Genomic DNA, 144,179 nt, shown 5'->3' with positions numbered 1-144,179 from the left:
TCACCAGCTTTGTATCGCACCGTCAAAACTGTTGCTCATGGCAGACGATAAGTAGCTGACGGCACGTGAGGAGCGCTACATCAGCGCTTCGCTGCATGTGAGAACCGGCCTTTAAACAACTTCCATGGGAGTGATCCTATAACCACAGGCGCGTGCCTACATGCAGGCAGAAAAGGGTGCCGACATACCAAGAGGCCGCGTGCAAGACAGGCACGCACAGAGCATCAGGGCTCGCGCTGTGGTTTTTGGCTTTGCTCAGACCTGAGGTGGAATGATGTATAGTTATATCTTTTCCTACTATTTACATCCTTCTTTTTTTAATTTTTTTTTGTAATGGTACATGTTGTATAGTTTCTGTAAAAAATTCCTCAGATGGCATATGACAGAGAGGATGTCCTACATGCTGGATTCTCCTTTTATTTTTCCTTTCTTGTTTTCTTATCTTGATATGTTTTAAAAAGATGAGAAAGAAAGTAAGTCGTGAGTCAGCGCTGTGTCTGTGTCCCTTCTTCTACTTGTCCTTGTGTTCGTTTGCGCTGTTTTATTTCTATGTTTACAATGCATCACCGACTAGCACACCTCCAAACATTACGATAGTTTTGCACCACTACTGCATCGTCCATTCGAGGCATGGGATACGGCGGGTTGACTGTTACTGCGTTCAGATTTCGGCGGTTATGAACCATCCGTCTGGGAGTCGAGGGATGGTTCGGCTGGTTGACCACAAGCGTCGGTGCAGCATATTCGCTTTGGCTTTCGCGAACAATTCCACGCTCCCGATAGTCTTCAACTTGTCGTTTGATGAATTCCCGGTCGGCTGGGGAGCATCGATAGGGCCGCGACGCCACGGGGATCTCGTCGCGTAGCTCGATGCAATGCTCGGCGTTTGGGCAGGTGCCCAGTTCTTCCTCCACCGTCGTAAACGCAGCGTGGTGTTTTGTGAGTATCCCAAAGAGCCTTTCGCGTTCTTCCAGCGAAGCGTCTTCGGTAATGCTGTCCACTGCCGTGTGGATTCGTTGCATCAGGGCTGCTTCGATGTCATTCCGTGCCGGCTCCAATTTCACGAACATGGCCAAGCGTTCGGCTTGGGGCAGTTTCTCGTGAAAATTCGACACTATAGTGCTTTTCATTTTCATTTCATTTCATTTTATTACCCTAAAGACCCCCTTTCAGGGTGTATTACATAAGGGGTGGGGTTACAAAAATAATCAAACATAGGTGCTAGTCTTCAGGATGCGAGAGATGATTGTAACATTTTCGAAGAAGATTGATGGGCAGGTGATGGCAGCAATGTGGTGAAGAAAGTCTGGAGCTGCTCGGGGGAAGGATGACGCGGAAAATGTGACAGCGCGAGCGCGTGGGCGAGCAACCTGGAGAGGATGACTGGTGCGGTGAGATATGCGTGTCGGAGGTACGATGTAAGGTGAGATACAGACGGGGGAATTAGATAACTTGTGAAACAAACAGAGGGTGGCGATGCTGCGACGACAAGCGAGACTAAGTAAACCCGATTTAGCTTTCAGGGGTGATATGCTGGTATTGTACGAGTATGAAGAATGAATGAATCTACTAGGCGTGATTTTGGACTCCTTCGAGTGCGTTGATGAGGTATACTTGGTGAGGGTCCCAGACGGCGGATGCATATTCAAGCTTTGATCTTATTAGTGATTTGTAGGCGAGTAGTCTTATTTCCTGAGGTGCGTGGTGTAGTTGACCTTTCAGGAATCCCAGGGTTTTGTTAGCAGATGAGGTAATGCTAGTAATATGCGTACGCCAAGATAAATCGCTGCAAAGGGTGAAACCAAGGTATTTATGTGATTCGGTTAATTCTACGGGGGTGGTAGTGATGGTATAGGGAAAGAAAAGGGGATTGCGGCGGCGTTGAAAGGACATAACTTTACATTTACTAGAGTTAAGTGACATTAACCAACGGTCGCACCATTGCAGCACGTGGTTAAGGTCGTTTTGGAGGGCAGATTGGTTCGATACGTTAGTGATGGAATGGTAGATTACGCAGTCATCTGCAAACATGCGAATATTACAGGTTAAATGTTGCGGTAAATCATTAATATATATTAAAAATAAAAGCGGACCAAGAACAGACCCTTGGGGGACGCCCGATGTGACTGGGATGAGATTAGAAGACTGGTTATTAACTTGGACAGATTGGGAGCGGTTGTTAAAAAATTCTTTAATTCATCGTAAGATATTATGGTCTAAGTTCAACTGAGCAAGTTTTAGTAGCAAGCGTTTATGAGGTACTTTGTCAAACCCTTTTTGAAAAATCTAAAATAAATGGTGTCAGTTTGTATGTTAGAGTCTAGGTTAATGTGCAGATCATGAAGAAAGAGGGTTAACTGAATTTCGCAGGAGAATCCTTCACGAAAGCCGTGCTGCGAAGAATGGAAGAAGTTGATCGAGTCCAGAAAATGCATGACTTGGGAGAAAATGACGTGTTCCATGATTTTACAAGGCATGCTCGTTAGAGAGATAGGGCGGTAGTCTAATGGGGATTTTTTATTGCCTGATTTGTAGACATAAACGACCTTTCCCACCTTCCAGTCTTCCAAAATGTTACCTGTAGAAAGTGACTTAGAGAATTACAAGAACAAATATGCTGCAGAGATGTGTTCAGTATTTTTTTAAAATTTGGAATTAATTTTGTCTACGCCGGCTTATGCTGACAGTTTCATGTTATCGATTACTGACGCAATACCATTAGCAAAAAAAAGTGACAGGAGACATTGGACACTTGGTGTTTGCAGGGAGCATTGTAAATGACAGATGAGATTGCAGTGAAAACCGATGAAAACGCTGTGTTGAAAACGTTTGCACATTCAGCATCATTCAAAAGTTAGCCCAATTCATTGATAATGGCAACAGTATGCTTTTGCTGAGGGTTTACCACTTGCCAGAATTTTCGGGCGTTTTTAATAGAACATAGAACGTAGAACATAGTTTTATTTGAAGAGAATACATTTTTGAAAGTACAATAGCGAGCCGGTGAAAGCCTCAAGGGCTTGTGGACCTGGCTCGGCAGGTGGCGATACAAAAGCAAGACACATTGTACATCAACATGTTTGGTAGTTCCGCGTGGAAAAAAGAGCACTTGGCGTTTCGGATTGCGGTTAAATATGCATGCTCAGCCGCGTAGTATTTTTCCCGTGCACTAGGGCCAGCCGACAGCTTGTCTGAGTGGAAAAGACGTTTTAGGGGCGAAGCTCCTTAGGGTCTATCCTTGTCCGTCCGTCTGTCCGTCCAACGTCCGTGCTTTTCAAAAAAACAAAAAAGAAAAAAAATGTTTGCGCAGTCAACAGAATTCGAACCTGTGCGGGGAGACCCAATGGATTTCTAGTCCATCGCCTTAACCACTCGGCCACGACTGCGGGACGAGTAGGGGGCTCTGAGATGTGGTCGTAACTCAAGAGCTGGGGATGTCATGGATGAAACGTTGCATGTAGTCGCTCAACGTACGTCTATACACCAACTCATGTTTACAAACAAACCGGAGCGCCCCTAGTGGACGTCACCGGCGCCGCGCATGCGCCGTGGATGGTGGGCAAGAAGCCCGCCGTCGCCCATAAACAAACCATTGAATTGCGTTGTTGTCGGCGACGGTGGGAAGTCCCCGTGCTCTTTTTCGCGTTGGAATTGTTGATTCTACGTCCTCCTAACAATGTCTGAAAAATTGAGCGGCTTCAGCAAAACTATCGAGGCAAAAATTTGCGTGAATAATGTGTCTTGCGGCGATTCATTTCACGTGGACGCCGCAGAATGGGCGCTAAAGCCTGACTCCCACGTCGAGATTCTGCTCGCTATTTTCAGTCGCGACGTCGCTCGGACTGCAAAAGCGTGGACCGTAGCTGAGATGGTGGACATCGATACTGAAAACCTCAAGTAGAATCGGGCATTACAAGTCGGTGATGGCCACTGGTAACAATGATCAACAACTTCTTGTATCTGTTTACACTTAGCCGACTTACCCCAACCAACCTTCAAAAGTGTTTTGAGGCCTGCACTTAGTTCTTATCGCAATTACCGGGTCAATGTTTGGTTTACGAGCCGCTGTCATTTGAACGAACTGACGACAAAAAGCAGCCAAGTTTGAAAGAGCAGACGACAGTTGGAACGCACGCGCAATGGAGTACGGGCAAGAAGCACCGCGTCCCGCGTCAACAAACCATTCGAATGTCACGTTGTCGGCGTCTGTGTGAGTCTGCATACTCTTTTTCGCGTTGGAGTTGTCGATTCTACGTCCTCATCGCAATGTCTTACCACTTTAATCGCCTGAGCGAAATCATCAAGGCTCGTTACGCTGCTAAACTTTGCATAAATAATTTGACGTGCGGCGATGTATTTGCATGACCGCCGCAGAATGGACGTACAAAACCATGATGAGACTCTTCTAGCTATTTTCGGTCGCGACGACCCTCGTGCTGCAAAAGTGTAGAAGGTAGCGGCGATGATCGACGTCGATACTGAAAATCGGAAGCGGGAACAGACAAAGTGTAACAAGTCGGTGATGGCCACCGGTACCAATGATCAACATCTTGTATCTACTGCTTACACCGAGCCTACTTAAGTCTTTTGAGGCCTGCAACTACTTCTTATTGCAATCACCGGGTCAAAGTTTGGTCTACGGGCCGCTTTTGTTTGAACGAGCAGACGACAAAAAGCAGACAAGTTTGAAAGAGCAGACGAGAGTTCGAACGATCAGGCGGCCGTGTGAATTTGAAGACGCACTGAATCCGTGGGTGGTCCGGACAACTTGGGGGTTTTCTCTCGGTCATGTTGGAACAAAGCAAATACATCTGGCGACTACAAATTGTGGCCCGCACACGCAATCGTAGTTCGACAGCGTCAGGTTTGCCCTTTTCACGGCTGCTATCGACGTTCTCGGACGAACGGAGGGTGCAAAAACACATGAAAACTGATCTTCAAACCTTCCCAGACTCTCTTTGTAAAGCCCCCATCGCAGCATTTTGACGAGAAGGCAGGTTTTTTGTCTTGTTTCTTCCAAAGGAACACAGGAATGCATGTCTGGCACGGCGACTTCTGCCCACCGCCCCAGACCGGAAGTGCGTCCGGCGCGCCACCACCGCGGCGTGACGTAGGAGAGTTGAGTTGGTGTATACAGGAGAGGGCGCTGCGGCCAAATGCGTATATAATCGCGTTAAACTTTGCATGCATGGCTCTGCAATTCACCGACCATAAAGCAGTAATAATGAAGTCGAAATGCAACCCGGAACTCAGCACTACATATGAGCAATAAAAAAAAATCGGCACCATCAGCACTATACCTATGTACAATAAACTCAGTATCATCAGCACCCACCAGGGCTTCGCCCCAATCAACATCGTTCACCACGTGGAGACGCGGTCATTTTTTTTCTCTATTTTTAATATTTTGAGGGTTTTAGTGAACCACGATCTTTGATATCTGCGTGGAAACTGAACAAGGATGAAATTATTTGCTAGTTTGTTTAACTTATTTTTAAAAATCAACCAATTTTCATGAACTGACTGGTTGTGAAATGTTGCTTCAAAAACTGGAAAAAAGGTGTTCCGCTCGTTATTTAGAGTTTTATAACTTTCTTTATCGTACAGGCGAATTGTGTTCTTTTCGGTATGACGTTTTGCAGGGGTAAGCTCAAAGACGGCATGAATAACTTTGTGGTCACTAATCTCTCGAAGGTAGTTTATGGATGATAGACGGTCAGAGTGTCACAAACTCTGGCGCCGGCCGTCTCTCCCGCGAACTTTTTTCTTTGTGTTTTTGTGCTGCTCGCCGTGCCCCTTCGCCAATTTGCCTTTTCGGTGAGCCGCCTCGCGTGGCGGCGACACAAACGGGAAGACGAAAGCCAGTTTTGTTTGTTTCTTCTTTTTTTTTTTTTTCCGGGGGGTTCCCTCGACGCCGACAAAGGCGGGAATGGCGCCTTTGACGCCGCCGTGGAGAGGGACGGTTCGGGACGGTCTTCGTGGGGAGCCGGGGTAGTTTTTCGGGGGAGAGCTTTTTGGATCGTCAACGGGACGTTCGTGGTTGCGGGGTTAAAGCGCGAAACACATGTACGACGAAACCGTCCGATCCGACGTCCGACCGCGCAATACGACGGTCGGAGGCGAGGGTTTTCGTAGCATCGGAGAGCGTTGAAAACCCTCGCCTCCGACCGTCGTATTGCGCGGTCGGACGTCGGATCGGACGGTTTCGTCGTACATGTGTTTCGCGCTTAAGTCGGCGGGAATGGCGGTCCGGCAACGCGATTTCTTCTGAGGCTTCTTCATCGTCACCGCGGCCGTCCTCCTGCCAGCTCACCACCGCCGAGAGCCCGACGATGCCCCTCCGACACCAAATCTGAGTGAGACCCGTCCGTACACTTCGGACTTTACTCTTCCGGACGTTTTACTTCCACTTGCTCTCCGTCCCTGGCTCCTTTGTTTCATTGTCTTTATTTTGTATTGCTGTAGCGCGCCAACCGTTTCTCTATTGTTTCATTTGGTTTTAATACTGTTGAAGTTCCGTGTGGAGCTATGAGGTTTTCTTTTTGTTGTGTATCGTTTGCCTTTGTGCCAACCTTGAATTTATATTTCTTTTTCTTTCGAGTAAATGTATTGTTCATTGTTCAGTCTATGTGTCCGCCTGAACTCATTCCGTTCTTCCCCAACTTGAGCACACGCGCCAACCGCGCGGGCTGACCGGCCTCAACAAAAATAAATATTGTTCTCAGTCGTTGTGGAGGGCCGGCGGGCGAACCGGCAAGGGGGAATCGCGCCTCTGACCTCCAGGCGGGGGCGACTGTGACACAGGTTGATTGGTTAATATGAGATCTAAAATATTTCCAGACTCGCGAGCGTCGCACGGTGGTTCTGTTACCAGCTGGGTGAGATTAAAATTGAGACAAACCTCAATGAATGCTTTTTCTTCCGAGTTGCTTACAGTTAAGAGTGATGGGTCAATCCAATTAATATTCGGGAAATTAAGGTCACCAAAAAGAAGAATTCGTGCATTTGGGTACTCTGCAGAAAGTTGACATAGTAGGTCGTTTAGTTAACGGGAAAATTCGGTACTATAATTTGGCGGTCTGTAGCAGATGCCCAGTACAACTGTTTGCGGAGAAGCCCGACAGATGAGCCACAAGGCTTCAATATCAGAGGGAATGGTAATGAGAGAACAAGACAACTGTTGGCTAACGGCGATGAGTACACCTACTCCTCGTGCGCCTTTCCGATCATTTCGAAAGATGTGAAACTTTGGCAAGTCAGCAAGGACTTCAGCGTCAGTGACGTTGGCCGGTAACCATGTTTCAGTTACTGGTAATATATTGCTGCTGGATGACGACACGAGATTAGATACAAGATCCTGCTTTGAAAGGAAGCTCCGTATGTTGGTAAAGATAACAGATAAGGAAGTATTTACACGAGGGGTGGATTGAGGACGGTTTATTGGTCGTTGATAGATTGGTGATTGCTATGCAATTTTTTTTACAGTTTGTGACAACTCGTCAAACATATAACGTTGCTTGCCAATGAATAGTGTTTTGTAGCGTAGCGAGAATGCGACTGCCTTGTTATTAGCAGATGTAACTAAGTGCTTCACGGGCGTTTTAAACGGGGCGCGAGAAATCTTCGCCAACGCTAAAGACGGTGCCCTTTAACTTACGGCCGTTCGAAAGAATGGCCTCCTTGGTTTTCAAAAAAAGTTAGGTTTCCAGTTAATGGGCGACAGCGTCCGTTTGTGTGACGGCCGAGGCGGTGATCTCGCTCTATATCTGTAGGTTCAAACGTCACGTGGAGGGGATCAGAGCATAATGTAATTATTCTTTCTTCGGACTGGACAGAAGTCTCATGTGGGACGGGATCAGGAATGCCGTAAAATATTAGATTGTTTCTCCGTGAGCGGTTTTCAGCATCGTCCATTCGGGCGTTCATCTCTAAAACCATATAGGATGTTTGAGCAGTATCAGCGCGAGCCGTCTCAAGGTCAGATTGCAAGGTGTCAATTTTTTTTTTTTTTGTAATGAACCTTTAGTTTGGCCATTCGCTCATCAGGTTGGCTATATTTCTGTTCCTAGTTAGCAGTTGGGCTTTGAGGTCTTGTACCGGGGAAGTTATCTGAGCCTCCCCGACAGACAGTTTTTTTTAATTCAGCAAGTATATCTTCCGTAGGTACCGGGTTGGTCTCTACGTTGCCGGAAAATAACACCACTAACAAGGAATGCATGACTTCAACACACTCAACGGCAACAGACACACAACACTGCGGGCTGGGCAGCTGTACGAGAAAGCAATCATTTTATTTTTTAGAGTAAATAACATACGGTTTACTAACCTGCATAGCGAAAGCGAGCGGATTAGTTGACTGTGTCGCAGCACAGCCACCGAGCCAACAGAGCCGCGTGGGAAGCTGTCGTAGCTTTATAGTTGACATGGCTGGGTCCGTTGATGATGATGATGGTGTTCTTTGTCCTGGGTCGGGGCTGTAGTTTCCGATCGAAGGCGTTGACACGCGTGCCGTCACGCAGTGGGAGGACAGATGGCAATCACCGGTATCGCGTCCACAGTACGTAGGCACACATTCCGAGGTGACACTGGGGAAGGCAATCGCTAGAGCAGGAAGCAGCACACGGATGATGACGGAGGGAAATACCTGCATAGCGAAAGCGAGTGGATTAGTTGACTGTGTCGCAGCAGAGCCACCGAGCCCAGTGCTTCTCCGGAGATAGTCGTTTTTGGAATCTCGGAGAGCGAATCGTGCCATTTAGGTAGTTCAACGATGGTTATGTCGTTCGAAACGTGAAACGTGTCTTCCACGTTAGCGATTTGGTGCCAATCTGATCCGAGAAGTAGGTCAATTGACTTGGGAAGTAGAAAAATGAGTGTTTCTTGTACCTTCGGCGTGGTTGATGCAACGCTGATGGTCAGAGACGTGCACTTGTCAGGCGTCAGCTTGTTGTCCAAGACGCTGACAAATTCTTCCCCTCGGGACCACAGCAATACGAAAGTGTCCCTGTGTAGTGCCTTGGGACCGATCATCGATAAGTTGGCCCCGGTGTTGATGCAAGCCTTCATGGGACGGTTCCTAGCTCTCCGTGAAGGCGGTAACGATGGGGAGAGAATCTCCTGTCGTGGGCGCAAGAAGCAGAGGACATTCTTCACGTTTGGACCCGTGCCCTTTTGCGCGCGTTTCCCCTCTACGCGGATGGTCGCTGCAGTTTTCGGCTCTACACGCCTGCTCAAGCAGAGGTTTGGGCCTAAAACATAGCGAAGTTAGACATCGTTCACTGATGAAGAAAAATGACCGACTAAAGCAATTACACTTTTACAATGTTAATAAATGAACATACTATTCGGTGCAAACCAAGTAATAAATACCAAATTCACGCGCGTTCTCTTATAAGAATGCACAGGAGCACCGCAAAAAGAGACTGGCATGCTGTTTGCTTCAATTTGCCTCCCGGAAGTCGCATAGGCACTAGCTCCAGTCGAACCTCTAACGTACATTGTAATAACTCTATGGGCGAAACGATAAGCGAGTTCTAGGGGATTTGCTATCTGCACAGTATCAACCGGGGGGTCACGTGACACTCCAGTGAGGTCACCCCTCTACGTCACGCGACTCTGCCGGTGAGGGCGATGCGACCTTCCCTTTCTTCGCGTTTTGTCGGTTGGCGTTATTTGGGTTCGTCGATCGTCAAGCTGATCGCTCCGCGAGCGGGTAGCCACGGCCGCCGCGAAGCAGCGTTTACGGATGGGCCAAGTGGGTTATCAATTTTGTAATGAGCCGCCGCGAAGCGGCGTGAACGTAGGCCGGGGGGGGGGGGGGGGGGGGGGTCAACACGCGCCCCCGTCAAAACGCGAAGAAAAAGAAAGACGCGACCTCCACCAACAGAAAGGCGTGACGCAGAGAAAAGATGTCACAGGGGCATCATGTGAGCCCCGTTGATGCTGTGCAATTAGCAATTCCCAGTGCTAGTTTGATGTTTGGAACGCGACTCCGTCTGGTTTGTTTACTGCGTCCAAAAAAGTGGTCAATCGATTTGCGCCTGATGACGTTACACAAGTATCATGCTGTCGCCAGTCGCAATCCTGGCAGCGTCCCAACACCTGCGGTGCATGTGGTAGACGCCTGTTGTGCTGCGAATCGCTCTCCAGTGTGGGTACACGGAAGCTTCGGCAGTCCGAAGTTGGGACGCCGTGACGACGGCGACACCTGCGTTCGCTTGTGACACACTCAGTTTCTCGTTAGTATTTCTGCGGCCAACCGCCAGGATCGCGACATGCAAAAGCATGACACTTCGAGCTAATGCGGTTTTGGAAGCGAGCGTATCAGGCGTTGCACGCGCGAAGGCAGAAGAATAGCACTGGAATGAGAAAGCCGCACAAGCCCCCGCTCCCAGGAACACCTGCTGGGTCCCAGCAGGTGTTCATTTCTCTCGTTCGCGATGAGATTGCGCGGGCGCATCGAAACTTCTTTTGGCACGCCGATCGTATCGAAAGCCAGCCGCGACAGGGAGCGTACGAGGCAGATCGCAGGCACGGAGCCGACATAGACTAAGCCTAACGTGGCCGACGGAGCGGCAAGCATGCAGACGATGGGAATTCCGATGAGAGCGTGTCGGTGCGCGAGGCAGTCTGGGAGTGAGTAATTTTTCCATCGTAGTTGGGCACGAAGTCACGCTGTGTCCTGGAGTATTTGAACGTCCTTGTCACGTCTGCCACACAAAACCTTTTTTTTTCACATCCTTTTCTACATTCTCTCGTTCTTTCTTCCCTCTCACTTTCTTTGTCTCTCCCTCACTCTTTCTTCCTTTTTATCTCGTTTCCTCCTCTCCTGAAAGAGGCGGGTTTCTAAAGTACTCTCCTCCTTTCTCGACATTAGGTAAGAAATTAACGGGTGCCCTCTTGCTATTAGGTTGTTTCTTTGGGCTTTAAAAGAAACCCGATGATTGAAATGCATGTTCTTAACGAGCTTGACGTGAGAGCTTGCTCACTTGACGAGGCGGGTGGATCCCTCCATCGCGTCACTGATAACCGCGAGGGAAATTCGTCGCTGCCGAGCTTGAAGCTCCGTGTGACGTCTCGCAGATTGGGAGACCTTGCGACTACAATAGGGTTGGCAGGTGATATTCGATGACACAAGAGGATGATAGTGAGGCGATAAGCAGCCAGCAAGAGTGCCGCCGCCCGTGTCTTAAGCAGTGCGTCTTTCGCACAAAATTTGTCGTTTTGAAAAGAAACAACCAACGACTGCGAAGAAAGTGAGTAAAGCTTGAATTCTGTCTTCGCTCGCGTGCATTTATTGCCCAGGTCCGGTTTTTCCCAATTTATGAAGGAAAGAAATTATAACCTAGATAACAGAAAGTATAAAACAGAGAGAGGACGAAACACAGACGAGTACTCGTCTGTGTTTCGTCCTCTCTTTGTTATCTAGTACATCTTACCAAAACGCTCGTTAGTAATATAAAATTATAACCTCCTTTCGCAAAATACAAACTCCCTCCCCCGCGGAAAAAAAGAAAAACGCGAACGACGGAATGACGGTTTATCGCCCCCGTCACATCAGTCATGGTCGCCGGGGGCAGATGCCTCGTGGCCCGTGGTTCTCTTTGGCCTGCTTGTATGTAATCCGTAACAAGTATCAGAATTATTGGTAATTATTTATATTTATCGCTAATTCTGTAAAGAAATGATTACATATTCAGGGAGCAATTGTAATTTAATTTCTTTATATTCGTAACGGCTTCATTGTAAGTCGTTAAAGGTTTTTTCGTTCTAAATCCATCCGGTCTTTTTACTGGCGACAACATTGCACCAGGCGGAATGTGAATATAAATTAATGGGTACACAATTATGTGCCCGAAATACATAAGCTGACAATCCATCCTTAGATATGTCCTGTACGGCACTTACCACTAATAATAGCGTAAGTTTTATACCCTACACTCACAACACAGTTATTATCTCTGAAGGTGCCTAAGTATATCGTACTTCAAGTCAACTAAAAAGGCCCGTACTGCGCACATGCGCGTTTGAATGCGTTTGATTGCGGAGAGCCGTTCTTGCCGCCGGGAGCTGTTCTTTGCGGTACCATCGCAGCGTGCCACAAGGGAATGCACTCTAAGAAATGGGGGTGTATAGGGGAACACCCCTTGTCCCATATGTAACACCCCAAAACAACAATTTGACATTCAGTCCACTGACGTCCAACTGACGATACTAACTTTCAAGAGCGCCTTGATAGGCGACCGATACAACTTCTTCAAATAGCTAATGCACGCATTTGCGGCTACAGTTAGGCAATCGAGGTTTTTTTGGCCCTGCTACAAAACTTCAGGGTTTTCTTTTTCTGGTCTTTGATACGCACATTATCTATTTAGTACGTTATATCTAACAACTATCAAGCCGCTCGTAAAAATTGGTATCGCCAGCTTAACGTCACTGGACGGAACGTTAGTGGTGTTACATACGGGACGAGAGATGTACCCCCATACACCCCCTATTTCTTAGAGTGTATAGTAGTAGTAGTAAGCGTTGTAGGTGAAGTGAGGGGGAGAGTGGGAACCTATCGTGTACACGGGCTGGGCGCATTTGTCACTGGCTCAAGGGACGAGGTAGTAGCGGGAGCGCGTCTCGGTAGACCAATCAGAAGCTGAGAAAAGAAAAGGAGGGTCACGTGCTCGCTCGCGTCACTCGACGAGGGGTATCCGGTTCTCCGTTCGCGGAACCTGCTTTATCGTTGTGGAGGTGGAGAAGGAAAACGCGCGAGCGAGCTTTTCAAAGGCTGCGATGGTTCAAGCCGGCCAGAAGGTCAGGGAAGCCAGCGGGATTGTCGCTGTCGCCGGGCGTCGCCATGTTGCCGTGAATTTCGCTTATTATTTATTGGTGAGCCGCTAGCGACGATGCCGTGTTTTTATTGGTTATTTGACTACGGTTGACTACGTGCCAACGCAACTGTGTGTAATAGAAGCTTGGCGCAAGCGCTCTTCGCAATGCCACGCGTCCGCTTGCCGCTACGGAACGCACCGCGCTCAAACGCGAATGTGTAGAGTCCTGCCTATCCGCGGATTACCCGCGCATATCCGCAGTAAACTAACGGATGCGGATAAAAATGAATCAGATTTTGCGGGTTGCGGATCGGATGCGGATATCCGCGGGTCGGGATCTACATTTTTGCCGAGGCGGCCTAAGAACGTGTGCGGCCGCACTGCACAGTGTAGAGTGAATAAGTGGGTGATACTATGAAGGCGCATCATCGGAATGTATCGTGGGGACAAACTACTCCTTTAGATAAAAGCTGTCAATTGGGGAGAAAATTATTCTTTACTTCAAGAAAGATTTGATTATCGCCGAAGATCGCTTTAGAACGTTATATCTCGCCCAAAACGCCGTCCCTACAAAAATGTAAAGAATGGAGGAGCATTAGTCGCCCCGGGAAAGCGTATTCTTGTCTGGCAGGGAAAGAGCGGAAAACGTTCTTTGGGCAAAGAAACCCCAAAACATACAAGCCACAAGAACCTGCAAGTGGCTTCTTCGCCTACAGGTAGATCGGGGAGGTTGAATTCGATCCTCTGGAGTGGTGCAACTTGCGCCAGCACGAGTTTCCGCAACTCGTTCTTGTAGCGCAGTTCGTGCATGCCATCCCAGCATCAAGTGCACTACCGGAGGGAGACTTCCCATTTAGCGGGTATTAATTTAAGAGAGGTGAACTAGTCTGACTCCGTCCATGTTGACGATATTCACTTTGCTCTACAAAGCAACCTGGAGAAGTGAAACGTTGCGTGTGCGTGCGTTTTCTTTTCATTGACAGTTGACACTGAGTTGTTTTTTAGTATATGATTCCAAGGATGCAGTTGAGGGTTCGTGTTTAAAACTGGAACCGAGAAGAGGTGTTTCCATTATTGTGTATTTTGATATTTTCCCAGTGGTGTACTCGCGGCTTACCGAATATACACGAGCACTTTGCAGCGGTGGGTGAGTCCCTTTTCTCTCACGCTTCTTTATTGTTTGGTCGAAATAAAATGACGCCATGTCGTAGTCTCTCCTCTGTTATTTTTCATGTGAATAAAATATACATCAGCTTGAAGTGGGTTTCACAAAGCAAAACGAAAAATACATATTGAAATTCCCTTCCTTTTGAGCGCATCTTCTGGACAGAGCGTCAGTGTCACGGACTCCTAAAACAATAATAAGATGCTTTGAACATCGCCACACTTTGTATTGCTCAATTGCTGTCTATAGGGTCCCCAACTTTGGAATGGTGATGGCAACGTGATGATAATGTCTAAGTAGTGTCTATGCTTATAGTTTTCACTTGAGGGCTGAATTCAGATCGCTCTTTTTCCGAAACCAGATACAGACGAAAAACAATAAATTTGACAGCGAAGTTGTGGGTCATTAATGTATTAAAGAATGGGAAGCCTGATGTGTATACGGATAATTTTCTAACCGAGTCTTACTTTTAAAATTGATCTTTTTTTATCCCCGGAATTTTGAATCTAGCCGGAATATTTCAGTTTAGTTCCTTTCATCGTAAAATGGCACTACTAGAAAATGTAAAGATGCGAGGAAATTTTAGATTTGAGAATGAAAGCACCGCTATTCCTATCGTTAGTAACACACTTCTCGTGGAGAAGGACATTCATCAGTGGCTCAGGGCATCGCCTATTACGTTCACGGTTCTTGCTTCGTAATCCGTTATTTCTGATACTTAACGGCTAAAGTCACAATCTTATTCCTGGCGACTTTCCACGTCCCGAGTTTATTAACCTAGTACCGACGATAGTAATGTATAATGTACCATGGGCTTAGAAGTAATGCTGCAACGTCCATAAGGATAAGGAAGGGATATTAGGTTGGAATTTCACTAACTGAAATTTTACTCTGGTCCCTGAGAGGATGAAAACGGCAGACCGTCTCTTTCCGACGTCCAGCGAGCCCTCGCTGCCTTCCGCCGTGCTTTGGCTTCCTTCGAGTGCACCCTCGTGGCGACGCCGAGGCATCGTCGAAGGTAGAAAGTTCGCGCTGGGGTGGCGGAACAACTGAAGAACGTTCCTGCCGTCTTCAACCTGTCAGTGAAAACGATCGCTAAGATTGACAAAATACGTTTCAAGCTGACTGTTCATGAAATTTTTGACGTCATCTTTTTTGGTCCGTTCCTTTCAAGTTTGCAATTTCGGTTTACTTAGCCCAGTAAAGCAATTTTTACATCACGGAAACTCTTACCAGCTTGCCTACGATTTCATGGCGTTTTTCTAGTTTACATCGCAAATAATGCACCAAAGTCACATGCTTGTTTTCTGCTTTTTTATTTCTTTCAAAAAAAATCCCAGGGTTTGTGAAAAAAAAAATTGTAAGATCAGCCGTGCTGGATAGTTTTCCAAATAATACATTCACATCACAAAGAGATACAGTTGAACACTTTCATGTAGAACAAACCTTTGGTTGTCCAACCATTTTTCCGGAAAGCGACGATCAATAATAACTGCTACAAAAAAAAAAAACAAAAAAAAAACACGAAAACAACATTATTTTGAGAACTATTCTACCTGAGCGTAAAAAATATTCTATCTTCGTTTTTGGAAATTTCTTTAATTAAAACCTTGAACATTAAAACAGTCATGTTAATCAACTGAAAACACCCTTTATGATGGTGGCAGGAAAGATGGCATTTAAAAGCTGCTTTTGCCGTTTTATGCCTTGCAGTAAATTTCTAGTGAAAAGGGAACATTTCATGTATTATTTGTACAATACACAGGTGAGAAAATATCTACATTATATCATGCGTACATAGGCCCTTTCGTGATGTTATATATTCGCATATATTTATTGGTGAATTTAATATATATATATATATATATATACATTTTTTTTTATTCTTACACATTTGTTTTTAAAAAACCGTGAAAGCTACACTAATGCGGTTTTTGCAGGTGGGTTATACGGCCAGGCGGACATAATGTGGGTGGCTAATCTTTACGATAAGTCGACTAATTAATTAAAATTAGTCAATTAACTTTTTTATTACTGAAAATAGGCATATGGTTTCAATTAGAAACTTGTAGAGCATCATCGAAAACCACTAAATCTACTATTTTTGGAAGAATATAACACCGGAGCAGCATTTTACGGCGTTCTGTAAAAACTCTCCATTTGGACGCGTTTCCAGATTTTCGTTTCTTATCGGAGCGCATCACCGCGCCCGTGGTCCTGCTCGAGTCCCCAGTGGCTGAGACCCGCAACACACGTGCGCCGTACTTCCCTCCATTCTACGAGGAAGGCGAGGGGTGGCTTCGCGCCGCGACCACCAGGGAGCAGGAACGCGGGCGCAAAGATGCGCTCCGTTAAGAAACCGAAAACTAGAAACGCGTCCTAATGAAGCGTTTTTACGAACGCCGTAAAATGCTGCCCCTGCGTTATATCCTTCTAAAAATAGTTGATTTAGGAATTTTCGATAATGCTCAACAAGTTTCTAATTGAAACTATATGTATATTTTCAGTAATTTAAAAGTTAATTAACAAACCTTATTTAATTCGCCGACTTATCGCAAAGATTAATCACCCATATTTGTCCGCCTGGCCGTATAACCCTCCTGCAAAAACCGCATTAGTGTAGCTTTCACGTTTTTTTGAAACAAGTGTGTAAGAATAAAAAAAAAAACCTGTATATATATATATATATATATATATATATATATATATATATATATATATATATATGGGTGGTTTCATCTCAAATCGTGCAGGCAAAAAGGGTAGAATTTTTAATTTCGATGAAAAAAATATATGTTATGGCGCCGTTTCTAAAAACGCAGTCGCCACAAACCGCAATTTCGTCGGATTTTTTGTTCTCGACTTTCGAATCTTTAAAGAGGCCGCGGCGAAAAGCAGTTTTTTTCACACCCGTCGTGGGTCGGATGTTTCGCTTGATCTCCCGCCATGGATTTTTAGTCCACATTATATTATTTTTTTTCAAGCACTCTGTGGACACATTTAAAAGGCTCCAATACCATAAAATAATTTCAGGCGTTTTGCTTTTTTTCTGTAAAAATGTCAAAAACGCCCCCTCGGTCAATTGTTGACGAACTTTGGCAATTAATTACTGGCGATCTACTTGGGTTACATCGATAATTTTTATTTCCACAGAGAACCCAAAACACTTTCCTTATATGTATTATAAAACAAATTGTCTGTATAAAATATTCTTTGCGGTACGTTTACGTTAATGTTATGTGAAAACCAAAAAGTACCATTTTTGAAATTGATTTTCTCAAAAAACCCATTTTTTTTATTTTTTGTTAAAATTGAGATGTGATAGTTTTCTACGCGAAAATCAAGTCGAGAAAGTGTATATTTTGTTTGTATGTTCTGTATTTAAGCATCAATATCGTACAAAAACGTGTTTTTACGGCTCGAAATGGACTGGCGAATTGCGCGTCTTCACAAGCTTGGAAATAGTTTTTTTCTTTTTTTCAACCTTCCCACATAAAAATGCAATATAGTATTTCCACCCTGTTATATTTATTGATTATTTAAATTTTATTATAGCCGGCAAGCTACATCGGAGGAGTTCCAAAAAGAGAAAGCAACACTTCTTAACAGACCAGCAGGTGTCGTAAATTTTTAACGTGTAGGAGTCGGCAGACGTCGTATTGATTCGGGGCCCTCATTGGCCTGCATGAACGTCCCGCCCTTTCGGAGCCAGCAGATGACCACGACCTTTCGCGCTCGTCGTGCTAGATTGGACGGCCCGTGACGGTAAAGCGAGCAGCGCACCCTGTGTCACGAGGAGTGAAATGGTACGAATGTGTCGTTGACGCGGCGAACAGTGACAGCCACCCCGGGGGAGCCATTCAGAGTATTGCACTAGGGAAAGCAAAGGAATCGTTGCCTGAAAGGATGAGGACACCACGGCCTTACAATATCGACGGTCAACAACTGTTCTGCCAGCCAAAACAACGCCGCGTGCGCGCTAAAACCGGCGGCGCGGGACAGAAATCCCGCAGACGCACATACGAAGATGGGCCGGTTTCGTTAGGGATATGGGGAAATTTTAAACCAGCCATCCGTGCATGCGTGAAACGATACCGCCTGTTTTCCCTAGCTTCGAGCGCCCTATCCTTACCTTGAAACGGCCGTGCTCTCTCTCTCTTTCTCCGGGGAGATCCGATAGCACCGAAGGGTTATCTATTAAACTTGAGGAAGGAAACGAGAAGGGACTGTTTAAGTTGAATTATCCCCAACAACCCGCTAGTTCTGTCTTTATAAAGGGTTATCTCTTTTGGAAACAGCAAAGCCCAGAGACTGACATTAAAACGAGCGTGTTGGTAAATATACTTGTGTTTGTATTCTGCCCGGAGACTAGTCGGGTCGAAGTCAGCCTCCTTGTCAACTATAACCGTTTGTGAAGAGTGGGCTTCTCCCGAGATGAAAAGTTAGCGCCGGCTGACGTGTTCTTTTGAAAAAGGGAAGGGGAAAGAGAAAGTTTGAGTAACTGCAGAAACTGCCTCGAAAGCACCTCTATCGCCTGCTCGAATCTATTCTTCACTTTCTTTCGCACAGCCACTGTTCCGCACAGCCGTCGTGGATGTGCGTAATAGAGGGAGGAACGGATTCGAGCATCATCTGGACGCCGTCATCCTGCCAGACTTCAGTGTCGTGGGACCGACTCGTGTGTGTTTCTTCGCCCCGCTGAAATTTGTTCCTCGGGTGCGGTTTTTCATGAACGTTTTTTTTTTTCAATGTTTTCTTACTAACTGTTTGTTAGCACTGTTCAGTTGTTGGGTTTATTTCGTCATGGCGTAGCGGCCTGGCGGTGATGTAGAGAGCGTGTTCGCACGCATTTGGTTGCGTCCCGTTTAGGGAATGCCCGGAGGAGTTGGTTTTTGTTCTTGCCATGTGCGGCTGAGTTTTCCCGTCTTTATTAAATTATTGATTTTTTTGTTTTACCTTTACGTGCCGTCGACTTCTTTGCCTGACTCTCCACCAGGCGTGGACCTATCGCCTTGCCACCGCTCAAACCTAAATACTTTATTTTTTTAACGCAATTTTCGTTAAGATGGGAGTTGGGCACTTTAATTCCTATTTATTTATTTTTATTCTCTACCCCTCTTCATGACACACTCTCTGTGTGTTTCGGAAAGTTTCTGTGTCACCGCTCTTGTGCATTACGGAAGTGAGAGGACATTCCGTGGTGACCTGTGCGATGTGCGGTGAACAAACCCCCAGTGTTTGGTTTCGGAAAGAATTGTATATAATATATCGACGATGTGGTGACTTTCTTTCTCTTAGTAATATGACAGCTAATAGCTAGTCGTGCTAGTTTACTGTGAAAGGTTTATAAATCTAAACAATACAACGCCTGTGGCTTTTGGTTATTGAAAGTCTACTAGGCCTGCTGATTTGGTTAGATATGTATCTCGTGGTTCCCGCTCTGATCAAAACGTACATAAATATTCAGTACCACAAAATCCGTTTATAATTCATTACAAAATGCAGAAGAAAATTCAAGAAAACTTTTTCACAATTCATAGAGACGCATGGGTCGCAATGTCTGACTTAGGTCTTGCAAAACAAAGACGTCTTTTTCCGATATTGAGGCCTAAATATAAAACATACAAACAAAATATACACTTTCTAGGCTTGATTTTTGTGTAGACAACTATCATATCTACATTTGAACGAAAAATAAAAAAAATTAAAAATGGGTGTTTTGAGAAAATCAATTTCAAAAATGGTACTTTTTGGTTTTTGCATAATATTAACGTAAACGTACCGCAAAGGATATTTTATACAGCCGAGTCATTTTATAATAAATATAAAGGGCGTATTTTGGGCTCTCCGTGGACATAAAAAATATCAGTGTAACCGAAGTAGATCGCCAGTAATTAATTGTCAAAGTTCGTCAACAATCGACCGAGGAGGCGTTTTTGACATTTTTACAGAAAAAAAAGCAAAACGTCTAAAATTATTTCATGGTATTGGAGCCTTTTAAATGTGTGCACAGAGTGCTTGAAAAAGATAATATAATCTCGACTGAAAATCCATGGCGGGAGATCGAGTGAAACATCCGACCCACGACGGGTGTGAAAAACATTGCTTTTCGCCGCGGCCTCTTTAAATATGCATAAGTCGGGAACAAAAAATCCGACGAACTTGCGGTTTGTGGCGACTGCGGTTTTAGAAACGGCGCCATAACATATATTTTTTTCGTCGAAATTAAAAATTCGACCTTTTTTGCCTGCACGATTTGAGATGAAACCACCCATATATATATATATATATATATATATATATATATATATATATATATATATATATATATATATATATATATATATATATATATTGTAGCGGCGTGCTGAGGCGCGTGCCGGGAACCACGGATGACGAAGACGAAGTGTGGGCAGGCGGCACGTGACACACTTCTAATCTGGCCTGAGTTGGTTATGGACGTCCTCTTGTAAATGAAAAAAAAAATGTAACAACTGGTGTCAGAAGTGGGATTCCCGGCATTTTTCCTGACGGCCCAAGAAATCATTCTACAAGGAGCAAGGACATTCTCTGCGCGAGTGTCAGCACCTTGTTGAGTGGCGCGGCCCTGCCTGGATTACCACCGACCAGACCAGCTTCCTTCTCCATGTTCCATCACTGAAGCAACGCTAGCCGACTGTCACGGTCTCCCGGGAGCCCACGCCACAAAAGCGCGTAAGTGCGCGCTAGGCTTCAATGGTTTTCGGACAGGTTGTGGCAGTTTTGCGGTTGAAAGCATTCACGAAAAGTGATGGTGCCTCCTGAGCTAGGCAATGCCGGTGCATATTGTTGTCGGTGCTAACTTTTCAAAAGGCGCAAATGTGCTGTGGACTTAGGCACCGACATGTTCTGTGCGGCATAAGATTTGTTCTCCGACATGTCGCCAGGGATGATAATAAGTGAACCACTTGACCCCCTGGTATCAGGACTCTGTGCTTCAACCTTCCAAAAGCGCTAACGTGCTGGACTTTGGTGCTGCAGGCAGACTGTGATGTCGGCCTGAACTTTAGCGTGTGTGCAAATGAGCACGAAGTTTCATGTCAAAAATCTGCATGCTGAAAAGACTTCGCTCAAGCTGAACTTTTCGAAACAAACAAGTACAAGCAAACTGCCTGACACCACAGCAATGCGGCGAGGTTGTGTAGCAGGAAAACGATTTAAAGATCATCCCTCTAAGAAAAGAGTCCTTAGGGGGAATAGTGTAGCGGCGTGCTGAGGCGCGTGCCGGGACCCATGAAAGACGAAGCGCGGGCAGGCGGCTCTGGACAGACTTCTAATCTTGCCTGATTTGGTTATGGACGTCCTCTTGTAAGTTAAGGAAATGTAACAATATATACATATATTTCACTTGGGGTGTATTTCTGTATTCTGCAATTGCACCTTTTAGTTATGGGCTTTTCGCCAAAAAAGCTAGTTCACGATTTATTGTATTTAAAACTGTTTTATACCTCTACCCGTCCCCTGCAAATGTATATAAATTAGCCACGTAATAATATGAGTAAAAATAAAATCTAGACAGCAGGGACAGGCAGTAAACTGGGACATTATTAGCGCGAACAGGACACCGGCATAGGCTCACATTTTATTCGAATAACATGTCGGTCGTAAACATATTTTGCCACATGATTAATGTCTCGAACGAGTCCTTCCCACAACACTTGTAGTATTGAAAGCAGCCTCTCAAAAAAAAAAAAAAAAAAACAGAACAAAAAAAAAAAAAGAAAACGAAAAAACAACGATCGACAACCGCTTGGTCGAATTAACAGCGCTCGCAGTGTACCAGTAGTCTGCAGAATTATTCCGCGCAGCTGTTTTTACATCAATGGCTTGAAACTGACGTCACCGGTGAACCTGAAACCACATCTGGAATCCACGCGCCACCACGCCGTAGAAGTAATGCCCTATACATCAAATTATATACTCTAATAAATCTCCCGATGCATCGATAGCAACGAGACTTTTTAATATCGCACCAAATGATCCTGTTTCAAGAGGGTAATTATTGAATTTCGTTTCTTTTCTGGAGCGAATTTTTCTTGAGCTCAATTTTTTACAACATCGATAGCCTTCTTTCAATCAACTTCTGGTAAGCTAACGTGACCCAGTTTCCTAAAATACATATGGAAAGGAAAAATATTTTAAACAGCCTGGATAAAAAGGATGTCATAAAATGGATTTACAACGAAAAAAACAAAATTTGGGGGAGTAATACTGGGTGATTCAAGGGCGGCCAGGCTCTTTATTTCGACCGCAAAAGTCGGTTTCTTAACCTATCGCGTTCTGATTTTGTACAGCGTTGGCCACAGGCGGTGCATTTTTTCTATAAAATTTGCAAACGATAGCGAACCCACGTGCGTCTTCAAACCATAGGGCACCATGTATGGTTTAAAGACCGATGGCTTCGCTGCGTTTCCATGGGAGTTAAGCCTTTTTCTTTCTTTACTTTTCCCTCAGGTAAGCTCGCTCTTCGCAAATTTTATAGAAAAAATGCACCACCTGATTCTCTCTCCATGGTCTAGACCAGTGGTCGGCAACCTTTCGGCGCAGCGGGCCGAGTCGCCGTGAAGCTAAGGTGGAACGGGCCGGACGGCAAGCAGCGGGAAAGGGGGATGGGGAGGGGGGGTTAAAATTAAAGAAAAGAACGCTTGCACGAACTCACACTGACGTATATAAATCGAAAATGAACAGTTTCTTCATTTCGCGACACACGACATGAGATACATTTCCACAAAAACCTAGAGAATCCTCTCAGTGATACTTGTGGTGTTGAACAGCGCTCGCCAAACTACGTACATCCACATTCAAGCTACTAACTGCGAGTCCCAAAACATTTTGGATGTTCTCGTCAGCCATTCGCGAAGGCAGGCAACGGGCAGCGAAGTGGACAACTTTTTTTTTTCTTTTTTAGCTGACCGCGTTGCGCGGGGGGGGGGGGGGGGGGGGGGGGTGCTAGGGTCTGCATGATACTGCCACTGGTTGCCGACCACTGGTCTAGACTATATATACAGTCTAGACAATGGAGAGAGAATCACAAGTGAGACAGCCCAAGTACAGGGATAAAGTAAAGAAAGAACGAATGCAGGCATATACAGTTATTTGTTTATAGTATATGTTTATATCGCTCGCATTTGGCCTTTGCTGGATTTGGATAGTATTTCAATGGACTCGACTGATGCTATCTGTGGAAAACGCTGAGGCAGAAAAGCTGCATGCTGCTCGCGCAACATGTTATATGCTGCTCAACATGCTGCTCAACATGCGCGAACATGTTGAGCAGCATGCAGCTTTTCTGCCTCAGCGTTTTTGTTTAAAACAGAGATACAAAAAAAAACACGAAATAGTATACATAATTCGCCAATTCATTCAGACCACCAGTAGCATTCATTGTGTGAGATGAAAATTTATAGTGATACTCCTGCACTTGTGGCCATATTTCTTCATTTTCATATACCAGCTGCGATTCATGCGTTGCCTGCCCTGCCAACCATGACTGAAATGTTGGTTGATGTTTCGCCTGCAGCCACAGGCCATTCGTCAATAAAGCTAACGTCGTCACAGCCTCCACAGGGCGAGCGGAGCCAGTCAGGCAAAAATTCTGCCCTCGCCGTGACCTCACTCCGGTTCGCCGTAAGGGGGCGCCACGTAAACTTCTCGGGGCTAATACTGGCCGGCGCCAACTACAAATTCGTTTCGCTCCGGAAATACAGCTCCGAAAATATTTTTTTCTTGTAAATTTTTTCTGAGATCCTTTTTCTATTCAGGCTGTTAAGAATATTTTTTCTTCCTTTGCCTATGTCTTTTAATGGCTTTTGCACAGTGACATGTTGTAGTCCCTTCAAATGTAATGCTCCTCTTCGTGGAGAGTAGTATTTTAAGCTTTCTGCGAGTTGAGATGACGTGTTTACCTATCCCGGGAAACACGGAATTTTAGCCCGAAAACATGTAGAGCAAATGGAGCATTAAAAAAAGAAAGAAGGAAAAGAAAAACAGTAAAAGCCATGTAACATTTAACTCGTTTATTTTCGCATTCACCATTCCTGGGCACAAAATAACCGCGAGTCTTGTACACGAAGTTTTACGCTGAGCAACCTCCATTTGCCCGAGCACACACAGCATTATGAAGCCGTAAAATGCAAATAAAAGTTTCAAAGCAAAGTAGCTTAATTTTTTTTTGTTTTGCTTTTTTTTTTTTTTCGTTTCAGAACTGCTTAATTAGAAACTGTTCCGTCCCAGAACGTCGCTGTCATGGAATCGCTGAAGAGGCATCCAGTCTTTGGGCTAGATTCCCGATGGAGTTGGATCACTGCGCTTTCCTGCAGCTTGTGTCTGTTCATGGGGAACGTGGGTTCCAGGGTCTTCGGCATCGTGTACGTCGGTATCATCGAAACATTCCAAGTGTCCCGCGAAGAGGCGACGTGGCCGCTGACCATCTTCGATGTCGTCACAAGCTTTGCCAGTAAGCCTCCTCGGTATTCAACTATAGGCAGCTTAAAAAGCTTCAAATCGATCGGTAGAAAATGAGCTTGCTGTACTTGCCAAATGAAAACGCCAAATTCTCTACCGAAAAACCGAGTATAACTTTTCCCTACCTGGACTATGGAACTGAAAATCTAACTGGAATTGTTTCTGGAACTTGATATGAGATTGCTTGCAAACGAATGATTTCTGAAAACCCGATGATACGGATGGAAGCCAGATAGATCTTCAGTTCCATAATCCAGATAGCGAAACGTCATACTGGGTTTTTCGGTATGAAATTGCGGAACATTTTCAGCTGTTAGAAGTCGCAGATACATGGATGCGACCGCAGCGCATCGAATCGAGATTGGCGATTGAGATTGGGTAGAAAAAGAAGAAAGGGAGGGCGCCTGTGATTGGCTCCGTCTCAACTCCATGCGCTACTGCAGCATCCATGTAAAAACGGCCAGTGAATGCTGTCGCGATAGACTTTATTTCACCTAAGGTACAGTCGAAGCCGACGCTACGAGCTGATGGGACAAATCAGACAGTGTCAAAAGCGTCCCATCATGGCGTTCGTCACGTTTCTGTACGTGTTCTATCGCCACTGAGTCAATCTTAAACAAAAAAAAAAAAAAAAGGCCCAGTGATTCGCTTCTTAGACACCGCTTGATTGGTCCAATTAACTCGTAGCGTCGGCTGTGTCTGTACCTAAGCTGATAAGAAGTATAGAAGCATTCAGTTCTCCAATGTAAGTCAAGTTATTTGATATACCTGAAATGCTTGACAAAGACAAGAGACGCAAGAAAGAGACGAAATGAATGTAAATGCATGCCACAATTACATTCAGAGACATTTGGACGAAAATCATGAACAGCCTATATAATTGGCAACTTTTTCGTTAAAGGCAACTAATATTTTAGTTGCCTTTTGTTAAAGGCAACTAATATTTTATAAATGTTAAAGGCAACTAATATTTTCGAATTTGGGTCTACAACTGTTTTCAGCTCCGTCAGTATCTATGACTTACAAGGCATATATTTTATATATTGTGTGTAGTTTTACAAACATCACGAATCAAAGTTTGGTTTCGGTTGTCGTCAAAACCAAAACTACCTGCTTGAGAGGGATGGCAACACTAATATCAGAGGTACGGCCGCGACGTGACGCCATGATGGTGCTGCGGTACGTATCGCCCAGTGTTGCTGGAGTAAAAGCGAATCCGCTAGCCACCTGTTAAATAGAAGCTAGGCTTCACTTTGACGTATTATTTCAACTGTGACCATACTTCGTGCCACTAAAGCGAAATCAGTAATTTATTTTGATTTAACTAATCGGCGAACCTTTCCGCAAATTACTTCTTTAAAGACGGAATTCTCGAGCCCTTGAAGAACGAGGCAATTAGAAAATGGAATTATATGCGGTGCATTTGTTTCCCTTGTGTTCAGATTCAGGTGAGGAAATGTTCTTGTTCAACATTCACGCGGCTTTACTAAGACATGTTTTGCTTAACGAGTGTGTCTCTTAACAACGAAAAAATTATTTCCTTTTCTCGGTTTGAAAATTCTTATAACTTTGACAAACTAAAGAGAACTTACCACGCACAAATTGAATAAATTCTAGGATTACTATTGTAGGAATTAGCGTTCCGCCGCCGATTCACCATTTCCCACGTGGTCCGTCAACAACCCGAGTCCAGCTTGGTTCTTTCACAGGAGCGGGGTTCCGCTTCCCGTTTATTGGTACATAAAACACAACGCTGCAAAACACTCAATCTAAACTACAAATACACGCGACATTACAGAAATATTTACAAGCGCACGTTAAGTCAAAGCTAAACACAAAGATGAACACAAAGAGGGCTGTCACGGGTGTGGAGCTGGGAAGAAAAGAAGAAAAAGAAGAGAGGAAGAGGATCGCGAGAAACGACGGGCAGGTGCGGGAGTTCTGACCCGTCGCTTGTTGAAGCCGGCAACGCTCCGGCTACTGAAGCTTCACAGAAACCGGCCCGGCTCCGGTTCCTGAGACCCCGGCCACGCTCCGGCTTCTGAAGCCTCACCGAAACCGGCCCCGTTTCGGTTCCCGAGAACCCGGCCACGCTCCGGCTCCTGAAGCCTCACCGTAACCGGCCCCGCTCCGGTTCCTGAGAGCCCAGAAACGCTACAGTTCCTCAAGCCACGAAGAACCCGGCAACGCTTCGATTCCTGAGGCCACGACGAGCCCCGCCACGCTCCTGAAGCCCCGCCACGTCAGGCGTGAGTCGAGCTTTTGTGGGGACTTGACCACGGGGACTCCGGTCTGCTTTGAACTTTTCCTTTTCTTTCTTTATTGTTGATAACTGCCTCCTGATTTCCTTTCATTATATTATTACGTATGTACATGCCTTTGTCTCACCTGGTCTTGTCTCAATCATTTCGCGTGTCGGACCGGGCGAACTTGACAATTGTGGCGACCCTGCCAGGATCCCATTTACCATCAGTTTAATTGGATCACTTCTTCCGGGACACACACGGATTGCTAGAGTCAAAAAGACTAGCATGGAGAACGAGAAATTAATGGCGGTGGGAAAGGAGTTGGGTTATCTGGGAGATGAGTTGAAGAAATGGATGGAGGACGAAAAAGCTAGACTACGAGAAGAAAGAGCGTGGGCGCGACAGGAACGTGAGGAGGAATGTGTCCGGTTGGACAAAGAACGCGAAGTTCTGCAACTTCGGTTGGCGGTACAAAGCGCAGGGGCGCCACGTCAGGACGCAATCCAAGGTATAGGTGAAGGAGAGGCTACTAACTTGGCTGCGACTACCGGCGAGGCGCGACACTTTAGCCCTCATAAGTTAATTCCTCAGTTCGACGAAGGAAGGGATGACTTAGATGCATATTTGCTACGCTTTGAACGTACTGCAACGGGAATGGGTTGGCCTCAGCAGAAATGGGCGACGACTCTGAGTTTGTGCCTCACTGGTGAAGCATTGACGGTAGTGGGTCGGTTGTCGCCAGAAGACGCACTGGACTATGCGAGAGTGAAGCTGGCACTGCTTCAAAGGTTTCGCTACACTAAAGAAGGGTATAGAGAACGGTTTAGGGATGCAAAGCCCGAAGAGGGAGAGACGAGGAGACAGTTTGCCGCACGTCTCGCTGGGTATTTTGACAGGTGGGTTGAGATGGCCAATATTCAACACACGTTTGAAGCCCTCCGTGACAAGGTCTTGGTCGAGCAGTTTCTGCTCACTTGCTCCACCAAGTTGACTATTTTTCTCCGAGAGAGAGAATGCCAAAGCTTGCAAGAAGTTGCGTCAAAGGCGGACCTTTTCCTAGAGGCTCAGGCCCAGCCTACTACGAGTAAGTCTAGAATCGACGAGACGAATAAGCAGTCTAGTGTGGCGTTAGCAGATAAGTCTAAAACAGGAGGGGACAGGAAAGCTTTGCGTTGCTTTTTATGCAACAAAATTGGGCACAAGGCGGAAAACTGTCATGGACGTCCGCCGGCCTCCAAAGGAATTACTTGCTGGCAATGCGGGAAAACTGGACACAGTGCAGATAGCTGCAGATCAAAGCCTAACGACAATCATCAGGCGTCATGTCTTTGGACGAAGTCAAGAAACGGAGAGGTGACCGAGCCCGAAGATGGCTTTGTTACCCTCAAGAATGGTGACAAGATTCCGGTTGTCAACTCGGCAGTAGGACATCCTCCCAAGTTTCTAGTGGAGAATCTGCCAGTTGTAGAGGGAGATATGGGTGGCCACAAAATAACTGTCCTCAGGGACACGGGCTGCAACACCGTCGTTGTTCGCCAGAGCTTGGTTCCGAAGGAAGCGTACACGGGAATATTGAGCCCGGTGTTTCTACTGGACAAAACAGTAAGGCACCTTCCCGAGGCCGAGATTATGGTTAGGACACCATACTACACGGGAAAGTTAACAGCGAAGTGTATAAACGACCCTCTGTACGATCTGGTGTTGGGAAATGTGCCGCTTGTACGAGATGCCAATGACCCCGATCCAAGCTGGAGTTTGAATGTGAAAACGAGGGAAGCTCATATGTTGGCGACAGAGCCAGCCGATGAACAGAAGACCGGGACGGAAGGCGTCCTGGCGAAAGAGACACATGTGGAGTCTCTACAACGCTCTGCTGACGAATCGTTACTCGAACGGGGCGATAAAGAGTTCGTGGGCACCGCGGGGGCTGTGCAGACCAAGAAACCTACATGTCAACCCCCGCCATCGCCTCCCGAACTGCGAGTACCTGAGGTACCACTGCTTCAAACAACTAAAGAGGAGCTCATCCAGGAGCAAAAGAAGGACGAAACCGTGAAGAAGTGCTTCCACGACGTTGGGAAAGTAACCAAGAAGCACAGGGGCAGAACGAAGTACGAGTTTTTCATTAGGAATGAGCTGTTGTACAGGAGCTGTACATACAGTTCCGGAAGAAAAACCGACCAGTTGGTACTCCCGAAAAAGTTTCGGCGAACTGTCACCGGGATGGCACATGACGGAATAATGTCAGGCCACCAGGGCGTGAGCAACACAATAGCACTAGTGTCTGAAGAGTTCTTTTGGCCGGGTGTCCAAAGCGACATTAAGAGGTACGTGTGGTCGTGTGACATTTGCCAACGGACGGTCCCCAAAGGGAGAGTAGGCAAGGCCCCCTTAGGTACCATGCCGACGATTGTAACTCCCTTTCAGAGGGTGGCCATTGACATCATTGGTCCGATTGCTCCCAAATCAGACTCGGGGAACCGATACATCTTAAGCATGGTGGATGTGGCTACTCGATACCCCGACGCGGTAGCCTTGAAAACCATCGGAACTCCGGTAGTAGCGGAAGCTTTAGTTGACATGTTTACGCGATACGGCGTACCAAGAGAGGTCCTTAGTGACCGTGGTAGCGCGTTTACTTCCGACCTGATGAAGGAGGTGGGTCGCCTGCTGTCAGTGAGACGCCTTTTGACTACTCCCTATCATCCCATGAGCAACGGGTTGGTAGAGAAATTCAATGGAACTTTAAAGTTGATGCTACGTAGAATGTGTCGGGAGAGGCCCAATGATTGGGACCGGTACCTGCCAGCGCTGTTGTTCGCTTACCGGGAGGTACCCCAGTCCAGTTTGAGATTCTCTCCATTTGAGTTGTTATATGGGAGAACGGTACGGGGGCCATTAACTATACTGAGAGAAGTGTGGTCCAACGAGGCGTTGAACGAGGAAACAAAAACGTCGTACAGCTACGTCATGGAACTAAGAGACAAACTGGAGGAGACCTGCAAACTTTGCGCACTAATGCTTGGATGAAGCCAAGGTAAAATATAAGGCGTATTATGATCGGAAGAAAGTCAACCGAGAAATGAAGGTAGGGGATAAAGCACTAATCCTCCTTCCAAGCGACAATAACAAGTTGCTCATGCAATGGAAGGGTCCCTTCATCGTCACGGCACGAGGAAATGAAGTTGACTATGAGCTGGAGATTGCCGGAACGAGAAAAGCCTTCCATGTAAATATGCTCAAAAAATATGAAGAGAGGACCGAAATGGACCCCGCGGCACCGAGGTGCAGCGCGGCAACTGCAACTGACGATGACAACAAAAACGACGAGGAAGACGCCATGGACGATGTCCCGACTCTGTCCCTGACACGACAACAAAACGGGCAAGACGTACTGGTGAATACGGCCCTGAGTACAGAGGAGAAGAAACAGGTTGCGACTTTGATTGGAGAATTCGAAGAAATCTTCTCTGATCTACCCGGAAAAACAAACTTGATTGAGTGCGATCTGAAGCTGACAACTGAGGCACCAGTGCATGTTAAACGGTACCCTCTGCCGATAAAGGTACACGAAACAGTGGAAAAGGAAATAACAGAGATGTTGCGGCTGGGAGTGATCGTGAGATCAACATCACCATTCAACGCGCCTATAGTATTAGTGAAGAAGTCGGATGGGTCCAGCAGATTCTGCATTGACTTTAGGCGGCTAAATGACGTGTTGGTAGCCGATGCCGAGCCCATTCCCAGGGTAGATGTCACGTTTGCTAAAGTGGGATGTAAACGTTTCTTCACAAAGTTAGACTTAGCCAAAGGATATTGGCAGATCCCCATGACAGAATCATCGAAGCATAAAACAGCGTTCTCAGCTTCGAGCGGTCTGTATCATTTCAGATTCATGCCGTTCGGCTTAAAGACAGCTTCCGCGACTTTCACGAAGCTGATGCGGATCCTACTAAGAGGCATACCGAATGCACAACACTATATCGATGATGTTCTGGTGGCAACGGACTCGTGAGAGGAGCACATAGATGCACTAAAGGCTATATTCGGAAGGCTGCGCGATGCGGGGATCACAGTCAAGCCAAAAAAGTGTGAAATTGGATTTCACGAAATCAGCTTTCTCGGCCACAGATTAGGATCAGGCCAAATAGCCCTAAGACAGGAGATCCTGACGAAGACCCAAGAGGCGCAAAGGCCGACAACAAAACGACAGGTCAGGTCCTTCCTGGGTTTGACTGGATTCTACAGGGAATTCATTCCTAACTACGCAGAGGTGGCGGCTCCTCTGACAGTGTTGACCGAAAAGGGAACTCGCAACGAGGTGCAGTGGGACGACGAGCGGGAAAGGGCATTCAAGCGCCTGAAGGAGGAATTGTGTAAACCTCCCATCCTCATGGCTCTCGACCTAGACAAGGAATTTGTGCTACGTACAGACGCCTCAAGCGTCAGTTTGGGAGCAGTCCTTCTACAGGAAAAAGATAGCGTACTGCACCCTGTCGCGTACGCAAGCAGACGGTTAAGCAAGGCGGAAAAGAACTATGCCACGATTGAAAGGGAATGCCTGGCACTAGTTTGGGCCGTTGAAAAGTTTGCACTATATTTATATGGCAAGCATTTCCGAGTGCAAACTGACCACCAGCCGTTGGAATTCTTAAATAAGGCTAAACACACCAACAGTCGAGTCATGCGATGGAGTATGAAGATGCAAGACTATAGTTTTCACGTCGAATACATTAAGGGGAAGGATAATGTAGGTGCAGACTACTTAAGTCGGATGTAAATAAGGAATTTAGACTTAGAATGCCCTCGTGCCTATTTTTTTCTTTTGCTCGATAGCGCATGGGGTAATACGGTGATCGAGTTACTGGTTTCGAAGTGCAAACATGGTTCCTTTTTTTGAGGGGGGAAAAAGGGACGCAATTTAATGTGAATTGAGTTTTATTTCGAAGTTCTTCACGCATGATTTTTTTTGGTACTTTGCGCGCGAGCGTGAAATGAAGGAGCTGTGTTACATCGGGGGCGGTCAAGAGTGTAGACTGGTGCTGCGCTTGCGAGTGCTACGAGAACGGATGCGGTCTTTGCCAAGGCTCGAGATCGCCCAGGCCAAGAGTAAGTGCTGCGCAAGTGCCGGCAGGAATTACCGTCAGTCCGAGACTTTAGCAATGAACTTCAAGATTGACGGTGTAGAAGAAGTTCAACGATGAACTTCTCAAAGTTGGGGGGCATTGTCACGGGTGTGGAGCTGGGAAGAAAAGAAGAAAAAGAAGAGAGGAAGAGGATCGCGAGAAACGACGGGCAGGTGCGGGAGTTCTGACCCGTCGCTTGTTGAAGCCGGCAACGCTCCGGCTACTGAAGCTTCACAGAAACCGGCCCGGCTCCGGTTCCTGAGACCCCGGCCACGCTCCGGCTTCTGAAGCCTCACCGAAACCGGCCCCGCTCCGGTTCCCGAGAACCCGGCCACGCTCCGGCTCCTGAAGTCTAACCGTAACCGGCCCCGCTCCGGTTCCTGAGAGCCCAGAAACGCTACAGTTCCTCAAGCCACGAAGAACCCGGCAACGCTTCGATTCCTGAGGCCACGACGAGCCCCGCCACGCTCCTGAAGCCCCGCCACGTCAGGCGTGAGTCGAGCTTTTGTGGGGACTTGACCACGGGGACTCCAGTCTGCTTTGAACTTTTCCTTTTCTTTCTTTATTGTTGATAACTGCCTCCTGATTTCCTTTCATTATATTATTACGTATGTACATGCCTTTGTCTCACCTGGTCTTGTCTCAATCATTTCGCGTGTCGGACCGGGCGAACGTGACAAGGGCCCCCAGGCCTCATGTCCCGCTATTGCCCGAAAGCAGTTGCTCGCACTTGCCTATCTGAGCCCTCCCGGAGTCCTAAGAGGCTCTTCGCCCCCTGGTCCACCGAGTATATCTCGATCGATGGGCGAGGAGGTTTCTCCTCGCCCGCCATGGGGCGCCTGCAGCGCCATCCAGTAGCTAGGAGAGAAAGCGGCACGTCGGGAGCCGAATTCGAGATCCCGATCGACCCCGCGGCGACACGACCGTGTGATCGTGTCTGAGGCGAGGCAGCTACATAGCCGCCTCGCGGCCCCTAAGCCAGAGTGGTTTGATGGGCGCCCTCGTGAATGCACGGTGCGCCCATACTATGCCAGTCGTGTCTATTACATCTATCCATAGATATGCTCTAAAGTTATTTTGAACGAAGCTTTAGTTTAACGCATGTATTCGTTTTAATTGCGAACCTCCCGCCTACACCAACGCTGCCTAGAACAAACAAAGCACGTGAACTTAGTATTTTGTCGTCATCAGTGACATCTAGAGCAGACACGAGTGCAGCGTGAGAGTTCAGCTGGCCTTCGTGTCCATGGTCAGTACGTTGAAGGACGGTGGGCGATGGGTTGCTGTACAGTTACTGATTTGGCGTCATCCTAGCGTGATTGATAGTGTGTGGAGGTAGAAACGACCATTCACAGGCTTTGTTTATTTTAGGTACGGTTGGGTGTTACCCTCACAGTAAAACGACCATGTTGGATATACTTGTGAGGTCAGTTGCCACTTTTACACTTGTTCTCGTCTTCTCAATAGAGTACACGAAGGTAAGAAATGCTCGGTGATAGAACGGCGACGAGCGAACTTAGTGAGAGAGGTTTGCGTGTGGCAATACTGACCACCGGTCACGTCTATTCTGTCTGCCGTGGTTGGCATGTCAATCCAACCATGGCAAGACAGGTTTTAACGTGAGATGTTCTTTGGCTATGTGTTCGGCATTTCGTGTAAGCCAGGTAAAAGCGTAGCCGCAAGGATCGACACTGATTGGTTGATGGGTGGGAGAGGAGTGAGGGGCCAGACGCTGATTTGTTCACGGGGAGGTCATGTGACCAGAGGGGTAGGCGAGGAGGAGCCCGACCACCTGTGCGCACTAAGGGAGAGGAGCTCGAGAGTAAAAAGGCTCTAGAAGATCGCCAGGTTTATCAGCCCGATTGGCGGTATTATCGCTTTATTCTAGAAACAGCTATCACGTGAACACATGGTGCGCGTTGAAATATCTGATGAAGAGCGCCGTGAACGTAGTCGTCTAGTGTCTGGACGCTCAGGGTATTGCTAAACGTTTGTTATGCTAGAACGTTGCGGGAAAACCGGGAACCAGCCGGTCCAGGTCGCTCCGCGCCCCTCCGCGTCTCTGGTGGCTTTCGCGGACACGTGTTGTCGGCGCGGTGGCGAACAGTGTAATTTCACGAAGGTCCGAAAATTTCTTAAGGTTGCCTGAGTGTTCATTAGTGTGGCGAAGCCTCGGTAGATTGTTTCCTTCCATTACGTGTTTTCAATTTCTTTGATGCGGAGGAATCGCAGAAACACGTTTTGATTTCTTGTCTGTCTCGAATCACATTCAAAGTGACGACTACTTGGTAACTGATAAGGGGTTTCTTTACGAGGACGTAGAACAGTGGACTGAGGACGACAGACGAGGCATTTCGCTGGAGGGAACACCAATGCTGCAGTCAAGTGAATGGGAAAGTTCGATAGCTGCTTTTCTTGAGTTTGGTTGTGTTCGACTAGCTTCAAGTTTGAGCCACACACGCCGGTCGGTGCGTTGGCTAGTCATCTTGGCTGCTTTTCGCCGAAAAAGCATCTGGACCACTCTAAAGGAGTTGGGCTGATTTCGCAAGTACTTGATTCAGGAAAACCTGCTCTCTGCAAATGATGAATGAGGGAAATTATCTGTTTTCCAAAGGTGGACGCCCGTCTCGCAACGTCAGAAGCTGTCACAGCATTATGATATATCGCGCCTCCAATATTCATATTATACCCCCGTCGAATTAAGCCAGCAGCAGTATACGTCTACATGGCTCAGGTTGACCGGCCAAAAAATACTAATTTTTTCCGTTCAGGACTCAAAGTCAAGTTCAGTGCAGAGGGGTTCTGCGTGAATCTCCAATGAAGACTCTCTTCAGTTTGTCCGCATTCGTCTCCGTGCTACCGGCTAGAACCATTGGGCTAGGTTTAACTTAGTATCTCTTTGTCTGTCAAATATACTTTTATTCATCAGTTCACCTAATAGCTAGTTACCTAAGCTCATATTTCAAACCGAAGAATATACTAATACCGCTTTAGTGGGACATAGTACGTGATATAACACATAACCCGCTCGTCAAAATGACTTCTCGATTGCTACTGAAACCTGAATTGAAATACAACTATCAGCTGCTTAGTGGGGCGCCAGCGGGTTAACATGCTCCTTGGCTCAAGAAGCGCTTGCTTAATTTTCGTAATTTTTCTACAGCCTGTGTTGTTGACCGAGCAGACGACTGAAGCTGTTTCTTAAACGCGGATACGCACAAAAGCTCGAGTTCGCGGACAGATAAGTCGCATGGTCGAGGCGTGCGAGTTGGCTGAAAATTACTGTTGGTGGGAGAATTCTGCAGTCATTGCCGCTTTCCTTACATGGTCAAAACTGATTAGTATATTACCGTCTCTCCAGAGCCCATAGTTTTGGCTTCGAATGAAATCTCCGAAACGAAAGTTTGACATGAAAAGAACAAAAAACACACTTGGAAAACAAAACTATGCTCTGCAAGTTTAAGTGCACCGGCTACACTTAACCGTATCAGTTAAAATACCTATAAAATTGGGCATTAAACAAAAGAAAATCTGTTAAATTGAACGCGCCGCCTACTCAGGCGGCCCGGCCGAGCCGACGCGACCTGGACTCAGCCGCCATGTTTGTTTAGTGGTGGCGCCCCCTGTAGGTCGCTGGAGTCGCGAATTGCCGAGCAATTCGCCATAATTTTTTTTTGTGATATGTCAGTATTTATTGCCCTTGTGTATCCAGCCGTCTTTCTTTTTGACGGGCGTGGTTTGGATTGGACTGAACTGAACTGGACTTGTTTCGTGAGGCCGCGGCGACGTTTGCGCCATGTGCTTTCGCTTCGTTCGTTCGTTCGCTCGTTTCGTCCCCTTCCTCTCTTACAAAGGGGGAAAAAGTCTTCTGGGGGTTGGCACGTTTCCTATGACGCGCCGCGGGTGCGGGAGAGGAGGCGATCGAGCGGCCGTGGCGATGGCACAGCGTACGCGAAAACGTAAAGCCTAGTCGCAGCGTCGACGCCGTTTGCGCGAAACCCCCAACACCCTTGAGGAAAGACTGACTCTTCGAAGATAACAGCGTAGGCGGCGATCGAGGGAATTTGTGGTGGCTGCATCCGAAACCGCCGACATCCGGGAGGACAGATCAGGTCCCCGAAGACAAGAATATGCGCACTATTGCGAGGTTGGAATTCCCATCCTTGGCTGACTCAGAACTTTCGCGCTAATTGCTGACGCATTTCGTCGAGATTCAGCGTAGCAACAACAACAATTTCGGCACCTTTTTTTTTTTTTTTTTTTTTTTTAATGCACGGCGATAACCAGCTGAGCACCTTCTCGGGAAGTTCTAGAATAATAATCTAATTCGGTACAAAGCCCCTTCATAGTTCTTTGTTACAAGAAAAGAAAATCAACACGCGCGACGGAGCACGTTCTGCGGAACCAAAATGTCCTTCTAGGTTGATCCTGCTGCTCTGCGTCGCCATTAGCTTCCTAAAAATTGCAATTGTGATAATTGCAAAGAGCACGTAGTGCGCCATATTTTATAGAAACTTTGGTACTAACTGCTGTGGTTGTTTAACGAGAACTTAAGAAATGAGATCTTCTTACTACCCTAGATTTTTACTTTCCGGTTTACAGAAGTGTATGCTTTTATTTCAGATCTACTGTTTGGCTTCATTTGCCGACGTTCCTCCTCTCGTGCTGTGCTCCTCGGATGCTCATTTCTTGGCCCCGTGGCGATCGCTTTGTGCTATTTTGCACCCAACGTGGCCTTCATCACTGGCTTCTACGGCGCTGTTAATGGTAAGTCTCAGGCATTGCGCCCATATTCGCGATGCGTAATCCGCTGCCCCTACGATTGTTACAATAAGCATAGTTGTATCTGTGTAATTGAACTTACATTGCCTGAAGATTTTACCTTGGAAACACCGACTTTAATATGAAGCGCACTGCGCTCCATGAAATTGGATTCAGCCTATTTCTTTTGGGCTCTTTTCCGTAGAGCCAACACTTCTGGGAGTATATAGATTAGACCGGGCAGCTAACAGTTGTGAGGTGTTAACAATGGACTCAGGTACTCTTGGCGAAATTTGAACTATCTATAGTTTTGTGTAAAATAAATAGCACACAAAAGATACAAGTGAAGGCCACACAAGACACTCGCGTGTAATATTCGTGTTTTCCGTATTCGTGTCTTTGGATTCTATTTATTTTCCCAAGTCAGCAAGTGGCATCTGTTCAATTAACTAGAGCTACTTAAAAATGCTAAGTTTCAGAGTAACGACAGTTCAGCCATCCTTTGCTAAAATATTACTTTTGATTATTGTTTGACTATTAATATAAAATCGCAGAAAACCCTTTTCCGTCCTCCAGAAATGTAGTCAATTGCGCCCGCTCTGAGCTGGAGAACAAAATGGCGGCGCCAACGATACAATAGGCGAATGGAGTGTGGATACTCTATTGACAAAGTTCATTTAATGGCTCTAACATGAACCGCACACACCCATACCTCGGCAAACCTCACTCATGAGGGCCCTCACTCACCCTCACTCACCCTCATCTTCAAAGGTGAGGTGAGGGTGAGTGAGTTTCTGAACCAGGAAAATTCATGAGTGTGAGGGTGAGTGAGGGCCGTGAGGGCCGTGAGGGCGGTGAGGGCCGTGAGGGCTGTGAGGGCGGTGAGGGCCGTGAGGGCGGTGAGGGCCGTGAGGGCCGTGAGGGAGGTGAGGGCCGTGAGGGCCGTGAGGGCGGTGAGGGCCGTGAGGGCCGTGAGGGCGGTGAGGGCCGTGAGGGTCGTGAGGGCCATGAGGGCCATGAGGGCGGTGAGGGCGGTAAGGGGTATGAGGGTCATAAGTGCGTGAGGGGCGTGAGGGGCGTGAGAGCGGTGAGTGGCGTGAGGGCCATGAGTGCGTGAGTGGTGTGAGGGCGGTGAGTGCGTGAGGGGTGTGAGGGCCATGAGTGCATGAGGGCAGTGAGTGGCATGAGAGGCGTGAGGGCCGTGAGGGCGGTGACATGCATGAGGTGTTGTGAGGGCCGTGAGGGCGATGAGTGCGTGAGGCCCCCTTCAGATCGAGCATCTTTCTCAGCAATTTTGGTGTTAATGGCGGGTTGTTCTTTAGCTTTCCCTAGATCGACATGAATTGCTGAGATCGGGTCCGGCTCGAAATAAGCAAGCAACTCGGAGCAATTCGAATGCGTTTGAAGCGGCTGCATCTAATCAGGGACGCAAAATTTTCACGTGATACCTCGTGCCGGTGAGGATGACACCGAAAGACTTGGATCTCGTTTGAAATCGATCGTTTTTTTTAAATAAACTGTTTCAGAAGCGTGCATTAGTATTCTTAACGATATTTAAATGCATAAAAACACGTTTATAACGCGTAATTGTGTCTAAATAGTGCAAGAAGAATAAAATTTTATGATGACGATGGCAAATTGCAGCAATTGGTTGCTGCGTGTGATCACGGGCGGCGCGTGTTGCTGGTGTTGCGACGTAAAGTTTCTGGGCGATATTGCCGCATTTGAAGCTGGCCTGAGTGGCGTGAGGGCCATGAGTGGCGTGAGGGCCATGAGTGGCGTGAGGGCGGTGAGTGGCGTGAGGGCCGTGAGGGCGGTGAGGGCCGTGAGGGCCGTGAGGGCGGTGAGTGGCGTGAGGGCTATGAGTGCGTGAGGGCCGTGAGGGCCGTGAGGGTGGTGAGGGCGGTGAGGACGGTGAGGGCTGTGAGTGCGTGACGGCCGTGAGGGCGGTGAGGGCGGTGAGTGGCGTGAGGGCCATGAGTGAGTGAGGGGCGTGAGGGCCGTGAGGGTGGTGAGGGGCATGAGGGGCGTGAGGGCCGTGAGGGGCATGAGGGCCGTGAGGGTGGTGAGTGCGTGAGGGCCGTGAGGTTCAGTGAGGGTGAGTGAAGTGCTGAAGGTGAGTGTGACTGTGAGGGTGAGGGTGAGTGAGGGGTTGAAGGTGAGTGTAGCTGTGAGGGTGAGGGTGAGTGAGGGGCTGAGGTGAGTGTGGCTGTGAGGGTGAGGGTGAGTGAGGGGCTTAGGTGAGTGTGGCTGTGAGGGTGAGGATGAGTGAGGGCGACCAAAAATGCCGACCTCTGCACACACCTAGAGGTACATGTCTCATTCTCGGATGCTACAGTGGTGTACTTGGAAGAGAAGCGCGCGCACGCTAGATGACTCAGAAATCCGGAGCTCAGCGCTCGACCTCCACAGTCCTGAACGCGCGGGTTCGTCGCCTTGGAAAGGAAACAAAAATTAAGCGCATGAATGGCACCTGCCAGAACCTTGTTATTGGAACATTCGATTCAACAGAAAAGAAATGGTTGACTTTCTTGCAAAAAAATAGGCTTCGCTTTCTTCTCCACTGTTTAATCAAAGCACGAAAAATGTACCTCCAAGGCCCGTTCACACTCTTGCGACCGACTTCGACCGAGAGAGACCAGACCGGTTTTTAAGCCTTTTGCGACTTCTTAGGACCGGATGCGATGCAGCGGAGCTGGTCCTAAGAAGTCGCAAGAGGCTTAAAAATCGCTCTGGTCTCTCTCGGTCGTACTCGGTCGCAAGAGTGTGAACGGGCCTTTATAGTAGGGGTAAAGAAGCCATGCACAACAAAACGGCTAATTGGGCCAGTTTGTTCACATTCGTTCAGATGAGAGCGCACGGCAGCGTCAGAGCGCTGAGTTCTCGTTGCAATGATTAGTATACGAAGGCAAAGCTAACCGTTTGTGTCTCGACTCACTGTACGAACGCGGACGCCGGACGCTGGCGTTTGGCATTCGCGTTCGAGCAGTCAGTAGACAGGTTGTTTCATTCTCTCAAGTCTGTCATTTGGAGCAGTTGTAAATTGTCGCACTAATAATCACGGGATTCTGAGTTTGATTCCAGTCTCGTCGCGTTTAGAGCTTTGTTCCTTCTTTTCAATTAAGAACTATTCCTCAGGAATGATCCGCTATTTTGTACAGGTTACCATCTAGGTACATTTTACGCCTTTCGTAATGGTTTCCGTGGCGTTTTCCTCGACCCCAGCCCTTGAACACATTATTTGTTGATAATTCTAGGAGTATTGTATGGGCGTTGTAGGTACGCTTGCCAACAATCTTAAGAGCTATGCAATGTAGCATGGCAGTTTGGTAGCGTCCTACCGCAGTCGACGCTAACTATGTCTAACAGCCATTTTTAATGCGAAAGCATTAACTGTCCCACGGAGCGAGCCGACGTCATCAGCTTTGAAGCAGCGTCAAACGACACCTTAAATCCTTTCTCCAAGTGAAGCCAGCCCCCAGCTATGAAACCACGCGAAAAGCCTAGACAACGGCACCTATTATCCCCGATCTCAAAGCTTCGGTCCCATTGGCTGATGCGCGTCGACGAGGCTCCCATTGGCCGCTGCGCGTCAGTTTCAACGACCGCCACCCCATGGCGCTGCTTTTCCGTGCGGCGAGCGCCCCGGTAACACGGAGCGTCCAAGGTCAGAGCGGGAAGGGAGGTGGGAGACCGCGCTATCGGCCGTCGCAAAAACGGCCGACGCGGAAGAACGACAAGCATGCTACCGTGTTCACAACTCATAAGAATTGCTTAGGTGTGCCTTCAGCCTTTTTTAAGGGCGCCAGCATCGTGAGAATGACGCCTGCGCCGGCGGGGTCTAGCGGCATAAAACTTGAAATACCGGCTGGTTGTGACAGCACAGCTGTCTGCGTAGGCAACGATGTGGGTAGGGGGAGAACTTGGCTAAGCTGGGTATGCTGGGTATGACTGGAACTTGGCCGGTAGAATCGAACTGACTAATGACAGGCCATCACCATACCTCCTGAAAAGAACGCGGACGGGGAGGGTGGATTTCAATTGAGTTTCCACAACGAAGGAATATATGAGCAGTTTGGTGTAGTATATGCAGATACGCTCTCGACATTTCATAGCTGCATCTTGAATCCTTGAGTGGTTGCACGTAAACGTAATCATACCCTTCGGATGTCATGGAGTAATTGTATTATACCTTGCAGTGATACCCTAACAGAGCACCGGCACCGGGTTGGAATCGGTCCACTTGCCTTAGACGAGTTAGTCGTGGGAAAAAACGTGACGATTTGTATGACCTCACTCACGCTCGCAATCGACTGACTTCATTAATAAAAATCCTCGGGGAACATGTGAAGCTCAATAACATTGCAGCCATACGCGCGCTGCAGCTTCTTGTGCTCATCACACACTTTCCGCCACTGCTCTTATGCGTAATAAAACAAAAAAGAGTTCACCCGACGACTATGCAGTGATAGCCACACAACCGCAGATTTTTTAAAAATTTTAACACGATAAAAATGAACACTGGGAGCAAGCTCCCCTCGACGTCCGTACCTAAGCCTTTCCGCCCATATCTTTGGCGGTTGCACACCCTGTGTCATCGGGCAATCAAAAAATGCACCGGGTCGAGGGTTCGTCACTTGCGCGCTGGTATAGCATTCTATGCGAAAGAGGTCTATATTTCAATAAAGATATGCATTACCTTTAGCACATACAAAAGAGGAGTGATTAAATCTCATTTATACAGAAAAGTGGAAAAATTATTTTATGCGCATATTTCAACAAGCCTTCAAGGGAAGCATATCTTGTTTCATTGTAACGCAAAACCAGCGATATAGCAGCTCAAGGTGCGAAATTTCGCTACGTTCATGCGAAAAATGTCGCAAACATTTATTCTATATTTTCAGGTATTGCGTTTTCCGGCCTCATGGTGGGACTGCACGTGGTCATCGCCCAGTACTTCGAGAAGCGACGTGCCACGGCGTTCAGCGTATTCTACACTGTAGCGGGACTGAACACCTTTTTTGTTCCACCAATAATTGAATATTCGCTCGCCGAATTCGGGCTTCGAGGAGCCCTGCTCCTTCTTGGTGCCATCTCCCTGAACGCCTTCCCCGCTGCGATCATTCTTCGCAGCCCTCCGTGGGCAGACCCAACGCGCCAACGTCACCGATTCACGCCAAGACCTGCAAGCAAAGAGGCCGTGCAGCATGCCGACGAAAATGTCTCTCTCACAAATGATAACAAAGCTAACAACGTTACATCTGGCGACAACGGCACGACAAAGCCCTCGAAGAAATCTCCCTCTACAGATGCTAAGACGGACAGAAGCTCATTTCACGCCGCGAAAAACTTCCTCACGCTCAGGTTCTGGGTTGACTCCACGTCCTTCGGAGTGGTTTACCTGTCGCTTGCCTTGTTCGTCATGCTCGTGGTGGACCTTGCCAAAGATCGCGGGGTTTCGACCGCAGACTCCGTCTACCTCTTTCATGCGTTCAGCGTGGGCGACGTCGTCATGCGAGCGCTCAACGGCTGGATTGTGGATGCTGGCTTGCTAAGCGTGAATAGCATAATGGGGCTCGGATTTTTTGTGCAAGGAATCGGCTTTGTGTTGATGGTTTACGGCGTCGCTTTGCCCGCGCTTGTGGTCGCTTCGTTCCTGCTGGGCGCCAGCATCGGCTTCAGAATGTCTTTGGGGACCATCGTGCTCATCTTGGACTTCGGCGTGGAGGCTCTTCCAATTATGATCGGTGGTTTGGGCGTCGTAACCGCTCTCAACAGCTGGGTGAGGGCACCGCTGGTTGGTAAGTACTTAAGTAGTCTAACAAATAATGAACGATCACGTTTCAGACAAATAGGCTGGCTATTCTCTCATTTCTTAATGCCAGTACGTTGCATCTAATCATCTTTAGACGTATTGTACCCCTAACTGCTGAACAACTGAATAAGGAAAAAAATGAAATGCCACATTCATACTACAGTGTAACCAGGTAACTGTTTGTAATCTTCCCTAACGGCAGAAGCACTACTAAAGAGTAATGCAATCTTGGAGAAAATATTGATCGACAAACTTTTGAAACCAGTAGATCGATAACCTAAGACAGTGCGGAGATGTCTTTGTTTCATATACTTTCCTCGGGTAACTGCGATCTATTTTGGTGGGTCGTATTTTGTGGGAGCCGATGAAAGCAGGGCAGTGTGTGAGCAGGTTCCTTACGGCTATCTTAAATATTAATTTATGAAGTTAGCTGTATCATGTTTTGGATGATATCAAGCGTCATAGGCTGTAATTCACAGATATGATGGCATTCATTTTAGGGAAACCATTGGAGTCTGCGATGACATTTGGCGACGGCCTCTAGGGTTTCAAATGGCGTTTTCAGAAGTTATGCATGACAACTGTAAACTTTAATAGGTGTCTGCCGCACATCGTTGCTGCCTTTATGTCCTTAATCGGTAGTTACAGCCATTATAACATTCAAGAGAGCGGCCGTCTCTTGAACTTTCGTTTGAGAGAAAAGTGGGCATCATGAAAATTTATTCATCATTATGCGCCTCGCGCAAACATGGACAGGTATGAATTCTACAAAATTATGTCTTACTGCGTTGACCATTTCCTTTCTCCGGAAGTGTCACAGCGCAAAACCAAGTAAAAGACCACTCCGTTTCATTTAAACTAAATTTCATGTAGTTATCCAGTTTGTGAATATGCAGCTCTGTGCAGAAACACGTGTCACATTGGTGCGTGCGTGGCGGAGCTGGCAACGCTCGCTGCTGCCTCACAAATGTACGGGTTTCGGATCCCACCGAAAATTTTTTTTTCCTTTACAAAAACGTGTTCATCTGGAAAGTTGGAATTTCTTCGAGGCTGTGAACTTGCGTTCCAGTACACGAGCAGCAGTACTATTGTTGGTTGCTGTGTTCCCAAAGGTTTCCTTCGGGAACACAACGCTCGCACAAGCAGCAGTAGTGCTCCGCTTCGAGTCATTCGCCCTTCCGTCGCAAAATGTACGGTGCTTCGTTTGTTTAGTTGCGGGTATTGCCTTAGTACACGTTTACTTTCAGTTTTGCTTCTTACTACCAGTTTCAATCCGTTATAACATAAAGAGTAGAGTTCAAAAGCCGCAATTTGAGTGGACTAAAATTTCAGACAAATCAAAATTGCGCTAAACGACGTGCGTTGAAAAAAAAAAGTATTATACATTGCACTAGAAACAAAAACAAATACAAAACAAACAAGCCTTGTAGTCAAGATTTCTGCGGATTATCGATAGACTGAAAGCTCTAGCGGTCTCACTGAATTCACTCCTGGTCAGTGTTAGTCGCAGATTAGACTAAAAGTGAGGTATACATGCAAGTACATGCATGGAAACCTCAAAGCTTTCTTTCCCTAAGGCCAATCATCGTTGATGTTATTCAACAAACCCACCGTGTGGTGTTGCCTTCAACAGGTTATAGCCATGAGAACGGCGGTGGGTATCATGACCCAATTGTGACAAACATTTAGTGAACAAAGTGGGCCACGGGCGCCCCATTGCAGCTAAGTCTGAATGACTATTTGGTCGTAACGCCGTTTTTTTCATGCGCAAAACTTACTAATGGAACACGGGTGACTGAGGTATCGTGTTTATTGTATATAAGTATGTATGCATGGAAAAATGTCTAGGAGCGTAGGATAGTATCAAAAAAGGTTCTACACTCTGAAAAAAAAAATGGTGTCGTTTTACACCCGCTTGTTCCATATCGTGTACCTGAAAACTTCTGTTTGACGTACAGCGCACTGACGTCGAGCAGACGGCCCCAACGTTTACAAGGGGGTTGATAACGGTGCGATATAACTTATGAAATAGCTAAAATACGTATCAAAGACAACAAAATAAAAACAAAAACACTGAAGTTTTGCAGTAAAGACAAGAAAACCTTTTTTTTGTATTGAGTAACAGATACATTAGCTATTTTAATAAGTTGTACCCCTCAGCTATCAAGCCGCTCGTGAATGTTGGTATCGTCGGTTAGACTTCAGTGCGCTGTATACGTCGAACTAAAGTTTTGGGGTGCACAATATGAGACAAAGGGTGCAAGAATATACCTTTGTTTTCTTAGAGTGTTTGTTTGAATCCAATCGGATGTGCTTTTATGTCTCTAAGTTATTCTAGAAAAACTAAAAAGACGCCTCCCATGTCTACAGTGAAACAGCAACGAATGATGCAGAATTTTTTCAGAATTTTTGCGTAGTCTTTCAGGTTAAATAGGGGCATATTAAATGTGCCTTCTGCATATCACAAGTGAGTTTGATTTGTACACTAATTATTCTGGGAGAAAATACAGCTTCGTGTATTTCCCTATAAGGGGGGCAATACTGATGTGTGTTCAACCGCGCACTTCGTAAAAAAAAAAAAAAAAAAAAAAAAAAAAAAAATCCGGCGCCGCGCCTGGTTTTGAGGACGTCCAGTGCTATCCTACGGAAGGAAGCTGAGCTGTCGTCGAGGTTATGGTATGAACGAGCGGCATATCAGCGGCTGTCTGATTTCTCTCCCTATTTTCCACTTGTACGGCAAACGATTTCCAAGTTCCCGCCGGTAGTAGCAATTCTCAGTGAAATAAAATAAATAGCTCTGCCCGGTCATTTATTTGGCAAACTTATTATCAAACGCAAAAAAAGAAAGAAAAGAAAACAAGACTGTTTACTAAATTTTTTTCTTACTGTGGTATCAGTCACGCTTGATTCTTCCTTTTGTCCCTGAACGAACACATTTGACGCTGAAATGAGTCTTAGTGACAGCTGCTCAGGTGGGTAGTGACGATAAAAATTGAACAGCCACTGGAGCCTCGATAATGTTTGAGCATTCTTAAAAGAGTTCGCGCGGCAGGCCTTCCAAGACACGAGTTCACCTGGACTATTAAGTGAAAATATTACAAATGATCCTATTCCCGTTTTTGCAGGATACTTTCGAGACAAGCATGGATCCTACGATGGGGTTATGCTCATCATGGCAATTGTATCTCTCGTCTACCTGCTCATTTGGGAGGCAAGATTTTTTATAAAGAAAATAGCGCAACGTAGAAGAAAGGTCCAAGTGCCAGTTGAATCGGGAAAAGAAGCGGTCACTACAACGACCTGATTTCAAAATAAGCATTGGTGCTATAACTTATGGTTAGTTCGGTCGTGACAATTATACAGCTCATATCATGGCGCCAGTATCTGCCTGACCTAGGTAGCATCGTCCAGCTGTGAGCATTTCTATGCATATATGTGTCAGAATCTCTGTCACTTTAGTGATCCAGTATACCAGTGCAAGTCGCGGCAGCCGCATTCATATTTCTGTAATAAACTTGTCCATTTTGACAGTTCCTCCTAGTTCCTTTTAGACCTGTTCCCATAGAAGGGCCGCAAGGAGACACGGTTGCATGTTGTGTCCCCTCAAACATTAATTCAGATTAAAAAAAAAAAATCCTCATCAAACACCGCCCCTCGCAATGTCTGTAAAATATTCCATCAACAATTTTCCAGGTGCTTAGCTAAAGAACGAGTTAGCGAGAGGTTTGTCTGTTTTTATCCAATACGCCTGCAAGATGACCGATCACCTATTTTATGAGTAGCGCAAGAAAAGAACCTTGCTAAATCTCAAACTTATTCGTTTACGTATCACTTCAGCATCACAGTATTTTTGACATAACAAAAAACTCGGAATGCCCGCCTAAATGGAGAGGCTGGAAGTATTTTTGGAGGTAAAAGAATGTACGTGTTTATAAACACGAAAAAGTATCTACAGCAATATCTGATTTGGTCAACTCTCAATGCCACAATCGGTGGTGCACTTTCCTTGGAGTATACACATTTGCGCTTCCACCACGATGGGCATTGCGCTTGTTTCCCTGTGGGTTAAAAATGTCGGCAGGAGTTCACTACAAGCCAGAAAAATCTTGAATTTCTCCAGGTGGTCACTAGTTCATTCAGATATTCAGTGCCAAACTTTTGTTTGAACGTGAATGAGGTATTCATTTTAAAAGTACAGTGTGCCCCAAAACTTTACGCCGCCACTCGAACTGGACTTTCGCTACAGTGTTGCCAGATGGTCCCACCAAAAAATTGCCAAACGGCTGGGAGGTATAGCCCACAAATAGCCAAGGCCATAAAATAAATATAGCCCAAAATAGCCAAGACTAAAAACAACGATTTTTAAGCCTTTTATTGACAATTTTTCATACGCGTAAAAAAACAACACGTTACATTCTCTTTTTCAACCCTCAGATGCGCCACTTTTTGTGTACATCAAGTCCCCTGATAAAAAAAAAAAAAAAAAGCTTTAGAAGGATAAAAATTTGTGAAACAATGATCCATCCTTTGTAGGTTTTCATAAGTAGAAAACATACATGAACAGCTGTATTGTGAGGCCCGGGAGATATGACCATACAGTAAAAGAGCAGAATGCAGAAGCAGTACAGTCAGAACTGGGAGTTTCAAACCAGTACCCCCTATCTAAGGTTCTTACCAATAACCCACCCGTCTATTTTTTCTTTGCGTAGAATATGAGCGTCCCCCGTTCCGGTTCACTCTATTTTTGATTGTGTTTCTTTCCTTAAAGTGGGCGATGCCTAAGAATTTTCACAATGAGCACCAAAGCTGCGCTTGGGGAGTTCAGTCTACGTCCGGGTAGAAGACGCGCTACCGGGCTTGTGGTAGTAGTGCAATCTGTTTGTTTGATTTCTCCCACTGCGCTGTGGGGAGACCGCTTGAACTCTGCTAGCACTGCTTCTCTGCGCATTGTGAAAACCCCGAAGTTTGTAGAAGTTTGAGACCACTCTCCTTCCTCTCTCTCCTCTCGACTAGCCAAAAGAGAAACAATTTTTTTTTCAAAACTGATTAGGATTTCGAAAATTAACTAGTCGAACCTGAGGTTCGACAAGAGTTCGCCGAACCCTTAGGAATAGCCCAAAAATAGCCACATAGCCAACCACAAAATTTTGAAGCCAACTAAAAAAAGATATAGCCCAATTTGGCTATATATAGCCCAATCTGGCAACACTGCTTTCGCGAAGCGGCGGTATCCGGGCGGAAGTCGTTTCATCTAGTCGGTCACGTGAAGCCTGAAGGCCATTCCTAATCTTCGGACCGGGGAATTCCCCTCCCCACGGTTCGGAAACTAGGAATGGCCTTCACGTAGGGCCGCCGTCAAGGGCGCCTGACTCTGCGAATCACGAACTCATATTGTCGGAATCCCGGTTTTTTGTTTTTTGTTTTGTGCGCTTTGTTTGCACGTCTAAGATTGCGTATCGTGAAGAGCGTATAAATGTAACCTATATAACTGATGCCAGAAAATATCCCAGTGCATTTATGCGTTTAGATTAGCGGAAGTAAAGCGGCGGAGAGATTACGAATGTATTCTTCACTACAGTTTATTGTTTAATTGCTTGATTTGTTTATGGTCTGTTATAAACATAGATCGCATACAGTGTCGCTATTTCAAGCGATCAATACAATCTCCCGTTGACGCAACAACTTGCCCAAGGTGATTTCTCGGATTTACAAAGGCGTAGCCTGAGTACGGGCAAAATGTTTCGTTATTAGCCAGTTTCAGTAGACCGTGTTTCCCCCTCCGCTGAGAAGAAACCGCCACTGCGCCTGCGCGCCGATGGCCTTTGCTGTAGAGTTCTGGATAGCGGAGGTTCTTAGCGGAGGGGGAAACACGGTCTACTAAAACTCGCTATTATATCGCCATTTCAGCGGTTTTCTACATACTGGTGTAGGCTCTTTTAGTGAATGTCCCGCCTTTGTTTTTGTCGAACACGAGTTTGTTCGAAAATACTTGATGACAATCTAATTAGGACCTGTGTCCGAAGATTGTGTCCCCATACGTTTGCAGGTGCGCCGGCGCACTCGTCGTTTCTATTTCTCGCGGCCAAGCATTCACGTTCGTTCAATCGTATTTGAGATGCTGATCTTTTCTGTAAAATAAAATAAACCTATCTCATTTCAGGGGGAATATTAACGTGGTTAGAAACCTCCCATCTGCCGCATTTGTAAAATTGTGGTACAGTTTTGCAAATATTTGAGGACACGCGTGTCAAAATAACTTCGTGATGACCCAATTTAGTTGAATCATGTGGAAATTTGCAATCGCGGAACCTTGTTTATTTGAACACCTCACGAACTTGTGGTCGTGTAAAATATTCAGGGAAGAACCATTTTGTCGCATAAACAAATAACTAAGCCCACGTACGGATTGTCTAACCACTTGCGACCAGCAATGAGCATGCAACTGTTTTTTTAATCAGCCTCCTTACTTGCTGAGACGCGACGACATTTTACTGCTAAATTGCTTAGTGTCGCGTGTAGGTACCATTTGTTTCAATCACAGTTTGCAGACTTCTTGGAAGTGACTCGTACAAATTGCACACGAGTGTGTTCTGGGTCTGCCGCAGCCGATCTTATTGCGTGTCTGATGGCTGACTCCAAGGTTCTCATAGAGGAGTCGGCTAGAATCCTTCGAGACAAACGCTTCTTGAGGATTTTCCAGACATTTTTGGATTATGTTCAAGCCAGCGCTTCCGGGTGGCTTTGGGAGCAAGGTGATCGCACGCTGCTCCAGGAGTCTTTTCACAGACTCAGCCTGGTGCACAGGACTACGGTCATGTTGCAGCAAAAAACAAGTCGTCTGAGTAAGGTCCGTCCAGCAGGAAAGGCAGCCACACTTGATCAATGATGTCCGTGTACTGTAGTGCGTTGAAACTGCATGCATACCAGCCTGTAGAGGGGACCCAGTCCTGCGCTTGGCACAGCACCCCACAGGCTTACGGTGCATCTACCGCTTGCCGCTGCTTGCTGCACATACTTGGCATCCTATCTGCAAATATTTATAACTATGGTCATCACACACACGAAAACGTCATAATAAAATGACTCTTTAATGAATTGAGGTAGTAAATATACGATTTTGTTTGAAATTGTTACCAGCAATAGGCCGGCCGCCAGACACGCAGCTGTTGATCCTATCGCCCTGCAAAAGCTAACGTCATCTGTGAACATCACTTGGCTCCAATCTTCATTTCCCCAGGACAAGTGAGTGTGAGCGAATGCAAAATGGGCTTGGCGGTGTCGCTCGTGTAAACGTGGCTTTTAGGCAGCGATTCTGCAGTAGAGTCCTTGCTCGTGTAGGCGCCGTTCGATGGTGGTTCTCGAAGCCCTCAAGTTCAGTGTGGTTTTGAGCTCCAGAACTGTGAGGAACGCCCCCCCCCCCCCACCGCCCTTTTCTCGCAAAATGACCTGGTATAGGTTACTGTGATGTTAGAGGTTCAGGTCAAACCGCCGAAGGAGGAATTCAGTCACACCGTGAGGTTTGATCAAGATATATATATATATATATATATATATATATATATATATATATATATATATATATATAAACGAAATTGTGCAGATGAATGAACCGTACTTAATCCAATGAATTAAAGAATCCAAGTTTTCAGGAACCCGCCGAAAGCCAAAAAACGGCTCCGCCGTTTTTTGGCTTTCGGCGGGTTTTTTTTTCAAATCCTCTCTCAAAGTGGGAATCGTGTGCAAAGTTTATCTCGTGGAGTGTACACAGATAATTGGTGTAGGAAAATTAATTATACCCTTGGTCGACAACCAACACCCAATCAATTGTCATTGCATTGCCTCTCACCTGCTTGGTCGTGCTTAGTGTATAAGCATCTGTAATAGTTTCCTCCCGTCGAGGCGATGGACACTTCGGGGATCGGAAGCTTCGGGATAGTATCGGTACCGGGGACCGAAACCGCTGAATATACTCCTCAATGTCCCGTGATCGCTCCCCGAGACGTGGTCGATGGTCCTCCGCGTCGCGAACCATTGCAGGTCCATACGTTCGTAGGTATAGGCACCTCCGGTAGACGTGGTCGGCCTCACCGCAGTGGTGGCAAAGTGGTCCTCGGTGGGCCGTTCGCTACACGCCCCTCTGACTTAGTAAACATGGTTCAGCGCGGACCTACACTTGTTCTTACTGACGTCACGAATACTACGGTGTTGGGGCGTCTCGCTGAGTTGGCGTAGGGTGCAAACGGCAGCCGGTGGCCGTCACGGTGCCCTCGCGGCGCAGGTCACCCTCTGTTCATCAGATGAAAAAAAAAAAAAAAAAAAGCCGAGCGACTGGCGGCTGCAGCTTCTTGAACTCCTGTCGGACAATGTCATTTATGACGTCACTGATGTTTGGGAGGCTGGCGTTGAGGTTGCAGCTGGACGACTGCAGTGTGGAGACGCAAGAGAGTCGTTGATAGTGACCGGCTCGGACCTGCAATGCACACTTGATGTTAAAAACCTCGGTGATAAACCCTTGGACTATTGTCGGATGGTTGTGGACAGGGCCGCCGAAGATGTTGTCCCTCACGCACCGCATGAGGATTCTCAGCTTCTTCTCTTCTGTAGCCTGAGGGTCGGCACGGGTCCTCAGGTGCTAAACATTCTCCACAAAGGCAGAGACGCTCTCGTTGGGGCCCTGTGTTGCGAACTGAAGCTGGCCTTTGGTTCTCTTTTTTTTTTTCATGTCGGCTAACGAGGGTGCGCATTTGATCAGTCTTGCAAACTTACCACGACGTCAAGGAGGATTAGCGGTTCTCAAACCAGTGCCTGGCTGTTCCTTCCAGCAAGAAGTACAGGTGCTGCAGGCACTAATCGTCTGTTCACCTGTTGTGACGGGCGACACGGTTGTATTGGTCAATAAAGTCCTCGATGTCTTCGTACACCTCGCCATGGAAGGGCGTCGGAGTACGAGGTGCTACGTCCATGTAAACAAAGACCGGCCAAGGTCTGCTGCGGCAGGTTGGTCATCGTTGGTTAGTCCGCTTCGGGTTTTCAAGTAGGATCACGGATTCTGGCGGTTCTTCCTGGTGGCGGCGTCTTGCTCGGGATTTAGGTCCTATGCGGTCTACTTGAGGGGATCGCCCTTGTAGTGGGACACGCTCGTTCAGCGGTTTTTCTGCCGGGCTCAGTATCGAACTTGGTTCACGGCTACTTGAGGTGTACCACTAAAGGGCATGGGATACAGTACCCAACACCTTCACCAGAACACACATTGACATCCAAGCATGGCCTAGAACTTTGGAGAATCGCAATTGATAAAATAATGGACTGGGAGCAAGCATCCATGAGAATATAACAAAACTTTCTTAAGGGCGTTCACCCTGACCAGTAAACAAAGCTGCATTATCTGAATGGCATGTTGTCCAAATAAGTCCTCTCCCTCGGTGTTTCGACGTTTGCCGTGGACGAGCTGAACAGAAACGATCGTGGGGCCGCTTTTCTGGCAATGAATTGCCACACTTGCGCTTTGTTGAAGTGCACGTCTACGCCAGAAAAATTTCGAAAGCAGCACAGGACCATCTAGTATGGCACGAAAACTACCAGCTTCAAAGCAGTTCCTCGGTGCGCCGCATGACCGAAGTGAGCCTTCGGTATTTTTTACGAGGCGGCAACTCGACAGCGGACTGCCAAGCACGACATGCGCAATTTTCGTAGCTAAACTTTGTATGCAAATCTATATCGCACACGCTTCACCGCAGACCTTGGAGATTCTGATGGTCAACGAGAGCACCAAAACGTCGCGTTAAAAGTAATCCTTGTGGTACCCAAATCGATTCGGGGTCGGAGCAACGCAGGGCCGATTCTGTCTTCATCGTATCAATATCCCGCCGATCGCCAGCGGAATGCGCACCATTCCTCCATATACTTAAGTTATACCTACGTGGGAGACCACGCAGAAGTTTGAAGTCGCTTTCGACAGGCTTTTTCAGATCACGGCTCTCGCATGTAAAATTAACTTGGTAGTACCAACAACAACAAACAACGTATACATCTGACAAGCACCGTCCAAGCTGGCGCAAGCACTGCCTGAGCGCTGCCATCTTGACCGTGACGTAATGTGTTTGGTTGTGTCACGTAAGCCACATTTGCGTTCTATGGCGGCAACCGGGGGGGGGGGGGGGGGGGTGAAAGGGGCGCTACTTTTATGTGCGCAGTAGAACCCCGGTTTATCGCTCTTAGTGCCTCTACGTCGTTGAGCGTGGTGCAGAAAAGTGCAGGACAATGTACTTCCGGTAAATCGAATTCGGTGATGTGTACAGAGATGCACGAGGTGCATATAAATATAACTCAGCAAATAATATGCCCCGTCCCCTCCCCGCGCCGGCGATTTAATACCTGCGGAACAAATTTATGGTAAGACAGGACAAAAATGTACCAAACATTGTATTTTCAATGGTATTTTTTTATTTTCCTTTTAATATTAAAGAAGCACAATATGGGGAGATCCTTAAGTGTCTTGACTTTATACTCAGTAAATACTTTTTAACAGGACCAAGCGAAACATTAAAAAAAAACGACAATGTCTGAAAGTCACACAATGTCTCGGTTTGCCCCGCCCAGAGGTGCAAAATGAGACAACGTAGTGGGGTACAATGATACACACTTCAAAAACCTCACATGCCTTCAGTTTCTGAAACAAAAACACTTGAAGCGCACTGTGCGACTGCCGACGCCCTGTTCATGAGCCCACTCCTTGCATTCCACGTACTCGATCCATACTGAATGATCCATACTTGGCTGCAAAGTTCTTTGCGCACCAGGTACTTAGAGCCTCTTGTGGTGTGCATCGCATGGTCTGCAGAACGCTCCGCCACTGAGCAACTTCTTCCGGGTTTCACTAACAATCTTTATATGCGGCAAAATGTTTTCTTTTTTTTAAGGGGGGGGGGGGGGGGGTTCAGTGGAACGCCGGTGCTTCGTTGCTTTCGCGAACAGCTTTGCCTTGTGGGGTGAAGACGTTAGAAGAGTGCTGCTCTCTGACCAGCTTCTTCTATTTTTCTATACAACGTTAGCTACAGAAGAAATGTTCTTGAAACTTGAAACGTCAGAAAGAACGCGTCCTCTGTAGCCCAGCTGTTTTTTTTGTAGAGACGCTTCTCTTCACGTTCACATTCCCTTAGTCGTTTCGCTCGTCTTTGAAGCGCATCCTTTGGTACGCCAAAAGGTATGGCAACAGTGCGACGGGAGTGACGCTGTCTTTTGACATATTTAAGAGCTTTCTTCGCACCACTTTTGTGCTATGAATTCCTCGTTGTTTTCTTTTATGTGTTCCTCAGGAGCAACCAGAAGAGTCGCGCGTTATTGACATGCAAATCATGAAATACCTGATTGTCGCGCTTTGCCCCGCATGTATCCCGTTGGGTAAATAATTATTCATTTAAGAAAAAGCAAGCCCAGCTAGCTCAAATCTGGACCGCATAGAGCTAATAAAGCCTACCAATAAATTTAAAGCTTTCCTTGGCAGATCATTCGTTCTCAACCGTGGTGCACGTCTCGAAGCGAGATTTCGCGCTGAATTTACGCCTTTTTTTTTTTCTTTTTTTTTTTTTTTTTTTGGAGTGGGGGGGGGGGGGGGGGGCGTAAACACGTCAACCTCTACTCCGCACTTGTTTTCTTCGAATTACTCTTGCCCACAGCTTTCAATTTTTATACACACAATGTGTACAGGTCACGGCACCTCAGTGAAGTCTGAACGTTCTCCGATTGCTTGTCTAGGAGTTGAATGGAGCTAAACACTAACTGTCGCATTTTGGTTCGCGTCGCATATTTCCCCATATTACACTACTCAACTATTGCTCATCAAAATACCGAATTTACACATTAGAGGGCTAGGAAGACGAAGGTCTTTGGTGCTTTATTACCTATATAGTCTGTGCAATAACAGATCACTTGTTTTGTTTTGCCATTGAAAGCATTTGAAGTGGAGATACTGGTTATCTACAGTATTTCTTACAACTTTACGGGGACTGAGATCATCATAGTACGGTAATGCATTAGCGGAGTCGTTAAAAATCTTGGCGCAAGGCCTGCTTCTCGCGTCTCTCGTTACGTGACTCATTTTGTTGTTTTTCTCTCGTAAATGCTCGCTAGAAAAATATAAGCTTAGTGGCCATCGTTCCAATAGGACCCGAAATATTTTTCGTCATCCTAATTATAATGTTAATTTCTTTTCTGTTTTTATGAAAATACCAAGTACACACTTCGACTTTACTTTTAAAATCTTTCCTTTGCCATTCCTTCCGGCGACTCGCTCGAGAACCATTAACCTCGAAAGCTATTTTAGTTGTTCTGTCGCTTGCTTCGGAGCGACTCAAATAACTTCCGCCGTCTCAGATCTTGGCGGCCGAGCGCACAGACTACACAACACATCCACACGCATCTTTCGCTCTCTCCAAGGCGTCATACAGACGAAGGGAGCGACTAGGCGCTCTTCATAATCAAGACGTGAGTCTGCTTGTATGGCAGCACTTTATCACCTGCAACGATAAGGGGAGCTCAGAGGCGCTCCCAGTCGTCTTTGTGTTGGATCCACATAACGGCGGGACGCGACTCGTGTTGAATGACTTTCCCTTTATCCACACCTAGACGGAGCAACAGAAGTCTCCGATTTTGTGAGTTCCGGCATTTTTGCTTAACGTTGTTGCTCGCAACGCTTGCGAAGGTATAGACAACGTGTCGAACACTATGCGGAGAGCAAGTCGTCTGCTTCTTTTGCTGGAGTTTCGGTGGCGTCAGACAGACGCCGAGCTCTGATTGGTTATGATTGAGAAATAGTGTGTAGACCTCAAAGCAAGCTGCCATGAGGTCTACCCCCTACTCTTCCTTCAGAGCCAATCAGAGCTACTGTCTAACGGCAACACAACCCCCGCAAAACAAGCGGACGAACTTGCGCTCCGCATTCCCTGCCAACTTTTCTGTGCAGCCCTCGCACGAGTCTATAGGCAACCTGCAATGCTGTTTGGTTTGGCGCCATCTAGCGACTGAAGCAAGAAATATTGGGTACCCCTGGGAGTGGCAGCTGCATTGTTCGAACGTGAGCTATTACTCTGGTGGCGCCGCTGAGCCTAGTGTCCGAAGCAAGAAATACTGGGTATCCCAGGAAGCCGTGATCGCATAACGTGCCAGTAGAGCGGAAGCTACGGCCCTGGCGGGCCAATCGGAACGTGACTGCCTATCACCGGAGCGCGCCTCAACTCTGGAGAAGTATCAGGCTTTTCGCTGCGTCATGCTGCAATATGTGTGCGTTGCGCTCGTATACGTCGCGCATTTCGAAGCCTTCGGCACGCAATGTGGGGCTTATCGTTCGCCGTTTGCCAAGTTACAACGAGACAGGGTATAACCGTGCGCTCTCACTCTGCTGGCGCCGCCTGGCCGTTGCCGGTTGGCTATACGGCATGCAAGTCCGCCTGCTCCTCGGTCACCTCGTACATTGGTTTACCCCCTAAAGGCGCCCACGAGCCCCTGTTTCACCCCTACCTCAGCCAATGACGGTGAGCGCCTGGCCGCCTCGTCATTCCGGGTCCCCCGCAACTTCTCCGCGTTGCCGTCTGATTGGCGTGCTTCTGCTCGCGTTCCGGTGCACCAAAGGCGCATTTTGAAACACTTGCTGGCCGCGTACACTTCGTGCCATTTTAAGTCCGGCCGGAGCCAACGCTGTGATCCGGTGGAGTCAATCACCTACTACCAAAAGTATATTGTCACTGCGCTTTTGTGGTAGGAAATGCACAAAAACGACGACTGCCGGGACGATGGATGATGCAGTTTTTTTATTATAGTTATTGCATATTTCGTACCTATATACCTCGTTTCAGCTTAAAGGAGCTGTGCAACAATTTCAGTGCTTTGCTTAAATAATTTGGGACTAAATGTCTGGATTTCTCTGAAGTAGAGAGCAAAAAAACGTTTTTGCTTGCATGTGCTGTTTTTTACTTTAAAAATGGACAAAGATTGAGGTTTTCGGCACCTCTCAACTCCTACACCATCTTCCGAGTCACGTGCGCTGTGAGGTCAATGGGGGTCGCGCGGAGTTCCGGTGAAGCTCTCTGTAGAGCCATCAGTGAGCGGCGAGAACTCATCCGCTCGCATCTGCGTGACCACGTGCTGGCTCAGCACGAACAATATGGTGAAAGGAGGAAAGTCTCAACCGGGTCCGGCAATCCCCATCCGGCGCTGCCCCCGTCCCCCTCCGGCTTCTGGCGGCTGTTCGCAGTAGCAGATAGAGCTGACGGTTTTGAGGACCTAGGATAGATGGCGCCGCTAAAACTCCGTATAATAAAATTTTTGTCGAGGATACCAGGTTTTTAACGCATTTATATTTATGTTGGAACGACAAGATTTATATAAAAGTTACCTTTTATTGAGCAGGTATCGCACAACTTGCCATCCTTCTACAAGACCCCCCCCCCCCCCTCCCCCTCCCCCATTCACGTCATGCCGCGTGGTTCTCTTGGCCGCAGCTCGCGACTGCAGGTCGGGGAATATTCTAATTCTTGCCTCGCGATTAAACGGCGGAATCGTAATATTTCGAAGGAAGGAAGCGTGTTTTCTATCCTTTGTGACACGATGAACAATGTCAAAAGTAGAAGATACAAATAATTTCATCGTTAAAATCGTTGCACAGATCCTTTAAAGACCGACGACCAGTTCGCGCTTTCCACTTTTCTTCCCGATTCCTCGTCTCCCCCTTCTACCTGTCCACCGTTGCCTGTTTCCTCCTCCCCTATGGTATGGAGGATCTTCCGCCTGGCAGAATCTCGAGTCTGGCCGTCAGCCTTCAAGTCCGGAGACAGCCGACTCTGTACGAGGGAATGGGACCAATCAAGCAGAGTTAAAAGCGCGAGTTGCTAGGCCATTTCTGTGAGTGATTGGTTCCGCTATGATAGAACACGTAAAGAAACACGAGGAACACCATGATGCTGAGCGGTTGACGCGGCCTGATTCGTCCCATGATCTCGTCTAGCGTCGGCTGGGTCTGAACTCCAGGCGCAGCTGACGCTAGACGAGATGATGGGATCAATGAGACAGCATCAGAAAGTGCTCCATCATGGTGTTCGTCATGTTCCTGTACGTGTTCTATCATCGCTGAGCCAATCATAAACAAAACAGACTCAGTGACTTGCGCTTTTCACGCTGTTTGATTGGTCCCCTTTCCGGGTAGCGTTGGCTTCGTCTGGACTTAAGCTGAAAGGAAGTATACATAAAGCGCACAGAGGAAAAACATCGTCCATAAACAGAATTCCCCCAAAGAAACACGACAACGACGTTAATTCATCAAAAAACAACGAGCGGGGTAAATCGGTACTAATCAATAGGGCGGCACAATCCAATGGTGAATGGCCAGTGAAACAAACGAGTATTTTGCAGGTCAGTTCTCGGATCGTTTTATTATTATTGACTCTATGTGAAAGTTAATATAGGCTGCGAGGATATACTTAGAATTATTAATGCCGGTCGTACCACACTGAACATTATACAGGGATTTCAGATGAAATAATTTTCGCTTTAGTTGTGAAGTTTTCTAGCCAAATAAGAGCTAAATTTCGCAGATTTTATCTTAAAAATAACAAAAAATGTAAAATATATAATAGAAAAAATTAAAGTTGATATATATATATGTATATATATATATATATATATATATATATATATATATATATATATATATATATATATATATATATATATTTGTTTTGTTTGTTTTACCGAAAAGTTAAATTACGCTTCGTCAAGAACTCATTCTTTGCCAGAATGTAGCGCAGGTGGTTTCAACCAGACACCAAAGTTTCAGAACTAATCGTTATTTTATTCAAAAGTTATTAGAGTCTCTTAAATTTTCAGTAGGAAAATGGTTTCAGAGAGAGCTTTTGAATACGTAAAGCTGTAGGCGCCAGTTATCGAAAACGGCCGAAAGTGGACTCCAGTTTCCCATTGAAATGTTCAGCAAATCTCTCGTACCTTCTGATCAAGACAAGGGTTAGGACTTAAACCTTGGCATCTGGCTCAGACTGCTAGCGCTACATCGGGGTAGAAAGTGAGCTTTGGGCGACTCGCATTTTATTTTTGCGGTGAAACACACCTTGTAAATTGTTTGGGGAGGACACGCTGTAGTTATTTTGAAGCATATCGTGGGCCCTGCAGGTTCTCAATCATTCCTGTCTGATTTAAGAAGATTTTCGGGGGCCCCATACAGTACAAGATGAGTCTAAAATTGGCAGGACGTAGAAAAAGTAAGGGGTCTCTTTCAAATCGGGTGAAATCTTTCTCATATAACACGCAAAAGCTGCACCATGTCGCTAGCCTTGAAACGCAGAAGAGCTGCTTGCTTGCTCCATCTGAAATCGGCGGTGAATCGAACTCCAAGATACACAGTCGCAGTACTAAATTTCGAAACATGGCTATTCAGTAAAACAAGCAAACAAAAAAAAAAAAAAAAAGAAAAAAAAAGAACGATTTTACATTTCTGGTACATCTGGCGTGAATACATTATGATGCATTTGAATGTAAACATAATCGACAGAGATCTGTCTGCTAAGAAAATAAATAGACTGACTGAAAAAAATTGAAACTCTAACCAAGTTTGAATAAAAACAAGATACCCCACGTTTCGGGACCAGCTGGGTTTCTTGGTCATGGGTGAATATGAGTTGGGCGAACCTTCTTCGTCGTCTTCATCTATATCATCCTAATAATCTTCATCAAGAATATCCAGCGCTGGAACCCGGTTCGAAAGCTTGCGCACGTGTTTTTCCGTGAAGCGACGAAGCCCTGCGACGTATACGCTTCGGAGAGTGCCCGAGTCTGGGTCACGGCGTGCCCTCCAACAAGAGCGAGATTCTGGCCACGGAAAAACACCGGCATAGACGTCTGCTCCTGGAATCTTGGCAAGGATTCCAGGTGCAGAGAAACAACAAACAGAGAAACAACAAGAGAAAACGTCAACAGATCACCTGGCACTCTCCCAAGCGTACACGTCTCAGGGGGGTACCGGACATTTCATGGAACACCATCTCATCAAAAGCCGTTTCATCGAAAAAGTGGACATTTCATCGAACGCCGATTCATCGAACGCCGTTTCATGGAATTTCCCTTTACTGAATTTTTGAGTCATTCAATACTTTTTACATAATTTACCATCGCATTTCAATTAGTTTTGACGCCGTTCTAAATTCACCATGAATAGAATTACTACCCGGACAATATTTTGTCCACGTAAACGTTGGCTACTGAATCATAGAGAGTAGCTATCACACCAAAAACTTTGGTGGATACGCGACTTTTTCTTTTCTGGCGAGGTAGGCGGCTGTTCTCGGCCACACTTTTTCCCACTTCATCCCTCTACTTATTCACACGTGAAAGGCACTTTCTTAAGAGGGAAAGAGCTATTCTCTGCAGAGCCTTTTTTATTTTTTATTTGTCGATTTACCCGTGTTTTTATTGTATCCTAGGCGAATAGCTTTCTTTTCAAGAATATATATGTTCTTAAGAAAGACGCGTCTCCCCTTTTCGTTAATTTATTGTAACCGACAGAACTGTGCAATATCCGACAGGGCCATGGTCCATGGTCAAGGACGGCTCCGTCTTAAAGCAGAATAGGTCTCTTCATGAACGAAGAGATATACGCAGTCATGGGCACGTTACCAGTAAAAAGTGACAGTGTTACAGTTACAGTTACCCAGGGGAGAAAAGTAATTTTGCTAAAGTTACAGTTACCGGTTTCAAAAAGTAACGTGTTACAGTTACAGCTACTGCAAAAACAGTAACGCCGTTACTTTCTTGTTACAGTACAGAAATTGGTCACAAACAATATTTTATTTGTTACACTGACTATAGTGAAAAGAAAGGTAAACTGAGAAATTGAAAAAAAAAATGTAAACCCGAAGGGTGTTTTTTTTTGCTACATTTGCCGTTTCAGCATTTTGATGTGCATAATTATTTGCAATAATTATTTTGGTTTATTTTTCAGTCCGAAACGAATGAGGACAGAGATGGTCACATAATTACCATATGGGATATACACGGAAGCAAGCATAAACATAGCAGCTCAAACAGCTTCCAAAGCATAAAGGGGAAAATGAGACAATTAGCTTCTGGTGCTTTACGAGTGTACGACGACCACCGCGGAGTCTATGACCGAAACGCCAACTGTGGAAGTCGTGTTCGCTCGAGGTTAAAGGGATATTCCGGCCAAAACTCAAAATAAAATAAATTACTGGTATCGCCGTAGTGACACAAAATACGACCCCAGCTAAAATATTACGTCCGTGGGACGCCGCATTCTCAACTAATGCCGATAATAAAAATGCGACCCGCCGCGAGCCGCTTCTCCTTAGCGGGCGCACAGCGGGTTGCCGAATGCTAAAGCAACATTGGGCCGTGACGTCAGTATCGTTCTCTTTTTTTCCTCCGGTCCGGGCGTTGCGCGTAGTGCGCTTCTTTGAGCCGGTACCACCAATACTTCGGCTTGTGATTGGCGTGTTTAGCCGTTGCTTTTATTTGTAGCCCGTGTAGCTTCAGTACAGCCTTTTGTTTATTTGCTTGTGAAAACTCCACGACTCTTTTTAGCGAGCAACTTCGTGCGCCCAAGACTGCCCAGCTGGTCCTCGAAAGATGCCGAGTGCAACTTGTAGCGCTGCAGGCTGCTACAACAACCTGCTGCGCAACACCGAGCTGCTTTTTCACAAGTTTCCAACGGACCGGAAATTGGAGAAGGTGTGGATGAACGCTGTTCGACGAGTGAACTTTGGACTTCGGCTTTTACGCGCCCGAGGAAAAAACAACGAAAAAACAGACGTGTACAGCCCAGCACACGTGTGTTCGGGCGCCGCGGTCCGCGCCGGAGAGCCTCAAAGCTTCGTGTCTGGGACTGACCCGCAGCGCGAAAACGAGAGGTATCGGAAATACATTTTAAAAAGAGGAAAAAAGTATTTGGAAATACGAATACAGGAATACATTTTAGGGAGGCAGAAATACAAATACAGAAATACTGATACTGCAATACATTTTTAAAATTTGTTTGCGACGCCAAATGAGATGAAGCTTGAAGTTGGAGGGGGAAGTTTTTGATCCGGAAATTACTCTCCCGGCTTCAAGGTAGTAATTTCGGACGACGCGGAGTCTTCAATAAGCCCCCCCCCCCAAAAAAAAAAAAAAAAAAAAAAAAAAAAACGTTCTATTAAGGACTATCCGCGGTCCCTTTCCTGACATCCTGTCTGTCTGACGAGGGATGCGAAAAGACTTTGATCTCTAAATTAATTCTATGCCATCCTAAGTCACAACGCCCCTGTCCAACAAGGACGCCCCTGTCAACACTTATCACATGACGTCACGGTGGAATGAACTGGTATTCTTTATCTGTAGGTGTGGCCTTGAACAGGAAATGTTAGCACGCTGCTGTATGAAAGAACATTACGTACTTTCGTTGTAGGTTACCTCGTTGAAGATCGAGGAGGCAGTGTCATTTGGCTTTTTCGAGAATAGTGAATCGCCTGAAGCATCCTGGAACACATGTATTATCTTCTGTTACGGTTGAAAAAAACGATACGGTGGCATCCCTGTTGTGAATGCTCTTCCTGTCGACCCTCCGGTACCGACGCATGGATTGCAGTCCTCACGTTTCGTGTTGCATACTCCAAATAGAGACCTCATGGATTGCGACCTGATATTGCCGGCACAAGTGCGAGCTCTCCGAGAAACAGCTAGCTCGAGACTAGTCGGAGGTTTACGAAGTCTGGGTCGGCACAGCGAGGCCATGTCTAACTTCCTTTCTGGGTTTCGGATCACCAGAGCAGCGGGTTACTTTCACGTCGGCTGATGACGTACCCTTAAGCCGTTCAATATTACGGGCGCAGCCGCAGACGAATTCGAATATGTGTTGACCTTCACTGCGTGAGTCATGGTACTATTTCAAGTCAACCACCGCCAGGCTCTTGCTGTAACGGACTGTGACTCAGCTTTGCCGGCTGGGTGTACTGCGTACGCTAAGGCAAGAGAGACGGTTAGCAGCGGGCATTGGATGCCAGCAAATATTAACTCAAGAAATTCCTACCTAAGGACCTGCGACAAAAGATGCTCTGACTCCACTCCTGGCACGCCACCATGGTTTGAGTCCCCGACTACGCAACACTTCGCAGGAGAGAGAAGAGGACGCATAGGAAAATAGCTTGGAGAATCGGAAGGAACCTTGGTCAGCATGGTAACAATGCCCCAGCACCTCCTTGACGCTGATGCCCTCAGAAGTAAAAAGAAAAAAAAAATTCGCTCGAGTTTTTTTTTGTTTTTTTTCGGGGGGGGGGGGGGGGGGGAGGTATTTCTCGAGAAATGTAACGAAATACATTTCCCCCTGATTGTATCGCAATACAAAGGAACATTCAAAATTTATTCCGATAGAGGAATACAGATACTGTTGGAAAAAATGTATCGCGATACAGAAATACAGATACGAAATGTATTTCTGAAATACTATCGCGATACTGTCCAACCCTGCAACGCCACTCCATCCACGCAGCCTCGATGACAACTTAGGCCTAGCGACGAGTACGGAAGACCACGCACACGGCGACAGCCGCCGAGTACTGCACCGAACGAGATCACTCCTTTTCCAGTCGCTAGCTTTTGGGTATACAAGCGACGAGTACGGCATAGCGCACGCACGGCGGTGGCCGCCGAGTACGGCACCGTACGAGTTCACGGGTTTCCCAGTCGCTAGCTTTGGCTCTTGTTACATATGCTGGATAACTATGCTTGATAACTACCACGTATACAGACTTAAAACAAAATCAGCTTATCTCCCATCTTTAGAGGGCTAGTACAACAGAGGTAGGTGCCGCTCGGCCTGCGTACTCGGTGAACGAGAACGATCTTGACGTCATGTTCACATACCGGTTGATTTTCAGTGTTGCCGGGGCCTCGAGCGGCTAGCTCCGGTTTTGTTGGCCGCGCCCCAAACAAAACTTTGAGGCGTCGATATCTTTAAAACTACGCACAATAACGAGAAAAAGTTACCCCTTGCAATTCAGGGACGCCTGACTGCACTAATAACAGTCATAAACCCAAAATCGAAAGTATGGACCGGAGTTGCCCTTTAAACAAGCGCCGGCTTTCTGCACATAATAGGGACGGCTTCCTTGAAAACTAATAACGATGAGGAAACTGCGAACGGCTGGGTGTAAAAACGACAGCACATATCCGACAAAGGGGAAGGGAGAGAGAGAGAGAAAGAGTTAGTGGCGGGTGCAGACACAGCCCAGACGGAATACTCGGTCTCGGAGACATCGCACGACCACCGACACCCGCAGATGGTCCCCACGAGAGAAGAGTGAGCCAACGTCGGTGAAACACACATCGTTTGCAGCCCCTACCACCGCGGGCGACGCTTCCTTTATCTCCCGGTTTCGTGCTGAGTCGTCCGTCGTCCATTCTCGGTCGCGAGCTAAGCCAGGCAATTTTTCGCTTATTTAATGCGTGGCCACGCTTCTTCTTCTTCTGCTTCTTCTTTTGATAGCCAGGAGTTTGGAGAAAAATACTGTAAGATGGCAATTTCTCCATGTCCGCGGCAGTGGGTTCTGATTTATATAGTAAAAAAAAGGTAACTGTAACGCCCTAAACAGTTACAGTTACCCAATAAAAAAGTAACAGTGTTACAGTTACAAGTTACCAGTAATAAAGAGTAACGCGTTGCAGGTGAATGTTACCGGAAAAAGTAACTAATTACCGGTAACGCGTTACTAGTAACCAGTTACTGCGCAAGACTGGATATACGCCCTTGAACGGACGTGCGTTCGTTACTGCCCCTGATGATCACAGCTTTAAAAGGTGTCGTCAGTGTTCCCGTTTCTCATTGACCACATTAACAGAGGTCATCATTTACTAAAAAAAGAACATAAGGTGACAGAAAAGGCTTCTTACTTTATATATGTATAAGTTTATAAAGTATAATAAATATTAAAACACTGCTATCCTCCCGGCGCTAAAAAGAAAAAAAAAATATTTCCTAGATCTAGAATCCCTACTGCTCAAGTAGGCGGCGTTTTATGAAACGGCTTCGATGAAATGGCGTTCGATGAAACGGTGTTAGATAAACCTGCGTTTGATGAAACGCCATTTCATCGAACGCCTATTCATCGATATTCATCGAACGCCGTTTCATCGAATCACTTGACGCGGTTTCATCGAATTTCCCTTTACTGTATTTTGGAGTAATTCAATATCTTTCTACATAATTTACTATCGCTTTTTAAATAGTTTTGACACAGCTCTAAATTCACCAAAACTAGAATTACTATCCGCTCTATTTTTTGTCCAACTAAACGTTGGCTACTGAATCATACAAGGTAGCTACCATATCAAAACTTGAATGGATACATGACTCATTCTTTTCTGGCGTGGTAGGCGGGTGTAGGCCCGTTTGTCATGTTCCAATTCGTCATAGGCCAACTGGTAATAGGCCCGTTCGTCGCAGCGGAACATTCGTCATAGGGGAATTTGTCACAAGGAAAGTTTTCTCACTGTGCGAACCGCATATTCGAATTTGCCCAACTTATAAACACTTGGCTCTGCGTGCAATAAAGGTTAGTACGTTATATTCCATTTTTACTGAAGAGAGGGAACATCCAAACAAGTCGAAGGAAGACGACGACGTGTGCTGAATCGGAACGATTTCTGTTTGGCTCCTCTTGAAATACTCTTAGGCAAGACTTGGCGGCTATATCCAGACCACATCTGTGTTCATCGTGATACTCGCCGTCGACTACTTGACCTGCACCCAACGGTGAGCTACCGGGGGCGGTGCCCATCCCTAGGATATGTACCATCGACTCTGCATGGAACAACTTGGTTCATAGTTGGTGGTCAGGAGACCCGAAACATGGCTCAACCTTCTCCAAGACACTCCGAGGACGGATCTCAAGGTCTGTCAAAGTCCACAGCTCCCATTAAAAGTACTACTGCAGGGGAACCCAAGCGATTACTCCCGGCACACAGACTTCATGCCCCGCTAAATGACCGCGGACTGATTATGAAGATGAGTTATCTGACGAATTTAAAACTACATGCTACTCGGTAGACGACGCCATTGAAGTGGATGAACACAAAACTACATTCACTCTGGTATCGTACAAGAAAGATCGCCTTGCTGGAATACCGATGCTGTTCAAACCAATCACAAGTGAGCAGTCATTCTGGAGAGTGAATCTTAACACAATAGCCAACGAGATCCTTAACATCACAAAGGAAAAACTTCTCACCCATCGAATCAATTAGGATGGCAGCCCGTCGCTTCACTTCAATCAGCAAACAGGCTCCTTGCCATGACATCTCTTTCCGCCATTGAAGTGACAGCGAGTGTGCCTCATTTGTACTCCAGGAACCTTGGCAAGATCAAGGGAGTACCTCTGGAGTATTCTGACTATGAATTACTGAAATATCTAAAAGATTTCGGAGTCATCTCCGTTCAACGCCAAGTGTCTTACCGAAGACAAGACGACGGAAAACAGTAAGCGTCCAGATCGTGCAATGCCCCAAAGAATTTTGTTGAAGTTCAAAAACCACCCGGTAGACGAGTACTTTGGACCTCCAGTGCAATGCTTTAAGTGTCAAAGGTACGGTCACACAGCAAATATTTGTCGTGGCCCAACCCGTTGTAAGGTGTGTGCAGGTGCTCACAACCACAAGGAATGCACCTCCAAACAAGAGCCGAAATGTGCAAATTGTGGCGGAGGACACTGTGCCGCATTTGCTGGTTGTCCAATCAAGAAGGCTGCCTCAACCACACGTAAAAGAGAGCTTCTGAACGGTAGAGAAGTCCGCACTAAAGCGCCGATCTTGAACCCAGAAGTTGTGCGTCCCCCGCCGTGCTTGAAAAGCTTGAACGACACGGCAGCCAAAAAGGTCACATACCGCGATGCTGTAAGGACACATCAAAAACAAACAAGGAAAAAATTAGTGATAGCAAATCCCAACTTCACGGCTCGTGCAGCTGCGCCCACCGAACTGCTTTATCCAGCACAGCTGAAATGCCTACCAAAGAAAATGTCCCAGGAACATCGATCACAAGAACAAACTGCAGTCAACCAGTATCCGCTTCATCTGCTCCGCGGAGAAATAGACAAGAACAACGTGTAGACATTGGCCAACTTGTGCTTCCAATGCTTTTCGCTGCACTCAAGGCGATCATTAACGCGCTGCCTAACGCCAATGATCTTCCAGAAGTTCGAGCCTTGCTAGCGATGGAACCGCTTATTAAGTCCACATGCCTAACGGTGAGTGGGCATTTTGATGACTGACGTATATAAACGCACATCAATATTTCAATGGAACGCGAACGGACTACGAACCAAAAGCGGGGACTTCAGACAATTCGTTGCTCAGTTTTGTTTCTCAATACTTGCAATATCTGAGGCCCGTGTGGATAGTTCGTTTCGACTGGCAAACTATGTATTATACAAATCTACGCGACCAGGAGGTCCTAGTTGTTGTTTACTTGGAATACGAAAAGATTGAGTCTCAACACTTCTTTTTTCCTCGACTTCGGATGGGCCAAAGTATGTTGCCTGTCAAGTACATGTAGGACGGATGACACTTACTGTTGTGAGCATCTACATAGAGCCACAAATGTCGATGACAAGCGACATTTGTGGCTCTATGTAACTATTTAACTCGCTTTTAACTCTATTTGCTCTATTTAACTCGTTTTTCAAACGACTTACTGCTCCCCATGTTATGTGTGGAGATTTTAATGCCCACCACACACGCTTCCAGTACGATGTTGCTCCATGGTGATCTTGGCGCGACTGGTTTAGAACGACCCCCTGGAAGCTTCGAAGATTTAAATGAACCGAGATGGCGATTTCCATGGCAACGTAGGCCGATTAGCCAATCGCCTTGCGAGGTTTGGGTCGTCTGTACGTTAGTATCCGTTTGTGTCCGGCTAGCAGGTAGGGAAGGCAATGGCGCTACTTTCCCAGGATCCAGTGACTTCAGGGTAATTCAGCCATGACAACGTTGAATAAAGTAGGGCTAAGTACGCTACCTTGTGGAACCCCATGTTTTAACTCATGTTCCGTGCTGTTGCCTTCGTTTGTGGCTACAAATATCTTGCGATGGAGCAGGAAGTTTTTTATCCAACGTACAACCCGTCCTCGCACTTTCAGTCGAATGAGTCTGTGCAGAAAATGTGTGTGACTCACGGTATCAAAGGCGCGATGAATATCCAAGAAGACTGCTATGGTTATGTTCCCAGATACGCGCTCGTGTTCCACTGTGGTAACAAGGTCAAACACAGAGTCAATAGTGCACCTCCTAGGCCGAAATCCAGTCATTTGTTCAGGTAATACCTGATTGGATTCTAACCACAATTGAAGGCGCAAATGTATCATCTTTTCCAGAAGTTTTGCAACACAGCTAGTGAGACTTACTGGACGAAACGATTCTAGGGCTGCTGGGCTTTTCCCACACTTTAGTAAAGGAACAACCTTTGCCAGTTTCCATGAGTCTGGGAGAGTTTCTTTTCTCCAGACATCATTAAAGATCTCAAGAAGATTTGTTTTAGTTCCCCGGACCATGGTTTGCAAGTGCTTGATATGTTATTTGATCATGACCCGGGGTTGTGCGTTTACTAATCGTCGCCAGTGCACCTTCCAGTTCACGAATACTGAAATCACGATCCAGGTGGGAATTACTTGAGTTAATTTCTTCACCTATACTTTTAATTGCGGCTTCACACGATGCGTAGTATTCAGGGGAGGTCATCGCGTCTCCCTGCTTTGTAAGTAGAGCGCAAAATTGATTCGCCACTGTCAATTCCGAAGTACCTTGTGACAGGGCCAAAGCTCTGAACTGTCTTTTCTGAGTTACTGGTAATTTCAAGGAGCGTACTATATTCCGCACCATTTTGATCTGGGTGAAAGGTGAAAATTTTGCACAAAGCTTTCTCCATCGGCGTTTAGAAAGTTTTTGCAAAAGCCGTTTCATTTTAGTCTGGATACGTTGGGCTTCATAAAAATCCTCTGTTCGTCCCGATCTCCTATATTGTCTTTCTGATCTCCGGCGAATAGCTCGAAGCTTCTCATAGTCACCGTTTACTCCGGTAGTCTCTCTTGGAACTGCTACCTTTTTTGTGGATTTTGTTAAGTTAGCACTGATCACCCGCTCAAAGTCCTCAACTGTCTGAATTTCTTCGAGTTGTCTGGTGTTCAGAAAACGAAACATCTTCCAGTTCTTAAAAGCTACGCAATGATTTGGTTGTTTTGAAGTTAGCCGCGGGTGGTGAATGAGTATCGGGTAGTGGTCGCTGCCACGGGTGTCTATATCTGTGCGCCAATCCATGTGGTACGAGATGTCTAGAGTACACAGCGTAAGAACAAGGCAGCTGGAGTATTAGGCTCCTTTTATGTATGCTGGTGGACCATCATTCAATATACTTATTTCATATTGATCGATAATATTTTCAATGAGGTTTCCTCTTTGATCACAATGAGAGCTACCCCTCTTCAATATAAGAGTCTTTGGCACTTCGTATGCGATCAACTTATTCCATGGATCTCCATGGATCTCTTACAATTATATTGTTCTTCTTGCGCATTTCAAGACAGTAAACTTATTTTTCAGTGCCCCCCAGCACCGACACAGCATCTGGTGGTGGTACGAACGTGTGCGCCTGTTTCGCCGGTGTGTGATTAGCAAAATCTCGGTATACAAAAAACGACTCAATAAAGCTACCCGTCACCAGCGAATTTAGATAGGCTCACCGAGAACGGAGGGGTCAAGGAGAAATTGCTCATTTCATGGACCAAGATGGCGACCACACGCGGAGCTTGGCGCTAATTTCCCAGTATCCAGTGACTTTAAATTACCCCAGCGACTCCCTCCAACGCTCCAAATCTCGATGTATGCAGATGATATTTGCATATGGGCATCTGGTTCTTCTTCAGAAACTTTACAATTGCAGTTGTAGTCTGGCCTCGATGAGACATACAAATACCTTCGTGAGAGAGGCATGGACATCTCAGCTAAAAAATCGACAGTTCTACCCTTCACTAGAAAACACCTCAAAGGGTTTAAGCTCCATCTACGAGGACAAAACATCGAGCGAGTCAAGTGGCACAGATTCCTTGGTGTCGTGCTAGACTGTTCTCTTACATGGTCGAGGCATATTGATATGCTTGAAAAAAAAAGTGAATGCTATCGTTAACGTACTTCGGTGCATCGCGGGTGCGAGATGGGGAGGGTCAAAGGACGGTCTCCTTCTTCTCCATACAGCTCTTGTACGACAAACAATCGCATATTCAATACCAGTTCTACAAGGAATTTCACCAACATCAGAAAAGCGATTAAATTATATGATTGCACGAAGTCTGCGCATATGCTTAGGTGTTCCACGGGCTACTCCTACTGAACTCGTATTGGCGGAGGCCCGAGAACCTCCAGTGGTTGTCCTCCGTACTCAAGAAGTATGTGGACACTACTTTCGTCTAGCCACACACGACGGTGGCCGTCCCTTGTGTCAAGACATTCTTCGACAACGAATTCAATGCCAGTTTCGCAAACTTCTTATTACATTGCCAATTTCCGTACCAAATCATGTGCATTGGCTTCCTAACTTACAACCAGTGTTGTGCCCGTTACCGAAAAAAAGCAACGAGATAGCGTTACTCGTTAGCTTGGTAAAAAGTAACGCGTTATCGAGCTACGTTACTCTTTTACAAACGTAACGATATACCGTTACCGTTACTTTTCAAAAATAACGAACGTTACTTTTACGTTACTTTTACGTTACTTTTCTGTTTGAGTACATATGTTTGGCAGAGATGTATGATAAGCCTCCCTAACAAGCTTGGATAAAGATAAAAATTTACAGAGTGGTTTCATAGTGTTTTGATGCGCGAAGCAGCTTAATTTTCGGCATGCAGATTAGGCATTGAAACTGTAAATTACCTGATTCTGTCTCCTTTCGTTGATACATTTCATCCAGACCTGCTGGCCATGGCGACGGACTTTCGTTATTCATGCCCATCTCACGCGCAGAATGAGTCGGAGATTTTAGTCAATCGGCTTTTATGAACTACAGCATGCGAACGAGGACTGCTGGAACACAACCAGCCAACCAACACCCCTCATCTGTATGCCGGTTTTAGTAACAATCCGGTTCATACTATTATCAGAGACTGATTTACTTCACTATCTGGGCACGACATCGCCAACGACGCAATGCACTCACCTCTACTTCTACTACAGGTGCTGTCGCTCGCCGGCAGCCCCACTGAGCCCACTGACTACGGTCGCGCATGCCAACGATGGACAGCGCAAGATCTGCACGGGAACCAACAAGCCCGGCCGCCTGCTCCATCGCAAACTTGGCCAAAAGTGGAGCCACCCTTCCAACACGGATGGCAACCTGGATCGTCGACGCTTTTCGGCGGGAACACACTGTGCCCGCTATATAAACGACCAGTATACGCCCACTCGTCGGGGCACGACATCGCCAACGACGCAATGCACTCACCTCTACTTCTATTACAGGTTAGTTACCTCGACTGTACTAAAGAATATAGTAGTAGTGATTATTGTTTACTTGCGATGTCGTGCCCCTACGACTTGAGATGGCGTAGTTTTTTGTGTTTGTGCCTAAATTCGTATGCCAACGTCCTTTTATCGCACATGGTGTTGTTACTGTCCGGTGACATAGAAACGAACCCAGGTCCCACAGAAATAGAACAAACTGTTCTAGCCATTGTACAAAGGATCGAGCAGGGACAAGCAGCCCTACTTGCAGAAATTAAGACAGTGAAAGAGCGACAAGAGACTACAGATAAAACTGTACAGGAACTTAAGCAAAGAGTTGCGGTGCTGGAAAACAACTCTGCAGATAAAACTACGGAGGAACTTAAGCAAAGACTTACGGTGCTGGAAAACACCTCAGCAGATTCAGGGGGCACAGAACCAATAGTTAACACTCACGCAATCTCGGAGGATATTGCCGTCCTCCAAGCGGCTAACGAGGACTTAAATAACAGATTGCGTAGGAATAATCTTCTGTTCCTAGGAATTGCTGACTCGCAGTCTGAATCTTGGCAGCAATCGGAAGAAACACTGATTGCTTTTTGTGCGCAATATTTAGATTTCAATCTTGACTCAAACAACATTGAACGAGCACACCGCATAGGGAAGTTCACTGCAAATAAAAATCGCCCAATCATAATTAAACTAAATCAATTTAAGGACAAGGAATCCATCTTAGCATGCGGACGAAAACTGGAAGGAACAGACTTTGCAATCCGCGAAGACTTTGCACCAGCGACGCGATTAGCCCGCAACAAACTGCTCGAATTTGTCAAACCTCAGAAATGTTCGTTTAAACTACGGCTCGATAAACTTTTTGTAGGTAATCTCTGCTATGTTTACGATGCTAAATCAGGAAAAGTCATTGAAACTCGCAGCTAACTAGGCCATTGCTTGACTGTCACAAGCCCCATAGTTCCTGTAAATAAACCGGAAAAGTTTCTACAACTTTCTGTAATCTTTACTAACATACGCAGTGTCATGTCCAAACGAGATGACCTACATAGTATTATTGATGATAGCACAGCCGACATTATCATTCTAACAGAAACTTGGTTAACGAATGACGTGCATGATACTGAAATATTCCCTCCTCACATGAACTATAATGTATATCGTCATGATCGTTGCTCAAGAAGGGGAGGCGGCGTCCTCATTGCCATAAAAAACAACATCTCATCGCTTTGTATCAGTCGGAACAACAATCTGGAACTAATCTGGGTTCGCATTAGCTCCCCTCACTCAAACATTATAATCGGAGTATGTTACAGGGCGCCTGGGAGCGATAATACTTTTGTTGATAAGATGCGGGATGCTCTTCACGAGCTTCAAACCAGTCACCCCAGAGCAGTCTTTTTTCTCTTTGGTGATTTTAACTTTCCAAGCATTAACTGGTCCTCACTCACAGTGACGAACAAAAGTGCCATAAATGAATCAAAAAAATTTCTTGATCTCACGCTCGACTTCACCCTCACTCAAGTAGTTAGTCGTCCAACAAGACTCGAAAATACGCTTGACCTCGTCTTTTCTACTACTCCCGAGTATATTCGAAACATTATTCATTCACCAGGATTAAGCGACCATCAACTCTTAAGCATGACTATGTCATTACCTATTATTCGGAAAATGCCAACTCAAAAATTCATTAAAGATTACAATAAAGGAGATTTTGAATCCATCAATAATGAACTACAAACTTTTTACACAAACTTCAGCAGGAACTTTTATTCCAGATCTGTTGAAGAAAACTGGAACCTTTTTCGAAATAAAATAAACAGTCTCATCAACATTTTTATACCAACAGTCCTTATTAAATCCGACGGGAACCACCCCTGGTTTGATAAGACACTAAAAATACTACGAAACAAAAAGAAACGTATGTATCGCAAAGCTAAGCGCACTGGTCACGTTCAAGACTGGGACACACACAGTCAACTTTCAAAGGAATATGCAAAAAATATTAAACGGGCCAAGGAAAAGTTTTTATCTTCCGACATGCCTTCCATTCTTCGTTCTAACCCAACCCGATTCTGGCAACTCCTGTCACCTAAATATCACTCCCAATCTTTGTCGTTGACAGACAGCAATAAAGATCCCATCGTTGAGAACGAAAGCGCGACAGCCTTAAACGACTTTTTCATTTCTGTTTTCACGGACGGAGGCCTTGGCGAAGTAGCATCTCCCTGTTCATTGTCTAGTGCCATCATGCCACCTATTGTCATTTCATCTACTGGAATAAGTGCCTTAATTGACAAACTAAAACTATCATCATCTGCTGGCATGGATAACATCAGCACCAAAATCCTTAAAAGCACCAATATTGTTTCAAGTGAGCATCTATCACTAATTTTCTCCCAATCACTCTCAGATCGCCAAAGCCCAAAAGACTGGAAAATTGGAAAAATCATCCCCGTCCATAAAAGTGGTGATCGATCACTTGTATCTAATTATCGCCCCATTTCTTTAACAAGCGTTCCTTCTAAACTATTAGAGCATATAATCAGCTCGAACATAATAAGTCACCTTAACTCGATTAATTTTTTCTACCCACTCCAGCACGGTTTCCGTAAAGGTCTCTCGTGTGAAACCCAACTTGCAGAGTTTACTCATGACCTACTTGTTAACATGAATAATAGTTACCAAACAGATGTAATATTTCTCGACTTCGCGAAGGCCTTCGACCGTGTTCCGCATCGTCATCTACTCACCAAGCTTTCAGTTCTTGGTATTGATTCGACCATCATCGCTTGGATTCAGGATTTTCTCACCTCAAGAGTTCAGTTCACATTGGCTAATAATCACAAATCACCCCTTGGTAAAGTAGCATCAGGAGTTCCCCAGGGTGCAGGACTCTCCCCACTACTATTCTTAATATACATAAACGACCTTCCTCATGACATCCTTTCGAAAATTAGGCTATTCGCCGATGATTGCGTGATATATCGCCCACTCACAAATGATTCAGATCATCTCATATTGCAGGACGACCTAACACAAATTAATACCTGGTGTGAAGAATGGCTTATGCCTCTGAACCTGGACAAGTGTAAAGTAGTTTCGTTTACCCGGAGAAAATCTACAGATACGTATTTATATTCACTCGGCGGCACCCCAATTAATACTTCAACTTCATATAAGTACTTAGGAGTGAATTTAATCTCAACGCTTTCTTGGGTTCTACATGTCGATAATATTATAGCTGAGGCATCACGCACACTTGGATACCTGAAACGTAATTTAAAGTCCGCGCCCAGTCACCTTAAGAAACTTGCATACATAACATTCGTTCGACCAAAGCTTGAATATGCGTCATCCATCTGGCACCCTTCTCAAGCTTACCTCTCTGATAACCTGGAACGCATACAAACCCGCGCAGCCCGATTCATCGCATCAGCTTATACTCATGACATCAGTGTAACCCAACTTAAAGAAACTCTAGAACTACCCTTACTGTCCAGTCGAAGATTGAACTCTCGGTTATGTTTATTGCATAAGTTCTACCCATACAACTATCCATACTCCCATACCACCCCTCTTGCTCCTCCAGACCGAGTATCATCACGCCTTAATCACAGTCAATGCATCAAGCGTATTGCAGGCAAAACGCTTGCCTTCAACACTTCCTTTTTCCCTCATGCAATAGCCATCTGGAACTCCCTTCCCGACGACATTGTAGTCATCACTGACCCAATAAGGTTTCGCCAGGAAGTCTCTTTACACAACCACTAACCATTCCCGACTAAACCATATCAGTACTTTGTGTTTTTTACTATTGTTATTTTGACTCTCTCCTTTTCCTATTTTTGTCGTTTTCAAGTGTCAAAGTGTATTTTAGTTCTCGTCTACTCCCCCCCTTATGTAATGCCCCACCCGGGCCCTTAAGGATAAATAAATGAAATGAAATGAAAACATGACACCGGTTACCAGCACACTGGCTATAATCACTTGCTGCCTCTTATCAGCAATAGCTCCTGGTTTTTCTGTGAAAAAAAAAAAAGAAAAAAAAAAAAAGCTCTCGTGTTTGTAAGTTTTCTTTCCAGGTTTAAAACTTTTTTTAAAAATTTTTTTTTTATCATGACCTTAGGGAATTAAAGACTAATCAGGCGCAAGATTCTTCTGTGTACAAAAGTGGGTCAGGAACTTTCAGGCAGCAAGAAGGAGAGCAAGGGTAAAAATATGCCTCAAAGGATGTTTCTTTTTTTTTTTTTTTGAAACTAGAGAAATGAGCAAATCGCTTCGCCACTAGTTGTCCACTGTTGTAAACGGATGTCTCTCCACGGCTCCCCCCCTCCCCCCCCCCCCCCCCGTCCACTTCTGCTGCACAAAGCAGGGGGGGGGGGAGAGGAGGGAGGGGCCTTGTGGGTGGTGACACTATGAAAAAAAAGGATGATGGACGGAATTAGCTGGTAGCCGAAGGTATTTTTTGCCTTTGAGAAGTTAGTTTTTTTGTTTTTTTTTTAGTTTTACTGTGACGGATGCTGGTTCCGTACAGCGATAAGCTGGTGCAGGGTTTTGAGATAAGCTCCTGCAGGATTTCACCAGTTTTGGTCAAAAGTAACGAGTAACGAGTAACGAAATTCGACAGCCGATACCGTAAAAAAGTAACGGAAATACTTTACTCGTTAGTCATTAGGGAGTTTTCGTAGATCGTTTTCGGCGTCCCGCAAGGCCCTCCGCAACCCGCTACAATAGCGGGAACTCCACAGTCGAGGCTATCGGCGCGCAGGCGCAGTAGCAACTTCTTCGTTGCGGAACGCTTAGCGGAGGGGGCAGCGCGGTCTACGAAAACTCCCTATTCAGAATACTAACGAGTACGTTACTGCGTTAGCGAAAAATGTAACGCGTTACCAGTAACGTCGTTACTAGTAACGCGTTACCTCCAACACTGCTTACAACGCCCCCCATGGACAATACCGCCACTGAATATACAAACAGACATATCTGAAATTGATTCTAAATCATCTGTAGACTCTACTGTGGCAAAAATGCTCTCCCTGGATCATATACAACTTCACTGCGACACTGCTATTCATGTTTATACAGACGGATCGACATTAAATCGAGGCTCAACCTCTGCTTTTACTATTCCCAAGTTTAATGTAAACAAATGCTTTCGGCTTTCGCACCATGTCTGTTCAACAACTACCGAGCTGCATGCGATATTTTCAGCGTCGACATTTATTGACACTTTTAATAAGCCAGACAATTGGATCATACTGACAGATTCTAGGAACGCACTATAACTATTGATGGGTTTATAAATATGCGGTCCTCTTTGGGACCTTTACTGTATCAAATTCCAATGACACTAGTCCATGCAGAGAGCCTTGGACACTCGATAAGTCTTCTAATGGATCCCAGGGCATTGTGGAATTGATGGAAACGTTGAAGCTGATCGATTGGCTACAGAAGCCTACATATATGACGCAATGAAACTAAACATCTTCACACCCACAGATGCCAAACTACTACTTCGGCATTACCGAGAGGAATATTCACGACGACACTGGTTCACTGAGAAATCTGTCGACTCTCTCCTTCCGCATATTGACCCGGACCTTAAATTTCCACCCTACTCCGGAACAAAAAGGAAACACGACACTCTCTTGCACCGATTAAGACTCGAAGTGGCTTTTACTGGAAGTTTCTTGCATCGAATTAGACATCGTGTGACCCCAGTATGCAAATGTGGTGATCCTTTTGAGGATGTTAATCACATCCTCTTAGAATGTCAGTGCTACGCCAGTGAAAGGAATCGAATGAAAACTCGACTTCAACTATTGGACAGTCGTCCCTTATCTTTGGCAAAGATCTTGGGCCCTTGGGCGAACCGACAAACACTCAAAAGAGCACTAAACATTATTTGTGACTTTTTAAAAGACAGTGGACTTTTATACGAATATTAAGTACAGATATATGCCGTACGCCTATGGTTGTATATATTTGTAGCTATGTGCACAAGTGAGTGACCGTGACAGTATGCAGCGAGAGTGTAAGTGATGTGCTCTATTCCAGCTGAAGATGAGACAAGTAACAGACTGACAAGAAATGCATCAACTGCATCAACTGTTTTGTGCTGTGTTTTGAAGCAAGGGTTCTGTAACGCTCCTTTTTTTTTTCTTTTTTTTTTGTGCGCGTGTTTGTGTTTGTGTCTACTGGTGTGGTCGTGTTAGGCATGTGCTCTTACTTCGTACTCATTTCTTTTCTTCTTTATCCATTACGTTTTTAGGTCTTAGTTCATATCACCTTAGAGTTTTGGAGTAGCCGGCGCCATTTCAAGGCTGCCAAATTCTCCATAGCACCATTTATTTTCATCTTCTTCCAAACAAGTCATCGTTGTACTTAGAAAACAACAAGTTTATTGAGCGAAATAAAAACATATTGAAAAGCTATATTTCAAGCTGCCACCCTCAAGGCTTCAAGACGATTGCGACCATCGTAGCGGCTCACAACGACCTGCAGACGCCGGTTGCAGTGGACCTGCTTCTTCGACACCCTCGAAGATGTCGTGTCGCCCTCTGCTTGAGCCTGCTTCATCTCTGTCAATGACTGCTCTCTCTTGATGCAGCCCAGGAAGGGCCAGTTATTGGGAGAACTGCAGCCCACGCTGCTCGACATGTGACGAATGGGCCGTATCCCGAGGTGGGCAGTTCTCGGACGCACGCTTTTTCCCACTTCATCCCTTCAAAAAGGAAACAGCAGCGCCTTTTTTTTTAATTTGCTACTGGTTGATCTACCCGTGTTTTCATTTTATCCTAGGAGAATAGCTCTCTTTTTAGGAACATATATCTTCTTAAAAAAACGCGTCTGCCCTCTTGGCTAATTTATTGTAACCGAAAGAACCGTGGTCCTGTCGGTTACAATAAAGTAACAAAAAGGGGAGGCACGTCTTTTTTTTTTCTTTCCGTATCATGGGGCACGGAGACAGATCACTGCTTCAAGGACGGCTTCGTCTTGAAGCAGAACAGATCCCTTCAAGGACGAAGATATGTACATCCTTGAACGGACGTGCGTTCATCACTGCACCTGATGATCAAAGGCTGAAAAAATATTGTCCGTGTCCCCGTTTCTTATTGGCCACCTTAACAGAGGTCATCATTTAGTAAAAAAGAATATAAGGTGACAAAAAAGGTTTCTTCCCTTTATATATGTTGAAGTTTATACATTATAATAAGTATTAAAACACTGCTATCCTCCCGGCGCTAAAAGGAAAAAAAATATTTCCTAGATATAGAATTGCTACTGCTCAAGTATATAGGCGGCGTTCGATGAAACGGCTTCGATGAAATGGCGTTCGATAAAACGGCATTCGATAGAACAGCGTTCGATGAAACGGTGTTCGATGAAAAGACGTTCGATGAAATGTCGGGACCCATATTTTATGCATGTAAACGCGGGGATATTTTTTTTTTCCCAGTTGAATCGGGTATTGTTGTCCTTCATTCGTTGGACACTTCCCGAAGATCGGCGTAATTGGCACGCCAATACGTCTGCAAATGACTAGGCTCGGAGGCCATATTGTGTTTCCTTATAAACGGAGACGGAAAACGGAAATGAGCGAAAAACTATGCCGCCGTGTGCTTACAAATACGTCTTTCATACATCCAGAACCAAAGTCAGTCTTGATTTTCTGTATAGTTTACGTTCCATAAGAAAGTAATGGAAAATAAATAGGAAACGTTTGAACAAATTCAGAATAACATTGTTTTCGATTAACTCTCAATATGTGGTGTCCATTAGGTTGTGATTTAATTTAACGCTGAAGGTGTTATAGCCCTGGCTGTGTGAAAAAAAAGGACCTCACAAAAGCAATCATCATAAAAAAAAGCGACATGGAAGTAACGTCATTTGAGTCACGTAATCACGTGATTTGGTCACGTAACTACAGTCCGCTAAATTTGGCCACCAACAACTTGCCTGCCAAATTTAGCAGAATCGTTATGGCCATTGTAATGTAGTCTCACCGCCGAAGCAGGTCTCCCTCGTGGGTGGCACCTCACTCACAATTTTTGGCCTAAGCTTACAACCGCTTTTTGCTGGGCAGTCATGCATTATGTATTATTATTAATAACAAAGGTCAGATGAACCATAATACTACTCTTAAAATAAAGGTGTTCGTCCTGGCAGCGTAATGGCTGCGAATTTTGTCCAATAAGTCAATATTTTTAATCAGACGTCTCTTATAATTCACTTGAATGTCAGAGCCTATCACTCCACGCAGGCTGCCTTAATTATCTCGCAGCACCAGAACCCCGATACGGCATCAGGTATCGTTGGCGTGGAAATATCGATTACTGTGATATCACGTACTCGGTGCAGGGGAGCGTCTAATCTACGTCCTGGCTCGGTGCAGGTTTGAAGACGCAATGTCGGCCCCTCTGCAACAAGCGGTTGACTAGTGACCCGACCGGAACCGAGTGATACAACTGCCCTGACAAACATCTCTTGAAAAGAAGCTGGCGAAAGACAAGATGGCATATTCTTCCGAGTTCCTCAAGAAGCACCCAACCCACGGGATTGACTCTCCGCGGAGCTGGGTGGTACTGGCCTTCTGCTGCCTGGTGCTATTTATGTCCCAACTGAGCGTCCGGGTAGCAGGAATCCTCTACTACGGCATCATCGAGACCTTCTCTTCGAGTCGACAGGAGGCTTCTTGGCCAATCACGCTCCTTGTCTCCCTCTTCAATTTGGCCGGTACAGTAAACGTCTAATGTCGCTTAACGCTACACCAGCGAATAGACATTTTGTTACATTAAGGGAAGCACCAAGGAGCGTGCTGTCAGTGTAGGTACACGCGCAGCACGGGCTGGAGCCTGCAGTAGTAACTCTTCTAAAGCGAAAATCTAAAACAAACTGAACTTTAAACATGATTTCGTCACCTATTTATTTTGGTTATTTAGCTCCAATTTTTATTACAAATAAGCGAGCAAATGCAGGCCGCGTGTACCTATTTATGTTCACAGCATTCTCAGTGGTTGTTCGGTAATTAGATAAAAGATCTATTGAAAACTCAGTTTCTCCCTATGGCGCTTTGAGTGCCATTTGCAGACAGGAGTCGCTCAGTCACGATTTTTGATAAGAGTCCAGCCAGTGAAAATCACAGTGACGGTATCTGAGAGTAAGGCTTACGCTCTTTTGATAAGACGTCTTGCACACGCGAAAACGTAAAAAAAAAAAAAATCCTGATCCACTTGAAGGGGACAGACCTTTCACTAACCGCAATGCTAGTACAATATTATTACGGTAATTGATGGCAACCCCAATATCTGCACAATTCTTATGGCTTCATGCGTCGTTCTAGTCGCACCAACGTCCGCGAAATATCCAAAACTTGCGCAAGCGCCCGTGTGTTGAAAGGCCGGCAGTCATACTCGAGATTCTGCAAGGCAAAAGATCCTTCTCACCATGGGGGAGGAGGAAACATGCAACGGTGGACAATGCAAAAAGGGGGGAGAGAGGAGGAAGCGAGGGAAAAGTGGAAAGCGCGAACTGGTCGTCGGTCTTCAACGGCTGAGTATATAAGGAGCTCCTTCGCGACAGATGAGATAAGCTTTGAAGGACATACCGAATAGCTATATAGAACTTTCCAGTTCTCTGGCAGCCTTCATTTTAGCGTATGCAGGATTGGTACGTGCACTTTGTAGATGCCAGGGGCTGAGCGCTCTCTCGCCAAACTGCGATTTCTCGCTTGCTTTCTGGTTACAAAGAAGTCGCACGAGTGTGATTACTGGATACACGCTATTAGGGGGGGGGGGGGGGGTAGTAACTAAATGACAATGCTACTGCTCGTTCTCAGCACTTATGTTCGCGCACATTCTTTTCAGTTCGCTTATCAATATGTGGGCGCGTGAGACATATATATCTGTTGCTAGACTAATAAAGTGACGATCTCTCTCATTTTATTGGAACTTTCGTAAAAAAAGGACAATGAAAATACTTCAACGGCACTATATTTCTATTTTCACGGGAGTCGCTGTAACGCCTAAAATTAGATACCCATTATCCTCCTTATAAATTCCCGGTCCTTTTCAGAACCGGTCATTTATAAGTCTTACGATGAAAGTTTGACACTTTTTTCAATTCTTTTTGGTTTTCTTGACACCCGTCATTTTTTTTTAACTTGTACTTGTTTTCTCAGCGTCTGTCATCAAAAGTGTTTAATGAACGTCACTAGGAGCACTTAGTCGAACGGTTATAAAGCATCCTTTCTCGCCATTGCAGCAAAAAGGGGCCCCAAAACATGCCGCCTGAGAGTGGTGTGCATCCCCAGTTTGGTGTTAGCGCCTCGGGCGGGTGACGTGACATTCAGAACGCTGCTGGCTCCCCCAACTTCACGTCCCACTCTGCTAAACTATGTTCTGGGTCTATACCATAGAGTAATATACACAAGGCAAAGAGCGGACACTGCCATAGGCCCCAGCGGCCCAGATACGCCAGTGACAGGTAGAGCTCCTAGCGGGCGGCATTTAGCATATTCTGATTCCGGTTCTGGTCAAGTTAGTTTCGGTTTCGGTTTCGGTTTGGGCGTTTCTGGCTCTGGTTCTCCACTACTCTTTTCTCTTTTTTTCCTCCCCGCCTCGCTCCTCGGTCGGCTCTCGGGAACTCCTCGACTCCCGAAGCCGCTGTATTTTTTGTGTGTTCTTTTTTCTAATACTGACGCACATTTATTTTAATTTTTACGATAGAATCCGTGCCAAATGTGTCAAACAATATTTCAACTTACTTCACGAAACCGAGTGTATTTCTTGTTCTTTTCCTATTGTAAAACATTGAAGTTACACAATCGCCACATTGACTCCTGGCTGGTGGAGCATTTTGGGGTCAACAATAGTAAATGGATCGAAAGCATTTTATTGGACCACATTCATGTATACATGATTTAATTCAGAAGCTCTGTATGTATTATACGAAACCGATACTCACAAAAATAAGTTAATATGAGGGAGTTCGGCATATCGTACACTTCGTATGGATTCTTAGCGGAACCAAGTTAACAAAAACTTTCCACAGAGAATATGCTGAATGATCCATTCACTTTCACGCCGACTCGGGCACGGGAAGTAAGTGCAGAAATAAATAAGACATCACTATCATTACCAGTCATAAGAGTTTAATAAGAGTGCGAAGCACAGACCGGATATTACAAATTCCCAATTTCCGGCTAATTCAATAAACACCAATTTCCGTAGCCTGGACTTAATGCGGGCAAGCTATTACGAAACAATGAGAGCTCTATTCGAAATTTGACAAGATTCATCGTCCCTAAACATTCCCCTAAATTTTTCAGGAAAGAAGTATGACTTTAGAAAAAAAGTGGCTATAAAACTATAGACAGTGGGTACAAAAGTGGATACATTTTATTTTGAATATTTTTAGCCTCTATTCACTATTTGCTGTAGAAAGTCTGTAGAAAGTGAATAAATATTTTCGTTAGGGAGCCGTGATACACATTTGCTGGAAAAGGGGGAAACAAATGTTAGGAGTGGAAGCACCACCGCCCAATTAATAAACACTTTCTGTTTTTAGTTTGGCAGCTGCCTCCGTTAATGCGCTATTAACAGTTAAACCTGTGTAGTTGCTTACCAGCCACTGAATAGTGCAACCGAACTTTGTCCAAATTCCGGTTAAGTAATCGAACATGCCAACAAAAGCGTATTCTGTAAAAAATGTTTAAAAAAACATTTGTGGCACTCCTCTGAGCAAAGGCTAAAACCACCCAGACCTCAAAGTGTGCGATACAAGGCGGCGTACACTCCTCGAACATCTTTTATAGGAAGAAAGTGATTTTCTAGTTGCTGTATGAAATTAAAGGTAGCCTGTGATGGTACTGCTAAGTTCCCGAAGAATTTTCCTGGCACGAGGTACGCTTTGAGCACACGAAAGTACAGGTGAGGCCTGGTCAAGTTATAGATTCATCCCATAGCAGCTGAGAACAGTCACAGCTGTGGGTTGTCTGTTCAAGCACAAACTTTATCAAATAGCCCCAAACGTAATGAGTGGACGAGTCATCGATTAAGTTAGACTTAATGTTTGATGCCAGCTCAGAAATATCCTCTAGTGGCGGGAAGTTATCAATTGGAAGACATTCCACATTGTCTGAAATTGAACTTTCATGATGCGAAGATATTGGCAAATACTTGAGGAGGTAAACCTTGTCATCCTCTACGCTTCCATTGTTCGACAGTTTGAAGTTTCTTTATCCCTATGTGTTTTAGTTCTAAGGTGAACTGATGCACATTTGGGTTTGTGTTGCCGCCCAGCTTTTGCCGTGTATAGTTCCAAAAAGTTTCTCAAGTGGGTCTGGCTGCAAGCGCCGTGTAAGTAAGAACTTAAAGTCATGACTTTTTGAAAGCTCATCCCAGATCATGAAGACACTTTTTTATAGTAACTTGCCGCGCTATGATGGCTTGTGGCTGCCTCCTACTTTGAAACTGCCACTCTGAAATCCATCCGAGTTGCTGGTGAAGGAAATCGAGTATTTCAAATTCTCCCTTCAGAATTGCATGACGCAACTTCTGCACTGTCTTCTTGAATTGTGAGCTATTTAGACAATTAAAATGTATGTACCTCCTACCACAGAAATAGGCTGTAGCCATGCCTGCCTCAGGAAGCTCCTTGGCATGAACAAGGGAAATGATTGAAAGAAAGAGTGAGGCACTCAGTACCTGTGCGGCACGATTTACTTCCATGTTACTGAAATGTTTTTAAAAAATGTGTCTCTCAGTAAGTTTCGGAGCCAATTGCAAGCCCATCTCATGGGCGATAAAGTTCGGCAATGTGGGACCACTCGATGACCTTATTTCAAATGCAAAGTTTGTGTGATTGGAGATTGCTCTTGGTTTTTTGGGGAGGTGCGAGACATCAGAGATAAAGTAAACATATTCGTAATCAACTTTAAAATAATGGTTTATTAACACACACAGCAAGTTGGCTGGCCAAGCTTACGTTTGAAGCCCCCTAATGACAGACCACAGCCAGCTTAAGTTTAAGACTGTGAAGCCAACAGTCTTAAGCTTCCGAATGAGAAAGCTGAGGAGTCTGCGTTTAGCAGAAGTTGTTGGAGTGTGCCCAACCAGTGGCGTAGGCAGAGGGGGGGGGGGGGGGGGGGTTAGGGGGTTTGAAACCCCTCCCAAAATGCCAAAACTACCCCTCCCCCCCCCCCCAAAAAAAAAAAAAAAAAGAAACGGAATTTGCTCGCTTCCCTGCTCACGCAGTCGGTTTTTCACGAAGCACGGAGCATCGGGGGAGCACGAACCATTTCCAAATTATGTGCTTTGGCGAAAATTATTTTTGGGGTAGAAAATGCTCAAATTAATAAAATATGCAATATTGCTTAATTCATGTCTTCGATGGGATGCGGAGCTTGATCTCAGATATACAGAGAACGGATATTTCGAAACGTTTGTGGGGTGAAGGATGGCAATTTCAAGGAAAAATATAACAAACTATCCTCACTGAAATACACAGTTTAATCAGACCAAAGTGAGCATAATAAAACGAACGCACGGTGATAATTTAAAACAATGTCAGTGAAGGAATAATAAATGAATTGTAAAAAGCAATTGCACTGTAAGCAACGGGGTGCTGCGCTCACGCACATATTTTGTGATCAGAATTAAGTGCTTTCGACTAGGAATTACCGCGAATAAAAAGGTAACTGACTAGCTATATTGGAAAGCAATTCACAGGTTATATTTATCATCTCATTTATGTTAAGCGCCTACACATTAAAAAATGCAGCCGCCTGCGTTCGCGGAAAAAAGTATCCCGGACGTCCTCCGCTTGAACTTTAATGTCGCGGTGAACATTCAAAAGCGCTATACTTCGTTTCAGCTTAGGTCCAGACGCAGCCGATGCTGCAAGCGCGAGCTCCGGGCTTTCAGCGTCCCTGCCAAGCACGCGCGCTCTCGTGCCGTGCAAGCACTGCTCAGGGCCACATGGTTGCGCCTGTAGCATCGGCTGCGTCTCGACTTAAGCTAGTCGCTCATTTGAAGTGGACGCTCTCAGGTGTGTTTTCAACCGGCGTAGTGAAGAGAACGAGCGCTGAACTTCCGCCGTTGTTAAGGGCAGAGCCGCTAGGATCTTGAAGAGACGATGGACGTCCTGAAATAGGGCCTCCGGACAGAGGGCGACCGCCTGTATACCGCAGACGTGACCGGCGCTTCACGTTTCTTCCTCTTGCATTGGACGTCTAAAATTTCCCTATTTTTGGCGAAGTTTCCCTCACATTGTGAAAATCGTCGCTCACGAATGCGATGAAGTCCGTCTTGATTTCTACTTTGTATGTCGAGGTGGCATCCGATGCAATTCCTTATTAGATTAATCTCTTCGTTGCACGGAACATCAGAAACTCCGAAGAGACAAGCCTTCATATTCTCACTACGCATAGGCACAAGGGTAGTCAAGTTCCTCTTCACATTCGTCATGTAGTTTCTGTGTGGTGCGTCATGTAATTTCTCTAAGTGACGGAACGACGAGTTCGGACTGATGACTTCTCATCGCCCCGAGGATGCCCGAGGATATGCTGCTGCTGCTGCCGTTAGACCACGCTGCAAGGTAAAACGGCCTAGCAAAGATAACACTCTCTCCTTCGGCATCTGGTTCTGTAGCACAAATTCGTTAAACCTTTAATAGATAATAGATTTTGGTTTTGTGATTCTTCCTCTCCCAAAGAATGGCAATGCAGCGTTACCCGTTTTATCTTAACGGCGCCTCCCTAATCTTTGCCTGAGCGTCCGTGTCGGCGAGCTCATCCTGCGTCACTGAAGGGGGTGGGGGGGATGCCGTTGAACCCCTCCCGAAATAAAATCCTGGCTACGCCACTGTGCCCAACAGTGTATGCAATTGGCCAAGCCCACCCCACCTCCTGGAAATTCCAGAGAGCACAACAACCAAGGCTCTATCTGCAATGTTAGAGATTCGTTCAACACCGTCATCTGTAAATCCATGGACAATGTCGTGTGCAGGGTCTTGAGTTAAGTTCTTTTTTTAAAACAATCTCATCGAAAATCAAGATGCACAAATGATCAAGGGCAGCCCGACAGCCCGGCACAAACAACAGCGCGAGAAGCTCGAACCGATCGGCTCCACAAATTCACGCCGAGCATGCGAGCACGCGGGCTGTCATGCGTCACCTTGTTTGATGCTAAGTCGACCGAACACGATGCAGCAGAGAGCACAGACGGGCGGCACTCACGGCACAAACGAACGACGCAGGGACGAGCAGAGGCCATGCAGAATGATGCATGCAGAGGCGACGGCGTGCAGGCAGGCAGGCCATGGCGGGCACCATTCATCACGTAGTTTTTGTGACGTATTTGATTAACACTATTGAGTCGTTTTAAACACTTTAAATAATTCTAAAGCATAACAATTAAAAAGAAATTAATACTTCTCGTAGAAAGAGTTCTAATTAATATTGCCGCGCGCGCAGCTGGCCAAGTAGGCAGCGCGCGCGTGGCCTAACGGTTATCGCGCGTGCTTTCCACGCTGAAAGCCAGGGTTCGATTCCTGGCCGCGGAGGCGCATTTTTGTTGACTCTGTAAAGTAATGTTCTGGTAAATTCGAGAACCATGTTGCTTGTTCGAGGTCAGAATGTTCTACGCGCCGAACCTTCTACGCATAACGATCCAGAAACCCACGAGGGTACATGGGATTCCGCAAGGCGAACGGAGTCAGTTTCGCACCAGCGTTCGACTCTGCTGCTACGCCGACTTCGACGCCCGCGACGCTCTATTATTATCTTTTGTACTCGTTTATTTTTGGCACAAGTTCGCCACATTAAACGTTTATTTCTTTCTGTTTATTTCCTGTTTTTTTTTGGTCACCACCCGTGACAATATTAAACAAAATGCAGAAAAGCGCCACGTAGTAGAGGGCATTAAACGCACTATCTAAGCCGCGAATCAGCTTCTGTGTCCTCTCTTTACGTTTACTATATTACTCTATGTCTTTACTAGCTTCGACGTTCGGTCGCTCCGTCAGCTACGTTTCTAGCAGGGGCTCAAGCCGTAGCAGTAACCCGAACCAAAAACCGTATAGGAGCGAATGTTTTCCGGTAACCATAACAGAAACTAAGCCGATATTTTAGTTCTATATGAACGCACACAATAGCCATAAGCATTAAAAATTAACCGGTATCCGATATAATACACCGTGTCGGTAAAACTTTTGTAAATAACAAATTAAAATCTCTAAGCGGATTCTTTAACTGACATCGGCCTTTGTAGACGCAGACAGACGCAGACAGACCTGGGGGTGTCACGTGACCCCAGAAAAAATTTTCCGCTAGACTTAGCGGGGAAATTTTTTCCGCTAAATTTAGCGGGGAAATTTTTTCCGCTAGATTTAGCGGGGAAATTTCTTCCGCTAAATTTAGCGGAGAAATTTTTTCCGCTAGATTTAGCGGGAGAATTTTTCAGCTAAATTTAGCGGAGACATTTTTCCGCTAGATTTAGCGGGGAAGTTTTTCCGCTAGATTTAGCGGGGAAATTTTTTCCGCTAAATTTCGCGGGGACATTTTTTCCGCCAGATTTAGCGGGGAATTTTTTTCCGCTAAATTTAGCGGGGAAATTTTTTCCGCTAAATTTAGCGGGGAAATTTTTTCCGCTAGATTTAGCGGGGAAATTTTTCCGCTAAATTTAGCGGAGAAATTTTTCCGCTAGATTTAGCGGGGGAATTTTTCAGCTAAATTTAGCGGAGAAATTTTTCCGCTAGATTTAGCGGGGAAGTTTTTCCGCTAGATCTAACGGGGAAATTTTTCCGCTAGATTTAGCGGGGTTTTTCCGCTAGATCTAGCGGGGAAATTTTTCCGCTAAATTTAGCGGCGAAAATTTTCCGCTAGATTTAGCGGGGAAATTTACCCATAATGCACCGCGCGGTTACGCCGACGCCGACGGCGACGCCAACGGCGACGCCGACGCCGCTCGAGCCGGGAACGGGCGCCTAAGAGCTGCGCTCTAAAAACGAAAGACGTTTAGAACTCCCTGTAATGCCGAATTAGAGTGCAGATCTTGAGGAGGAGGAGGGGAGGGTACGGAGCGGACGGTATGCCCCTCCTCCTCATCGTGCCCTCTCCACCTCCCTCCCCATCTACTCCTCCCGTGCTCCTCGCCTGCTCCCGCTCTTCTCCTCCTCCTCCCCTCCCCTCCTCCTCACCCCTCCTCTCCTCCTCCCCCTCCTCCTCCCCGCGCGGTGCATCATGGGAAATGTCCCATAATGCACCCCGCGGGACCCTTGTGATGTCACATGTGACGTCATGAGTAACGTTGTGACGGAGTGCATTCCCGACTCATTCGGTGCTGTGCGTGCGGGCACGTGTGTGTGTGCGTGTGTGTCCCATTGTGGCGGTCGCGCCAGATTACAAAGAATCCTCGCCTCGCGGCCAGAAAAAAAAAAAGGAGAAAGAAGAGGGACAGCAAAAAGGGCGGTTAGCCATCGCAAGCGTTCGGAAGGAGAAAGTCTTAGTAGTTGTCCGTGTCGCGCACTCAAGCTGAATTTAGATAAAATGATATGTGCCGGAACTAGTGCTGGGTACTGTCTCTGTCGACGTCGGGCCCCGACGACCGTGTGTGTGCAGCTGCTAACCAGAGTCTTCACAACGTCACGAGGGTCCCGCGCGGTGCAACATGGAACATTTCCTATAATACACCACGCGGTTACGCCGACGGTGACGGCGACGGCGACGCCGACGCCGCTCAAGCTGGAAACGGTCGCCTAAGAGCTGCGCTCTAAAAGCGAACGACGCTTGGTTCGTTTAATTATCAAACTTTTTTTTCTTTACTGTGCTGGCGGTCCTATCATTTCCAGTTTAATTTTTCACGAGCACCAAGTGCTGCGCAGTCGATTAAAAATGGCATACGGATTCTGTCCTGGTCAACGCAGGGGGCAAGGTATTGCGGAGTTCAAGTCCGTCTGCTTCTTTTGAAGGGGTTTGTGGTGACGTCAGAACGCTTAGCTCTGCTCGGCCTTGATGGAAGCATAGTGGGTAGACCTCAAGGCAGCCTGCTTTGAGGTCTACCCACTCTCCTTCAGTCGGAGCCAATCAGAACTCGGCGTCTTTCTTAAGTCACCTCAACTCCTGCGCAAAAAGCAGACGACTTGCTCTCCGCATACACTCTGCTCCCGTTTAGCATAGCCTGGCAAGCACCAGCTGGTATACGGTGCACGTGAATATGAGCACTAGAGATAGGCGTGTGGCGACACAACGCAGGAGGGAACTCCAGTGGGATGCTGTCACCTGCCTTTCTTCGGAGCTTATTTTGGATCACATGAGGTCCATACCCCATAGCTTCGGGTGTTTGGCTATTTGCCAACTTAATGGCGGGCGCCGTGTGCACCCTAAACTCGCTGCTAGTGTGGTCGTGGGCTTTGTTAAAAGTAATACACGTCGAAATTGACGACTACGAGATTTCGATTATAAGTGATTCGAAGTGAGCCTCACACGTGACGTCATGCCCAAATAGACGTCGCCGTTGCCATTGTGATGTCAGACTAACGAAAAGCTAGCAAAAAAAAAAAAAGAAAGAAAAACGTTTACAACTCCCTGTAACGTCGAATTAGAGCGCAGCTTTTGAGGAGGAGGAGGAGGGGAGGGTATGCCCCTCCTCCCCTCCACTCCTCCTTTCCTGCTCCCTCCCATTTAGCGGGAAACTTTCGCTGCATTTCCCGCTAAATACAGCGGAAACAATTCCCTGCTAAACTTAGCGGGGGATTTTTCCCATTAAATTTAGCGGGAAAAATGTTCTGCTAAATATGGCGGGGTAATTTTTTCGCTAAATTTTGCGGGGTAATTTTTCTGCTAAATTTAGCCAGAAATATTTTCCGCTAATATTAGCGGGGAAGTTTTCCGCTAAATTTATCGGAAAAATTCCCTCCGCCTCCTCCCTCGTGACCCTCGTGACGTCACTTGTGTGTAACCTATTCTAAAAAGAAAAAAAAAAACAAGAAACAAGAAAAAAAAGTAAACACGAAACATTAAGAACTATAGACTAAAAGAGCACTGCAATGCAAATATTTAAGTGTCGAACAGATTTGTCACCTCTTTTAACTTTGAGTCGCGCCAAGTCCTTCTGCCTGGCCGACATAATGTGAAATAATAGGGCTACTTAATGCCATTTATTGTAACTAAAATTTATCTATAAATACCTCCAACCCTTGGGGAAAAATGGATTGAAGCTAAAGGTTGACATCGTTTTCGTACTCAACATTATTCCGACATTAATTTCTCAGCTTTAAAAAAAAATAAAACGGGATCAAGAAACGCTTATCCGGCAACTAATCATAAGAACCGTGTCCGCAAAAAAGCGAAACGAAACCGACCTCATAAATTTAACAATAATCGTAACCATAACTCTAACCGAACTGATATTATTGTAGGCTTGAGTCCCTGGACTTCAGGGGCCTCTGCTATGGCAGAACCTTGACAACACGATTCGCCCGCGTTGAAAACTCGGGCGAAGCGACTTTACAAGTAACGAGTTTACCAGCAAAAGACAAAAATAACAGGAATAGCGCTACGATTCGTCGCTTGGAAGAACCATGCCGGGCAATTTTTTTAAGGAGCAAGCCGATAGGACCAGTTAAAGTTGTTTGTTCCTCCCGGTGGTGTGGGAGGCAGGTTCCGCTCCGATGGTCTGGAGCGTGGTGGCACGAACGTCGCTGAGTGACGGGTCGACTTACTGCTTGTAGAGAACTATGTGCATTTATTTACACTTTAGTTACAAGTGCTAACTTGGGAAATCATCCTGCCTCGTCTAAAGTCTCGACCCACGTCCCCAATTTCTCTCCATCAAATCCAAAGTCCGAATCCCTCAAAATCCTCTCCGCGCTCCTTTTGTAGGCCCGTAGGGGCCTCCTTTCCCCTCAGGAACCAACCAATCTCTTCAAATTCCGCCACTCACACGTGGTACACTGTTCTCCAATGGTCGGCGAGCTTTCATTTTGGCGTCCTAACCGCCAAACCCAAACTCCTTGTAGAGTTGTTCTCTGCAATGTTCCCAGCCTGACTGGCGCCAACCGCTAAATTATTGCATCGGGCAAAAAGGACAATTTTACACTAAGCGGCAAAACCTTCTGCATACACGCACATTCGATTATAAGGCACAAGCATCTTCCAGCGCGGGCTCTTTCGGTCCCGGTCCGAGCAGACTCCCGAAACCCGAGACGCTCCTTAACGACCGCGGGGGGGACCGCTCCCGCACCGCGGCCGCTCTGGCCCCGCCGACCCAAACGTAGAAAGCTAAAAAAACACAATGCCGACGCAACTCTGGAAAGATAAACTTTCCTAACCAAAAGAAAACACCTTAATTAATAAGCATGACTGCTAAATATTTAACTGGACCACTTCAGCAACTCTAAAGGCGCTCTTGTATTTCCGCTCTTGCGCTATGAACGGCTAAGCACATTGAGAACGGTTAGGGGGCAGTGACCTCACGATTTTAGGGTGAAAGTTTGTATGCCTCCCAGCCTTTGATTGCGCTCCACCTTGTACTGAGACGTCCTTTGAGCCGGCAGGGTACGCAGTACGGGCCAATATACTTCGTTTCACCTTAGTCCAGACGCAGCGGACGCTACGAGCTGATGGCATCCATCAGACAGGGTCGAAGACGCATCATGATGGAGTTTGTCATGTTTCTGTACGTGTTCTATCGTCGCAGAAGCAATCATAAAAAAAAAGGCTGAGTGGCGTCCGCTTTTTACGCTGCTTCATTGGTCCAATTACCTCTTAGCGTCGACTGTGTCTGGACTCAAAGACCGACGACCAGTTTGCGCTTTCCACTTTTCCCTCGCTTCCTCCTCTCGTCCCTTCTACTCTGTCCACCGTTGCCTGTTTCCTCCTCCCCATGGTGAGGACGATCTCCTGCCGATTCCGAGTCAGAACATCCAACGCGTCAAAACATCCATCGAGTGAAAACATCCATTCGTGGATGTTTTGTCTCGATGGATGTTCTGACTCGATGGATGTTTTGACTCGGATGGATATTCTGACTCGATGGATGCTTTGACTCCATGGATGTTCTGACTCGGATGGATGTTCTGACTCGATGGATGTGTTGACCCCGTGGATGTTTAGACTCGGATGGATGTTCTGACTCTATGGATGTTGTTACTCAATGGATGTTTTAACTCGGATGGCTGTCATGGATATTTTGATGTTTTATCGTTTCTTTGCCTGAAAGGAGAGAACTGCTGTGTAAACGACTTTCGACGATGTGGTAAGCAAGGGCCGTTTGCACACGCTCCTAGATAAAATTTAATCATTTATGAAGGACAAAATTGAGTTCGGTATTTGACGGAAGTGGATAGGATATGTTCATATTTATTTACTATTATTCGAGCTGTGAACTACCGTTACGATTTTATTATCTCATTGAAACCTTGTCAGTTATTTAGGCTATTCAGTAAACGTGCGTTTTTATATGCATTCTGTGATTCCTATTTCTTCAATTTTCCTCTGCCAGTGGCAGTTACTTTCTTGTTTATTTTCTGTTTTGTAAGATCATTGCTGTTGTTTTTCTTGATACCTGCTCGAACCACTGATGGTCTGTAGTGTTTATTAATAAATCAATAAGCAAAATATTTAAGGTAATATCGTCAGGGGCATGTAAACGGAGCAAAATAATTTTTCTTTTGTTTTATGACGTATTAGGGGGTGTACGCTCGTCAGTGACCCTGTGTCTTTCTTGTAGCTTAACGGAGCGTAAAATAAAACAGTATTTTGGTAGTCCCATCCGTAATAAAATCAGGTGGGACACGAAGGCGCAGTGGCAATGGCTCTCGAAAGCGGCGAGCGGTAATGCAACGTGACCACGCGTCGTGGTTTAAGATTAGAATTTACTTGCATTGCCGGTAAAATACGCTGCTTTGCCGTCTAGTTGGCGTTTTATTTGCTGTCGTTTGACCCGCGTAGCTGGAAAGCACGCTACTCTGTGATTCGTGGCAGCTACGTGACCCACAGACAATGGACAAGGCCGTTTGAATCCATAAAAAAATGCTAGGTGTTTAGATCGCCTTTGGAAGAAACCATAGAAAAATCATGGGGACAGACTCTAAAGCTCGTGCGAAAGACGACATCCAAGTCCTGGGGAGCCGATGAAGACACAATCAGGATTTTGACAAACGCGCTACTAACGGCTAAGGCGCTATATAGCTGTAATTGGCTCAACCTAACCAAAACGCAATGGAAGCGATTAGAACGACTAAATCACCGCACCATGAGACTTGTCACAGGACTTTCCAATTATACAGCCCTGGAAGACCTAAAGAAAAATGCAGGAATGAACCAGATTCAAGACCGAGCGGAGGTGCAGAGCATAGCGCACTTTCAAAGGCTTGAGAGAACGAACCACGGCAGAAAGCTACTTGAAATCATGGGCTACGAGGCAGAGGGGAGACTTCCATTGGAAGACCCGGCACCACCGTGGCAAGACACAAACATCGTTGATCATCGACCTCTGCCCAAAACGCATAACCAAGGACGCAGAGCACGAGCGGCAACACAACACGCTAAGTGGTGCGACGAACACGCGCACGAAGAGGAAATCAGATACACGGACGCATCTAAGACTGACATAACCACGGTCACGGCTTGGATCGACCCCAAGACAGGGAGAGAAAGCACCACGAGACTACCGGAAAACTCCTCCGTGCGCGAAGCAGAACTCAGGGCAATCCTTGAAGCGACCATCGATATACTGAAAAATACGGAAGGACCAAGGAGAGCGAGAATTTTTACTGATTCACAAGAAGCACTCCGGGCGTGTCGAGACAGCAAACCCAAAAGCAGAACGGCCAAGAGAATTAAAGCGATTGCCAGAGAGTTAAAAGCGAAGGGCATCGTGCTGACATTAGAGTGGATTCCGGACCATGCTCAGATTCCCGGGAACGAGTGGGCTCACCGAGTCGCAGCGGAGGCAGCCAGCAGCAACAGCTCCGCGACAGGCTCAACCACTCGGGAGGACAACGAGGAAACGGAAGACCCTGTGGAGCAGGCCGCACTGGCAAGACAAGCTAGGAAAGCCTACCTCAGGGGACTCGTACCGACAGAGGATGACCCACTACCAAATGGATATCGAAGATGGGAAGCGACAAGACTTCGCAGGATCAGAACCGGCACTGCACTGACGCCCGCCAAACTGGCAGCCTCTGGGCTACTGGAGGAAGAAGACCCTATCTGCAAGGCTTGCAGAGAAAATAAGGTGGCAGGTATCAAGCACTTACTGTGGGAGTGCAAAGGCCTGGAAGACCACAGAAAAACAGCGTGGGAAAAATTACCCACTCAGGACGAACCAAGGAGGCTTAGCGACTGGACTCACCCCAGGGGCCAGGAGCAGCACCGAAAGGCGATCCTAGACTCCCTGGTTGAATTCATCAGGGAATCTGGGGTTCATCAATTCATTTAATAGCACCATAGTCATCCACATCCCCTCCTTACAACCCTCCATCCCCATCCCCTCGTCTCAGAGCACACCACTCATAGACGGGAATCCTATCATAGAATAAACATGTTCTCTCTCTCTCTCTCTCTCTTGGAAGAAACCAGTTTGACAGCCATTTTTTTTATTTTTTTATTTTAGCTTGGTGTATGTCAATGCGTTCCTAAGAGGTTCGGAAAGAAAACACTATTTTTTCCAGGCAATGTGAGGTAACAAATTTTAGCAATTCCTTCAAAAGCAACGTGATAGAAATCATCCAAATGAAAAGAGCGATAGTATTATTCACATGAAAAGTTTAGAGCACTCTCAAGCTTGTGACGGTGAAACATTTTTCAAGACAGAAGGGCTGTTTTAAAAGTATTGTGCTTCGCCGCATTATTTAAAAAAAAAAAACACTTTTTTTTTTTTTTACATTAGGGTGGGAGTAGCGGAGCGTGTGATGAGCTGGCTCTGAGTCTGCGCGATTGCCCGAGGGATCAAAATAATGTTGTCGGTGAATTATGCAACGTAAGCCCTTCAGAGAAGTTAATTTCACCTCGCCAGTCAATTGCTTCCACTTTTGTTTTAAGCTTCTGAATTCTTTCAAGACACTCTTTGTCCCAAACGCCCGCCGTGATCAATAACGCTATTCTAGGAGAATAGTAGGTATAGTTCGTGGTTTTTTTTTAAAGTCAGTCTCACTCTCGGACAAAGCATTCTACATGGATTTGCTCAATTGTACATAAATAGTAGTTTTCAAATTACGGAAGCACTATTGAAACACATTTTACAGTTTTGTTTTTTCATGTATTATATCTTTTTATGTATTTGTACCCTGTCGTAGTGTCTATACACTCGATTTTGTCACGATTACTACTACCAGTCAGTCCAGACACAACGTTGTGCATATCGTTCGCATAAAGTCATTTGGTTGAATAGGACACCAAGACATCGTGATGCATTTAAAGAGTTTTATTCAAGGAAACTGGCCCATGCGTGCTGTTTGTATTTCTGTCCAGATATTTAAAGGGACACTGACACCCCCCCAAATTTTTTTTTTTTATTTTTTGCCAGGCGCTTCATTATGGTGTCGGAGGACTACCCAATTAATATTTTGCAACAGAGTAGCGTATTTTTTTAATAAAGCCAAAAGACGCAACTGCTCAAAACCGAAACCGAAACCCGACGGAGGTCGGAGAAGTGGAGAGAAGAGATTGAGTGGCGGAAGTCACGTGGCTACACCCGACCGTGCATTTTTTTTTTCTCCTCTCCGGTAGCAGACGACACGACATACGGCGTGCGATGCGGCGTGCGGGAACTGCTCGCCGTGCGATTATTTTTGCAGTTATGTTTGTTCCGCTCGTTGTTCTGTACTCCAAAATGAGTTGTTTTGTACATTGAGGAGTTGGAGATGAGTAGTGAGTACCCGTGGTGAATTTCCATGATCGGCTCCGAAAAGAATACACCCAACATGTTGCGTGAAGAGCTGGCTCACATGTCCCTGCACCCGAAAAAAAGTGGCATTGTGCGACAGAGTTTCCGAAAGATCAACGGGATCGGGACCAATGGCTGGCCGCAATTCCTGTAGACCATTTACGGGCACCTCGGAAAGCGGACGCTACCTGATATATATGCTCCTTGCATTTTGTGGAAAGCGATTACATTGAGTTCGCAGGTGTCAAAACGGAAATCCCATGCCATTTCAATCAGCGAAGTATCGTCCACAACATTTGTTTGTTATTTTTTTGTTTTTCTTCAGTGTTGATTGTAAAAAAAAAAAAAAAAATGTAAATATCAGAAAATGTTTGAAAAAAAAAAAAAAAAAGTCTCACGGGGGTCGAACCCGGTCCTACCGCGTGTGAAGCGGACGTCCTTCCCACTGAGCTACTCAAGAATTTTTTTTTTTTTTTTATTGCATGGAAGCACAGACGGTGGGCACATGGGACATAGTTGCAGTTTTGAAACGAGAATGCACTGAGATTATACAAGCTTATTCAGATACATTTTCACCAACACTTTTACAATTCAGACAAATTTGCATAGCTCTTCGGGTGCGCAGGACTGACTCGGCTGTATCAGAAATCAGGAAACGAAAGGCACTTTTCAAGTCGCCAGTACCATCTTGGCTTTTCCCCGAGTTCATCAAGGACACTTATTACGTGATTGCATGTTTCGATAAAATTTGATTTGGTAGTCCTTGGTGGTTCAGCGTTTCTGTCTATCATGCGAGTCTTCCAGAGACTATGCATACCAAGCAAAATAAAAAAATCTGAGGGAAATGTGTCTGGATCTTCCACAGGAAGAAAACGAATAGAGTATGCGTTGATATACAAGTCCTTTTTGATAGTCCTTTGCAGCACATCCCAGAAAAGGTATGCATCTGTGCAAAAAATAAAGCAATGCTCAATAGTCTCTGGCGTGTTGCATAAACGACAGTTGACCGACCACGGTACAAAAATTCCTTTGTCACGTAGCCATGGTTTTACGGGTAGTGTGTTAGTATGAAGCTTAAAGAAAAATGTTTTTGCAGTCGGGGGAACGCGCATCCTGCGAACTCGTTTTAAAACATCTTGATCTGTACTGTTTGGATAGTGGCTGCGATATAAAGGGTCTGGAAATAGCGAATCTATTAGGTTATGGTAGAGCTCTTTTCTGGAAACGGTGAATAAATAATCCAAAGAAAAACGCACTTTCAAAAACTCAAAAGCTTCGACGACTTCTTTGAGAAAGCCAAAAGGTCGCGGCATTGCCACATGATCGGTTGAAACAACGAGGTCAGGGAGGAGATCCATCAAGTGAGTTTGGAGAAAGGTTCTAATGAACGGGTGGGAAGACGTTCTGAGGAACATGAAACGTGAAACAATTTTCCGTACAAATAAGTGGGTTAAGCCTAGTCCTCCCGCTTCGATAGACCGGAACAGATTGTCGCGCCGCATTGGCTCCCATGAAGAGTCCCATATGAAAGTCGCAAATATCCTATGGAAACGCTGAAGGTGTCCTCGGGCACAGTGAATAACCTGAAGCACGTACCACAGTTTTGCGACTAGGAAGATGTTACATGCAGTAGCGCGGCCAAACACCGAAAGATGATTAGGCTTCAGCATGTCCGCTCTGCGCTTAAGATTTTTGACACTTTCTGTCCAGTAGCGTGAGCTATTTCGAACACATTCTAGTGGCGCGCCAAGGTAAGTAGTTGGCACGCCAGACCACGCCATTCCTGCATAATCCGAGGGCGTTGTCCCCCAAGTCCCATACCAAAGTCCACAGCACTTGGAGGTGTTAACCAGCGCTCCAGCTGCCTTACAAAATTGCTGGGTTAATTGTAATGCAGCGTCGATACTTTGCTTATCAACACAGAAAAAAGCTACATCATCGGCATAAGCCAGAACTTTCACTTCATGAGATAACAAGTTATAACCTTTTACGTCTGTACTTTTCAGTATACTTAAACACAGAGGCTCCAAATATAATGCAAACAGAAGGGGAGACAAGGGACATCCTTGCTTTACAGATGAATGAAGGGGAATTGGTTTGGAAAGAGCTCCGTTAACTATTAATCGAGTTGTTGCTTCGGAATAACATATTTTTATACCGTTAAGGAGGACCTTTCCTACGTTTATGTGTTCTAAAAGAGCAAACAAAAAGAAATGGCTTACGCGATCGAAAGCTTTCGCTAGGTCAATTTGAAGCATGGCTACTTGATCTTGTAAACTGTCGCAGCAATGAAGAACTGATCGCGCTACGTGAATGTTTGTCTGGATTGTGCGGCCTTTAATCCCGCATGTTTGATGAGCTCCAACCACTCTTGAAATGGCACATTGTAAACGTTTAGTAAGAATTTTGGCAAATATTTTGTAATCGACATTGCAGAGCGCTATTGGGCGATACCCTTCAACAGTCCTTAACTTGTCAGAGTCGGAGCTTTTTGGTATTAACACGGTGTGACTTTGATAAAATGATGGAGGTAACCTGCCATACTGAAGTGAAGCTGTGAAAAGTTCAAGGAGGAATGGGCATATCATGTCTATGTGTTGCTTATAAAATTCTGCTGAGAGGCCATCTGGTCCAGGTGCCTTCGAGCTAGGAAGAGACCCCACGGCCTGGCATATCTCTTTGAGAAAAAACGGTCTAGTAAATAGTTCGGAGTCCTCGTCACTCAAGCTGGGCAGCAGTGAAACGAGAGGCGCATACTCTTCATTTGATGAGGGGGAGACCTGACCAAATAAGTTTTGATAGTGTTGTGTGAATGTGGTCATAATGTTTTCGGTATTTCTTGAGTAAGCGCCGTTACATAGCAACTCCGGAATTTCTTTAGCTAAGGCGTGCCTGCGCTCGTCATCTAAAGTCTTTTTAGTAGGTTGCTCGGCCGATACAAGGCGTTGACATCTTGATCGCACAGCCGCTCCTCGGTAACGCTGAAGCTCGTGGCGTTGGAGCTCAGATTTGAGAAAGCAAATTTCCTCATGAAAACTACCTGGTTTTTCGCATTCCAGCTCATACAGTTCGTGAAGGCTATGTGTAAGTGCACGCCTGTCAGCTTTCTCATGATATGCCTGAATACACGCACACTCAATTGCGATGTTTTTAGCTTCTTGCTTAAAACTATCCCACTGTGCAAAAATGGAAAGATCGGTATTACTACGAATAGCCATAAAACAGGTAATTAGTCTCTCATTAAAGTCATTGTTTTTAAGGATATTGCTGTTTAACTTCCACAGCGCCCATTTTGGTCTAGACATTTGTTTGCGTTTCTCGCCTAGCCTCACAGTTACAACACAGTGGTCAGAGAAGGATACCGGCGTTACCAAATATTCAAACGTGTGATCCAAAAGACAACCAGACACGTATATTCTATCAAGGCGTGCGTGGCCAGAACTTTGCAGGTGCGTGAAGCGATTGATGGACGTTCGAGAAGCACCGACGTCACTTAGACAGTGTTGGCGCACAAGATTCTCGAGAGCGATACTGCTGTTGTCGCGTCTCAGACTGATCGTCGAGCGGTCGTGGGCTTCGCATACACAGTTAAAGTCGCCAAACAGGACAATACATTTGTCGGTGTCAAGAAAAGCATCTAAATTTTGGAAAAGTGAAAGTCGACTTGAAGAGTCATTATAGGCATAAACGCAAATCAGCCGCCAGTGAATTCCCTCTAAGTAAATGTCACAACAGATAAAACGACCTTCAGTGTCAACCGTGTACGAGAGCGAGGTGTAGTTCAAGTCTTTGCGGAGAAACAAGAAACAACCAGCCGATAGCCCCACAGCGTGACTCACACAAACTTCATACCTGTGTAGAAAAGGCTGGAGCGCACTTGTTGTGGCCTCCTCCGACTCTATCTTTGTCTCCTGAATCGCAACAATGTCCAGCCGCTCACGTTGCAAGAGCCGACAAAGTTGCACCTGCCTCGCACGAGATCTTAGACCTCGGACGTTTAGTGTTGTGAAATTTAGGGAAATATTCTTAGCTTCTATCCGTCCTCATAGAGACCGCATTTCAGCGTTGAACGACACTCGCCACACTTTAGGTAGCTCCTGGCTTCGCGTTCGGCTTGGCACGGGACCCCGATGCCTTCTTTTTGGCGACGTCTCCGTCGCCAACACGGTTGAGTAGTGTTGAGGACCCGCTTGAACACGATGGTGCCTCTGTGTCAACCGGTGCCGGTCGCTTGAGTGGTTGGCTGCTGCTCGAGGAAGGGCCGTCCTCGCTAACTGCGTGCTGAGGTGTAGTCGGAGCCTTGGAGACAGTCGGTACGGGAGTCGCATCAGGTTCCATGTGCGCATTCTGTGTGGTGCTGGTGTTTGGGGATGCTGCAGGTTCCAACACTGGAAATTCTTCATTCTTGTCGATGTTTTGTGATGGCTGGGTGTCTGTACTGTCCCCGGGCCGTGCGTCTCCTGAAGGATGGGCCGATTCAACGGGTGGCAATTCCCCGGTGACGTCAGCTACCTCACTGACGTCCATTAGGAGCTCCGCCGCTGTGTCATCTTCGTGTGTTTGACGTTGTCGTAACATGTCCGCATAGGTGGCGCCGTTGACACACTCCTCAGTTAGGTGACCATACCGCCGGCAGTTGGAGCACCTCGGTGTTCTACAGTAGCGTCGAATATGTCCCACTTTGTTGCAGCGCAAGCACAGCGGAGGTCGGCCAGGAATAAGGACGAGGCTCTGGCATCCGTAGACTTGAAGGAGATGTGGTATCTGACTGGCATTGACACCATCCCCTAATACCAGTACTACCTCTCGATTTAGAGTCTCCATGTGCTCAAGCTCGCTGCACCTCCATTTTTCTCTCTTGATCGATCGCACTTTGCCAAACGGGGCGAGAGCTTCGATAACTCGTCGATCCTCTAGATGCTGTGGAAGCCAAAGAAGCTTTAGGTTTACTTCTTGCTTGTCCGGGTCAATGATGAGGCACTTTCGGCCTTTCACGCGGAGCTCTCGTTGAGCGACGAGCTTTGCCTTGGTAACAGCGTTGACACACGTCAGCATCCAGACGTGAGACATCTGGAACTGTCCGAGGCTCACAACGTCCTTCAATTCGACGATGCCACGTAGGGCGTCTCGAAAATCAGGAGCTCGATACGGGCGCGCCGAGAGGTCCCCATGCAAGAAAACGGAATTCAGGCTCAGGTTACCTGATGTCAGACGTGGCAGGATTATCCGGTAGTCTTCTGTAACGTTATCAGAAGTCATAATGTTTCCTCGGCCAGCGGCCGATAAATTTTCCCCGGAGAACATGGAAAACGTGGCCGTTCGAAACGGCGTCTTCTTCTTTCTCCCTGAGCTACTCAAGAATCTCTTTGCTGGTGGATCTCTTTCCTTAGTAATAATTCAGCCGGTAAACTGTAAGTTGGAAAGTTTGCTGTCGATTTTTCTCTAGCAAAAGCACTCCCGGGTCGAAGTCGGGAAGCACCCCGCTTTGGGGACATTCGCACCTAGTAATGAAATCGTACGCGTGCATATTCAACTCGAAGTAGACACGTCGTGCTTGACGTTTGCGCGAGCGTTGTCTTCAGCCACGAGAAGGGAGCGACGGCTCGGCGACGTCTTCGTGCAAATCGGCTTGGTGGCCGGGCGTGTCGTACGGGATGAATACCAATTCTTTTGATCAGTCCCAAATTTCTCTTTTAACGGTAAACAGAATTCGCCGGTACCGCGAACGACAGTTCTGAAATAGAGGTCCCACGCCCGTCGTCGGCTGCCATCGCCGTCCCCGCGAGTCCCACGATACGCGAAACGACGAACGCACAGAATGCTTCCGGTTGTCTGTGGAACTTTTTTTTTTCAATCAACGTATTTACAGCTTTTTAGAAGCCACAAAAAATAGGTTTCATATTTTTTTCTATTTTTAATATTGAGTGTGTGCCTTCAGTGACTCACGACTTTGATTAAATTTGGTGGTCGCATCGATACCTTAGAAAACGGCCCGTGACCGCGGAAAAGAGAGTGAGCGAGACTCGAACCGGCCAGTTCTTGATCGGCGGTTTTCGGGCGGAAAGAAACCGAATTTCGAGCCGCAAATTCTGTTGTGGGTAGTTGAGCTCTCATATGTCACGTACTACTAAAAACCTCGGCGAGCATAAATACCCTGTCAGTGTCCCTTTAAGGACTTCCTGAAATGTCGGAACTGCAGATGACAAATAGCCAAATAAAGACCATTCCATTTAGCGCTCTCTGGGAGGCACCATTTTGTGCGACCGCAGCGCCCTCTCCATACATCCGGGAAGTTCAGCGGGTTCGGCGGGGTAAAACGAGAGAGAGGGCACGCGCGCGACTCCGCTAGCAGACGACAAACCGGGAGGTTGCCGTTCTCCATCTTTGGGCTGTATCGGCGGGCTCTACCGAACATCGAACTCTCGCTCGTGGCTACCTTTGTGAAGTGGTTCGCGTTCTTAGAATAGTTGTGGCTACTCCAAAATCAGCCTATAGCTCTCTGTTGTTCTATTTTGCTAAATGATCAACTAGCATATCTTTTTTCCGTTATTTAAATAGCAGTTGAGTGAGCCGGCAGTACTACCCTCAACTACTGCTTGTATTGCGGCAGGTGAGCACGTTTTATTTATTATTCCAGACTTCCACTCACGGTCGCTAAAGGCCTACACCAGTACGAACTTTGTATAGTAAAAAAGGTACAGCAACCGGATTTACTTTTCGCCAAAGAGACCGGCCAATCTGACACAGTTTTCCCAATATTTTTTTTTTATTTGCACGCAGGTGACAGCGCAATTGGACTCCGTGAGTCTTTTTATCTAGTATAATATTACACGACAACTGGCATACTAAAATCTGCGCATCTGCGCTTGAAAGTTCCAAAATGACGCGATTTTAAACAGAGTTTGCACGCCAGCCGGACGCTAGCTACAGCCCACTCGGCGGAGCGGACGTCATGCGGGGTGAGAGGGGGAGTGCATTTTTTTATCTTTTACCCTCTCTGCTATGACCCTAATGGAACGGTCCGTTCCATTAGGGTCATTTTGGAACTCTCAAGCGCAGATGCGCAGATTTTGGTATGCCAGTTGTCGTGTAATATTATGCTATAGTCGGATGCAACCTGAGAACAATCTTTTAGCTCCACCCACAAGCGCACTGCGCCCATCTGAAGTGCCTCCGCCTTCGAGAAAGTAGTTCGCTAGCAACGTTGCTTTTTCTTCCTTCAGGAAACGTGTCTTAAACTACTACAATATTTATTTATTTCATTTAGGACATTTAAATAAGTTAGAATACGTTTTTGTCAACGAAATAGCTGTTTTGTAAAGAAAGAAAGTCATGTCCAATGTACCGTCTTCCCAATTCATTTTCTCTCCAAGATACTGTCTAACATACCGTCTAACATACCTCTCAGCAGTGCTAAGCCTCGCGCCCGCTTCGAAATTTTCGTTGGCGATAGCGTCGCTGGATTCTCACGTTGTCGCGCAAAAACTGCTGCAAACGCAAGCTGATACCATTAAGATTTCGTGGCGTAACCTCGGGCACGTAAAACACGGTGCAAACAAGCAGAATAATTGTCACGAGAAACTAGCGTCGCGTTGCTAAAGCCAGCAGCCATGTTGAGCTTTTTTTTTTTTTTTTCTTTCAAAAGGATCGCGATTGGTCCACGGAATCGTGACGTCATGAAAACGATTGGCTGGCGTTTCTCGGCGTAGGATTACATTTTCCTCTGAGAGGCATTTCCGGTTTTTTCTTAGCCGTTTTACTGAAAGAGGGCGAGAGAGAAAAGGGGAAAGGGCTACCGGCGCTTTCCCCCTTTCTGATTGGGTAGAAAGAGTGAAAGTCCCGGATGAGAGGCTTGGCCGGTGTTGGGTGTCTGCTGTGCTTCAACTTCGTTCGCGCTTTCTTTTCTGTTTTGAACTCGCAAACTTAATTAGAGTAACGGGCTTTGATGGCAACAGTTCCCCGGTCATCGGGACCCCATTGCTCGGTCATAGGGTGCACGAATAACGACAGAAAGCGTCGAATACTGTCCGAGGACCTATGTAGAATGCAATGAATCCGGCAAGGCGAGAGCGGCTGCAATGTCTTTAAGCTCCATCGCTTTCTACATGACCCCGGTCGTGGCGACAGTGGGTTGCGTTCGTAAACCGAAAAGACATTTCCTCAACACCATCTTCTCGACTGTGCTCGGAACAGCTTGTGAGTGGAGCGCGCACCGAACGCTGTAGCGCCGATGAACATGGGGTACGCTCGCAAGGTGCGTGCCAGTTTTCTCGTTATAATTGCTGTTTCAGCATGTAAAATTTTGTAACTGAATTTATCTTAATATTGATAATTTGCAGTTGTGACTGTCTCGATTTTATCATTTCCAACACTTAGTTGAAGGCTTATTTCCGCCGCCGGGTGAGGCTAGAAATTGTTGAAAAGGTAGTTCTATCGGTTTTCCTGAGTAGCGATCCCCTGTGCGATACCAGAGAGCCGGCAAAAGCGGTCCTTGGAGTGCCGCTGGTGGGTTTTTTCGGTTGTTTCCGTTGATTGGGCGCTTTGAAGCGCTGGATAGTCGCTCCAGGGTACGACTCGTGTGTTGCGATCTGCGTCTTCGAGCACAGTGTGTACGTTTTTTGTTCGAGTCATGGCATCCGCCAGTGCGGCAGCGGGGGGAACAGCGGTGGCGAACGTGTCAGTGATAGAAATTGGAGGTTAGTACTCAAAATATTGCATCAAATAGTAAAATAATTCGTGGCTGCTTTGCCGCTTTCTGCGGTTCGATATAAGCACATCTAGAACGTCTTCGTCGTTCATCCACAATGAAATCTGAGAACACGGACACGCAAGATAAAAGCAGCGCAGCAAAACGATATGTAGCAGCTCCGGGTGTTTACAAAAGTTAATTGAGGTTCCCGTTTCGTGTATCGCTTGTTCATTACTAAAAACGGCTGCCTTGAAATGGGCCTATTGCAAGCAAAAATTTATGAATGGTTCATCATTTCCAGTTATGCGGAAAGCGGTGGAGCTTCAAAAGATTGCAGCCGCACGTGCCTTGCCGAATTCCATGCAAGCTACGAGGTCCTTGGGCGGTATTCGACGCTTTCTGTCGTTATTCGTGCACCCTATGGCCGAGCAATGGTGTCCTGATGACCGGGGGACTGTTGCCATCGAAGCCCGTGGCTCTATTTAAGTTTGTGAGTCTAAAACAGGAAAGAAAGCGCGAAAGAAGTTGGGGCACAGCAGACACCCAACACCGGCCAAGCCTTTCATCCGGGACTTTTACTCTTTCTACACAATCAGAAAGGGGGAAAGTGCCGGTAGCCCTTTCCCCTTTTCTCTCTCGCTCTCAAAATGGCGCTACCCACGATAAAACGGTCTATAGATAAAGACTCACAGGGTTTAATTGCGCTTTTTCCTGCGTGCAAATAAAAAAATAAAAAAAATAGGGAAAACTGTGTCAGATTGGCCGGTCTCTTTGGCGAAAAGTAAATCCGGTTGCTGTACATTTTTTACTATACAAAGTTCGTACTGGTGTAGGCCTTTAGCGACCATGAGTGGAAGTCTAAAATAATAAATAAAACGTGCTCACCTGCCGCAATACACGCAGTAGTTGAGGGTAGTACTGCCGGCTGACTCAACTGCTATTTTAGTAACGGAAAAAAGATATGCTAGTTGATCATTTAGCAAAATAGAACAACAGAGAGCTATAGGCTGATTTTGGAGTAGCCACAACTATTCCAAGAACGCGAACCACTTCACAACGGCGGCCACGAGCGAGAGTTCGATGTTCGGTAGAGCCCGCCGATACAGCCCAAAGATGGAGAACGGCAACCTCCCGGTTTGTCGTCTGCTAGCGGAGTCGGGCGCGTGCCCTCTCTCTCGTTTTACCCCGCCGAACCCGCTGAACTTCCCGGATGTGTGGAGAGGGCGCTGCGGTCGAACAAAATGGTGCCGCCCAGAGAGCGCTAAATGGAATGGTCTATACTCGGTGACAAAAAAAAAAAAAAAAAAAAAAAAAAAAAAAAAAAACACGAACACGAGGGGCCCTACATCCAGGACACTGAACAAGGAGGTTGATCAGGTGTATCCCCGAAACTGGCACTTGGCAAAATTCGCAGTCTTCAGCCGGCAAAAATTCTATAGTATATTGTTGTTTTGTTTTCTTTTTTCAATTCAAATAATACTGTTTTGAATCAGATGGATGTTTTGACTCTGATGGATGTTCTGACTCGGTGGGTGTTTTGACTCAGATGGATGTTTCGACTTTGATGGATGTTCTGACTCGATGGATATTTTGACTCGATGGATGTTTAGACACGGATGGATGTTCTGACTCGATGGATGTTTTGACTCGATGGATGTTTCGACTCGGATGGATGTCTTGACTCGTTGGATGTTCTGACTCTGGTGTCGCGTGACCTCTTGGATGTTTTGACTCGATGGATGTTCTGACCCAATGGATGTTCTGGCCATAAGCGTCTCCTGCCTTGCAGAATCTCGAGTCTGGTCGTCGGCCTTTAAGCTGAAACGAAGTATAGAACATAATCAGTGTCGGGATTGCAGCTGCTGGAACCCTGTGGAGCAATCGCCGATGACAGTTGCACCAAATAGTTTGTCTAGTAAAGTATTTGGTTGCATCGCCAGACACACGAGACGCTCGCGTCAGACTGGGGGTTCCAGCGACGAAATTTTCTGTCCCGCCCGCAGGGTCCAAGTTTCGCGACCGTATACCACGAAGTGACTCCATTAGCGACGTGCACGACCAAATACGTCGCTGTGGTCGAAGTTCGCGATTAGTCGAACCATGGGTTCCCGTTTACCGATAGTGCCGGCCCTATCTCCGATTTAAGGGCGAGGAAATTTCTGCCATCACGGCGAGGACGAGGCAAATCCTTCCAATCGAGACGAGGCAAATCCTGGTCGTGACGTCACGAACGGAAACCATAAGAGAGCGCCACCGAAGTATCTTGGCGATAATAGACACTGACACCCATGGAGGTAGGAAGCTTCTGTAAGTGACATGATGAGCAAAACCAAGAGACGCTATTGGACGAAAAAGGGACAGCTCTCTTCTTTTCGTCCAATACGGTCTCTTGGTTTTGGCCATGGTTCAGGGCGTGTCCCTCCGCACTTCTGGCTTCACCTCTGGTGGCGTCATGTCGCCTCCAAAAGCTTCCCACCTCCATGCTGACAGCCAACGTTTTTAGAATACTCGGTTGGAAAACTGCCATAGGAGCCTGCTTTAAAAAAAGTGGCCCCGATTTGTACGCAGTAAACAAACTAAATGCGACCGCAAAGCCACCATTTCTTCCGCAGCGGCCACTCCACGAGCTGCGCGGCTGTGCCAGAGTATAGCATTCAATGTTTGGCTTTGATCGGCCATTTTGGCGCCGAAACGTATAGTGTGGAAGGGGCTGCCAGCCCCCGTCTCCCGAGCGGACACGCCGCGATTGACCATCGAAGTTAGGACGCGCCCAGGTCGGGACGCGCCACTTTAAATCAGCGTTAAAACGTGGTTGTATAAAAACAGCATTAATTGTGCCACAAAACCTTTTAAACTGAACTTTCACGAAAACATCGCGCTTCTGTCATTTTGTACTAATTTTCAATAAAATTTCCTACAAAAAAAAACCTTTTTTTTTCGTTTTCTTTTACCCCAAAACATGCTTTCTAAAAGCTGATGGTGGCGACAGTACAGAAAAAAAATTGACCCGCCATCTTGACGCCTCGAGACTGGGAGTTTCGGCACTTTGGGGCAGTAGCTATGCAAAGCAACTTTCACGCTTCAACTCGTCGCTAAAGAGGGGCTCTGTTGTCGTATTTAGTTTGGACTAAGTAAACGCCAGCGGTCCAGGTTTCAAGGGTGAGTTTCCTAACTGGGTATTTTAGGAAGGTTGCTGGCAGGAGAAGGGACTCACTGCGTGGCGAGTCACCGGCATCTTATCATCGCTCCCGAACGAAGGAGAATGTTTCGGCTGCTTTCATCGCGCGCGTTGCTACTCTTTAATGTTTTGGACTGGGCAATCTTTACAAATTTTTCGAGATTCCTGCCTGATTCTGTTACTAATTGCGAAGTTCGTAAGGAGTCATTAGATTCCGCAAAGTATATTTACCTTGTGGATCAAGCGTGCGGATATATCTGATACATTGCTGCGGTAATGACAACAAAACCAGAAAGTAGAGATAGTAACAAAGTGCTTCATTTCCTTGATCTGCACACTTACAATTTGTTTGTTTTGTTTTTCGTTGGATCTTACCAGGCCCCTTGATGGGTTTCCTGTGCCGTCGATTTTCCTGTAGGGCGGTGCTCGTCACGTGCTCTTTTTTCACCGGCCTGTCCATGGCAGTGTGCTTCCTTGCACCCAACGTGCTCTTCCTCAACATCTTCCTTGGCGTAATCCACGGTAGGCGGCACCAAAGACGCTACCGGAGCGAGACACCGATGGACGTCGTCGATTGTCTGTTAACGGTCTTGTCCTTCAAAAATGTTTCTTGCCCCCCCCCCCCCCCCCCCCCCCAACTCCCCTTTCTACTTTGCTATCAAACCGTTCCTGTCAACACACAATATAACACAACAGAAGAGGAAGTCAATACAATCAGGCAAACTGGTCGAAGAACCGATTCAATCGTTTTTGTGTTTTTTTTTTATTGTCAGAGCTGGCTCATGAAAATATATTGTCACCTTAACTGACTATGCATTTAAAGTCCTTTTTTTTTTACTGGAGTTTATAACAGAAATCTTGCATATTAGGTTTTCTCTCTAGGCACTGGCAGTTACAGAAGAAATTCTAGATACCTAAGCGAGCAACGTTCGCCTTCTCAACTCGCAACGATAACAAGTGGTTATAAAATCTAGTGCCGATTGCATGCAACTTACACAGCCACGCGCTGGGACCATGCAGAGGACGCGTCCGGTGCCTTGTACATTATCAGACGTCGGCAATTTCTGTCACTGTTCAGTAATTGGATAGGAGATTCAAAACAAATGTCCGCCCTAGTTTACGTTTCCTCCTTTTTTTGCGCTCAACGCTATGAAAGCTTCTGACTAAACCCTGTATGACTTATTCAACAGCCGTACACAGATACCTTTTCTCAAACAAGCAGAACTCGAAAACGCAAAAAGAAAAAGAAGCACTTTACAATAACCCGCAGGTTTATTCCAAAGAAACTACTCCAAGCGCAAGTGTTCATAACTAGTTCTAAACCTAAGTGAAATTGATAATGAAACCTCGAAATATTTTGAAAAATTCGTTTATAAAACCCTATTCACGCCAGTGAAAAGCATGAACAGAAAACAAAGACATATTTATTTAAACGAGAGATGACACACCCCACAAAAAGACACGCAGGTAGAATAGTATAAATGCAAAATACATTGAGTCCCTAATCTTATGCCGGAAGTCCCGGGTTTGACAATAAGGAGTATCTCTTATTTACTGCCAGTTTTTGAGTTTCAAATACTCGAAAGTTCGTCCTTCATAACGTGATGTGCTCCTTGTTCCCAAACAGTTCAATAGGACCTTTAACTTTAGCTTCGTTGAGACAAAGCGTTGGTATATATGGCCGAGAAATGTATATTGACCAAGTTTCGCCTAAAATTTACACGTTATAGAAACGAACCTTTTCCTCTATTTCAGGGACCTGCCTATGTGGTACCTTCGTGGGAGTAAATGTTATCCTGGCGCAGCACTTCGACAAACGACGCACAACCGCATTCAGCCTGCTCTTCACAGTCAGCAGCTCGAGCTTATTCTTTATTCCGTACGTCGTGGAATGCTTCCGATCTCATTACGGTTGTCACGGAGCTTTCTTGATCCTAGGCGGCCTTATGTTCAACGCCTTTCCCGGTTCGCTGGCCTTGCGAAGTCCTGCTTGGATATCGTCGCACGCATTGCCGCCTCCGAGGGCTGTCGCGAGCGTAGTCGACGGAGCAGCTACAGAACGCAAAAACGTCCATCAGCCACCCTCTTGCCTTCTTCAAAGTGAGCGAGACAATTCAAAGGCGGAAAACAATCAAGAAGCAGAAGACAGACCCCAAAGACACGACTCCGCGGAGCGAGAGCCGCTGAAACTTTCAGTCAACGACGACTACAAAGACCTGGGCGTCGAGACAGGAATGCCAAACATTCTGGACAGTTTAAAAAACTTTGCCGCACCTTTATTTTGGATGGACGCTCTCTCTTTTTCGACATCTGTCTTTGGTATGACGACTTTTCTACTTGTGTTGATAGACGTCTCAACGGAGCGAGGTGTAACGCCAGCTGAAGCTGTCTACATTTTTCTCCCCTTCGCCATCGCTGACGTGCTCACGCGAACACTTAGCGGCAGCGCCATTGACAGCGGGATACTTTCAATGGATTCAGCTATGCTGATTGGCTGCATCGCGGAAGCTCTATCCTTCCAGTGCATGGCATGGTCTGAAGGCTTCACCGGCCTTATGATTGGATCCTTATTCGAGGGCGTTAGCAACGGCCTTAGGCTTGCCTTACAAGCTCCGGTTCTCGTGAAAGACTTTGGTGTGGAACACTTGCCGCTTATGTTTGGCGGGATGACTTTCATCATTGGACTTGTCCTCCTGGCGAGGCCGCCGCTTATAGGTAAGTCCTCACTGCTGATGCGTGAAGAACGCACGTTGTAACAAACATCGCCACATAATTTACACTCTAAAGAAAAAGGGTATCACCTTACACCCTTTTGTCCCATATAATACACCCCAAAACTTCATTTCGACGTACAGCGCACTATAGTCGAACAGACGGCCCCAATTTTTACGAGGGGCTTGATAACGGTGCGATATAACTTCTTATATTGCTAAAGTTCGTATCAAAGACCAAAGAAAGAAAGCATGGATTTTTTGCAGAGAAAACTCGGATAATCTTTTTTGTAGTCAATAACACGTACATTAGCTATCTTAAAAAGTTGTACCACACGGCTATCAAGCCCCTCGTAAAATTTGGGGCCGTTTGTTCGATTATAGGGCGCTGTACATCGAATTGAAGTTTTGGGGTGTATTATATCGGACAAGGGGTGTACTAAATACACCATTTTTTCTGAGAGTGTATACTGGGAGGTCTAATGGCATTTTAGAAGCACCGTTATTTTCGTTCTTTATTTTTGAACTAGATGCGGCTTAGCAAAACAGAAGTGCCATAGCGTGTTTGATTTTCTTCGAAAGAAAAGAGGCAATTATGCCTGTACACTTTCGGAGATTAATCACTTCAGGGTTGTATACAGCGCGCAGCACAGTGAGCAGAGCTCGTAATTGCGTATTTTGTAAATTTTTCTTCCACGGACGAGAAGCCGCCATAAATGATAATTTGGAGGCCCCTTTTTATAGTGACAGTGGTCTTCCTGAACTGTTGCTTAAACGTTTCGGGGGAAAGCTGCGAAGAATGCTTCACACCACTTTGCTTGATGTTATAAATGTATTATTCTTTTCTGTAAAGCTCGTTTATCTTCCCAGCTGCCCTAATACCAGCTAGATTTTTGTGTTTTTTTTAAATAGGCATATATTATGATGCTTTAAGACGCAGGCAACGTTTTGAGAAAAAACCATGCTATTTTACTAATACAGTGGATATATTTTAAACCTGGCGCGATGCTTGTTGCACTGTCGATGGATAGCGAGATACAACTTGGATGCTTTGGTGATAAACTCTTGAGATAGAATAATAATTTAAGCTTCGGAGAAGTGCCCCAACATGTTTTTAACACCTCCCAAACAAGATTTGAGTCTGTCTGATCTCACAGTTTACTGTACAACGATAGCAACTACTTGACATTAGATTGCACCCGTCTATTTTCAGGATATTACCGGGATCACCAAGGAAAGTATGATGGCTTGTTGCACATAATAGCAACTTTTAACATCATCTTATCAATCGTCTGGCTCGCGAGGATTATGTTGGAGAGGTACCGTCGCAACAAGCCCACTGAACGTGCTGTACTTCATAACATTCAGAGTAACCATAAGGACCATACGAATGAGAAGTGAGGAGGAAATGCATGCGCCAAAGAAAGCAATAAACTAGTAAAGAAACCCGAATTTTCTGGCTCCCTTTAGCCTGAACTAAAGTGGCCAGTTTCTATATCTCTATACACGAACTCATCTCTGCTACGTCACGGCGCGGTCAGTGCCCGGTTACTACCATAGATCCAATGGAGTCGATTTCTGGGCAGACTGGGCGCTAAGCAGCGCTTCCGTGGTCGGAGGCGTTCTTTACTGCAACGAATCGAAGCCTCATTGCTCTATTAATAGATTGCGAAACTAAAATAAGCAGCGAAAATTATGTTCATAAAATGAAGCGCCAACGTTTTAATAATTACTTTTGACGCCGTCGAGCTAGCTTGAGCGGCTTCCTAGCCGCTTGCGAAGACGAAGCCGCTCAAAATCCAACATGGCGCAGCCCCTCCTCCGACGAGCCCTGCGGCTGCTCTCTACCGCGGTACCGCCGGTATCGCGGTAGGTTTTGTTTAAAAATTTACAGTTCACGCGTGCCATGCCACTTGTTATGGCAAAGAATTGTAAGTTCTGCTTGCCTACCTTGTGTCCAGCAGTTGACAGTCCGTTACTTGTCGTCGGCGTCTTCCAGGGAATCGAAACAGACGCAGCATTTTTCGCACTCGTTGACGCATTTATTCAGTCATTTGCATGACAAGGAAAATCAGTTTACACTGCAGCTTTAAACAAACGTTGCCATGCGGAAAAAAAATTAATAATGCGCGCAGTATCTACGTTAGCAAGAGGAGCTACAGTGAAGATACAATGTGCAACACTGTTAGCGCGAACATTACAGCTTTTTCCACTTTGAAAGGCTATCGGCGCGCACCAACTATTACTGCCTTAGTTCGCCAAGAAACTGTTTAAAGTTTCGTAAATCTCAGATGCAATTATGGCGCGAGAATATCTGTCTTCGCGATTGAAAAACACAATAGTCATGTCTCGCTAACATGGTTGATCGTTTCGGTCACGCCGCTATGTAGGTCATATTTTCGGGGTCTGATGTGTGTCCCCATACCATTCTAACTCGTCACGTTAAATAAGGAAACCCGAAGTACGTACTATGGACAGCTAGCTTGGGAGCGAAATGGATAAATACATCTTTTTATCTTTTTATTCTGGTCTCTGTAAAGACAAACGCAAAAAAAGCGGGGGGCGGGGGGGGGGGGGGGGTATATTAGTGAGGCAAAAAAGAATAGTAAAGCTCTTCTTTTACGGAATTTACCCAGAGCTGCACCATTGTCAGATATGACAATGGTGACTCTATGGTTACAATTTTCAGGGGTTTCCAGCCTGAATCACTTGCAGTTCTTTCCCTTTCCCAGTTGCAGATGACAAAATAAACAACATACCACCTTCATTGTTCATTCTTTGTGATCTTGGCAGTGATTCAAGATTGTGGATGACCAACAATATGGAGAATTGTTTTGGAAACTGGAGATGCCCATATAAAAAGAAAATACTGTAACAGTAAACAGAAATGTCTGTTTCCGTGGCATGAAAACACAATAATCATAATTACTGATATGTGTTACATAGAAGCAAACCCAGTGTGAAGTAAATATGCAGCCTTGCCGGAGAATCGTATGCAAACAGTATGTCTAAGAAGACATTTAAATGGTTATTGGTTGTGGAATCTCAAATACCAACCTGAACGTATATTACGATAAAACATCAACACCTGTGTAATAAGACAATAATGCAAAATTTTAGTGGGTCAGATAGTGTCAACCAAAACTTGAGATCTTAAAGAGTGAAACTCTCCAAGTACGTAGTTTGAATCCTAGTTGCCAAAGGTCCTGGAATCACTGGTTCGAAGCAACAAATATTTTCCCCCTCGTCCTCCCACCCTAAAAAAAACTGCCTAGAGGTTGTTGGCCACCAGCAGGCTAACAACATGTCTAAACAAAGTGGATGCTCCGAGGCTTCTGTTAGTCTATGACAGGGGTGGCCAGGTTGACCCGGTCTATGAGCCGCAAACAAAACCAAGAAACTTGTAAGAGCCGTGAGGGGGGGGGGGGGGGGAGGGGGGGGGGGGGGGGGCTGGGCTATGAATGCTGTCAACTCGGGCTTCCGCGACCTTCAACAAGGAACGATACGGAACATCCCTTGTCTAAAGGGGACAAGTATCACCGGCGAGTGACAAAGGCTGCGAGACTGAACATTTCCTCGACCCCAAGCCAAAGTGCATGCATGGTTTGACAGTCCCTGTCCTTGATGCCTTTCCCCCTAGGGTCCGGCAAACTCTCGCAAACAATGAAAGAAACAGGATCTGTGGAAGCATACGAGTGAAAAGCGGTTCGACCGTACGTAGGGGGGCACAAGGATGCCAAACCGCAAGCTGCTCTTTATTCTGAAATCCTTGGAAAACGCGGAAAGCGCGAAAGGGGGGGGGGGGGGGGGTGGTGGTGGGGGGGTTTCCTTACGAGGGATCTGCGAGCCGCACTTGGACCAGCGAAGAGCCGCATGCGGCTCGCGAGCCGCGGTTTGGTCACCCTGGTCTATGATATTTCTCCATAAAAATCGTGCAAGGAGCAACCTGCTGACGCAGTGGACAACATTGTCTCTCGAGGGTCTCAAGAAGCACAGCCAAAAGATTTCATGCCTAGTTGAAAGCTCGTGTCATTCTGACTGGTCCATGCAAATAAACAGTTAACACAATGAATTGTAATTTGGGCAAACTTATTCGTTGCTAGCTTACAGACCTGAACCAAAATCTTTAGAGACTTAATAATGTGTAGACCTAGCTCTCTGTAGACCACTTTGGTATTTTACATTTCTCTTGGCCGCGTGATGAGCTTCTGATACCTGTCGCTTGCGCCGTCAAGTTGAACCACGAGTTGAACCAGGTTTTCTTGGTGTGGCCACCGAGATCCTATGATGCCCATGGGATGAACCAGCCACTTCATTGTTCTTTTTCATTTTTGCTGTATGTGTGTTCTCTATCCTCTAAGGATCTGTACAGGACAATGTAGGAACACATTAGTTTGTCTCGTCACAACACATACACTTGCAGAAGAGAAACAGCTATGAAACATTGCATAGGGCTGCTCCTACTATCCTTTTGTTCTTGTTATAATCCTCTTTGCCCCATCCACTCTCGTTTTACATTACAGTTGATCGTAGATTAAACTGCAAAGATCACTACGGCGGAACCTAGCATGCTGATGGTTACATATTCAGCTTGATAGGTTGGCCAGCAATCAAGTGCAATTCACAAAAAAGTTACCACGGACACTACCTTTTGTCTATTGGGGTTCCCTGTCCCTGAGACTTGTTGGGGAGATTTTCATGCCTTGAGAATCTGTATGGATACACAAAAAAAACAACAAAAACAAGCAAACAAATGATGCAATTTATGCCATTTTATGTGCAACAAACGAAAAAAAAAGCCTAACGCGAGTTTTAATTGTTTTGAGGGGAGTGCGTTGGGAGGTGTAAAAACATTCGAAAGAATTACACATGGAAGGATGGATAGCACATCTCGCAATCAAGCTCTGCTGTCTGCATTCTGCCCTTCTATGCGTAAATCTTTCAAGATTTTAAAAGTGTCTTTAAAAATTAAATTATTTTACTATCCGGATTTCTATTTATTTCTGAAAGAAATAAAACGTGGCAAAACTAGTCGCAGGCTGTAAAATAATCTACAAGAGATATATTAATAAAAACGGGCAGATATTGTAACATGAACTCTGAAATATTATAAAACTGGGAGAATAATATTTGTATATAGACTACAAATTACTCGACGGGGATCTACGCTGCTGTGCACGAAATTGACGAGAGGTAGAGGAGGTAATATTAAGCCAACAGTAGTCTACAGATCATAAAATGTTTGCAGGACAGTCTTCATCCACAAAACCCCGTGCGTACGGTCGCCGAAATGTGTGCGTCCAATGAAATCACGGCGACATTTTGTAAATTTCAAAAATGAAACCATGTATTCAATTACCTAAAAGAGAACAAAACCCTCAAATGGTGCAATTTGTGGCTGGAAGATCAGCTTAGGAAAAGTTTCAATTGGGCTAAAAACTTTCAAACTCACCGCCGTCAGTTGGAATCCGAACGAACGGGTGCTTCTTGTCCCTGACGCTGCTTGGGCACGACTTCGCGTAACCGCACGAATGAGGTGGTTCAAAGACACGAAAAGCTTTCCACTTGCCCGAAAGTGCGAGGCTTGCACAATGGGATGATCGAGGCGCCGACGCTTGACGCACCGAAGGCGAGCGAAAGCGCGAAAGCACCGAGCAGATTCACGGACGCCTCCACAACTGTCCACCGGTTTCAGAACGCGCAGAGCGCAAGCGCGCATGCGCACAGGCAGCGGTTTCGTTTTAGAAACGCAAAACAAAGAAAAAAAAAGCAAAATTTCGAGAGTGTGATGTTGACACGAACTTTGAAAAAAATATGTTATATTTTAAGAATACGTAATTTGTATTTAGTGAAATAATATGCAGTCATAACTACAGCTGAATGAAGTTTGATTCATTATTGTTTTGTTTAGTTTTTAGTAATGAGCTCCTCCGATCACGCGAGCGCTGCTGTACACCTCTATGGTGGCGCCATCCGTGTTCGGGCCGCGCAACTCGCTCTGTGTTCGGAGGTTGGCGCGGTGGTGGCGCGTCGGGCGCACTTCCGGTCTGGGGCTGTGGGCGGAAGTCGTCATGGGGCACGTGCATTCCTGTGTCACTTCGGAAGAAACCGGACAAAAAACTGCCTTCTCGTCAAAACGCCGGGATGGGGCTTTACTAAAAGAGTCGGGAAAGGTTTGAAGGTCAGTTTTCATGCGTCTTCTGCCTGCTCACTTCGTCCGAGAACGAGAACAGGGGCCGTGAAAAAGGAAAAACAGACGCCGTCGGACAACGCGATTTCTTAGACAGGAAGCAATTTAGATTGGATTCACGGATAATTTCGGTCGTCAGATTTTGTTTTTTGTTTTTGTTATGTTCCAACATGAACGCGGGAAAACCGTCAAGTTGCACGGACAACCTGCGTACTAAACGGCCGCCTCATCGTTCGAGCTGTCACCTGTGTTGGCGCGTGTCCGTGTCGTACCTGTGTCTTTTTTCGTCCGGTTGGTTCGCACCTTTTATTCGAGCTGTCGCCTGCTCTCTCAAATGTTTCTGCTTGTCGTCTGCTCGTTCAAACGACAGCGGCCCGTAGACCAAACGTTGACGCGGTAACTGTGACAAGAAGTACCGACCTCGAAAACCGTTTAAGTTAGAAGGTTTCTTCGGGTAAGCAGGCTCAGTGCAAACAGTAGATATATGGAAATGTTGATAATTGTTACCAGTGGCCATCACCGACTTGTTATGCCTGATTCACTCAGTCCGATTCTGCTTGTGATTTTTGGTGTCGACGTCGACATCTCAGCTATGGTTCAGGCCTTTGCAGCCCGAGCGACATCATGACTGAAAATAGCGAGCAGAACCTCACCATGTGAATCAGGCTTTAGCGTCCATTCTGCAGCGTCCACGTGGAATGAATCGCCGTGTGTTACATTATTCACGCCAAGCTTTGCGGTGTAACGAACCTCGTTAATTTTGCTGAGGCCGCTCCAGTAGTCAGACGTTGCCAGGAAGACGTAGAATCAACAATGTAACGTGAAAAAGAGCGCGGGACTCACACCGACGCCGTCAATATCCCATTCCAATGGTTTGTCTATGGGCGACGGCGAGCTTCTTGCCAACACCCTCATCGCGCATGCGGTCGCGTCCGCTAGGGGCGCTCCGGTTTGTTTGTAAACATGGGTTGGTGTACAGGGTTTTCAATATATATATACAGGGTTTTCTCTTTTATTTTTACAGATTTGTTTAATAAAAGCCATAAAGGTACACTAATGCGGTTTGTGCGAGTGAGTTATACGCCCAGGGAGACATTAGGGGGGTAGCTAATCTTTGCGATAAGTCGGCTAATTAATTAAAATTCGCTAATTAACTTTTTAATTACTGAAATTAGTCATATGGTTCCAATTAGAAATTTGCTGAGCGTCGTCCAAAACACTAAATCAGTAATTTCTAGAAACACTTTGAGCGCGTGACAAGTGCAGTAGTGCGCTGAAGTTACCACTCGTGGACCAGGTACAAGGCTGGGGCTAGATAAGAGACGGTGAGGTGAGGTGAGGTAGACTTTATTGGGTCCAAGACTGTTAGATCCCCGCGTCAACCGAGTCTCTCTTAGAGAGAGACTCTTGACGAAGCGATCCCCTCGGTCGACAGACGAGACGCGATGTTCCCGGCGGCGTCCGAGGCCAGCTGGACTAGAATTTTCTGAGTCGTGGGGTCAGGATCCCGCAGGAAGGATTCCCAGGCGCCTGGTTGCCTGGCTTGCTTGATGAACTCCTTATTCTTCGAATGAAGAAGCAGCTCCGGACACCCCCAGAGTATATGGTGGAGTGTGGCGATCTCGCCACAGTTCCTGCAAGACGGGTCGTAGGTATCTGGGTACCACGAGTGCAACTGCGCCGGGTTGAGGAAGGTCTCCGTCTGGACTTGACGGAGGATGGTGGATTCTGCCTTGTTGAGAGTGCTGTGAGCCTCTGGGTAGGCCCGGCGTTCTACTCGGTAGTGGTCCAGCACCCCCTTAAAGGTGTTGAGGTTGTCGTGGTTTAACGTGGCGAAGGTCGAGTGCTTACTTAGTGTGCTAGCCCGGTTGGTAAGAGCGCAGGCTGCACGGTGACTCACTCTCGTTGCCTGGGAGTGACGCATGGGCTGGAGACCACAGTATGCGGACTGGGTGGTCAATCAGACGATGACCAGTGGCGATCTTGAGGGTTTTTTCAGAGATGTGACCACGCATGTACTGGCGGATGGCCATCTGGGAGTCACTGACGATGACTTTCGTGGTGCTGAGGGTGAGGGCCAAGGCGATGGCTGCCTCCTCTGCCTCTGCACTGTTGCTGGTATACATGCTGCCTGCCGTGAGGATTTGGCCGGAGCGATTCGTAACTGCAAGGGTCATTCGACCCCTGTCAGCTGAGGCTGCGTCGACATAGGTCACCTCGGAGTCGTCGTAGCCTTGCTGTAGAGCGTTCTCCAGAGCCTTAACTCTGGCCATGCGTCTGCCTGCGTCGTGCACTGGATGCATGTGACGAGGCAGAGGCGAAATCTTTAGTTGCTCGCGTAGCTCGTTTGGAAGCCAGCCTCGCGTACTGTGCCCTGTTGGGTGGTAGTTGATGCCCAAAGATGTGAGGATGGTTCTTCCCGCTGTGGTCAGAGATAGCCTTTCGTAGTGGGCTATCCTCTGTGCCTCAATGATTTCCGAGAGGGTGTTGTGAAGCTCAAGCTTCTCGAGTCGGTTGGTCTCTGTTGAAGGTGTTAGGTGAAGCGCTCTCTTGTATACGCAGCGGATGATGCGATCGATGGCATCCCTCTCCGTGAGTGTCAAGTCCAGGAAGGGTGCAATGTAGTCAATCCGGCTAATCACGAAGGCTTCGATAAGGCGAATGACATTCCGCTCTTTCATCCCGTACCGTTTTCCGGCGATTCTTGCTATGAGTCTTCCTACTTGCTGTGCGTGGTTACGGAGGACTCCGATGCTGTATGTGTTCTTGCCATCCTCCTGCAACCACAGACCGAGTATCCGAAGTCGCCGGACCCGAGGGACGTCTTTGCCTCCGACCTGCAGTATGATGCCTGAGGGAGTTTTTACCGTGGTGCCGGCCATGAGTAGAAACTCCGACTTTTCCTGAGAGCAGGCTAGTCCGCGCTCCTTAACGTAGGCTTCCACGATGCGTATAGCTTCTTGCAGCGAGTCTTGGATGGCGCCATCGCTTCCTCCTACCATCCACAGAGTGACATCGTCTGCGTTGTTGGGGATACCTTGTAGTTTCGTCGGTAAATCTTTCATGGCGATATTGAAGAGAAACGAAGAGAGCACTGCTCCTTGCGGTGTTCCGACTCCGCCCAGAGTTTGGAGGTCAGATTGGAAACCGCCGATCGAGACCTGCACCTGCCTACTTGATAGGAAGTTCTGTATGTATTTGAAGATGAGCTCGCCCACATCAATGGAGTTTAGCCCACGGAGGATGGCTGCGTGGCTGACATTGTCGAATGCTTTGGAGATGTCCAGCCCGAGTATGGCTCTGGTGTCCCTTTTGGGTGCGTATTCCCGTGCCACAATCTGGTGATACAGTCGGAGCATCACGTCCTGCGTCGAGAGCTTGGATCCGAACCCGACCATCGTGTCCGCGAAGACTTTGTTGGCCTCTGCGTACCTGTTAAGGCGATTGAGTACGACATGCTCCAAGACCTTCCCGAGACAGGACGTTAGCGAAATGGGGCGCAGGGCTTCCAGTTGAAGTTTTTTCCCAGGCTTGGGTATAAACACCATCTTCGCAGTCTTCCAGGATTCTGGGATTTCTCCTTTTTGCCAGCAGACGTTGAAGTATGATGTTAGCCGGTCAATCTCTCTGTCATCCAAGTGCCGCAGTAGCTTGTTGGAGACTCCATCAGGTCTTGGAGCGGAGCGGGTCTTGAGCTTTCGGATCGCAGCCATGACTTCGAAGGGTCGGAACTCTTCGCCTAGCGTAGGGTTTGGCTGGCCCGTGTATTCCATCGCAGGTGTTGGCAGAGCTCGTCCGATATACTTGTTTTGTACTGCTTGGACAAGCTCGTTTCCATCTCCCTTGAATGAGTTCAGGAAACACTCCATCTGATTTCGGACTGTGGTTCGGCTTTGTCCGGGGTCGAGGAGATGTCGAAGGATGTTCCACGTCTTTGGAGTGTTGGGAGCTCCTTCGAACTCGTTGCAGGTGTCTTCCCATTGCTTAGTTGTGAGATAGGTGGCGTGACTCTCGATGGTCTTGTACAATGTTGCGATTCGCTTGCGTAGCCGACGATTTCCTTTCTTTCGCCTTAAGCGTGCCTCAAGGTTTGTCTTCATTTCCCATAGGTGCAGCAGCCGACTGTCCGCCGCGGTCGGATTTGCTTCCTCGGGAATGTTTCTTGTGGCTGAGGCATCAACTTCTCTGATGCCTGCGGTCCACTGATCCAAGTCCTTGATCTTTTCGTCTCGGTCCACTTCGTCAAGCTCCTGCCTGAAAGTGTCCCACTCGACTACTCGCAGAGGCCTTCCCATGGGCTTCGTAGGGCCGCGTCTCAGGAGAATGTTGAGGATATAGTGGTCACTGCCCAGAGTTTCGAGGGTGTTGTGCCATTCTGCGTCCAAGCAGGTCTGGTGATGTGTCTTTGCATCCGCCCGTGGCTTTCCGAGTTGGCTGCATCGGGTCTGTGAGTAGGTCCAGTCCCAGGGTGGCAATGTCCTGCCAAAGCTGCCGACCCTTAGCGCTATCTTGCGGATAGCCCCATGACATGTGTGGTGCGTTAAAGTAACCAACGATGAGCAGAGCTTTTCCCTTGGCCATGTCTATGGCGGCGCGCAGGAGCTGGTGAAACGAGTGTCGTGCCTTCGGAGGACTGTATACATTGAGGATGAACGTGCTGCGATGGCTCTTCTAAAAATTGCGCGGGCGCCTTACCGAAACCGCTAGCCTTGTACCTGCTCCACGAACGGGTAACTTTAGTGCACTACTACGCTTCTCACGCGCTGATATTCTTTCTGAAAATGACTGATTTAGTGGTTTTCGATATCGCTCAACAAGTTTCTAATTGAAACTATCTCTAACTTGTTAGGTGAGACGAAGAGTTTATTCTGGAGCAGTTGTCCCAGTAAGGTTTTTCGTTCCGAGGGAAAATGAGTGGGGATTCTAAATCAAGGGAAAATGGCGATGGATGAATTATGTGTCTTTGTGAGCAAGGTGATATTTGCTGTATCAGGTAGTATAGTTTTGTTTTCCATGTTGGCAATTTTGTGACTGGATTGTACCGATAGTCGTAAAACGTATCTAAGTTTTACGGAGGAATTCGTTTCGGGGTAATCGCGCCGGGCTATTGCAAACCTTGGTGGAATTTTCTGCCGAGGAGCGCAATGATCCAGTTTTTGAACTTTCTTATTCCTCCCCAGGAATAAAAAAGTTCAAAAACCAATGACCACGATTTGCTGAAATAGTCATCAAATGTTTGTTTTTGTTTTTAAGCGATAGTTTATGTTTGTGGTAGTTTTCGACGGGCGAGGCGGAGGATATCACCCTTTACAACTAAGTGAACGTGTTCAGCCCTACTCGTGATAATTTCCTACTCCAATTTTCGTTAAGTTCGAGCGCATCTACCACGATTAGAAGTGGCCAATCAAGCAGCGCAAAAATTAGATCGTCACGCCGCTCGTCGCCTTAACCATTTGTTTCCCATAACGTTACAATTTGCACAAATACAAATCTTACCTGGTGGTTTTACTTTAAGAGAAATTAATAAGACAGTAAAAATAGGGCAGGTCTAAACAACGTTTTTTTCCTTGAACAAAAGTGATGTACACAAATGTGTACGCCAGGAATACCAGGTCACTACTTGTGAAATTGTTTAAAATAGTTGGATGGTCTATCCTCTTTAATACAAAGGTATGCCCTGTACTTCCCGCTTTGCATCGTGCTACGTCGGTGGAATGCTGGGTGCTTGCATCGCGGCACACTCTTTTCGGAACCTTGGTCGGGAAATGGTTGTCATCATCGTATTTCACCGAATTTGGAATGTCCCAGGCTCGGTTCGGCAGGGTGTTGAACTGACTGCCTTCCACGTCTGCTTCAGTAGCGTCTTCTGCCTTCATCAAGCCGATTGCCACTTACAGCTTGAACACTGCAAGCTGCAGCTGGGAGCCCTTTACAGCGCGGTAGAGGACCCAGCTGTTTACAACTGCAGGATTAAGCAGGTGCAAAATGATCCTCTTCTTGCTCTTTAGTTTGTTTCGGTAGAATGAAAGGAGCCGATCCGTTCAGTCTAAACCACCCACACTCTAAGAAAAAATGGAGGAAAAAAGTAGCAACGGCGCGTCTTCCTCCCTTCTACTGACGCGCCCCCAAGCGGACACAAGAAAAGGAGAGGAACGAAACGTTTTTCTCCTCCAGGCAAACGGGAGAAAGCTTTCGCCCTCCCTACTCACCTTCTTTCGGTTTCGTTTTTCAAGCAGGTCGCGCACGTTGTTTAATAAATACCTGTTGAGTTGATTGAGCTTCAGCGGCAGTGAAGGCCGCCTGTAATTCCGTCTTCTAGTCTCAACATGCAGAACATTTCGGTTGCATTGACGTTTTTATCACTAATTTTATCAAACGAGCAAACGAAGCAGCTAGAAACAGCGAAGTTTCGGAGCAGTGCAGGCAGCGCCACGTACACTGGGTAAGATTGCCGTCTCCGGATTGCGGGACTCACGCGGCACGGAACTACAGTTGCGAAACCACGCGGAACTGTGTCAACGTTTTTGACGTTATGGAAATCGCAGGAACTGCGTCCAAGTCAGGCAGGTTTTGTTGCCGGCTGCCTGGGTGCCTGCCGTGCTGAGCTCAGTTCTGTTTTCCGATGCCAAGTGCAACCGGCGTTCAACGTGGTTCTGTATTTGTGCGTGTCAGCAACGGCTGCGTATTTTAGGCACCGTTTTGAAGCACAGGGGTCGTGGCCAGTGACGTCACGGACGTCAAAATAACGTTATTTCTAATTTCTTTGTTATTTTGTTGTCCGTGACGTCAAAATGGTTATTTGTTGTTATTTTGACCAAAAAAAAAAAAAAAATGGCGTGCTTTGCATCTTTCTACACCGGCGGCTAGAGAGAACTTCGGCGCGCACTCTATGAGATAAAATTTGATAACGTCATGACCAATAGGAGCATTATGGAAATAGACGCGGTCTCCATAGTCCTGTGTTCAACGCCCGGAGAAACATCGTGCTTTGCGAGCCGTCGTCGAACGAAAGGTGAGTGGTTTGCGTTTTCCTGTGATGTGATCTCTTCGTTCCACGCGTCCGAGCTGTTTCTTCGTTTCAAATCGATTTGGCGCCGCTGCCTACATTGTTGAAGCCTGCTCTCACGATTAAAACACGCATCGCAGAAAGCTGAAAGCCCGCCGAAGGACCAGCTGGCTGACTTGCGAGCTAAACCTAATTCAACAAAACCATTTGATCCGACAGAATGATGTGCTTGATCTTACATCCCATGTCAACAAAGAACTGCGCTGTCTATCTTCGTCCCTCCATGTTTTATTATTTCGTGTTTTTCAAATCTTTAACAACCCACGTCCGATCGAATGCCCCGATCACAACAAATAGTTGGTCGTGCTCCGATGGCCCTAATCATCAGCCGGTGAGGAAGTTACGTCAAGTAGCGTCATATTCTGAAACTTTTAAATTCTATCACCACCTCTATACTGTGTCTCATCCTACGATAGACTAAAGGCCAACGCCACGGGCCGTCAGGTCCAATCACGTTCCACGCTACACTATGACATGCCTAGCATTGGATAGGGGTGGACGAATAATGATCCGAACCAAAAAACGCTGCGTCATTTCTATAGCTTCGACACTGCAAACAGACTTTTTTTTTTGCAGTGTAAAATTGTTGAGTCACTCACTGCTATTTCGATTCGAACCACTGTCCACCAATCCCAATCAGTGATCCGAGACGCGGGCACTGATACGTGCATCAAAGCGCAATACGCAATTTCTAAGTGGATCGTGATTGGATCTGGCGGTCCGTAATTTTTGCCTTTAGTCCATCGTAGGGTGAGACGAAGTATAGTTTCACATTCTGGTGCACTTGCAGCTTCCTGCACCCCTGGAGGTTTCCTGCGATCGTGCCCTGTATATCATGGATTTCTCGCCGTACGCGAGTGCTCTCAAAGGCGTGGGTTGTGTGCAGAAAAAGCACAGGCCCGAGCACATGACACTGAAAAGCGCCCTTTTTGCAGAAGGCCATTCTGTGGAGCTACGCCTTCGCACCCGTGCCTTTGCTGCACACAACTTATTAATAACCAAACCGTTCTCGTTTCTTTTTTTTTTTTGCATATGACTGTGAAAGAAGTGTCATTGTTGTTTTCTTCTCAAACAAAACTCAGACGCAAGACAAAAGCAAACAGATAGGAGTCTGCACATTCACACCTTTTTCTCCCTTGTGCGACAGGTTATAACTGGTCGCGATTCATCAGCAGCATTTATTTTGAAGCTGATGGGTACCACAAGGCGTGAAAGAGGTGACTTGCAGCTTTTCCAAGGCAGCAGCAAGACACTACAAGCCTTCGCAGCAACTGGCTAGCCAGTGCCACTCTGTTCTGAACAGCACTGCGTGCCATGCCGAGGGTTTGTGCAAGCTCTCCGGGGGGCGACGCTAGCCATGATTAGTGGGTGATTTCAGATAAGATCGACCAAAGGGTGGCTGGTCGACATTTTTAAATCAACTGATGTTTTTATATGACATTGTCTAGTGTCTGGTATAAACGAATCCACACTTAGGTTTGACCAGAAAAAAAATTTGGAGACAAGAAAAATCGTAAGGAAGGGGAGGTGGACAGTTGCAATAACGCGCACTGATGGAGGGGGCACGTTTGAAAGTGAATAATTAAAACAATAAATATTAGAAGAATTTTAAAACTTTTTACAAACAAACTATGGGTACAACTTGCTTGTAATATAAAGTAATAATATTTATTAAAAATTTATTTAGTTTTCTAAAAATTGCCAAACATGCCTGCTCGAACGACAAATGGCAAACTTTGGAAATCTGTATCTCATGAAATAATTTAATCATTATTACATAACTTGCAGACATTATTTTACTAATATATGGCTATTATTGAAAAAATAAATAAGGTATCTGAGTGACACAATAGTTACAATATATTTAGGCAAACATGGGAAAAAAATCAAACAAAGAAAAATTCCAATGCGAATAAAAAAAAAGCACCACCTTCGATTTTTTTAAAATTTGGGTACCCTGTTATACTCTATTTCGGCATTCATTTCTATTAAAAACATGTTGCATCATTGCACTGTGAAAGAAGAAACAACTCCCCAAAGTAGGGTCCTTTTTCAAAGCCTACACTTAGCAGTGTCCTATACAAGAAGTGACTCTGAGTTCCAGTTTCATGAAACTTGCACAAATCTTTTATATACATTTATTCAGATGAGGTCATTGATAAAAAGAGCGATCGGTCACACAGTAAAAGGGAGGAGAAACTATATACAGCATTTTACATAAGCGTACAAAGTGGTATCATATTAGAGACTAATGATTTGAGAAAATATGATGCAGTGTGAAGTTGTACCTTCCGGTATATTTTACATCTAGAGTAAAATAAATAACTTTACTTCCACACACAAAAACAAAGATATAACAGTAAGATATTTAGGTTGGCTGTGTATTTACGATTACAAACAATTTCAGGTGACGGATGCCATAGTGCCTAACTGGAGCAGCTTCGATGCTCTCGGTGTATGAATGAATCGTGGCAAGCCGATATATTTTATCCTGCTCGAGGATAACATTTTGGGATTTTTTTTATAGTGATCAGATAAAAATTATTAGTAACCACCAACAAAAACAGTAGGTTAAATACCCCGTGAAGAAAAATGTGATAAATAAGATGTCCCTGCATTCAAAATGAGCAGTCCTTGGGAAATCAAATTCGGCACTTTACGCTAAGGTTTTCCTCGCTGTACCCATTTAATAAAGTTGCTTCCAAGCAGATCCGACTGTCCGTGCTACATATACGTCACAGGTCCCTTCTGTTGATGACTTGCTGAGCCGCCACGCGTGCCAAGACTGAATGCCAGGGAAGGCGCGCACCGTCAGCCACTCTTCTTTTTTTTGTTCACGATACCGAACAACCTCATTTTCGTCCAGATATACAAGATGCACGCCTTTCAGTTTCTTTGATAGAACGCTCACCATTGTCCTGGCCGTCTGAATTGCGCTTACTGAACGTTCTCTCAGGTTGTTCAGCGTGGCCTGGTGCTTCACGAGTCCGCCAACTCCGTCACATGCATTTTTCCCATGTCCAGATGCAGAAAATAACCACTGGGCTTGTGGGCAATCGTCCTTTGCAAATTGGTGAAGCTGGTAGCGATTCTTGAAATGACTGGCGGCGCCGTCACTTACGTACGTCACGTACGAGTATACCGCAACGTTGTCTTCAGCCCACTCCTTCACTTTTTCTAGAGCCAAGCAAGCGTGAGCGGCGTCGTGACACAGGTCCTCACTGATGATGGCAAAGCTGTTTGTAGATTTTCTTGTCGTCACAACACACGTAAATATCGAAACTTGTTTTTTTTTTCCAGTGATATGCTTGCACTTCGTCAGGAAGCACGATGGTCCAGTTTTCAGCAAAGTCAAAATGAAAGACAATGCTCCCGCGTTGCATGCACTGTTTTTCATCGTAGATCGCTTTACCTTGAGTTTGCCGGATATGGTTGTGAAGTACCCAACTTCCAACCGTCACTTGGATGACTTTTAGGAAAGTCTCAGGTTCCAAAGTTTTTTTCACAAGGTCGCCGGACTCCCATGTTGCAAGCACAATCTCTTCATCCTCCGGGATATCAAGTTCCTGGAGTGTAAGAAACTGGCCTTTTGGGCAGTGATCACAGTCTCCTTGAAGGCACAGTTCTGTTGCTGGGTCGCACAGAAATGCCGAGTTCATTTCACCAGTGTTGAATGTTGAGCCTGTAACGTTCTCTAGAGCGGCAATACAAAGATAATAATTGGCGCAGCGCACACAAACGCACACTTCCTGGTGTGGAATACATTGGACCCATCTAGGGCGCAACGAATAAAATTTCGTTAGCCCAACGCCGGAATCGGGATGCTTGTCTTTGTATATACGGAAGGCCTCTCGTATTGAGCGTGTCATGAAGCGCTTTGGCATGAACGTTTTCTCCGTTGAGCATGACAGAGATGACGTCCTTCTGGTTGGGTCTTTGGCGCGAACATTGTAGCTCGTCTTTCGTGAAGTACTCTAGGGCAGCAGACAGGTTCTCAGGGCTCACCTTGCACCTCGTGTAAGGATCCGGCTCATACCACACGCCATGCTTTTCCTTGAGTTTTCGCGATTTACTGATGGGGTACATTGAGGCCAGTGGAATCATCTTTTGAACCTCATTCTTCGTCAGTGTTGACGGCAGGAGTGTAAGCAGTTGACAACGTTCCCGGAGAGAGGTGGCGGTTTCAAAGGCCTGCCGAAAGTTGCCCACCGACTCAGTGCATGTGGAGCATGTTGGTTTGGACGACCCCGATGGTGCGTCCCTGTCGTACGCAATACGTAGCCTTGAGCGTATATTCTTGACAGCAACCTGCTCCAGTTCTGTCTGCTTTCTCTTGACATAGGCAAGCCTGTCCCGACTTCTTACGACGCTTGGTTGTCTCAGCGGCGACACATCTGTAGGTAGTATGCTGCGATTTAGATCTTCAATTGCTTCTTCAGCTGGCACAAATATGTCAGGGCACTGCTCTGAGCTTCGCATCGAGATTTCCTTAGTGATGTGCATGAAGCAATGGTAGCACAGGTAGTCCGTCGCACTCACTTTGGTGGAACAGTCAGGCGGAAGAATTTGCTTCAACGAGTTTAGGTCCAACTCACCAACACTTCGAAAATTCCGCTGCTTTGGTATAGTCTTTTTGTGTTTGCAAAAGTAATCTGCACAAAACACTCGTTCGGAGCTCCAGGACGTCTTCATAATGTATACATAAATAATAGAAATTAAACCCCAACTGATGGCATATAATTGCCAAGTGAAAGAACTACTGGGTGCACAAGTGACAAGTCCGAGGCTGAGGAGCTCACTCACTGCAAACGTACATTTGAAAAGAGAGGTCACAACTGAGGCTGTCGGCAAAGCTTGATCCACGTCAAAGGAAGAAAGAGGAAAAGTCTCCAGACAAAAAATTGTGGTCAGCGGCCTTCGAAAAAGACTTTCCGGAATCGCACTGTCGTCCCTCCACGCGCTGATATGAAAGCACCCGAGCTTCTACCACGTGGTTCATGACACAGCCTGAGCCATGTCGGCGACCGGTTCGCGAGGGGTTGGCGGTGGGGTTACGTTGATGGTCACTCGGATTAGCCCTTGCTGTACTGAGCTACCGCCTGCAGTGCCTTATCGCCGGCTGGTGTCAACAACGAGAACACACACACCCTTTCTACACCAAAACTACAAGCGTTCACCGCACACGCGTCGCCGCCGCTTTTAAGCTTTTGTGAAATTGCTTTCTTTTGTCGCGGAGAACCGCTTTATCTTAACTACGCGCCTGAAATCCTTCCAGGCGGGCGTACACAATATCAAGCGTTTCGAGAAATGCCCGTGGAGTAGAACTATGGGAAAATTCGGAGCCCGCGATGTCGATATCGTCGCCGTTGTGTTAGTACGCCGTCGCGTACTGCAGTCCACCGTTGGGGGAGGGGGGGGGGGCGGTCTTACTACGATAACATGGCGACAGCGTTTACACTCTATGTATTTACGCGAGGCTCGAGTATTTGGGGATAATGCTGCCGGTTGGTCTGCCCCTTTGTGCCTGATATTATCGCCCGTGACGCCAGCGAGTGAGATGGCGACAGGCATGACTGCTCAGTAAACAGGCGTCGGCGGCCATGTTTTGCTGGTTGAAGCGAACCCCCTTGTCCTTGACAGCGAGCGGGAAAATGCGAAAAAAAGATTGTATCGGCCGTTTTGCCAGAACTAGCGACGAGTGTCGTCTGCGGTTTCCGGCAACTATTTTGCCATAATCGTGAGCTTAGCGAGGAAATGATTTTTGCTAGCCACAGAACACTACCACGCAGAAAGGGAATGCTTGAACATGTTTTTGTTCTGGATATATATCAGGGATATATATGAGAGAGAGAGAGAGAGAGAGATGAAGGTAGAGCGGAAGAGGGAATAGCATATAGTGTCGCAGGGGAATAAAGTAAACAAAGTTCCTAGTGGCCGATGGCTGCATGATCTTTTCTCGGATCACTAGTCCGTAATATGATACCTCTTTGTACACAGTAGTTTCTCCTTAATTTAAGTGTGTGAACGATTTTTTTAGTTATCATTGGCCTCATCTGAATAAAAATATATAAAAGATGTGTGTTGGTTTCATGAAACTGGAACTCAGAGTCAGTTCTTGTATAAAACACTGCTAAGTGTAGGCTTTGAAAAAGGACCCTGCTTTGGGGAGTTGTATCTTCTTTCTCAATAAAATGATGCAACATGTTTTTAATGAAAATGAATGCCGAAATCGAGTATAACAGGTTACCTAAATTTTAAAAAAATCGAGGGTGGTGTTTTTTTTTTATTCGCATCGGAATTTTTTTTTGTTTGATTTTTTTTCCATGTTTGACTAAATATATCCTAACTACTGTATCACACAGATACCTTAGTTATTTTTTAAATATGAGCTATATATTAGTAGAATAATATCTGCAAATTATATCATAATGATTAAATTATTTCATGAGATACAGACCTCCAAATTTTGCCATTTGTCGTTCGAGCAGGCATGTTTGTCAATTTTTAGAAAAATAAATAAATTTTAAATAAATATGATTATTTTATATTACAAGCAAGCTATACCCATAGTTTGCGCCTAAAACGTATTAGAGTTCTCCTAATGTTATCGCTTTAGTTATTCACTCTCAAACGGGCCCCCTCCATCAGTGCGCGTTAATTCAACTGTCCACCACCTCATGCCTTACGATTTTTCCTGTCCCCAAGTATTTTTTCTAGTCAAAACTAAGTTTGGATTCGTTCATACCAGACACTAGACAATAACATATAAAAACATCAGTTGATTTGAAAATGTCGACTAGCCATCCTTTGGTCGATCTTATCTGAAATCACCCTAGTGCATTCTATGCAGCTTTCTTGTAGGGATATATGTGGCTTGCAGGCCATGTCGTTCATGTGCCACCCTAGGGACAGCAGTGCCAGGGGCAAGGCTGTGCTGATGGTAATTACCACTGCACTGTGTTTTCGTTCAATAACTACTGACAAGGAACCAAGCACTTCCAAGAGATTTTCGGTTGTGCTTTGATGAACTCCAGCTCGCTTATGAACAGGTGGATGGCACAGGTGGCTTTTCCTAATGGGCTTGATGCCCGTGTTAATGCAACCAGACTTCCTTTTAGTTTGTTGCGTTTTTTCCGTCGCGGGTGACTAGCATTGCAGTAGAGAAATATGCAAAATAGTGTAATGTTTGCATTAATTACCTAAATTAGTGGCGGGAATAACTGACCTACATTTCCACCGACTGCATTTCTCAGAGGAATAGCCTGGACTAGATAGCTCGCTGCGCCATGTCCTTCCTCCTTAGCCTGTACAACTCGGCGTCTTCCCCTGATTGTCTTATGTGGCTGCTTCTGTGTTTGCCTAGGCACTCAGTTGAAATAGTGAAAGCTGTCTGCATTGCACATAATCGCCATGAAAGCCAGTGTGAACGTAGCTGGGGTAGCCCCCAATATGGCTTCTCTAGCTCGACACAAGTAACGTTCCTACCACTGTCGTGTTCGCAGAAAAGAGACCTGCTTAAAGGGGTACTCCAGCGATTTTCTGAGCAACCCCACCTAACTATATTTTCCAAATCGCCATCTTTTACTCATTCTGGTATGCTATTTACTATCGCGAAATTCAAAATAGTTATTGTGAAATCAGCAAATGAAAATGACGCCAAAAACCAAGATTCCGTTATACTTGCGCTTTTCATTGCCGTGACGTCACGGCAGGCACGTAGCCAGGATTTCGTTTCAAGGGGGCGCCTGCCTATGACAAAGTTCTGAATGAGGAAGTGGGGGGAGAGGAGGTCCCAGCAAAATAGAAGATTTCGGGGTGGGCCCCCCCCCCCCCCTCCCCTCCCCCCCGGCTACGTGCCTGCATCACGGGATGGCAGGCTTGCGATTCGAGCGGGCTGTCTAGAAATGAACGATGCTGAGCATTTGTTTCGTGCTGCTGCGCGGGGGCTACCTTCCAAAGCATAATTTTGACACCATGAAACTGTTTGTGATCAGTTGGGAACAAAGTCTACAGCCCAAAGAGTGAACCCCTGCCTTCCCATGACGTCACAATTTCAATGTTGCCAGTAGAGCTTTTCACTTTGAAAAACACATTGATGACCAAAATTGTAAATTCTGTAACTTTGCGAAAAAAAGTTCTTTTGGCCAAATATTTGGGTTACTATTTCACGATGTTTGTTGGTGGGTTAAGCAGGTTTTTAGGCAAATCGGGGACAATGAAGAAAATGCCGGAGTACCCCTTTAAAGGGGAACTCTGCCGACTTTTCGAGCTACCTAATCCAAGGGCATAATCTGAATGCGGGTGGCTTCCTGATTTCGAAATACTATCTCGTTCTCCCAGATTCACTCTAGTTAATTAAAAAAGTGATATTTTGTTTGCTGCCGAAACCGAAACATCGTTCTCCCTAGGTGTTCCCCAGTTTTCCCCGCCGCCCAAGCGTGACGTCACTTGTGTGCAGCGAGGCGCGCGGCCGGCAATCGGGTACGCTCGCGCCCGCCTTTCTCACGTCTAGCAGCAAGAAAATCTGGGCGTTCATGCTGTTTGAAGTTGATAATTATATCTATTTGCACAAAGTATGGCCTTGGTCTACGTGCATAACTATAAGAAAGTAAAAAAAGAAAAACAGGAGCAATTGAAATTTTCATAAAACCGTTTTTGCAACTCGCTACGCTCAAGCCGCGCCTCGCTAGTTTCGTGATATTGCTAGTAAATCCGTTCCCTGTTATTAGAAGATGTCGGCAAAGAATGGTCGAAGAGTCGCGCAATACATTTTTTGTTGAATTGCCAAAGCACCGCGGAAAATGCTTGGAACGTGGGTACAGATGCACCACACGCTTGTATGACCTGAAGAAGGAAGAGGAAGACGAAGCGCTTCGAACAGGTCAGTGTCTTTCTCGGCTCATCTGTTTGTGCTTATTACTATTTATAATATCGCCAGTTTAGACAATCCTAGCATCAGCGAACAATTAATAAGGCTTCCTCCACTTGTCGGAGGAGTGGCTTTCGATCGGCTCCGGGTATAAACCCTGATTTGACTTCGCCATGGCTACCGCAACCCCTTCGCTAACAGCACGTCAGAAGACACCAACTGAGCGGTACAGCATGCCTCCTTCAACATGCGGATCCTCTATCGCCGAGCTAGAGAACGAAGCCTACGTCACTAACCTGGCAGAAGTTAGAGCTCCTGACCACCGGACTCCACATATCTCTACCCAACGCTGAAACGTTAACTAGCGACATGGAAATCGCCGACACCGACCAAGGCGAATGGTACGATGCCAAGACATCCAAGAAGCGCAAAAAGAACTCCAGTTCAAGCAAAAGCGGAGACACAGTTACGAACTCGCCTACCACGACAGTTGGCCTGACTGTAATTTTTGTACCAGCTGTTGAAAACCAGAAAATTACAGCGATCAGCAGTCTAAAACTGTCTGTTGCATTGGAACCGCTGTGTCCTGAATGCATCGACGAGATTAGGCCCAACAGCAGATTAAATCTGATCGCAGTGGACAATCGAAATGGTCAGACGACCCGTACGCTCCTTGCCTGCACTCAGATCTGCGGCTTGAAAGTTCGGGCGTACGAGCCCGTCCCGCGGCACTTCGCAGTAGGTGTGATCAAAAACGTGGACACTTCACTTTCTGATGCCGAAATTGAACAGCATATGAGATCACCAGAAGGCCGAGTGGCGAGAATTCGACGGCTTGGACAATGTTCCATAGTAAAGATAGCGTTCAGCGAAACAACGTTGCCGAGTTTTGTTTATCTCGGTCACGTTCGCGATCCGGTGACCCCGTTGAAGGAACGCCCAATTCAGGGCCGCAAATGTTGTGGATATGGACATCGTGAAGCCAACTGCTAGCGCCCACCCATCTGCAGTCGCTGTGGAGTAGCCCACGACGGCAACGACACGTGTTCTGGACAAGAAAAATGCGCGAACTGCAGTCAAGCTCACGCTGCCGCGTCCTCTTCCTGCCCAAATTGGCAGAGAGAAAGTGAGACCCGCAGTTATGCACGCAAACACGCAGTTGACTTTCGCGCCGCAAGGTCCGCCGTCTCACAACAGGGGGAAACAAAACAAACGGCTGAAATTGAACAACGACCTCTACACTCACAGAACACAGTAGATGAGACATCTAACAAGCAGAACCCAAGCGCCCATGGCTATGCTGCAGCTTTAAAGAAGAATCAACAGAAGCTCATGAAGGGGCCCCTCCCTCAAATGACTGCAAAACTCAAATTTTAGAACCCAAGGGAGAAAAGGAAAGGCCGTCGACGTCAGTGGCTGCCACTCCTGATCCAATGCGGAAGACTACTTCCCTCTCTGACGCTCCGCCAATCAAAGGAAATGCACGGGAGAGCTGGATTCCGCTTCTCAGGAAAGCAGCTCGCATGGCCTACAGCCTATTATCTTCTGTCGACGCCCAATGGGCACGAAACATCACATCATTGCTTAATATGATTCTTCCGCTTATGGGAGAATTATAAACGCGGGAAGCACCAAGACGCCGCATAAACGCGTTCGCAATTGGAAATTATTCAACATATTAGGACTATTCACTATCCCCGTGAAGAAAGGCAGGCCTACGATTGCCACTAGAGCCCTTAAGGATGGCATGGCTCTTTCCAAGGAGCCACGATATGAGTCATCGCCGATTCAACTTAATGAAAAAACCAACCTAACCACTGACGTCTTTTTGCCACTGATCTTTCAAGCTGCAAAAAAATATTTTTTCTTTATCAGCAAGCAAGACACAGCTTTCAAAGACAAACATCTCTGAACAGGAACCAGGGACCGAGCGCGGCCACCAAGGGCAGCCGGACAACTTCTCACCCGAATCAACATGGCTAGCGGTAATTCAGGAATAACCATATGGCAGTGGAACTGCCGCGGCTTCGCCGGCAAGAAGGCAGTCCTGCAACAACACATCAGGCACGCAGCGCGCAAACCAGACGTGATTTTACTCCAAGAAACGCTCACGGACGCTCTCACCGTAATGGGCTATAGGGAACACGTCTGCACGATAGAGGGAAGGGGATTATGCACGCTCGTCAGGAAAGGACTTACGTTCGTCGACCACGAACTTGGCGGCGTTCAAGTAGAACATTCGTTTGTGGAACTCATACCGACCAAACGCAGGAAGCAGAGCATATTCGTTCTAAGTGTGTACAGCAACCCGTCCAATCGCCGCCAGAGGTTCCGTGCGCTGCTCCAGAAGGCACTCAAGACCGCCAGGTCTCAGACGCTGATCGCGGGGGGCGACTTCAACGCGGCAGAGGCAGCATGGGGTTACGGTTATAACAGGGCCAAGGGGAGAAACCTCGCACAAGACACGCAGGAGCTAGACTTCGCGCTCATCACGGACCCGGCGCACCCGACGAGATTGGGCAACTCGGCCACCAGGGACACGACCCCGGATCTGACGTTCGTCACAAACGCGGGGACGGCGAACGTCACGTGGAGCAACACGACGGTTGACGTGGGCAACGACCACGCGATCATCGAGATACGTGTCCCAACACCGGACAGAATGCAAGGCAGCAAGCGCACCTTTACGTGGACGGATTGGGAGGACTTCCGAAAGCAACGCTACCGACAACAACTACGCGAAGCAGAAGAGATCACGGACATCGAAGCGTGGTCCCGCGAGGTAGTTGAAGACGCCAAAACGTCGACCAAGACGATCGAGACCGACGTCGACACCGACAAGATGGACAGCCGCCTGGCGCACCTCATTGAGGCGAAAAATTCGATCCTGGCCAGATGGACGAAACAGAGACTCAACCGGAGACTCAGAAAAAAGGTTGCGGAGCTCAACCGCAGCATCGAGGAGCAGTGCTGCACGCTCAACCGCCAGCAGTGGGATGAGATGTGCAACGCGGTGGACGGCCAACTACACAATGGCAAAGCGTGGAGCCTACTAAAGCATCTGCTGGACGCAACAAACACCAAGTCTCACCAGAGGGACCATCTCGCACGCCTGATACACAAGGAGATCGGGGAACGCGGGAAAGATGTGGTGGCTACCTGCCTGCAAGCGAAATACCTTCCGGAGACCCCGACCGCGCAGCCCGGCCCGTACAAGGGCGAGCCCAATGAAGAATTAGACAGACTTCAGCGTGGAAGAGATCAGAACAGCACTGCACGAACTCAACAGCAGGTCGGCACCGGGCCCCGACGGGGTGTCGAACCGCGCCCTAAAGAATCTCGATGACCGCTCAATGGAACAGCTGACAGACTACATCAACACCCGCTGGTGGCGAGGCAGCCTCCCGCGCCAGTGGAAGACCGCGAAGATGATTCTAATACCAAAACCCGGCAAACCACCGAGCCTCGACAACCTCCGCCCCATATCGCTGACATCGTGCGTCGGTAAAGTCATGGAGCACGCACTGCTCAACCGTTGGCAAGTGTACCTGGAACAAAAAGTGATCTACCCACCGTCCCTCATAGGCTTCCGCTAACACCTCGGCACGCACGGCGCCATGTTACAATTAAAACACCAAGTGCTGGATAACAAGACCAGGGGAACTAGGGCGATCCTCGGACTCGACCTAGAAAGCGCTTTCGACAAGGTCGTTCACTCGGCGATTCTGCGACAAATTTCACAACGAAACCTCGGCCTGCGCACTTACAACTACGTGAAAGACTTTCTGACGGACAGACGCGCCATACTAGTGGCAAAAGATCTCCAGCTGGAAGAGCAAACGTTGGGCAGCGCCCGCACCCCGGAGGGCTCGGTTATCTCGCCCACACTCTTCAACCTGGTCATGATCGGGGTGGCAGAGAAGCGGCAAGACATCAAAGACCATATACGCTGACGACATCACTCTCTGGGTGCACAAAGGCAGCGACAGTCATATCGAGTCGACGCTGCAGTCAGCAATTGACGCAATAGAGGCCCATCTTCAAGGCACGGGCCTGCGGTGCTCGCCCAAGAAGTCAGAACTTTTGCTCTACCGCCCCGCAGAACGGGGCAAACTTAAAGCCCGAAGAAACTGGGAGGAAATCAATCTACGCACGAGCGATGGCACGACGATCCCTACAGTCCCGAAAATCAGAGTCCTCGGCATGATAATCGAAGCCACGGGTCACAACGGCGGGACCATCACCAGACTAGTACATAAGACGTCCAACGCCACGAGACTCCTCAAGAGAATCACTAACAGAAGGAGCGAAATGAGGGAGGAGAACCTCACGCGACTGATCCACTCGTTCGTCGTCTGCCATATCGCTTACGTTGCGGCCTTTCACAACTGGCACAGGAAAGAAGACAAGATCAACGTCCTCATACGCAGGGTATACAAGATCGCCTTGGGCCTGCCGGAATCCACAAGCACAGGCCGCCTGCTCCAGCTTGGCATCCACAACACGCTGAACGAAATCGCAGAGGCACAGCGCACTTCGCAACTGGAGAGGTTCTCCGGCACGAACGCTGGCCGCCGCATCCTCGAAAACCTCGGCATCGGATACCACGCACAGCAGGGCCACAAAGTCACCATCCCGGTCGCGATCCGGCAGACAATAAGCGTCGATCCGATCCCCAGAAACGTTCACCCGGAGTACAACCGAGGCAGAAGAAAGGCCCGAGCCAAGGCTCTCCTCAATGCCCACAGCAACAATGTGGGTACGCGATTCGTGGACGCCGCCGAGTACGAGAGATCGCTCCCGATTTGCCGTAACGGTGGTCGATTCAGATGGGGAAACGAAGATATCAGCAAGCGTGACATGCGAACGTGCCGAAGAAGCGGAGGAAATAGCAGTCGCCCTCGCCCTTACGGACCCGGCGTCCAAAACAGTCCTCTGTGACTCGAGACAAATGATCAGGAACTTCGCCAAAGGACGGATATCGCTACGAGCAGCCCGAATCATAAGCCAACGCCAAGTCCACCGAGAACCAGAACCCCCAACCCGACTCCTGTGGTCCCCCCACACGTGGGGGAAGTCTCCGAGGAGCATCGTAACGGCAACGAGACGGCACACGCCAGGGCGGGCGAGCTAACAAACCGCACCGGCGACGGTCGTCCGTGGTACAGCAGCAAGGATCGTATGACGAGCTACAACGAAATCACCAAGGCCTTCCGCCTGGCCCGACAGACACTCCCTCCGCCCAGCGACAAGCTGGACAGGGCACAGGCGGTCGCACTCAGACAACTGCAGACGCGCACGTACCCTAACCCGGCACGGTATCACAGAATGTTTCCCGAAATAGACACGACGAACACGTGTAATGTCTGCCGCAAGGAGGTAGACACGTTAACCCACATGCTCTGGGACTGCACCAAAGACCCGCACGGTGCTAACTCCGGAACCCTCCCGCCGCGGCTGTCCGCTGCCCTGTGCAACCCCAGCCTCGACGATCAACTCTGGGCCGTCCAGCAGGCCTGTGAGGCAGTGAAGCGGCAGGACTTCGACGCCCCTAGACGGGCGAAGAAGACCAGCGGCAACGCCCCCAAGCGGGTGACTTAGGCCCGGTCAGCGAAAGCTCTCCAGGCATTCATTCAATAAAGTCTTTACCAACCAACCAATCTGAAGGAATGTGCCATTTGTTTTATATTTTCTTTTGAAAAGTTTTTGTTGCAGGCGTCAGCACGTGTAACTACTCTTGTGGTGTGAATATGCTTCTTGGTGCTTAAGTAATTTAGCAAAAGATCTGTAGACCATTTCTGAAAAGCGCTTCTGGTCGATGCCATTTTCAGCGTTTGTGCGTGTGGCGCGTACATTGCTCGCCTTCCAAAGCGATGAACATGTGCATGCTGGTCTGGGACCTAAGACATGTAGACTGTGATTCTCGTAAACAATGAAATGTACAGAATGGAATGAACTGCGTTCGTGTAGATCGGATGGCAAGTTATTGGTCATGAAGATCGTATTAAAATGACGATTAAAAGAACTTCACAACCACCAAGCCAAACATCAAGGTGCAGTGGAATGCGTATAAAATATACAAATACACTGTTCATTTCCAAAGGGGAGGAAGTGGCCGAGTGGGCCAACGCGTCTGAGCTCGGAGCGTAAGCTTGCGCTGGAACCTCCTGGGTTCGATCCCCGCCGCCCCCGCCCGTTTCGACCTGGATGAGTTTCGTACCGGCACGCGTTTGTGTGATCATACTGCGTGTTGCACGTTAAAAACTACTGCACTGGCTAAATTTCTCATCTACAGCAAAGAGACCGATTACCCGTTGAGGCGCATCTCCATCAAGGCGTATATACATACAGAGCAAACCAATTTTTTTTTCCATCTCCAAATAAAAAATATTTGCTTGAAGATACAAACAGGGTGTGAGGTACAGAAAGACATGATAAATCTTTTAATACAAAATATTTTAACAAAAGTTACTAAAAATGTGTACCGATATTTTTTCTTTTTACTTCTGGAGTAGAATGCAGCACGTTCAAACACCCATCCACGAGAGCGCATGGGAAGGGGGTAACTCTATATAAGATTTTTTTTAAAAGTTGGTTTAGCACAGTTTTCATCAGCTGTAAATTTGCATGCCTCCCTTTAACAACATTAATATTTTCATAATTTAATTTAAAAAAAAAAAACATCTCAGCTCTATATAAAATTTCTCCGCAATATAATAAATTAAAGACGTTTTCATCACTTCTTCTGCAGCGAATACTGCATGCCAACCATTTGACAAACCAGGCAAGGCTCTATCGTATATTAATGGAGCTCAACACCTGCTCCATGAACCTCTGTAATAGCAGAGAGGAATAGCAGTATGTCGAAAGTCATGTCTAAATTCAGTCTTGAACTTTGTTTAGACATTTCACTTCTCGTCTTCAACATATCGGCCGCGTGAGTGGAACTCCGAGAGTAGCCTGAGCTAGATTCTACGTCCGAAACAAATATAGTGTTTCTAAAAAATTTAAAAAAATCACTGAACCAATTGTGAATAACAAATGTGACTTTGCCAAATGTCGACTATAGTGCTAGTGTACTATTTTTCGCAATATTATCAGCGCTCTTCTTTGGACGGATGTCGTAATGGTCACAGGCGGCTTGAGTTTGCGCTTGCCACTCTTAAAGCTGCTCCAGCTGCTGAAGGATACTCAACTCGCAGCTCGCGGCTATGAAGTATTTCGAGCAAAACTGAAAATTTTTAACGTGACACTAGTTCTCTCGGCACACAGCTCGCGCAAAAGTACCTTGACGTGACTGGCCTCCATTGCTGCCAGGGAACGCTTTCTTTTTTCTCCCACGAAAACAAGGGTAAGAAAGAAGCTTTTTCCCGGCACTGTTTCTACAATCTATCGGGGAGCACAGATTGCTACCCATTGCAAAAGAACTTTCCACATTGAAGCTGCGAAAAAATTATCTCAATCGCAGGCGTCCGGAAAGCCACTGCGCAGCTGCCCGACTCGCTCGTCCGCCTGCACATGCGTGACGTACGCGGGCAGGGAAAAGTAGGGATTTTTCATTGTTGCCAGTAGAAAGTCGCCTCCTGGAACCCTCGCGGCCGGCGTAACTTGAAAATGTAATAGCTTCACAGAAAAAAGTTTATTTCTTTAAAACATTTTGGTTATCAGTTGAGAAAAGGTTATTGATGCGGTCTGCAAATTTCCAGCTAAATCGAAATCTAGCAAAAAAATCGGCGGAGTTCCCCTTTAAAACACAGAGTGCACGTAACACACACTGGAAAAATTGCTCACCAATCATTCTTAGAAGTGTGAGTTGAGCCCCTTCGAGGCTGTTTGCTGCCACAGCGTGCTCTGTAATCCGCCCGAGAAGAAAAAACAAGATAAATGACCAGTAGGATTTTTTTGTTTCAAGGCTTCTTGAGGCAGAAAAGGCTATGGAACCAGTATTGTTGCTTTTTACTACCTCGTACGAGACTCAAACCCGACATGCAAGGAAGTTGAGACCTCTTCATGTGCCCTCTTTCTGCTTCCTTGTGCCTTGGGTTTAGCTGTGTTCGCAATTCACGCTCGCCTGCATGCCTACTCTTTTGGCCTCTTTTTTGTTCACTGTGTTACTGAAGTGTACTGTTGTTGCTGTCCCAGAATTGCTTCGTGGATGCACAGCAATACCCAAGGTGCTCTACGTCTGCGGCTCATCGGTATTGCCTTTCCCGGTACCACGGCAGGAAGGAGGTGGCCTCTCTCCCTTCCAAGCAGCTGCGATATACTACAAGCACTGGGTTACAGCTGCTGCTTGCCCATGGGTACCGTTCTGCATCCTGCACTGCATGTAGTTCAAAAGGCCATGTGAAAGGTGTAGAGCCCCGGGTGTGGGGACGTGTGTGAAGAACGACCAGTCCAGTCGGAGCTCTCAGGAAGACTCTTTATGTCACGAGACATTCCCATTATATCCCAGAATGATGATAACATGACAGATAGGACAACACGGAGAAGAAAAGGAAGTGATAACGAAACATGATGAACACAACATTTCTCCCCCCCTTAAATGACAAGAAAACTAAAAGTGAATATATTACAGTCGAGAAAAAGAGAAGGATAGAAATCGGACATAGCGTAGAAGACACATAACCAACACACCATCAGTTACATATATGTCAATACAGTTTCAACACAGTTTTAACACAAATGCGAACAATACAGTTATTACATCAAAACACATTCACATCATTCAGACTTAGGTGTTCCTGGCCAGGAACTATAAAGATAATCGGGCTAACTCTCAGGCATCGATTTCCATAGACTCCTATGTACATTTCGTTAATCAAACAAAATCGCCATAGTACAACGGTGGTCGACGGTTTCGACGTGGCCTTTGCAGTCCTGGCAGTCGGGGCGTTTCCATTGCACTGTCTGACGAATGCGCTGCCTCTCCGGAGGGGAAAGGCTCACCGACCGGCAACTGTCCCCTTTGTCCCGAGCCACGTCCCGACGGCGTTGCACAGGGCTCCATCCTGAGTTCACGTGGCTGTCTTGGGGTCTCGAAGGGTGGCGGTGTATAAGGTCGACGCTGTTGTCTTTGCCACCGTATCGAACTAGTCAAGGAAGGCTGTATGTGTGGTCGGTGCTGTTGTCGCTGCCACTGCGTGGGAGTAGCAGCGGTTGGCTGCCAGTCATGGTGGCACCATCTTGCACCTCCGGTAGGGGTTACACCTTGAGGAACTCTTTTGGCTTCACTTGAAGTGGGCTGTACAAGTGTATCGTTCCTCGTTGCTGGCCTGCTCTGGTTGTGCATGCTTGTCTCGGGCTCTGGGACGACCGACAACTTTGAAGCGTTCCACGCCCTGCCATCCTCAAGTTGGTACGTCCATCTCCCGACCTGCTTGATTATTCGCATTGGAGGAGTGAACGCTGGGCTTCCCTTGCGTATATGGCCCGGCTTCTTTACCCTAACGAGATCACCCACTCTAAAACGCGGTGTCTTGGCCGCCCGTCTTCCGTCAGTGTAGAACCCGCTCTTCTCTTGTCGTTGCCGTACGCGGTCGCGCATTCGCTGCATTTCCTCAACAGGGTTCTTAAGGAACTCCGTGTACGAGAGTCCAAGGATGTGTAGCCTGTTGCGCGGCTTGCGACCGTGGAGGAGAAGAGCGGGAGAAAGTCCCGTAGTAGCGTGCGGTGTACACCGGTAAATGAAAATGTAGTCAAGAACTGCGGCTTGTAGCGATCGGTTCTCGAGTGAAGCACACTGTACGTAGGACTTGAATGTGCGATTAAATCTTTCAACTTGCCCATTGGCTTGCGGATGGTAGTTCGAGACCAGCTGGTGCTTTATACCACGATGAGCCAGGAACCTCTTAAACTCCTCGGACGTAAACTGGGGCCCGTTGTCACATACGACACTCTCTGGATACCCCTCGCGCGTGAAGACCATATGTAGAAAATTTGTCACCGCCTTAGTGGTGACGTTGGGGCAGAAGTGTACTTCCGGCCACTTGGAGAAGTAATCGACCAACGTGATTACATAGCGGAGAGCCGGTGGTGCTCTCTCGAAGGGACCGACAATGTCAATTCCGACCTTCGACCACGGCCGCTCTGGCAGTGGGACTGGTTGCAAGGGTGTTGGCGATGTCTTCGCGCTTTTGTCAGCGGTTCTGCAAACACCACATGCTTGTACCGCCGCTTTTACGTCCGCGTTCATGCGTGGCCACCAGTGGAGATCACGAAGGCGAGCCTGTGTCCTGACGATGCCTGGGTGACCCTCGTGCGCCCGCGCGATGAGTGATTTTCTCATGCTCGCAGGAACGACGAACTGATCACCCCGTAACAGTAGACCATCGTACACAGAGAGTGTGTCTTTAACGCTGTAGAAGATGGCTTCGTCAGAAGACGGCTCCCTCCACGGTGGCCATTCCGAGGTGATAAAGGACATTACGGCGGTCAATTCCGGGTCGTCAGCTGTTTCCTGTTGAAGCTGAGCCTTTGTGATGCATTCGTCTTCTAGCGCGGTGAAAGACACGATCTCTTCGTCGAAATCTGTGCCACCTTCGTCAGCTGGTACAGGGAGCCTGGAAAGTGCGTCCGCGACCTGATTTTCGCTGCCCCGCTGGTATTCCACTTGGAAGTTATACTTCAGGAGGCGTGTCGACCACCGAGTGATTCGGAGTGGACGAAGTCCAGTTCCTCGCGTGCTCAACAACGACGCGAGAGCCTGGTGGTCTGTGCGTAAAGTGAAACGGCGACCCCAGAGGTAGGCGTGCCATTTCTCGCACGCCCACAAGCAGGCGAGGGCTTCTCGCTCTCCCGTGGAGTACTTGCGCTCAGCCGGAGTGAGCGTACGTGAAGCAAAGGCGACAGTCTGAACTTCCTTGCCGTGAAGCTGCTGCAGCACTGCTCCCAGTCCATAGGCGGAAGCATCCGTGGCTACGATGATGGGCAGGCCTGGATTGAACATCTTGAGGGTTTTAGCAGATGACAGCAACCTCTTCACACGCCGGAAGCTCTGGTCCGCTTCTTGATCCCAAATGTAAGGCGTGTCCTTTCGAAGGTACCTACGCAGAGGCTCCACCTCTGAAGCCAGATGGGGTAGGAAACGAGAATAATATTCAACCATACCGAGAAACGATATCAGTTGCGTCAGATCTGTTGGAATGGGAGCAGCCTGTAGGGCATCCACCTTTGGTTGCAAAGGGGCAATTCCGGCTCCACTAACTTTGTGTCCCAGAAAATAAAGTTCTGTGACGTCGAAAACACACTTGTTGTTCAGCTTTAGGCCCACGTCAGAAATCCGTTGAAGCACTTTCCGCAGACGTTCCAGATGTTCCTGTGGGGTCCTGCCGAACACGACAATGTCGTCGAGGTAAAACAAAACCCCTTGACAACCATGCAGGATCTTGGACATCATATTTTGAAAAATTGCTGGAGCGGAAGCCAAGCCGAAACATACTATTTTAAAGCGAAACAGCCCTTCGTGTGTGGTAAACGCTGTGATATCACGGCTGTCGGGATGTAAGGGCACTTGGTGGTATGCTGCTGCAAGGTCCAATTTCGAAAAGTGATGTGCGCCGTGAAGCGCATTCAGTAGCTCTTCGATGTGTGGGAGGGGGT

The 144,179-nt window shown here is 46.6% G+C and overlaps 2 protein-coding genes across 4 annotated transcripts; both read left to right on the top strand.

Annotated features, from left to right (window-relative positions):
• Positions 1-11,106: 11,106 nt before the first annotated feature.
• LOC115314574 (monocarboxylate transporter 12) lies at positions 11,107-45,971 on the top strand. 2 transcript variants are annotated; one of them, XM_042291025.1, is made up of 7 exons: positions 11,130-11,255; positions 13,920-13,968; positions 20,527-20,700; positions 24,228-24,481; positions 36,485-36,628; positions 41,527-42,423; positions 45,563-45,971. In XM_042291025.1, the coding sequence occupies exons 4-7, from the start codon at positions 24,271-24,273 to the stop codon at positions 45,739-45,741; spliced, it is 1,431 nt and encodes a 476-aa protein (XP_042146959.1). In that variant the 5' UTR covers positions 11,130-11,255; positions 13,920-13,968; positions 20,527-20,700; positions 24,228-24,270; the 3' UTR covers positions 45,742-45,971. The 2 variants fall into 2 exon arrangements, with proteins under 2 accessions (XP_040078143.2, XP_042146959.1); XM_040222209.3 differs by lacking the exon at positions 20,527-20,700 and having other exon boundaries at positions 11,107-11,255.
• A 9,018-nt stretch (positions 45,972-54,989) lies between these two features.
• LOC8040455 (monocarboxylate transporter 3) lies at positions 54,990-111,902 on the top strand. Of its 2 annotated transcripts, XM_029994746.4 has the most exons (5): positions 54,990-55,087; positions 79,381-79,721; positions 108,121-108,264; positions 109,498-110,457; positions 111,667-111,902. In XM_029994746.4, the coding sequence occupies exons 2-5, from the start codon at positions 79,499-79,501 to the stop codon at positions 111,852-111,854; spliced, it is 1,515 nt and encodes a 504-aa protein (XP_029850606.3). In that variant the 5' UTR covers positions 54,990-55,087; positions 79,381-79,498; the 3' UTR covers positions 111,855-111,902. The 2 variants fall into 2 exon arrangements, with proteins under 2 accessions (XP_029850606.3, XP_040078139.2); XM_040222205.3 differs by lacking the exon at positions 54,990-55,087 and having other exon boundaries at positions 79,488-79,721; positions 108,161-108,264; positions 111,667-111,886.
• Positions 111,903-144,179: the final 32,277 nt, after the last annotated feature.

Source organism: Ixodes scapularis, unplaced genomic scaffold (assembly GCF_016920785.2).
Source record: "Ixodes scapularis isolate PalLabHiFi unplaced genomic scaffold, ASM1692078v2 PGA_scaffold1__304_contigs__length_218370807, whole genome shotgun sequence".
Taxonomy (NCBI): Eukaryota; Metazoa; Arthropoda; class Arachnida; order Ixodida; family Ixodidae; genus Ixodes; species Ixodes scapularis.
The sequence above is the reverse complement of the archived record's forward strand: the minus strand, read 5'-3'. Positions and strand labels throughout refer to the sequence as shown.

Coding starts and splice junctions, on each gene's coding strand:
- LOC115314574 (XM_040222209.3), top strand. CDS start 24,271: ATGGAATCGCTGAAGAGGCATCCAGTCTTTGGGCTAGATTCCCGATGG. Junction 24,482..36,484: donor TGTCGTCACAAGCTTTGCCA/GTAAGCCTCCTC, acceptor CTTTTATTTCAG/ATCTACTGTTTGGCTTCATT. Junction 42,424..45,562: donor GGTGAGGGCACCGCTGGTTG/GTAAGTACTTAA, acceptor CCGTTTTTGCAG/GATACTTTCGAGACAAGCAT.
- LOC8040455 (XM_029994746.4), top strand. CDS start 79,499: ATGGCATATTCTTCCGAGTTCCTCAAGAAGCACCCAACCCACGGGATT. Junction 79,722..108,120: donor CTCCCTCTTCAATTTGGCCG/GTACAGTAAACG, acceptor GGATCTTACCAG/GCCCCTTGATGGGTTTCCTG. Junction 108,265..109,497: donor CTTCCTTGGCGTAATCCACG/GTAGGCGGCACC, acceptor CCTCTATTTCAG/GGACCTGCCTATGTGGTACC.